At 36.4% G+C, this 144179-nt stretch overlaps 4 protein-coding genes across 14 annotated transcripts; 1 reads left to right on the top strand and 3 right to left on the bottom strand.

Annotated features, from left to right (window-relative positions):
• Positions 1 to 26931: 26931 nt before the first annotated feature.
• On the bottom strand, positions 26932 to 70237 carry PAPOLA (poly(A) polymerase alpha). Of its 4 annotated transcripts, none has more exons than XM_083839419.1 (22): positions 69847 to 70237; positions 60357 to 60527; positions 59683 to 59749; positions 58441 to 58522; positions 57862 to 57971; positions 55975 to 56028; positions 53786 to 53897; positions 52588 to 52677; positions 52354 to 52492; positions 51090 to 51162; positions 49541 to 49661; positions 48544 to 48628; positions 43794 to 43847; positions 42961 to 43080; positions 41226 to 41335; positions 39703 to 39824; positions 37872 to 38014; positions 36420 to 36520; positions 34932 to 35152; positions 34475 to 34540; positions 31173 to 31244; positions 26932 to 29083 (listed from the first exon to the last, which is right to left on the bottom strand). In XM_083839419.1, the coding sequence occupies exons 1-22, from the start codon at positions 69852 to 69854 to the stop codon at positions 28988 to 28990; spliced, it is 2217 nt and encodes a 738-aa protein (XP_083695545.1). In that variant the 5' UTR covers positions 69855 to 70237; the 3' UTR covers positions 26932 to 28987. The 4 variants fall into 4 exon arrangements, with proteins under 4 accessions (XP_083695545.1, XP_083695547.1, XP_083695546.1 ...); XM_083839421.1 differs by having other exon boundaries at positions 34475 to 34537; XM_083839420.1 differs by having other exon boundaries at positions 36420 to 36517.
• A 1673-nt stretch (positions 70238 to 71910) lies between these two features.
• AK7 (adenylate kinase 7) lies at positions 71911 to 95960 on the bottom strand. Of its 3 annotated transcripts, none has more exons than XM_083839416.1 (18): positions 95664 to 95960; positions 94619 to 94801; positions 93363 to 93471; positions 92267 to 92361; positions 91728 to 91838; positions 89545 to 89628; positions 88881 to 88969; positions 88269 to 88359; positions 86292 to 86369; positions 85384 to 85533; positions 83736 to 83864; positions 83130 to 83271; positions 82124 to 82252; positions 81069 to 81134; positions 78876 to 79073; positions 75046 to 75266; positions 73161 to 73319; positions 71911 to 72048 (listed from the first exon to the last, which is right to left on the bottom strand). In XM_083839416.1, exons 1-18 carry the CDS (start codon positions 95841 to 95843, stop codon positions 72010 to 72012), a joined length of 2253 nt encoding a protein of 750 aa, XP_083695542.1. In that variant the 5' UTR covers positions 95844 to 95960; the 3' UTR covers positions 71911 to 72009. The 3 variants fall into 3 exon arrangements, with proteins under 3 accessions (XP_083695542.1, XP_083695543.1, XP_083695544.1); XM_083839417.1 differs by lacking the exon at positions 95664 to 95960 and adding an exon at positions 95307 to 95451; XM_083839418.1 differs by lacking the exons at positions 93363 to 93471; positions 95664 to 95960 and adding an exon at positions 95307 to 95389.
• Positions 95961 to 96829: 869 nt separating this feature from the next.
• Positions 96830 to 101290, bottom strand: GSKIP (GSK3B interacting protein; the record flags this gene model as incomplete). 4 transcript variants are annotated; one of them, XM_083839426.1, is made up of 4 exons in its annotated part: positions 96830 to 98745; positions 99380 to 99638; positions 99737 to 99952; positions 101109 to 101152. In XM_083839426.1, 2 exons carry the CDS (start codon positions 99635 to 99637, stop codon positions 98587 to 98589), a joined length of 417 nt encoding a protein of 138 aa, XP_083695552.1. In that variant the 3' UTR covers positions 96830 to 98586. The 4 variants fall into 4 exon arrangements, with proteins under 4 accessions (XP_083695552.1, XP_083695551.1, XP_083695550.1 ...); XM_083839425.1 differs by lacking the exon at positions 101109 to 101152 and adding an exon at positions 100492 to 100584; XM_083839424.1 differs by lacking the exon at positions 99737 to 99952 and having other exon boundaries at positions 101109 to 101290.
• ATG2B (autophagy related 2B) lies at positions 101061 to 141968 on the top strand (the record flags this gene model as incomplete). 3 transcript variants are annotated; one of them, XM_083839415.1, is made up of 42 exons in its annotated part: positions 101061 to 101222; positions 104860 to 105022; positions 107147 to 107299; positions 108250 to 108352; positions 109240 to 109402; positions 109885 to 110064; positions 111977 to 112073; positions 112956 to 113135; positions 113778 to 113929; positions 114717 to 114828; positions 114971 to 115232; positions 116143 to 116293; positions 116821 to 116913; positions 117086 to 117274; positions 117464 to 117737; positions 118556 to 118658; positions 119683 to 119875; positions 120008 to 120150; positions 121116 to 121273; positions 121515 to 121687; positions 122023 to 122173; positions 122910 to 123115; positions 123983 to 124063; positions 125174 to 125280; positions 125516 to 125608; positions 126516 to 126586; positions 127588 to 127664; positions 127891 to 128061; positions 128592 to 128733; positions 129600 to 129802; positions 130844 to 131070; positions 131733 to 131841; positions 133368 to 133562; positions 134171 to 134272; positions 135708 to 135786; positions 136634 to 136838; positions 137413 to 137482; positions 138447 to 138529; positions 139035 to 139156; positions 139375 to 139529; positions 140392 to 140541; positions 140999 to 141968. In XM_083839415.1, the coding sequence occupies 42 exons, from the start codon at positions 101061 to 101063 to the stop codon at positions 141227 to 141229; spliced, it is 6234 nt and encodes a 2077-aa protein (XP_083695541.1). In that variant the 3' UTR covers positions 141230 to 141968. The 3 variants fall into 3 exon arrangements, with proteins under 3 accessions (XP_083695541.1, XP_083695539.1, XP_083695540.1); XM_083839413.1 differs by lacking the exons at positions 101061 to 101222; positions 104860 to 105022; positions 107147 to 107299; ... (2 more) ...; positions 109885 to 110064; positions 111977 to 112073 and having other exon boundaries at positions 112956 to 113929; positions 122026 to 122173; XM_083839414.1 differs by lacking the exons at positions 101061 to 101222; positions 104860 to 105022; positions 107147 to 107299; ... (2 more) ...; positions 109885 to 110064; positions 111977 to 112073 and having other exon boundaries at positions 112956 to 113929; positions 131736 to 131841.
• Positions 141969 to 144179: the final 2211 nt, after the last annotated feature.

Below are 144179 nucleotides of genomic sequence, written 5' to 3'. Positions count from 1 at the left end.
ATACGAAGGATATGGCCCACTGTGCGGGGTATTGCAGCCACCCTCCCTGTCAGGCCGTTTCACAGTAGTATTGTGGCGCCATGGAGAGGAGCTAATTGGATTTGTTGTCACCTCCCGAAGCTGCCAGGAGCTCACGTCTGCTCTGGTTACAGATGAAGACATCACGGTGACAGGCTTAGAGATGGCTCAGCTGGCATCCTAGGGCCACTAATAGAGCCATGTTGATTTAATGTCCGAGTGGAGAGGTGCAGACAAGCTGTTCAAGTTTTCTATTCCAAACAAAGCAGAGATCTGTTATCAGTTGTCTGCGGATCAGTAAATAAACTTCCATGTGGCTCTCACAGCACCTAACCATCGCCACAGAAGAATGACAAAGTATTTTAACATTGAGATGGTACTTTTAAATGAGAGCACTGTCTCTATGGTTTATATTGCCCTCAGGGAAATCAGTTAATTCTTTCATACATAAATTTTACTTAACTATGTAATTATGGATGAATCCTATTAGTCTTTAAATTGCTCACTAGTTAAAAGGTGTGTGTGTGTGTTTCCTACATCTCTTTTTTGTGGAATGTACAGATCATCTGCACTTATGAAGATTAAAAGCCTATTTGGGGATTTTTGTTTGTTTCTGCTTTTCTTTTAAGTTAAAGCATAGAATTTATTCTAAGACTAGAGCATGATTTTGTGCCTCTTTTGTATTGTACTATCTACTCGAAGCACAAAACTGGGTTTACGTGGTGTTTTCTTTATCCTTAGCACTCTCAACATCTCTGTCACCACTCACTGTGGCCCCTGGCTATGTTCACGTGGTATCACCCCAACTCTCCCTTGTGCTCCGTGTTAAGTGATCACTTGTGCCAGCGTGATGAGCGTGTGAAAGACAGCTCAGACAGGACAGTGTTCTTTGATACCCATTTTCACAGCTCTAAGTCAAGGCTGCAGTACAGCTCTGAGTCACTTTTTCAAGGTTTCAGCACCCAGAGCCACATCAGACTTTCTTTCAGCAGTACTCCAGTCCCACTTACACCCTTCAGGCTTGGGTTTTTGAGAGCACCAGGAGTCCTGCTGTGCCCACAGCGACATTTGCAGCCAGAGTTTCAGAGGAGCTCAGCACCTCCCACCTTAGTGCAAAATTGATGATTCAAGGCAAGTGGAGCACTTTGGATAATCTGATCATGTCTAAATCAACAGGCATTTATGAAACAGGCATATGGTTGCTGGCATCGCTGGTGCTTCCACCAGTTCTGTTCTTTAGGAAATCCCCTAATGCCTGGGCAGCCCTGTGGAGAAACAGCAAAGGGAAGAAAGATGGCACTTGTGGAGGAAAGATGCTTCAGACACCAAAATGGCTTTCCTGATGTCCATCAGTTATTGCCACGGGTACGCAAGATCACACAGGGCCTGGACAGGCTGAGTGCAGTATTTAGGAGTCTGGACACTGGCAACAATATACTTTCTGCTCTGTCATCATTTGGTGTAACCAGAAGGAAAGTTGAAGACCCCACCACAAAGTTGACTGGCAGCAAACTTATGAACAGAAACAACAGAGGGGTCTCTGCTTGTCTCCCAATTTAATACTTGACTACAGCATTTCTTATCCACAGACTGAGAAAGATTTTGTATGTGACACTGTTGTTATGCACATTTATTCCGGGCTGAGTAGAAATGAGTAAGTCACACTTACTCCAAGTCCTTCATCAGCCCTGCAGCAAAGTCAGAAACCTGGGTATCAGAGTGCCAAGCCTGTGCCCAACCCACTGAAATCCACCTCTTTCTCCTCCTCAGTAGTTAATTCCTTATTGTCCTCATCTGAAGAGTGTGCCAGGCCTCTGCGCTCCACACAGCACTGCAAAAAAGGCTCAACTGAATAAAGCCAAAAACATCTGACACACTAAATGCGTCTTCTCTGCTCTTCCTCTGAGAGCTCTGCTAGGCCTCTCTGCTGTGTCCAGGAGGGCTGCCCTCACCAGGAAGCAAAACTCCCGGTGTTTCATCACTCATGGCCTTAAACAGCAGTCGTGCCCAGCCACATGTGGCCATCCAGAGGAAAATTAAGGCATTTGTCAGCTCACGGGGCTCAGTGACAACCTTGACCACTTCCACTGCGCAGTGGCACTGCTCCATGCCACCTAGTGGGACCTCCCAGTTCCTGCCCCAGCACTGGCAGCCCCAAGAGCTGGGGCCCCAGTCCTGTAAGGTGAAGCAAGGAGCTCAGACAGCTGGATGATTACATCTCTGACAGACAGGTGGAGATCATGGAGGAAGAGGCCCACTGGATAGGCCTCTTCTGAAAACTTACAGCTGACCCTAAAAACATGGCTGTCCCTGGCCTGTTGTACTCTGAGGTGTGGGTGGAGTCTCTGTGCTCCACACAGCGCTGGGAAAACAAACAAAAACCTTTGGCAAACTGCTTGTGAGCCCAAGATAGAAGACATTTTGAGAATGGCCTGAGGACACAAGCAGCCATAGATTTTGGTGGCTTCCAACACTCACCTGTTGTGCCTTTCTCAAGAATGCAGATCAGACTTTTCTGTGGTACCAAGCAGAGGGGCCCTAAGCAGTTGGATGATGTACAAAGCTTAGGCTGAATCCATTTCTGGCTGAAACTGGCTCTTATCTAACGTAGGGTACATAAGACGTCTGATGTTCTGGACTCCTCACAGAGGCCACCCTGCAACCAAGCCCTTGACATAAAAACCAAATATACCTTCCTACTCAGCAGTGAAACCGTTGTCTGAATGCCTGTGGAAAGTTACCCTCTCTACAAACTGAGCCCCAAACCACCCTTATCAGATTGCATTGTAGGCATCTTTTGCTTGCTAGGCCATAGATTTTTATCCTTAACACATCATTTTTCTGGCACAGCAGAAACTGTAGTCAAAGGCATGGTCCAAAGAAGGGACACCACTTCCCAACCCATTTTTTCTAAAGGGAAACCTTCTACCTGGTTACCATTGTCTATAATCTCCACTGAAGGTTACAATCTGAACAACTTGGAGAGATTTTCCCTTTCTTCTCTCTAGGCTCCAGTTCTAGCTCCTTTTGATCATCTTCCCCAAAGCTGTTAGAGCAAATGATTCCAGCTTCATCTACATTCCCTCATATTAAATGAGATAATTTATGTGTTGTGCAGTCACTGAGTGGATTAAACAAAGCCACCCAGCTGGAGATATAGTGCAGTACTCCCTATTTTTCAAGCTAACCATTTCTTCTGAAGAATTCAAAAGGATTTGGACTGAGATCTGGATGAACAGAATTAGGGTAATTCTGGCTCCCAAGGACTAGCTGACATGTCTTCTTCCCTTCAGGTATAAATAAAGAGAGTGTTAGAAGGAAAACATAAGAAAATGATGAATCTAGAATACAGTATGCAGAAGGAAGGGCAACGTATAAGATTGGTTAAATGGCTATTTTATCTTCTAACTGCTGGTCTCTATATCAGTTTTAGACTGAACTGAGAAAACATTTAGCAGTATAAACCCTGACTAATAGTGAAATACACTCCACAGTACTCAGTAAGTAGCAGATCTCAAAATTACCACTTTTTTTTAAAGGTCAGAAGCCCATGTAAATATAACACAAGCGATCTCCAGAGCAGTAGGTCTCCTGCTACACCTGCATGATAGCTGCAACCACTTTTGCCAGGGCTCCAGCATGCATCCCAGGTCCATATGTCTGCTGTAGATTTTTCCTGGTGGTCAGCCTACATTTCACCTCACTAATACACCTTGCTATGTCCAGCCAGCCCCTGTCTTGGCCAAGGAACCAGCACAGTCCCTCACTACAGAGCACACTTTGCTCTATCCTCTTGCTTGTGTCTACAGAGCCCCACAAATCTTAACAGGGAGGAATTAATCCCTAGACAGTAGCTGTTTGTATGATTGTGTAGGCACCGACTGTCCTGGCTGTGTCAGGAATTTGGTTTAGAGCCAGGCAACCAGAAGCCAAGTCATCAGGAAGAAGGGAGGACATGAGGAACAGTATTTGAATGAACAAAATAATCCAGTGCCATTCTTGCACTACAGGGCAGCACTTCTCAATAATGCTAAGGAAGCTGAACCCAGCTCATCTTCAGATTCCCACCTTTTATTCCATTAATAAAGTAGTAAAACAGAAAAACCACATTGTCTTCTTTCTCAGCTAGGCTGGATATTTCATGCTTTTTCGAGGAATTTGTTTTAAGGTGATTTGGTTGGATTTGATATCCACCAGTGGCTGGCTCCAGAGCTCTGCTGCATAATGCTACGTGTCCAGCTCTCCCCCTCACTTGGGGCATTACCACTCAGGGCTCCCCATCTTGGAAAGGGCACTCCCCACTGCAAAGGGCAGGCATCTTTTCCAAGGCTGGGGTAAATCCACAAAGGAACCACTTCTTTTCCACACAGGTAGTTCAAAGAAGTTGTTTAAGATCTAACCCCAGCAACAGCAAATATATTTTATGTATCTACTCCTGAAGGTTGACTCTAGAGCCAGAAGCACCAATGAAGCTGCTTCTCATAAAGATGAGTTCTTTCTCCTCCCCCAAATGCTTTTTCCTCAGATTCAGTAATTAATCCAGCGTTCCCGTGGATAAGCTCCCAGTCGGTCCAGTAGCCACTGGCTCATCCCTATCAGCCGCCTCTCCAGACAAGTCACAACTATATGCAAACAGACATAAATGTAATAACCAAAAGTTTGCTACAGCGATCAGTGATCACTGTGTGCAAGAAGCAAGCCAGTGCAGCTGATTAAAATGCATCACTCAGTATAAGTGATCATTTCCTGAAGTCTTGAATTACAGCTTGTAATACAAGAAACATGGAAAGGAATCCAATCAGGGTTTAAAAGCAGTGGAAGAACACAGCACTACTTGCCCCATTACATTGTCCAAGTGTTGGTGGGCGTGTTTTTTTTTTTCTGTTTTTGTGTTGTTGATTTTTTTTCTTTCCCAAACCATGTTTAGTAAACTGATTTTTAATTTTAAATACATATATTTCACCCATCAATGAAATGAAGTTTCTAATGCCATTGAAGACCTGCAACACTCAGACAAGGAAAATTAGCATGACATAGCAACATAGCATAGAAGACAAGGAATACTATGTGCAACTAGGAGAAAGTTTTAGGTATGCAGAACATAATTACCTAGCCCAGTGGTTAGTAGGAGAACACAGCAAATGTCAAAATGGACAAAATGAAATTCTTCAGAACGAGCAACCTGAAGGTGTAAAAGGATCCCCTGCCCTAGTCTTGCTGTTATTTCTTTTTACAGACCACTTCTGACAGTCTGTTGATGACGTTTCATAGTCAGGACCTCTGTGCCAGCCTTTGTGCTCTCACCTCCCAGCCAGAAGGTTCTAGATACACCTCACATCGAACATGGGCTCACACCCAGCTCTGACACAGCAATACTGGAGAAGTGTTGTACTCACTTTCACAGGGACAACCTGAGGGCACAATAAACCTCCCAACACAAGAAATATTGCCCATTCCTCCCCAGAAAAGGACAGCTAATTCCAAGGCCTGCTGCTCTGAAGGCACCTTACCAACGTTGGGTAGGAGGACACAACAAGGAGACATGCAGGTACAAGCAGCTCCAGATGAGCTAAATTATTTCCTTATTCACTGCTTAGTAGATAAGGAGGAACCTGAAAAAAGGCAGGGATAAGCCTGTTTTCCCTCCGTGCTGAGCATGGGGACCAGTGCTTGGAGCCCAGCTGGTTCCCTTCACCTAGCTGCCGATGAGCCCAAGCAGCACCTGGGGCCTTGTCCCTCAAACTTCATGGTGGCCAGCACAGGCCTGACCAGGGCCCTGTGCTTCCCACCTGGCCCAGGCACTATAGGGAGTAGCTGGACAGGTACCCACACATCTTGGCTGCACCATGGACGTGGATACACCTGCACAGACCTCAGCACACCTCCTACACTCCCAGCTTTGATAAAGCTCACAGAGCTTGAAGGGTACCACAATTAAACTCCGTTTCCCAGTCAAAAAGCTGAAATTCAGCTGCCTCAGACCCTCTCCCAATTCACCCAACTATTCTGCACCTCCAGAAGGGGTAACTAACATCCCCTAACAGGACCAAATTTGGTTTGGTAAGGATGCCATAAGGAACTTACAAGTCAGTCCTGAAATCTTTCACTGCTCTCTGAGGCTTGTCCTCAACATGCAGGGTTTAGGTTAAAATCCTTTTACCCAATACAGTGCCTAAGTCTCCACTTAAATGTGACTGTGACAGTGTGATTTCAGTAATGTCAGTACCCTGAGCCTCCTGGTAGTTATTCTGCAGAGAGTGCTCTCTTATACATTTACAGATATGTAAGTATATATAAAATATGTCCATCTCATCCCAGTGTTAAACAAAAAAACTTTTGAAACACAGCTCTAATGACATAGTTATGTGAGCTACAAAAAAGATCAAATTCACAAAAAAAATAATAATCATACACTAACATTTGTGTCTGTAACCACAGCCATATAGTAGTAACAACCCACCCAGCTGTCCCCAGTACCACACAGTTTTTTCAGACCTAACACCAGCCACATCAGTAAAGACTCCCAGTAACGTCATTTACATCAATTTTTCTTTTACTACCTCTCTCCACCCTCCTTAGCATCCTCACGTTACCTTACATCATGCTACTTGGATGCACCCATTTCCCCTCCATAATGCTGCAATGTCTACAGCAATCTCTGGAAGCCTTTAAGTTGTCCTGCAAGCAAAAAGCCCATTGCAAAAGGCTTGCTCGTGCCTTTACTCTTCAGAGGACTTCCCTTAGCTCAAGGAAGTGAGCTCGCTTTCGGTAGTACATATATTCCTGGCAAAGCTCTGTTTTCTGTGCTTTGCTGAACTCCTGAACACAGATGTCCCATTTGTGTTTCATTAGTACATCAGCCTCTCTGAGGCTTTCGACCTCTGCACTAGGCAATAATTACCTGGCGCAGACCCATTCCCTCGCCAGCTGGCCTGGGAGCTGCTCTGCTCAGACCAGGGCTCTCTCTGCTGTCAGCCCTTTCCAGTCAACTGGACAGCTCAATCAGCAGAAAATATCAAATATGGTTGTTGTTTGAGCTCAGCCAGCATTATTTCTGCTTGATCTGACGACGCCTCTCCAAAGAAAGATTATGCTTCCCAAGGTCTAGACAGGAGACAGAAGAGTTAAGATGTCTTGCAGGGTTTGTTGAATTTAGAGGCTCTTTTGCAAGCTGTTTGGGCTGATCGTGTCCTTCCCTTACTGCAAGCAGTGTTGTAGACACCTCCCTCTCTCAGGCCCAATGACTATTTAATTATTTGTACAAAGTGGAACAGCTCCGATGAGAATGAGAGGGTGGCTGAGACTGACGGCAGTCCCGGGCTGAGGGGCCTGCCTGGGATGTAAACAGGCAGCTTGCCCCTGGTTGTTCCAAATTTGTGTCCCCTCCCACACGAGCATGCAGGGTGGTGGGAACGATTTTGCTTTTACAGATTTCCAGAGAGATGCAGATTTGCCTTAGTGCAGAAATTAAACTCTTGGAGTGGTTCCCGAGCAGTCTTTGCCGGCTGCACTAGGAACCACACACGGCGGCGGAGGGAAACCCCTGAAGCAGAGCACCTCCAGCCTCCCTGCCACGTTTGCACCACACTGGCCCTTGCTTCAGGTGTTCTGTTATCTGTACCACGGTAACTTGTAGGAGGTGATGCAAAGGATCATTTTTTAAGCAACAGTCATCACGTTTTTCAAACAGATTGGTGTAGATTAGCAAGAGACAGGAACAGATGAAAAGACGGGCCAGGTGACATTCCCCAGATACCCTTTCAGCGTGTCTTAGAGAACAGGAGTCTGAGCAGCATCCAGAGACTGAGCCTTGGGTGAAAGGAAGAAAGGTAAACAGACAAACGAAAAAGCAGTAATGTTGACTGATGATTGATCTGCAAAGAGGACAACCAAGCACATCTTCGTGTGCTAAAGGAAGTAATGAGGCATGGTACATCCTGAATTCCACAACAGCAGCACTGCACAAAGTGTTTCTGGGCGAGCTGAAGAGTGCTGGGGAATCCCTGCTCCTTGCTTCACCCAGCAGGTCCACTGCAGTCCGTGGGAGCAAAGAGAGATTTCATGGACTTAAAGATAACTGTGATAACTGCTAAAAGAAGGCAAAAAACATAGCTCAGGATGATGATTCAATATGAGAGAGGTATTGAAGATGAGGTGTGGTTTTTTATTATTTTATTTTAATTCCTAACATTTTTCTACTGAGGATACTGTTTTGAGGAGGTAATGCAACAGACTTTGAAGGAGATTTTACTTCAGATAAAGGAGCAGAAACTATCGCTTTGCTCAGAGTCCTCTGTGGACTCTAACTTTTAATATTAAAAAGAAGATGGGGACATTCTGAAACAAAAGGCGACTCTTTTATTTACAGGAACACACGGTCATTGTGTGTCTATTCTGAAAAGCAGAAAGTAGAAATAAGCCAGGGGAACAAGAAGGTAGAGTGAGTGATGGATAATGTGATCTAGTGGGCTTAATTGAAAAATGGTAGGGTGAGATTTATAATTGAAATACTGATATTGATGAGTTCAATCTATACAGGATACGAACAACAATAATATTTAGCAATGGTGCAGCACTTTTCATCTTCAGAGCTCATTAACTAATTAATCTTCACAACACCCCTGAGAGGCAGGTAAGTATTATTATTATTAGCCCATAAGAAAGATAATCCAGGAGAGAAGCAGTGGAAAGCAGAATTCAGGGCCAGAAGTGACTCTGTAATAGGGAGGAGGGTGGAAAATAACTCCCTTGTTCAGACACAGCAAGGGGCAATGCTGTTACCAGAGGAAGACAGCCTGGCACAGGAAACACTCGTATAGGAGACACATCCTTTCTTCTACACCAGAGTAAAAGGCAGAAAAATGTGAGACAGGAACCCAAGCAATGGAGTAAAATTTATAAAAGGAAAATAAAGCAAGTCAAAAGGCAGCAGAACGAGTTAATGCAAGCCAGGAATGGTGGAAGACAAGATGCTGCACCTTTGCAACCCAGGGCCAAAGCAATGCTCTTTCATACCAGTGAACTGAACTATTAGGCTGGCTTTGGATAGGAAAAATAATAATAAAGACTGTGTTTGTAGACGGTGAAGAATCAGCAAAGGCCTTGTTGATAAAGCTAGTGATAAAACACAGGAACTTGGCTGTGCTGAATGGGAGTCTGGCAGCAGGCTCAGATCACAGAAATCCCACATAGCGAAATGAGATAATTCTTGACATTTAATTCTCTTATTCTCTCCTCTTAAGTGTGAGAGAAAACAGAAATACTGAAGGGAGAAAATAGGAAGCAGACATAACAGTAATCGTCCAAAGAAGGTAGGAGCTAATGTGGGCAAGACTGAGAGGAAGAACCATGGATTAAACTGAGAGTTGTCTCGTTTTTTGTGTCTTGCACTGAGATATTTTTGCCTCAGATTTTGGAGGTTAAGAAAAATTTCATAAAATAGTTAGGTCAATCTGAAGAAGTTGCCCATATTCTCTGCATTTCCCTGTCAGTAAACTGGGGATAGTTCCAGGTTCAATATGGAATTTAACTTATGCAAAATACTTTAAGTATAACTACAAAGTTACTGTACGCCTGCAAATTACCAGTAATATTATTATTTTAAGTGCAGAGATTTGCAAACATACAAATCAGGATTTGTTATGATCAGCATCACTATCAAGAATAACAAACCAGTAGGTTTTGAGATTGACAGATAACCATACGGATAAGAGGAAATCTAAAGATATAATAACTGCTTTCTACAAAGCTTGCCAGTGTTTAGTCTGTAAATCAAAATAAACTATGTTATTACTGAAATTTTTCTACCAAAACAGGAAAGAAGGCTGGCCATGTTGAGGAAGGCCAGTGGCACAATTATCTACAAAAATAGTTGGGGTAGGAGAGAACTGGGAGGCTACAAGTTCTCTTCCACATAGACATCAGAACTAGATTTTTCTACATCCTTATTTTGATACACATTTCTTATATTAAACCTAGCTAAACCCTTAAAGTTGCTTTTTTGAGAATTTGACTTAAAATTTTTTTATTTTTCCCCTGCATATTTAATTGATTTGCAAATACTATTATTCCTCCTGCACACAGGGATCTGGCCTTAAGAACGTGGGAGAAAGCCAGCCTTACCTGGGTCACATCCCAAAGCAAGAGGCCTGCTTTGGAGCAAAGGCACAGATCGTCTTCCAGAAGCCTCCTGGTAAAAGGAAGGAAGCCCAGCGATATTTTCCTTTAGATCTTAGAAGCTAGCTCTTACGCTCCTTTAGCTTTTCCTGATTTGTGCAAGGAAAAAGCAAGAGAGAATGTTTGGTTTTTAAATGTCAGGCAAGGAACTTTCCTCCCTGCACCCCTCCCTGAACACAGGGACCACAGCTGGGGCCTATAATTAGAGGCTCACATGAAAGCTGGAGCTGTTTGCATCCTCGAGACAAGCCATCACAAAGCACACAGGGTTTTCTCCAATCCATGTGTTTTCAAGGCCGCATCAAAGATGCTACAAACTTTGACATGTGCCTTATGCAGCAATACCTCAACTTCTCTCTGGCTCTGGTCATCCAGGGTGAGAAGCAGCCTTGTTTTAAAGGTTCAAGAAGCACTCGCCACTGGCTGCTTCCCCTGCGTTGGGTCATAGTTCTCACCTTGTTTCTCTGGGGAAAAAAAAAATGAACTTTTGTAATTTATTTTTTTTTTTGTACTTTTTTCCCCCTTGATGGGGAAGAGCTGAGCTTGGGCAATGAATCAGTTGTGAGGCCCCTCACCAGTAGGGCTGATTACAGGAGCGTGCACCGTGGCTTCTTTGGTTAGGAGCAATATTGTGGCACCTACACGGCATCTGGAATGGGTTACTGAGATGGAGGGTAGCCATACCGTAGGCGCACAGGCAGAATAGGTCGTTTCCACAAAGCACACCTTTAAATAGGAGAAAAAAGGCAAAATACACTATTCTATGTCCAGTAGGTATTGCCCTCAGTAGGGCATGGCTTGTTCATTCCTGCACTACAGACAGAAAAGACATTATTCTGCCTTGGTGCAGAATTTACATGCTTCTCACTCATTATGAGAAAGACTTTTGATTCAATAAACTGTTTCCCCTCTGCGAAAGAAATCACTTTTTCTCCTGAACAAGGAGGAGCGGGGGGAGGCATTTTCCATCCTTTTTATTGAGTGAGCTGTGTGTAGGAAGATCTGAATAATCTTTAGGGAAAGAAAAAAAAAAAAAGAAAAAAATACAGGACATGAATTTCAGAGCATGTGCTTTTGTGTTATTCAATATGACTGATAGGAAAGGATAAGGTTGAAGTTCAAGGCAAGTATGGAAGTGTAATTTCTCTCTGCACAGTCACAAATAAAATGAGTCTCAGCTCTACAGGATTAAATTAATTAAAGATGGATCTTGTGCTTGATGCTAGTTTGATAGAACTAGAGTTTGTAGTGGTTGTATCATGAACATAAGTGGATATCTCTAGTGGCTAGCTAGTATTTTCTTTATACTCATGAGTGTTTACTGTGGCACACAAATGCTAACCGGTTTTATCACACAGTCATTATCATATCTTCTTCCCATTCTCTCTACTACTCAGGTGTTGCTGCTGCAAAATGATTTCATATCAATTAGGAATTCCATTTCCTTCAAGGGGCTACTGAAGGAACAGCCACCTGTAATGCATGCTGTTAAACTTCAGCTGCTCCGTATCTTCACAAAACAAGATCATTTTTTTAAATTCCATGTCCAGAATTGCAAGCACTATCTGGGTATCTTTTCCTATTAAAAAATAAATAATAAAATAAAATAAAATAAATCTAGATATATACACTGTTCCTGGATATGTCTGTGGAAAATCTAGTCCTTCTGACACACAATATAAGTTGCAAGCAAAAATCTTCTAAAGGTGACTTTAAAGATAAAAAGAAAAGTTGAAAATACAACAGATTTTTCATCCAGTGTAAAAATCAAACAATAGCAAACAAGTATTACAAAGTTTCTGTGTTGCTGCTGAAAGCAAAAGCATTTCATTAAGCACGCTCTAAAGTTGACAGCTTCTTATCTAAGGGATAGGGATAAGAAACTCAACCAAAACAAACAACTTTTATCCTTTTTGGGGGGGTGGAAGCTCCGATTTCTGCATAATTTTGTGGAAGAAAAGATTTTTCTTGCTCATGGAGATAAAAGAAGCCATTTGAGAACAAGAGTTCCAATCACACCTTCACACCACTTCCTAAGTAACATTAAGGGGATCTGGCATTTGGAAGGTTAATATTCTTATCAAAACTATACAAAATCCTAATTTTGCAGAGTAGCAATTTGGAAAAAAATCAGCAATGGGAAAATGTTGGTTATGCAGCACTAGACATTCAGTACTCAGGGGATCAATTATAAAAACACTCATTCAGCTATTTCTATTCAAATGAACACCTGAAGAGGAGGTCTCAATGGTTTTAAAAGTGTGTGGATATTACTGGATAAATGTTAGTCCAATAAAAGAGATCATCATCTGCTATTTGTGTGCATTTAAGTTGACACTAAAAAGATCTTTGTGGAATATTGCTGCTTCTTTTTCTTTTTGTGTGTGTGCATCTTTTATCTCATATTCCCTTAACACTTTGTGAACTGAAGAAAATAGACCAAATGAGCTGTTCTTTAAGATTAAAGGGGCAGCATTTAGTTGAACACACCTGAATGTGGAAGGAGTCTATTTTCCTCACACTTATGAATATGTAATGATGTGCTTGGAGGCACAGTCACGAACCCCTAATAAGAATTCACAAGTCTGTGTTTGAAAACAGACATTTGCATTTGCCCTCCGGTCACAGTACATGGGTCATTCTTATTCAAAAATTTATTTGCTTTATTTTTCTCTTCCCCCTCCCTTTCGTTCCTACCTCAAAATATTTTCTCATTTCTAGGTTTTGTTTTGAGAAAAATTTAAAAAGGATGGATAAATCTCTCCAGAACATTCAGGAATCAATTAGAGTGAGCTTATCTTGAGACATATACATTAATTTGTGCAAGTGAAAAACTCCATTGTCTGATGTGAGGAAAGACTATTTTTCAGTCTCATGGATTGTTTTCACCAGAAGTATTTGACAGGATTTGAGAAGAAACAAAAGAAAACAAATCTACATAGGTGCATAGCATAACATTTTAAAAAGTGAAAATTGGGACTGGAGTAATAGAAATAAAGGAATCTAGATCAGGGATATACTTCATAAAATTGCATAAATACTTAGGAAACGCTACCACCAAGAGAAAAGCCACAAAGCATCAAAAATGTTAATATAGTGAGCTAATCAGTCATATACGAGACTAGCGGCTTTGAAGGCGTAGTATCCAGGTGGGGAAGAACGGGCTGTGAAGATTGGTACTTAATGAGAATGTTGCCTTTCCCTTAAAATTTCTTCTATGAAAGAGCTGTTGAGGAGCTACTCCAAAATACACTCCGATTCATTTTCTTTCTTTACCTGCTAAACAGTGTGTTGTAGTTTCAAATGAGGCACAGGGGAAATTTTGTGTAAGATTTTCTAAATCCCATTTTTCAGTTCCTTCTCATCCTCTCATCTTTGAAAGGAAGAAAAAGGAAAAAAGAAAAGAAAGGGGGGAGAGAGAGAGTAAACTGGCAGCACTTTACTCATCTGAGTAACTACCATGGAAAAAATCAGGCCTGTTTGCCTAAGTAAAAGCCAGAGACTATTTAAAAACAACAACCAACCAACCAAAACCAAAAACAAAATAAACAACAACAAAAAAGCCAAGCAAAGTCATTTACAGAGAATGGAATGGAATTACTGGGCTATTGCAAATCACTGTAAACAATTTCAGATACTCACTATCAAATCCCCATGTTGTTGCTATACTTTCTACAGCTGTATTAAAGATTGCATCACCACTTTGCTAAGGGTCATTGGAAGTTAAATACCCATCCCAAAGCAAGGGAGGATTTCAAAACATTCGGAGTAAAAGTTGCAAGCCTAATCTGTAGAGGTGTTTGAGTTTATTCTAAAGGTGTTGAGTTAATTCTTGATGGGGCAAATGCATGCAGAGATGCACACCTAAAATATATGTGCACCTTCGGTACAGATATAAGCACATGCGTGCACACAGATGCACGCACGTAGTTAGAATTGATTATAGTTTACTACACATTTCCTGGATTTTACATTACTATCAGAAGTGTGACTTTCGTAGGAAATAAAGAGTCTATTGTGACAGCAGTAGTCAGAAAGAAACCATTATTTTAGATCTAACAGTGACACCTGCAGTCAAGCCCCACTCACTAACATGCAAACATCTCATTTAGAAAAATACATCCATATTTTTGAATCGTGTTGTTCCAGCCATACATATCTCCTGCTTAATTATCCTCGTGTACATAAAATTTGCCTCTCCCATTGGCAGCACAATCAGCTTCCACACCAGCACGAATCAGCTTTTCTTCATATAAAGCAAACAGCCTGCCATAAAGTATATAAATAGCCCAGAAAAGCTTCCTTAAGCTGCTTGGTGGGAGTCTAGCTGCCCATGCATATACATACACACAGATCTCTCCTCCACAAACAGGCATTTCAGAAGAACCACCTGCGTGTCTGAAAGGCTCATCTCCACGTTTCAAAGATTTAATCACTTTTCCCTTAATTGCAATATAAAGTGTTACATTTGGTATGAATAAGGACTAGATAACCCGACAATCTTGATGACTCCCCTTCATTCTCACTGCTCCCTCCTTGTTTTTGGTTACCAGCTGGTGAGTGTCAGTAACATGGTCACTGTTCCCCTTCTCTCCCAGACGGTCCAGGAATTATTTTGTTCCTCCCCCCTTTTTTTTTCTTCGCTAAAGAAAAAGTGTTTTGTTTTGATTACTGCTCTGAGAGTTACTTTGAGAGGCCCGACTCTCTGGCTAAAATAATATCTGAAATATCTATATTTTAGTTTTTCCTTTTCTTTTTTTTTCTCGCAACTTACTGTTTGTTCCGCTTCCTCCCATATGCTAAAAGACAAGCTCCTCTCTTTCTCTTTCAAAAGCAGAAAATGCAACTAAAAGGTAAATCTGTTACTTCACTGTAATATATTCTTTTTTATTTTCTTTTTTGTTTCTATTAATCATCTATTATTTTGACCTACTTCCACCACACAACATATTCTGAGATCAGTACCCATATTTCACCCAAGCCCAATATGAATTTGGATTTATTTTATGGCTCTTGGAGCTACTTCTTCTGTCAGGTAAACATCTAGAACCTTGCGTATAAATTTGTTCTAATGAACAAAAAGATTTCTTTATAACTTTTGTCAATATTCTGCTGATTGCTAGTTGAGTAGCAGATGTGGTATGCTTAATGGTGCATATACAAGAAGCATTCCCTAATCCCTAAATGAACTTCTTATCTCTAAATATACACAGGATAAGCTATCTAAACTCAATTTAGCAACTATGCTATTAAATCTACCAGAACCAAACAGCAAAAGAATATTGTTAAAGCCAAGCACCTGTTAGCAAAAAAAACAAAGAATCCTGCCAAAACAAAGCATTGCTCACCCTACATCAAACTTAATCAGATAGAGAGAGCCCTACATTAGTTAATGTCTGTTATCGATGCAACTTGAACCCCCCCACCTTCCTTTCACAAGCCCATACATGGTTTTAAACTCCTGGTTGTGTCAGTGCCACAGGCTGTCAGTCAATTCGCTGCAGAAAAGTGAGTTGTCACCAGATCGGTCTTTTTAACCGCATGCAAATGCAGATGGATCCATCACCGGGTTTAAGAGATGCGCACAAAAAAAAGGTAGTGTCACCTGCCGGTTGGATTACAGAACTGGGAAGGCCAGCATGTGGCACGGAGGTTCCCGCTGCACCGCCGAGTCCCTGTGTGACCCTGGGGCGTAGCGCCCAGCACCCCGGGGAGCTGCCCGTACGAAGGCAGAGCGCTCTCGCTTTGCTTCACCGCCAGGCTCTGTGACCAGGCCTGGCCTCGGCAACGGCCCCTCGTGTCCCTGGCCTGCATGGAGACGGCAGGTGACAGGCAGGGACAAACAGGAAAAACACCTGTTTCGTCTCTCAGCTGACCCTGGCACAGGTCCCCTGCGGGAGCTGGTGCCTGCCAACGGACCCCCGGCCCGGAACGTCCCCTCAGTGGCATCCATGGAGCCGCATGCAAGTCGCGACAGCCCTGAGCCTGCAGATCCCACAGCGGGGCCTGGGCAGCAGGGCCCCGAGTTCCCTACATAAATGACCTCTTCCAGCTCCCTGGGTTTCTTTGTGAGCAAACTCCAAGCCTAACAGACCAAGGGAGAAACTTTCCTTCTCTATATTCCTCATTTCACCTATTTTTCTTGACATTGGAGCAGGGTATCGCAGGACCTGAGCAATGAGAAGCCAGTTTATTTGTGGAAAATGCCCCAGAACTTGGCACAAGGAAAAGGCTTGTAACACCTCACAACCACACGCCTCCTAGGAAACGAGCGTTTCCTTCACCACATCTTGAGTTTAATCATCAACAGACCAAAAAAAAAAAAAAAAAAAGGACACCTAGGCCCCACAACAAAGGCCTGCTGATCTTATCAGACTGGTAGGTGCCACCTGCTGTGCTGTGTAACTCCACCAGAGGCCCAAGGGTTCTCTCCTGCTGTCCCCATACCCCCACGTCCCCTCTTTGTCCTCCCCTCAGCAGGAAGATGACCACCCAGCACTAGTGGTGTTATCCTGTGAACCCTCATATCCACATTTTTCCACCTGTACAATTGAAAAACAGTACTAAAGAACATTTAGCTTTGTGGAGGTTGATCTAAAGTGTACCAAAATCCCAAGAAAAATTATTGACGGCCTTCTCCAAAACAGTTGCATGTGGAAGACGATCCCAGCTCAAAGCAAGAAGAGGGCTACCGTCTGGGACCAGAGAAGAGAATGGAAAGTTGCTGCAGAGGTACATTTTTAAGATGCATTTTGTGGCATCTGCCTGTGTTTTCCTCAGCTTGTGTTCGTGTTATTGTCTTATCACCTTGGGAAAAGTGTTACAAAATCACCACATTTAAAAAAAAAAAAAAAAAAAAAAAAAGGAAAAATATAATTTTAAAAGAAAAGGCTATGCATATGCAAAGTTGATTCAAATGCTTTCAGATTGCACCATAGAAAAGCTGTGGCCTAGTTTTTGAAATACATATTTCACTTTATTTTGCACACAGCTGGGTTTATATTGGCACTCACACTAATATGCAAAATGCAGTATCTTGTATTCATGAATGACTCTTTATAAAATGCCAGGAGGGCACCTGCTTTCTTTTCTTTAAGTCTATATCATGACAAAGAAGAAGCCTGTATTAATGGCCAACTTCCAGCTCTGACCACAGCCTGGAGGGATTTATGCCAGCTGTACACAGGTTTGGAAGTAAACAACATGCCCCGGTCAAAAGGAGTTTCTTACACTCCACGGAAAGAGACTGCTAATGAGATGCAACGCGCTGAAGAAGGGAGCACACGTCAGTGCTGGCTGTGAATGGAGCTGTTACAAAGGAGGAGATGTGCGCTCAGATGCACTGCACACATCCTGGTCCTGCGTCCACAGGATGAGACCTAATCCCGTATATTACACGCATCGTACAGTCCTCGTAGCGTTGCTGCGGACACAACCAGCAAAGCTTCTTCCAGGCCTGGTGGTTCTCAGAGTTACACTCACTGTGGCTGGCAGGGTGCTGGGCACGCAAATTTAAAACACCCAGGCACCTTGCAAGTGCTGGGAATTCTTCTGAAAGTTGCAGCGTATCTCAGTGGTTTGGACGGGAGGCAGGCTATTGAAGCCATCGCTCATCTTTAGAAGTTGCTTTGTCTAACACTCAAATCTGACAGGATCTGCGTGTGTTGAAATTGATAACATGATGCAAAACTCATCTCTTTTTCAGGATTTTCCCCAACAAATTAGAATAACATACATGAGACATCTTTATAAAGATTTTTCTTTCATTTAGGGTTGACTAAACATGCACTTCTAATTATAAAATTTCTAAATGAGATACAGAGAATGAACATTAGATATATTTCACAGACATTTCTGCAGATACTTAGAACTTCAAACAGGAAATTTTAAAATTAGACTGATATATTGGCATGGTAGGAAAAAAAATAGAAAGCTAGCTAAGAACTGGAATTGATAAAAAAAAAATGTATTACAATCTTCTTGCATTCAACTTGTTCAACTTTTCTCCACTCTGCAAGATGGTCCCTGCAACGTGCTTTCTGGTTCTGATTTGGATTAATTATTTTCCCCAACTAAACAAGGGCACCAAAATCTCCGGGTGCACTTCTGAGGTAAGCAAGGTAGTGTAAGGTCAAATCAGACAGCATTTGATGAGGATATTATTGAGCTGATGGTTTCTTATCATTACTGTGCTATGTTCCATGTTCCATTTGAATGCCAGACTGGAAACAGCTGCATTTAATGGGGTATCAATCTGCATATTTTGCCAAATGTAAAAAGAAAGTGAAAAGCAACAGACAAAATATAGATATGATAGAACAAGCATGTGTACAATATTATTTCTTACTTCCTAACCAAACCTTCAAGAAAAATAGTATAAATGAAGTTAGAACTCTATTTGTGATCAGTTCTTTGAAAAAGTAATCAGCTTTCTTTCATTTGCCAACTCCAGATTTAAGCTACGTCCTTCCTACACCAGAAATGGGAAGAATACAATAGGCAGAAGCAATAAGCAAGAGAATCATCAACTGGGAAACAAAATAGTTGTTAAACTGAGCTGCGTTCACACATTTGCCCTCATCACCTATCTCCCCGCAGCAGACTACAAAATGCTTGCCACAAAGTGCTTTGTCACGTGCATCGTTAGAACAAGATGTGCTCATTCCTGGACCACTATAGTGCACATAAAATATTACTTTTCCTGCAGAATTTGATTTGTAAATTCTTGGAGATATCCCTCTTAATTGTTGAATTACTGGGCGACCTTGGGAAGACAACTACTTTGGATCTTCGTTTACCCATCTGAAATGCAACTATTGTGTGTATTTAGCTCACAGGGGCATCAAGAGGCTTAATTAATGTTTGCAAAAAGCTTTGAGGTCATCAGATGAAAGGTTCTCGTGCAAGTCCAAAATATTACAAAGTCGATGAGGAAAAAATGGATGGGTGCCAGGAGAGTCAATTGGACAAATGACTTCTCCTATCAGCATTGTCCATATTTCAGTTCCTAGTTTATCAGTGGAAATATACCCGGCTGTTTAAATAAGGTCTCATACATATTCCACTGCGTACAGAACCAGTCACCACAGCCGATAGATCTGAAAACAGTTAAGAAGGTTTAGAAAAACTATTGGGAAGATGTATATTATTATGCTTGGAGTTCAACACACACAAAAAAAGTCCTTCCTCCAGAGTGCTTCAATATACTACAGAAAAATTCCCAGTGGCAGTTAGCAGCATATACATAGGGTTTGAGTTAACATTTTTATATACTGTAATTTTTTGATCAACAGGCACTGGGAAGCATCTTCCTTTGACTGTTTTATGAGGAAGAGCTTGAATTTAATATCTGCAAGCACATAACCAGCGCCTAAATAAATAAGAGACTTTCCTCTCCCTAGGGATCTTAGTGCTATAGCATCTAGGTCACTACTATTAACCTCTTCACTAAGGAATTAGGAATAACTCCAAATCCCCAGTAAACTCTATTCCTTGGCTGACAGGATGCCCATCAGAAGACACTGTTCTCATTATTTTCCTCCCAGCCTGGTGATGAGTAGCCTTGGCTTCCAGACAGGACCAGGCCAGCTGAAGAAGGATTTGCTTGATACTACGTCATATCCCCTGCCCACCCCGCAAGAAGCCTAGCTCACCCTTCGGTTTTTGAGTAGAACCTGTCTCTCAGAGACAAGAGATTTAAGTGTGCTTATGCAGGAGCGCTGAACCCATTGATCCTGTCCAACAAAAATACAGCTAAAGCGGAAGATGTGAGGCCAAGCCTTAAATACTTTGAGGAGCCTTTGAGAGACATGCTCAGATAACAGATGTGGATAGCAGTCAAAGCATTACTGGTGAGCATTCAGCATGGCAGACATTAATGTAACATCTTCCCACTTAGGTTTAGTTTTTGCTGCCTCAGTTCACTCCTTCAGGTAGAAGAAAGTAGAAACAGTTGTTTTAAAATAACAGGATTTCTTAGAAGAGTATTGGAATTAAACTACAAAAAAATTGAAAGGTATCGAGATCTTAGTGCAATTGGGATCACCATAGGACATATCCTGTTCCCTGGTACAGGAGTACAGACACTTGTTTTTGTATGAAATAAGTCACTTTGTAAGTAGCTGTCAAAATCACAGTTACAGGGTCCATGTTACTTCAGTCTTTATTCCATCATGTTGCATAGGCTGACCCTCAAAAGGTGATACATTTGACATTCCACAATTTGCTTAGACCATCTCCTATAAACCAAGTTAGCACGGGAGGAACAAGGCACTCTTCTGCTACATTGTAAAATGAAAATAGCTTTTTTTAATCAAGAATTCTCATACTACATGAAAAAGAATTTTATGTCAAGACAAAATTAGAAGTAGGTTATTTTTTCCATTTACTACGTAAATTGAACTTCAAAAGTAATTTTTTTCATTAAGAATTAAGCCCCTTGAACCTTACTGTTGTGAAGAACCCAAATGCAAACCATGAACAGCCTCACTCATGCAACTGTTTCTTCCCCAATTTTCAGGCAAGCTTCCATATGAAAACAAATGGAGATTGGAAAATGAGAAAAATTTGGAAATAATAAACAAAAAAAGAAGCCAGTCTTCCAAAGACAACTTCATCACATCCCCTTTTTAACAAGGTGTGATAGACCACAAATCTGTAACATTAGTTTGCAGTGCCAGAAGCTCAACATTTCTTTTCAGATATGCTATACTTAATATGCTACACCAAAAAAGATGCATCATACCAATGTGTCAGTGAACTACAAAGTCTGTGGACCATATATAAGCAAATAGAAATAGGAAGACAGGATTAAATAGCTGGTAGTCAGAGCAGAAAGCAGGTTTACAGCTTTTAGGATCTTTTTCACAGGGGGAGAACTACCACATGTTTGTCTGCGTGTTTATATAAAAATACATATTAAAATAAGACTAAATATTTCCAAAGAAAGACTTATAGACTTATTTCTAAATTAAGATAGACTTATTTCTAAATAAAGCAAGCATCAAATTGCCCAATGCTGTTGTTTTCCTCTACTGGAAGACTGTTCTAACAGCATGTCAATAGGTACCTTCCTCTTTCATATGATGCCCTTAGAACTAATTTACAGCTGGATATAAAGAAGATATATCTGATACAAACCCAAGATTGGAAAACTAGCATATGAGTTTCAAGTGGTGTGTGATTCACGCTTACAGTAAAATCCAGTGGAATAATTTTAAAGTGTCTTCTATATGAGAATTCCAAGACATTCTCAAACTCTTGAATGTTAACAACCAGTATTTGTGAAATGTCTGATAATCACTAATCTCATTTCGTACACAAGAAGGTTGAAGCAAAGAGTCAATAGCCCAGTCAAGGTCACGTATGCACAAGCAAGTCAAGATTAGAATTCGGGCCTGACCTTGCTGTGAGCCAGCCATTCTAACAAACTGCTCCATATCACAGCGACAAGTTATAGTGGGGTTTGTCTGCTTACATGTTATCCATTATTTTTTCTTATACATGCACATTAAAGCAACTTTGAAATAATATGACTACGATCCCTTTAAATTCGAAGGGGAGTAAAACGTTATTTTATAAGAACAAGAAACTTCCTACAGCACCAAAATAACTTGTTACAGCTGAAGAGAGGCTGATGCCTTGCAATGCTGGTGGAATGCACAAGCATGGATAACACTCCCACAATTGTTCAAAATGTTTTTATTTTCATTAAGGCTAGCGACGCTGGATTCAGTTGTACACAACTGTTCCTGCTGAAAGTAAAAATAAAAATGAATAATTTGAAGTAATCTAAAAATTTAGCATACCAGAACATCAAATAGTAATAAAATGTAAAGTTATCCCTATTACAAACAAAACTAGAAGCCTACTTTTATAATGGATGTTCTTAACATCTTTGAAAAACTAATGGGCCGGAAAGGAAAAGCAACTCTTTTTGGTGACATCCATGCATTTTTAAAAATACAGCCTACAGTAAACCAAATGTAAAAGTATTCTTTATGCTAAAAAAAAAAGTCCTAATGGTACTAGATCAAACTTGCTGTTTTGACTTTATCTGCAAAGACAGAACATCTGGTGTGCTTCTGGCTAGACAGGTCCTATTCAGAGCAGCACTACTGAGACTACGAATCAATTCTTACACCTTCAAAGCAAACCAATGCAAGAGTTAGCTTATATCCCTACATTAAAAAAAGTTACATGACATAGTTGAGATTCTCCAGAATTAAACCTGCATTTTCATAAAACAAACTTAAAATGTGTGATTTTATTAAAAAAGAACAAAAAGAAAAATGGCTGTCAAGGTGCAAAATTTAAAACTTAAGAAATTCCTTATACTTGTATCAGCTACTGGAAGCATGCTAAACAATTCAACATTTGGTTATTCCCATCAATTACTATAAAATACAGTTTTATACCCAGGTAAGCCAAAGAATTACAGAAAAGGATCCTTTTATTTATTTATTTATTTTTAGGAATGACAATATATATAAAGAATTTGTAGATTAATTGGTAAACCACTACATATTTCAATCCAGTTAAAAAAAATAAACAAATTCAGTTAACAGGATGTCCCGAGGGAATAGCTCCGCAAAAATTTATCCACAGCAAAGTTAATCCACAGAAAATGATCCACCACCACATAAAATGTCATCAGATGGAAATGATTAATCTTTCTCTTGTAAATACATTCAAAAGCAAAACAAAAAAGTGGGCTATTGAAACTGATTTTTAAGTCATTGCTCTTGTTCAGAGTTGTAAGAATCTTTCTCACTACCTACAGGCTAGATAGCATGAGGGGAAAAAAAAATACTCCTATATGAGAAATTATATTTAGTGGTCAGAGTGATCATTAGTGTATAGAAAATCCACACACTGTTCTAGATGAAGATAAGAAACAGTAGGAACAATCACTAATAACTCTAATATCCTGCATGAGCAGATGGCCCAAACTATCAAGTGTTTTGTCGGTCTTACTGTTTCTTACGTTGTGATGGATAAAAATTATACATGATAAACTGTCGCCGAGACAATGAATGCTTCCATCCATCATTCCGGTCTTCTCTTATTCCAGCCATGTGACTGAGTTGAATCAAGTTTATGACATCTTGGCAGGGAGATTCCTACAGAAGCTAATATCTAGATCAAGTAGATGAATAATGCATTTATTCCCCATTAAAAAAAATGTTGTTTTTAAGAACAAGGGATCTCTGTTTCACATCATTGAACCAGTCCACAATGAAACATTTCAAAAGCCCTACTAACAGATCATTCACAAAAATTTCAACTTATCTGCATTATCCTTTATACCACTGTTGAAGCTGCATTTGTTCTCGATGCCATAGTTTTAAAAAAAGAAATTGTCTGAAGATCCTAAATAAAGGAAATCTTACTTTAAGAGTGCAAGCTGAAAATCTATTAGAAATTCTTCGTATAAGCTGCAGACTCCTCTCGCCACGCACTGAACAGTCTTGGCACAGCGTCCAGGCATGGCCAGCTCTCTGCTGGGGGCAACGTTCTTGGCTGTGAAGGCAGAGCATGCCCTCTGTCACTCATGGCGAGCAGTCCTGTCCAACTGTCTCTTTTCGACAACTTTATCATCAATCTCTTTATTAACAGCTCCACTGCAGACCGAGAACGCAAACAAGGACAACGCGCATGCCAGATTTCTGGAAGGCACACAGCACCAGACACCACGCAGGGCAAGGTTTCAGTAAATCTGAAGCAGAAGCTGCAGCTCAAAACTCTCATATGCCGTTTCAAGAAGCATCAAGTTTATTGTATTTACTTTAAAATAAATAAATAAAAATACACACACACTCAAGTTTCTCTATTGGGTAAGGTAGGAAGGGGGGAAAAAAAGACAAATTAGTTCCGAAACATCAAGCTCCCCCCTCCCAGTCCTATTTTACACCATTTGAAATGTTTCATCAGTGAAGGGTACGTGACCAAACATTCCATTCAACTTTAATTTTATCCGCTTCAGGTTAGTATATTATCATTAAGGGAAGCAAACATCAGAGAAATAATCTTAGATGAACTGAAAAGTTCGAATTTAAGTGTAGATTTTTAAGCATGTAAGGTTATTTAAGTAAATGTTTTATTTAAGAAATTTGCTTTTGAAAAGATGAACATAAAATGCATTCTTAAAGACATGCTAGCTTGCAAGTAAGACAGACGAGACATTTGAACTCATAAGCTGTCCAGTATCTGTGTGGGCCAGTTATTATTGGGCAGTTTAAATGCATTGGCTATTTTCTCAAGTTAAATAAATAAATGCAGCTTTATTTAGCCAACAAGTTGGAGTTTTTATAACCATGCATCAAGAGTAATTTTCCTCTTTATCTTTTCCTATTACTTGCCTGCGTTCAAGTTCTTATTTAAAGACAGAAATTGACCTCAAAACCAAGCTTGATAATATCTGCATACACCATTAAGTTTTTTGTTTGTTTGTTTGTTGTTTCCCCCCCCGCAACTATTAAGAACCTGTTAAATTTGACTTTTCTAAACTCAGTACCATTACAGCTTGCGAGGTAAAAATTGAATGAAGTATGCAGGACAGTCACATTAACAGTTTAATTAAACATTCCACTACAATAAAGGAGTCATATAACTGAGGTCATTTAAAAAAAAAAAAAGACATGCTGAATAATAAATCAACCAGTTACTATGCATGGAAGGATAAAAAAAACACCACTGCTAAATATAGCATTCAGGAATTTAGTCAGAATATGCCACAGCTTTCTTAAAAAAAAGATCATTAGAGCTTAAATATCCAAAAAACAGATGGGACATGCAGCAGTGGTTCATTCTATTATCTTTTTCATAATAAAATGTGCCCTCTGAAGTTTGATATCAAAGTTTGCATTCTTTTGGTGATGGTAGTAGCAGATGTTTGATGTTTGTAGATATTTCAAATTATTAGTTTGAACTTTGTAGACGTATCAAACTGCATCTGCCTCTATCAACAAATGCAAGATGCTTTATTTCTATTAAACAGACCCTTAATTCCACTAAGATGTTTCAAGTAAAGTAAAAAGTGGTTTATTACTGACGTTTTTCCAATTTGAACATTGGAATCTTTAAAAATTGAATCCATCAAGTACATAACTAATGTGCTGTGCATAGACATTCATGAATGTACTGTCAAGACCTGCACATTTTTAAGTGACAGTTTTGTCCAGCAACAATGATGCCAGGGATCAAGCTACTTGACTAGCGTGTCTGTAAAGTTACATAAGGCACCCAGGATCACTTTAACATGTGAACTGTCTTTCATAACAACACATGCAACTTTCAAAAACAACAAAGATAAACATATTCTGCCTCCTGTTTACCACCGGAGGTTTTTCTAGCATTTAGGCATAAATTGTAGCTTCAGTAATATCTAGCATACTCTTGCAATACTCTTATTTTCCACTATTCTAGAAGCCGAGAAACTCCATTTTAACTTTTTATTGTTGATTAAAATTGGTTCTCTAAGGAGAGAGAACCTCTATGTTTACCAAAATACGGTAACCATCAGCTTACCATCAGTTGATACTCACCACTACTCAGTTACTACTCACATGTACTACCAGCATCAAAAATTTGCCTTCAAAAAAAAAGAAAAACAATGCACCAAGACACTACCTACAGCAAGGAAGCACAGTTTCAGCTGATACTCATCAATTCAGAAGTCTGATTCAAATCAGCATGTCTAAAGCCATCTGTTAGAACTATGGCTTATTAATGTTAATTATTTTGGCTACAACAGTAATTTTCAGTGTCTTGTTTGGAGATCTTCATGAGTTAATGTATTTACTCCACTTCATGTAGGTTCATGACAGGTAACTCAGAACAAACTTGTAGAAGCCTATTGCCAGTAACCGGAGAAGCACTGAACAGAAATCTGTACATCTACTTTCAGATTTTTATTGGTTGGAAAAAATAGAAGAGGAATTAAAGCCATAAATAACATCAGCTGTGATGAAAGGGAGAAGGGATGGGCAAGATATAAAGATGATGAATCTGTTTGAAACAAGACAAGCAATTGCATGCTGTGAAAAATATATACAACACAAAGGTCTATTGTTTTAGGCAGGGTAATTATAATATGAAGACCGTAATCATCAGTGGTTTTAGCAGTTAAAGAAATTTTAGTCAAAAGGGGGCTACTTAAAGTTACTCACATCAAGCATTTGGAGGATTGGGCTCATGCTGATACAAAGATCAATCAAGTGATGCACAGTTATTTGTAATTTTTTACTTTTATTTCAAGGCAAGCTTAAACTGACAAGAAGAGAAATAGTGCCATCTGCTGACAGAAGTAGTAGTCACTTGCAAGAAAAGCAAGCGTAAGATACCAAGACCGTTGAAAGTCTTTTAAAAACAGTTCAAAATTCTAAGGAAAATAAGTACAGCTCAAGATTGTATGCACATTTCTTCTTTTATTATCAGGTTAAGATGAAGTCCTAATCAGAAAGTGAGGAAGGGATGCTCTTTAAGTGTTTTGGCAATAAACTCTGCCCCTCCAACCTCCAGCCCACTGCACAATCCACCTTTCCCTTTCATGAGCTAGAATTCAACATCTTGCTAAGTGTTACTTCCTACATCTAACATCATGCTTATTTACAAAATATTGATTTATTGACCTATTTTTCTAGGCCATACTGTATTTTGTATTAGCAGAAAACTTAAGAGCCATGTATAAATTCAGAGTAAAACCAGTTCTGTACATTCAGAAAAGTCAAGCAACAATGGGATTGTGCTGTTTTTTATTGTGTTTTCAATGGAGAAATACATCATCTGTTTACAAAATAGCTCTTGAAAAATACAAGGAGTACAGATACTATAAAACAAAGCAAACTCCAGTCATGAGACACTACGTACATCATGCGAAAGCAACAGTCTGATCTCCAGGTTATGAAAACTAGAATTAAAAAGTCACTATACAGAAAGGTTCCAAGTTTCCAGCTTGGCAAAACTTGGGTGCAGTTACATGAAACGTTTAATAAAATGAAAGAGACTTTCTGATGTGTAAACAAAATGACAAGACTAAATTTGTGCCTGGCAATTTCGATCTAAACTCCATAGCTACACAAAATACACAGACACCTTGTACACTTCAACTGTTAATATAACCTTCTTTTTGGGGTGGACGACAGCAGGCTGCACAGGGCAAGGAAAAGAGAAGTATTGTATACTAGACATCTTAGACAAATGGCAAAAAAAACCCTTCAGTTACTGCACAGCCTAAGTAAAAGATAAGCTACACTCTGACTTTGGAGAATTAATTTAGAAGGATAAGGGGAAGAGTGTAAGTAATTTAATTTTAACATGAAAGATGCACGTGTAAATAGGATGAGCACAATGAGAAGGGAGTTCATAAAACATGCTAATCAAAGTATGGGAAATATGATTTGACATCCCACGTATTTCAGACTAAGTAATAGTAACATGAAGTTTGTTATCTACATCTGGTATTACTGCTGATATCCCTCATGTTCCTCAAATACTGTTGTTCTTTGCCATGAGAGATTCAGTTCATTCAAAAGAAAAAGTAGTTACTTATCTTTTTGATAGGACTACAGAACAAAAAATAGGAGTAAGAGAGCTTACTAGATGTCAAGTGCTTACTAGAAATATGATTTTTAAAAATTCAATGTTGTTCAATATGTAAAACTATTTTCGATGAGCCATCTAAAAATAAAAAGGTTAAAATCCTCTGGGAAAAAACTTTTTGCTTTTATTTAAAATTTGAACCTTTTTAACGCATACAGAACTTTTATGGAGTGTACAAAAATCATCTTATATTTAGTGATTCGAAGGCCATCAAGACAGGTGTTATATTTCACAGGCACACATTTACTTAAACACTTTAGTGATGGGACAAACTTCTGAATTTGTGCCTACAGGCCACAAAGTATTGTGATTATGTAAGGGAGGGAAAAAACAATATTAGGGTCTGGCTTGTTTTTGTTTTTTATAACTATTGTCCTATATGGTGCATACAAGCTGCAATAAAAACCCCAACGCTAAATGCAAAAGCTTTTCCCGAGAAATACAATAAAGGGTTCAAAAAGGAAATAAGGAGTTTGATTAGCTCAAAGGAAATTTTATTTGCTGTTTGACTGATGATCTGTATGCACCTTAAAACAATCCTATAAATAAAAGTAGACCACATCTTAATCATGTCCCACCAATACTGAAAACTTCCCAATTACTTCCTCGACATGTGTCTTATTACCTCAAGATTGGACATTCCTCTTTAAAGGCTTACTGCTGCTTGATGGCAGTTGAACTAGTTATACTATACACTTTGTTTTAACGTACAGTATATCACAGAATGTCACCCAATTTGCAGATTACTACTACTGAAGAGATTCTTCAATAAAACAAAAGTGTATCAGCTGAAGATCTAAAATTAGTCATACTCCAATAAAAAAAGTACATAAAAGTGCATTCAAGGGATTCTTATGCCAGTTTTATCTCAATTTTGAAACAATGCATCAAACAAATTCAATCAGAATGTCAAATATGGCTACAAATAGTGTTCATGTTTTTAAAGGCAGTAATCCTTTGAAATATTTAATGCAACTGTTGCTAACACATTAATAGTACTCCTGGCTTCACATACTAACCTGGACTTCCAATCAAGTGGTGATTTTAGCCCAGAAAGGGAAGTGCACAAAATATACCTAAATCCATTTCCGATCATGTTCTAGTCTTGCACCCTCTGTTCTCCTTTTTTTCTAGCATTAGAAGACAACAGGTTGAGTTGGCAGATATTGTTTATGGACCCCTGAGGTTGTTTTTACCGGTTCAATCTCAATTTTATTGAATTCTTGATAACAGGAATAGGATTTGCAGGGAGAGCAGGGATATCTGAAAGGTCTGTACTGGGTGTTTTCTGAAATGAAAAGAAAAGAAGTTTGGTTGTATTTTAACTTTGTAAATATACAAAGGAAAATATTGTAGAAATTGGCACTAACTTTCAAAACAAAATAAATCTTTAAAAGAGTAATTCAGAATGCACCAAAATAAAACAATTATAAACTATAAATACAGAAGCAGGATATTTCCTTTGCCAACACAGCCATTTAAAAAAAAATTCTTTCATAGTGTACATTTCCTTTTTCCACAACTGCAAGAAATTGGGAAGGGCTGCAGATAAAGTTGAGCCTACTAAAAACCTTTATTATAATAAAAACGTAACATCCACATAATAAGAGTACTTAACCAATGACATGTACATCAGATAGCATGTTTAAGATTTAAAGACTGCTTTTAATTATTTAGTGTTAAGCCGCACCCCTTTACAGATGAATGATGAAAAGCTGTTCCCTACACAAAACGCATCTTTTTTAAAATGTGCCTGTTTAAAAATTCTTAATGGTCAGACTTCTAACTTTTCATAATGATTTAGATTAACAAAGAAAAGGTATGATGAACTCTAAAACTGCTTTATGACAGGGATAAGAATTTCACTGAAAAAATAATCTGAACATTTTTGTCTCACTTAAAAAGAATTAAATCCTGTTTGACAACTAAAGGAAAACACAGAAAAGGAATACAATATTTAATACAATTCATTAATTTCTCATAGGATTAGGAAGCCTCTATTTTCATGTTTTTTTTTTTGTTTTGTTTTTAAGTTAAGTATTTATCCTCCACTCCTGCATATTGACATCACAATAATCCAGTTATCATGCATTACTTCCCATGGTTTATCAGAAAGTGTTTTACATTACAGATGTTCAAATTCAGTATTAAGTAAATTTTACACATCGGAAAAATTGCATTAAAATGACCGCTCTTAATTGTTTCATTAAGGAATTAGCTGAGTACACACTGATATGACAGCAAAGCACAATGCAACAAATTCAGAGCAAAATAGCTTTGATATCCCACCTTCCCCACCCACCCCACTGCACCCTGGAGCCCACTGTCTGGTTCATGCTGACCTACATTGTTTTCATCTCCTGCAACATGAGCAGTGCTCTAAAAGCCAATGAAAATACTGGAAAGGTGACAGAAGAGGCCCGTTGTACTTTTGTAGTTTCCAGATTACTTTTGCTACAGTAATAACTGCTCAATTCATAAAAGCTGCAAAACTTTATATAATAATTATCCCTCAACAATATGCAAAATGAATGCACGACAAGATCTTTAAAGAAATTAATCTCCCTGAAGTACTTTTAAGCGCCCACATCACATCCACAGTTTCTGTTAAACTATTTTGGTAGCTTTATCCAGTACTGCTCATGTAGTTTAAAAAGCCTAACAACAAATACAATTAGTACTATTGCAATACATCTCCATTTTCAATCAATACGTTTACTACACATCATTTAATGAGTAAAGTATGCTGCACATAATGCTTTGTGACAGTGAACTTTTAATCAGTAGGACAATAACAGAAGTTTAAAAATGCCACTAAATACATGTTCTCTAGAAGTGATTACAATATTAGGGATGTAAGTTTAAGAGAATGCCACAGAATGCTCCTTACACTCCTAACACCTACAGTGAATCAACACAGCTAGGTCATCAGGTTAGAACATCTCTCTCCCCCTTCATACCAAGTATCAGGATCTGAGGTTAACATCTCAGACAATTCTCAGCCTCTACCAGGGTATCTGAGCAGCAGCTATTTAAAGCATTTGTTTCCTTACTAGAAAGGATTATTCTGTGATGTGCAAAGCACAAAGGAATAAACTGAGCCCCTTACTTTGAAGGCACAATTCAGAAGAGCGAATCCAGCTTCGGTCAGTTTGTATGGCAAGCCATACATGTTTAGCTACAATGCACATTCAATAAGATCAATGACCATCTAAAACACAAAAATTGTGACAGTAACAACAAGCAACTTTCCATACAATTGGTTTATATTAAAAAATTATACGTTCTTTGTTTTTAACATCTGGACTCATTTTAACTTCTATATTTTCAGCACAGATTAGCAAGAGAAACAGATGCATAGGTTTTAAAACCAGTACCTGAGGAGCTTGTAAAGTTGTCTGAAGAGTTTCTGTTTGGGAATTAACATTCACTTCTGTCTCGAGTTGCTCCTAAAAAAAAAAAAAGCATCACAGTTACACCATTTGTACTTCTAAAGCTACATACACTGAACTTACTTAATCAGAATGCCTTAAGTTGTATATACACAACATAAGTAAAAAAGGCAAGTATCAGTGCTTGCTACACTGATACCCACACTTCTATTATAATACAGAAATCACCACACTAAAGAATGTTTTCTCATTCAGAATGCTCACTAGGAACTCAGTATCAACACAAGATACATCACTTCTCATTTGTAGCTTGTTTAACCACCTATGCCTTTTATGCAGAATCTTACAGGAAGACATTACATGTCATTCAACTCATTCAAGTTGTAGTATCAAAGACAACCATGTGAAACATTACTGTATTTCTTGCAAATTCAACTGCTTTTCCATTCCTTTGAATTAAGTAAACTCCTTCAGTGCTTTGGAACTAAGCTTAAGTCACTGAACTATGTTCATAAACAGCTGAAGATCAGGACAAACCACCTCTTGTTTCAAGAGCTGAACATCAACTTCATCACTCTAATTTTGGAGCAGCAACACCCCACACATACTGAGCAGTACAGACCAAATAGGTGCCCAATTATCTTAAGTTCCTACACAGAACATCATCTTCCTGTTCCTTTCTATTTTTCAACTAGAAGGATTACGGACACTACAAATCTGGGGGGGGGGTGGGGGGGGGGGGGGGGTGGGATTTGCAAATACGTACTGTGATTTAGATTCACACGGCTTGCATTTGTTCCTGTGCAAATTGACAAGGAGTATAAGGCTAAACTGACTGTTCTGCCAAAATAGTTTTCCTGCTACTTTAGTCGGTTGGATCAGCTTTCTGGATAACCAGCTGAATGTCAGACAGTTTTTCAGGTAAAACAGTAGGTCTGAATGGCTAGAACAGGACAGTGGGGCACTCTCCTTTTAATGAAAACAACCTGTTAAAATTGTACCACAGAATCAACCACACATGTGGTTTTTCTCCATTAAATGCATTTTCATGTTAATTAAGAAGTTCGTTTGTCCACATCCTACCATACATGTTCAAGGACATAAGATTTAGAGGAGACTACAATAAAAGCTAACAGGATTACCTATATCTTTTATAGTGATCTGTATCCAGAGAATCTATTTTGGACATTAGGATTAAATTCTTATATGCATTTCTGCCTTAACCTCTCTTGAGTTCAAAGAGATTTCAAGGTGGCTACATAAGATTTCTCACTGAAGTGCAGGGAAACTGAACCAAAGCAGTTAAGCATTACAAAATGTTTTAATTTTGTGGCATATTTTCCACAGTATTCCAAAAGTAACAAGACATGCCCAATAAAAACAGTATAAGCTTCTACAGAATCACAGAATCATTCAGTTTGGAAAAGACCTCTAAGATCATCTGGTCCAACCTTGAACCCAGCACTCAAGTCCACCACTAAACCATGCTACTAAGTTCTACTTCTACACATTTCTTAAAGTTCTCCAGGGATGGTGAGACTCAACGACTTCCATGGGCAGCCTCTTCCAATGCCTCACAACTCTTTCAGTAAAGAGATTTCTCCTAATATGCAACCTTAAACCTCCCCGGCACAACTTGAGGCTATTTTCCTTTGTCTTCCCCTTGGTGGTGCTTGGGAGAAGAGCCCAATCATAAGGTCTCCCCTGAGCCTCCTTTTCTCCAGGCTAAACAACCCCAGCTCCCTCAGCCATTCCTCATAAGACTTGTTCTCTAGACCCTTTACCAGCTTCATTGCCCTTCTTTGGACACTCTCCAGCACCTCGATGTCCTTCCTGTAGTGAGGGGCCCAAAACTGAACACAGTACTTGAGGTGAGGCCTCACCAGAGCTGAGTCCAGAGGGACAATCACTTCCTCAGTCCTTCTGGCCACACTATTCCTGATAGAAGCAGGATGCTCTTGGTCTTCTTGCCCACCTGAACACACTGGCTCATATTCAGCCAGCTATCGACCAACACCCCCAGGCCTTTTCTGATGGGCAGCTTTCCAGCCACTCTTCCCCCAGCCTGTAGCATTGCATGAGGTTGTTGTGCCCCAAGTGCAGCACCCAGCACTAGGCCTTGATGAACCTCATATGGCTGGCCTCAGCTCATCAGTCCAACCTGTCCAGATCCCTCTGTAGAGCCTCCTACCCTTGAGCAGATCAACACTCCTGCCCAACCTGGTGTCTAAACTTACAAGGAGTGCACTCAATCCCCTTGCCCAGATCATTGATAAAGATATTGAAGAGAACTGGCCATTACTGAACCCTGGGGGACACTGCTAGTGACCGGCCTCCAACTGAATTTAACTCCATTCAAGACACTTTGGTCCCGGCCACCCAGCCAGTTTTTAACTCAACGAAGAGTACACCCATCCAGGCCTTGAGCAGCCAGTTTCTCCAGGAGAATAGTGTGGGAAAGGGTGTCAAAAGCCCTACTGAAGTCTAGGTAGACAACATCCACAGCCTTCCCCTCATCCACTGAGTACGTCACCTTGTCATACATTGCCTTGTCATAGAAGGAGACCAGGTTGTGAAGCACGACCTGCCTTAGATAAGCTCATGCTGACTGGGCCTGATCACCTGGTTGTCCTGTAAGTGCTGAATAAGGCTAAGGACATACCATTACCCTTTTCACTTACCAGTAAGCAAAAATATTGTCTACTAAATTACAATATACTGGAGGGGCATGGTTGGTTCTCTGAAAGTCCCCAAAGGCTTTGATATAACTGCATTAAATAATTTATATATTGGAAAAGACTTTACATACTACCATTTAATTTTTTTTTCCCCAAAAACTAAGAGGTGAACAGGTTAGCACCTGGCTTCAGGATTCTCAGCCCAAAGTGCAAAAATCTCAACGGAATGCATAGGACATGTTCTTTAACTGAGTAACATACATAGAATTTGGACTGCAGGCGAAGCAAGACATATAGACATTTCTGACCTAAAAAAATGAAATGAAACTTTTTTTTTTTTTTTTTGCTGTGCTACGGTGTGAATGACCAAAGAAATCCTTATCTTTTGTAACCATGGATTTGGGCTCAGGTTAGCCTGATGGCAAGTAACATACTGCAATTCATTAACATACACTTTGAAAAATAACATAATTTTGATGTCTTTAGTGGAGAGTCTATACTACATCTACAAACACTATCAGTCATTCCTGATAAATAGGGGAAAAGCCCAGTAATTTTCACAAGGAGTACAAATTAATATAGACAGTTATATGGTCTGGCCATACATACCTTAGTTTCCATTTTTTCATGCTCATTCACATCTATACAGCTAGAATCTTCAATTACTTCATCCTGCTGAAATGCAAGCAAACACAAAAACTATTAAAAAACATAAAAACATAAGTAAAAAAATCATCAAGAAAATAAGAGGTCAAAGGGTTTTCAGACAGAATTAATTATAAGAATTAACATGTTATACTCAAAAAAATTGCTTTTAAGATAAGAATTTAGCATATATTTGTGCTAATGCAGTAAATGTGGCACATTAAGAGTATCAGCATAATAAAAACAACACTAACACCTAAGCAAGCTGAATACATAAAGAAGCTACGCAATCTGATAGGACATGCACAGACTATTTAACAAAATATTTGAAACCTGAAATATGAAAATCAGCACTCTGCAGCAGAAATGAATATTCAAAGTTTTGGACACTGCTGTGTTATAAACTTAAAATCTCAAATACCTCTTCAATTTTTATTTTCTTGGGAGACTCTTCTTTATGAGGAGAAGATGTCCTTTTCACTGCTGTGACAGGGCTAGGTGTTTTTGTTGCAACATTTCCTGAAGTTCTGGGTGATGGATTTATTGGATGTGCTGAGGAAACAACTCTGGAGATGGTAGGCTTTGGTGGTGGAGAAATGGCTGGTTGTGTGGCAGTTTGAGGAATGCTTTCACTTGAAGTACCTATGGGTAAATAATTTTAAAAGCTTCAGCAAAATTATGTTTGACAAACATTTCAGTTCAATCACTGATGTTTCGGGTTGCTATTCAAAACCACTGTTATCAAATAGGCTTCAAGGAAGCGGTACAATTAATAGTAAAAGCATCTCATTTAGAACAGCACAGTTTAATTTCAATTTCATTCCAAAAGAGAATTCACGTACCAGACACAGGATAGCCATGTCAGTGACACTCTGCTAGGTCTAATTACCCCTGCTAAACAGCAGAGCATATAGTAGCCCAGATGGAGCTTTGTGCTAATATAGCTATATTATTCTTGGTACCCAAAGAAGTTTTATTATTTCTGTACTTAATGCACCGAGAGTGCCTTAAATCAAATCCAAGAGGAATCTGATGCCCCCCCCCTTTTTTTTTTTTTTACACAAACCTTAAGTTTATCATTGCTCAGGCTCAGAGCATGTAATTATGGATATGAAGTCATCAGGGAGCACAAGAAACATCTGACATTCTCTAGACCCTTTTGAAAAATGCTCCATATGACAAAGCTATACCCCATCAATTGAGGCCTACCTGAAACCAGTTAAGTGCACATAGGATGTTTTTCTCAGCCCCAGAATGAGAAAAAAAAGTTACACTGCAATTTTTTTTTCCCCGCTAACCACCATCATGTGATTGCTTCTCATTAATCAAAATGCAAGAACAAACTTTTGCTTCCAAATCCAAAAAGAGTCATGCCACTTAAACTACATTTAGTGCTCATGAACTCATTTACTCATATTGATGCACCTGGGACAGGATAAAAAACTGAAAAGAACAAGACATCCTACATGTCTGAAGTAGGAGAGATTTCATCTTGGAAAGTCTAACTGGTCCGTCCCCTTCTGTATCTATTTCTGACTTGTGCCATGTATACAGCTAAACTTTCAGCAAGTCAGCTACTTTGTTAGGTAAACGTTTTCACCAGATGCCTTTGTAAAAATAAATGCAAAAATTGCTCTTGCAGATTTAGGTAAGGGGTATTTTTTTTTCTCATTAGACTGACCGACCTGTACACATCTTCTGTATTAGGTCAATGGAAAACTTTATTGTTAGTGTGAATGGCAAACAGATCTGTAAGAATAAACAAGTATTGGTACATAAAGTCTTCCACCATGATTTTCTGAGTCTTAAAAATCTTAGTTATAAAATATCTGTATATCAAGGAAAACACGTAAGAGCATATTACAAAAAAAAAATCAACAGAAACAACATACTATGCCATTTGCCTTACCCCCTGAGCTTTCACTGGAATTTGTTTGTGGCACAGTGACTTCAGAAGCCTGTATGTTGGTCACAGATGCTGCCGTTACAGCTGGCGCAGGACTGCTTCTGCTAAAAGAGAGAAAAACAAAAACACTGAACATGAGTAAAGCAGGCCTATGGTGACATCCACTTTTCACAATGTGTGTGGCCAGTAACAATAGCTGACAAAATTTTATGCACATTACAGAGCACAACACAAAACTATGTCATAGTATGAAGACAGAAACGAGCGTTGTCAACCTAGCATCAAACTTTAGCAACAGAAACTATTTCAGATATTTAATCGGAATCACTTCCAAGACAACTTTTTAATCGAGTAAGAAGTTGCATTAAAAACGAAAAAGGCTAAAATTAAGGCAATGTCTGACCAGATGAGGTACAGGGGGAAATATTACAATTATTTTCCCCAAAAGATGGAACAAGAACAACGTAGATGTAGAAGGACTGGAATAGAAAGCCTGTTTTTAATCTACACACTCAGTTATGACTATAATATAGACATCCTGAGCAAAGCCCCAGGATTACACATGATAAAGTAATTTTTATTTCTTTTTCATGAAATAGGGTAGCAGTATGTGTTTAAAAACCAACACGGGGCAAGTTTTACTTCGAATACGATATCTTATATTGTGCTTGGAAATTATATAGACTTGCTCTAATAGCATGGTCAATGGCATCAAGTATTGAAAATTATTTACCAAAAAAGACCACTAAAAGAGCACTTGCGAAAAGGAGCAAGTCCACTGAAGTATTTTACCCTTCAAAATATCCAGTAATACACACTTAATACTGCACAACCGTAGGAAATCAATGTTATTAACTTCTGCGTATCAAGTAGACAAACTTGAGAATTTTCAAAGTCAGAATCCCGTTTAGTTGTGCAAATCTAAGTTTAAATAGAAAAAGACTTAAAACACAAAATTTTGGTTTAAAAAACATTAGAACGCACATTTTGAAAAATACAAGGGTAAATTTTGTTCCTAAGCTTGATTTGCATTAATACCATCAGTAATAGAAGTAGCACTACTCATTTTCCAGACAGAAAGCCTGTACTTCACTACTGTTTGACATTTTGATCAAAAACTCAAGTAGATCTTCCTCATTATCACACCTCAATTTCGTGCCCACTACTTCTCACCGCCTTGTTACTAAACTGCCCCCAAGTTTTTATTTCACCTTTTCTACACTCATTTACCCAACCTTGTAACTACTCCCCAACTGAAGTCTAATGCCATGCTCCCCATGCCACAAATTATGTCCTAATCCAGTGTTCAAACTGGAAAGACAGATGCATGAAAGCTCCAGTTTGGAATATTTACACCTTGACATACAGCAGTATCTCATGTATGCAGTATTTGCTATGCTTTTAATACAATTCAGGAAAAAAAAAAACAGAGTCAAGACTGAAAGCTTTCATTACCCCTGAGAACTTCCAGAACTGTTCAATGGACTCGTCTTCATAGCACTAGTAGGTGAAGGCACAGACGTGCTGTTATCACTATCCATAGACAAGTCTAGGCTGCTGTCATTCAGAGCTGTCAATCTGACCCCTTCTGTTGAATGCTGCCATCCACAAGACAAAAGAAAATTACGTTAGTCTAAATGCTTAAAAAATCAACTGAGATTCAAATGACACAATATTTCAGTAACGCAAACTTACTATCCATTAATTCTGTGAAGAAAAAATAAACGAGAGGTGATTTAACAGGGATGAACTTACACCATGAACTAAGCATCTGTGTGCACTGAACATAGTTATGCAAGTACATTTTTAGAAGAAACCTGAAAAAAGGAGCATTAAAAAATGCAAGATTCAAATGGACAGCTTTCAAATCCTTTTGTATGTAAATAACCCTCCATCACATCACTATAAGTATTTACATTTTCCATGTTCACAATTCAGGTAAAGATTCTACCTAACCAATGATGTTCAAAAACAGAAGATAAACTGTTACTATATTTAGTGACTGTAATTTTGGCTTTATTTCAAGTTTCTTTTTCTTCTGGGCTTATAGATGCTGCTTTCACTAACTTCAAAATTGATAGTGATGTACCCCACAAATTAGACTTTTGAAAGAACACAATGAATACAAAGAATTTAGAGACTGATTTAAACTTCAGATAGTTGAAGGATCAGTGCTGAACATCAGTGGAGGACAAAAACCCTCTCATGATGTACTACTTAAAGAGATGCATTACATAATGTTTTGTAATCTGAAATGGACTGAAACAAAGTACAAATTTGTTTGTAACCCATTTCCTATTCTTTAAAACAAAGTGTTTTATATTAAACAGCTATAATAATAAAGCATGTTATTCAGATATACCTAAAGCAGATTGTTTTGTGAAGAGCAAAACTATTACATAAACGTGCATTATTCTAGATTAAGCTGATATAAAGAAGCAGAGACTTGAAAATAAATTGTTAAATTCCATATTCTACCCCCTTTCTCCACTGAAAGGGAAAAACATACCCAACACAACTTAATTCAAAAATTAACTACATCTTTCTCTTGTATAGCCACAGAGGTAATCTGCAGGTTGGGGCAGAAAACCCTTGCTAGGCAATAGGCAATTTTCTGATGTCAAAACTGTCTTTTACATCTTTTACTCTTAATTTAAAAAACATACAGTATCAAAAATTGCCAAATTGCAGGTTGAAGAACACCTTCCTTCAAATCCTTGAAATATTCAACAGCAGTTACACCAACAGACTTATAAAAAAAACCAGCATCAAGTTCAACATTCTACTCTGCTTCTATTTGATGACTTGCAATTTTTCATTTACGAGACTTCCAGAAACATCTGAGTAATAACAATGTAGAGGAAAAAGCTTGAGAGAGCAGGAATTGCTTGATAGGAATTGCTTGATTGATAATTATATTGGTATTGTTACAGATGCCTCCTCTAGTTGACGTGCATGTGAAAATGGCAAGAGAGCTTTAAAGCCTTATAATTACCTACTTTAAATCTGTTTAGTTTAGGAATGCCAACAAAAGATGGTAATATTTCAGCCAGCAATCTTAAGTGAATAAACAGTCAAAGATACTATCCATAGTGTTGACATTCTGGGAAATCTAGTCTAATGTTTAGTGCATCCAGTAATACTGCTAAGAATCAACAAGATCACATTGCTTAAAAAACTAAGCTTTCAAAACATCACTTAAGTTCTTTGATGAGTAAATCTAAAAGGCTGGGAATCATTTCCCAATGGTTTTTTTCTTCACTGTTCTCATATTAGTCAAGTTTACCTTTTTCTTTTTCTGAAGCACGTGATTAGGTAGCAGTTGATGAAGTTGCTTACGTTTCACATGCCTTGCAGCAATCTTCATATCCATCTCAAACATCTTGCTGTTTATTGCTTGCCTATAAACTGCAGAATTAGAATAACATCAATATGTATTGAAGCATTTTGCAAAGTCCACTTATTCGCCCAGGAAGAAACAGTTTGTGTTACAGAATATTTGTCACCCTCAGGAACAGGTATACTGTTTCCTTGTTCTGGAGCAAAAAAGTGAACTGTCTACTATGTCAGCACTGACAGCACAAATATAACATGACTTGCTTTAAAAAAAAAACGACAAACGTGGTTCTCTAAACTGTATTTTTAACTAGTTTTAACAGTGACAGATCATAAGACAATTCCTCATTTCATCTCAACTGGACTACAGATAGAAAATAAGACATCCTCATAGAAACCTACTTTTCTTCTGTATATGGATCTTAAAGATATCCTGATTATGTTAAATCAGATGCAACGCAAAATCTGATTTATGTCTGCTCTTGAAAACATTTTTCCTTTCTTCCCAACTAAGGGAAGAAAATTAAAATACAAAGTTGTCACAATCCAGACTACTCTGAATTTATACCCAGTAGAAGTTATGTCAGTGGACAGGATATAAAAACCTCACATTAAACAGCTTGTAAAGAGGACTACGGAATATTATTCAGTGGATATTCTTCATTTTCCATCAACTGCTGGAAAAGTTAACAGGAAATGACTGGGTTGTCATTAGGAAAATGCTTTAAAAAGTGCTTTTCAGGACTATGTCCAGATAATGTAAATCATGAGTACAGCACATGCTCAACTACATGTTTCCTCACTTCCAGTCTCACCAAATCTCAGAAATCCAGATGATAGCTTGCATTTATGTAGTACTTGAACCTACTCTTTTAACTTTGTAAACATGTAATACTTGGATCTTAACTGCAGTTTGTTTAAAGAGGTAAATCTGTCTAAGGTAGCGTTACGCTCTGCAGAGTCACACTCTTTAGTTGTCAACAATTCACTCCTTACAAGTGCCTTACAAATTTCTTACATACATTTTAAGTGATTTTCATGAATTAAAAAGTTAACATCAAAAATTCATCCAAATATTTCTTGCACTGAGTGTTAGACGCAAAACTAAAACCTATGGAACCACCTAGCTAGTATGAAATATCATGGAATAAAAGCCATTTTATTCTAGAGTCTACTAGATAACCAGTTTTAACCCACTGTTAAATTCAGTTTCACCAAATATGAAAACACTTAAACTATACATATTGTCAAAATGAGATTAGGTTCAGTTGATTCCATATATCAAATTGTCTGCTTAACAAAGATCACAGTATAATTTACCATTTTAGTGAGATCTGAAAGATTTTTGTTCACTTTAATCAATTTTTCTACGTCTAGATACAATTCTACTACTGAAAGACTAGATTATGATACAAAAACAAGTAACAGCATTAAACAAGCTTAATAACCAAACATCTAGAATGTAGAACTCACCTGTGTCTGTAAAAGACTGAATGTCGTAAGTAAGATCAACGCTTAAATTTTCAGAATTTTCGGTTTTCTTGAACACCAACCCAATCACCCACATTGTACGGTATTCTTCCCTGCAAAATTTTATATTAAACACTCAGTTCTGACAGAATAACTGAATAATCTAGCAGTTATTTGCTTCAACAGCTAGTTTTATATTTTTGCTCCACTAGCACTGGGAAACTAGACATAAAAAGGCAAAAAACAGAAATTAACTTGATGACCTTGCCTTTTCATTTGCAATGCAGAAAAGTAACAAATAAGACACACCTATTTCCCAAACTTAATGAATTAAAATTATCAGTAAATGATTTCATTTAATTGTGCTTCTGCAGATTGATTCTCTCATTTACAGGAGTTACAACTAGTCATTGTAACTGTACAGGAAAAGCAGCTTTTCAGTACCTTATCATGAAGTCAAAATACTTATGTATTTCCCAACTAAACAACTTCAATATTGCTACCTAAACTTCTCTTCAGCTTTCAAGTTTCTCAGCTGTAACTGACTGCAAAGTGCAGTTTTCAGGTAAGAAGCACTTCACTTTGACAGCTCACCTTCACAGAGTATACATAGAAAATGAACAGCTAAAGACATTTTGTTTTAGTTACATGTATTTTCCCTGTAAGTCAATTTCAGAACTATCCCGCTTTCCGAACAATTAATGAACAAATTTAGAAAGGCAGGTGAAGAAATATAATTATTGATATTGGGAAAATAACCTTTTCTAAAAGGCTTGTACATACCAAGCCCTCTGAAATAAGAGCTACTAAGTCTGATTGTGCATACAGCTGTAACTGTATTTACCCATTAAAATGGTGCTTAAGATTTACTATCTGCTTTTACAGATTTTCACTTGGAACAAATTTAACTTATGTTTTTATTTATTTATTTATTTAAGGTGACAGCATACTGTCATTTCAAGCATTTGATCTCTGGGAAAAAAACTGTAGATGGTAAAGAAGGCTTTTCAGATATTCCCTACTTCCCCACTCTCACACTTCACATAAAAAAAATACAAGTCCTTATAAGATAATTACAACACTAGATAGAAAATAGAGTCTTAAAAAGGAGTGTTCTGCTGCTCCCTCCTCTCCCACTCATAACAATGATCACAGGTTTTGGGGCTAAAGGGGAAACAAGTGGAAAAACAAATACAATTCTAAGCAATTTGAAGTGCTTGGTATTCTCTCCACTGTTCCCAAATCTATAAGAACTCTAGCATCAGCAATTAGCAAGTTTAAACAATATGCATCTAAACTGCTAAATTTAATAACATCACATTTACTTATTCAAGACTCACTTCTACTGTGCCTGATGATCTACTCAATTCTCAGCACTGCCTTGTAATTAGAACTGTCATACCAACTGATACCAGATGCTCAAACAACAGCAGCTAAGTAGCGGTAGCTAACAAGGAGTTAGTATTATTAGCAATTATGCAATTAATACAGTTATCAGAAAAATAACATTCTTTTCTTAAAATTATTTTCTGGGTTAGAAACATTCTTATACAGAAGAAAGAACATCTGATTTTACAAAGAGTTCTTCAGAACATCTTACAGCTCTATGATGTTAGCTGCTCTCACTAAAAATTAAACCATTTAAGACTAAAAAAAAGTTTGTTTATTGATTAATGTATTGTCATTTTAGCAAAGCAAGTTCCTCACCGTTACATGAGAAAACAGTAGTTTTGCTTACTTGTCAGGATTCTCCTTGGGTGCTGGGAATGACTGTGGATTCACATGAGCCAGTGTAATGAATTCATTCTTCTCCAGGTTTCCAACTAGAATACGGATTTTTGATTCCACCAATCCCACCCTGCATAAATGTCATTTATTAGCAAGTTCTCATTAATATGAAATAGAAACTTTATATTAGGCAAAAATCCTCAGCATTTTTTACTGAAGTATTTGAGACTACAAATGAATTAGCACACATACATGACAGATTAATTCAAATCAATAAGCCAAGTAAGCATGTTATAAAAATAATGCAAAGCGGGCTTAAGAAGGCCCTGAAGCTCTATGGCCTGCTTTTACAAATGGAGTTAAATAGCGATGGATAACACATCAGTAACAGGCAGGCGGCAAGAAACTCCCATGTATTTCTCCAATATTCTTTTGGCTTTAGATGTTGAATTTAAGACATGAGGAAGTTTCCAATACCTGACAATGTTAAATCTTCTTTAATAAAAAAGAAGAGCAGAAATGAGAGGAGGTATTTTTGACTTGAGAAACCTTATTTCTAGAGATTGAAAATAGACCTAGTCACACTTAATTAAAATGCATAAAGCTTAAGAAAATAGGATTTGTAAAGTAAACCCGGCAGTGTTGTAAAGAAGCAAAATTCAGCCAATTTACTCCCTAGTTCTTCATCTTATTGTTTTTCAGAAACATACCGACTTCACTTAATTTTATAACAGTGAAGTTTCACATTTTCATTAAAAGATAGGCTAGAATTGAATCCAAGTATGACAGTTTGTTTGTTGTTGTTTTTTGTTGTTGCTTTAAAATAGCAAGCATTATACTCACCATTCTAGTCGCTGTTTTTCTGTCGGTGCGCTTGCTAGAAGTACAATATAATGCCTTTGGAGATAAAGACAATATGCTATTCTATTTATGCTTCTAAAACTAGACATTCAAGCTTTATTATTAAATTTCTCAATAAATTTATATTGCAAACTATGGATCGTTAGTTTAAGTACATACCCTATAATAAAAAGTAGAGAAAGGGGCTACGCTCCCAAGCACATGAATAACATTTCTCAAAACATTTCAGCTTTTAGGGACACTTGAAACTACACTTTAATACCAGTAACCTTAAAAAAAGGCTAGCAACATAGAACCAGTTGAAAAACAGTACAGAAGCTTCAATACCTAATGAGAACAAGGATATAACCTACTACTGTTGAATCTTTTCTAGTAAAAAGAATTGTTCACAATTATTTGTACATAAATCTGTTGTCTTACAATATTTCTGAATAGTTAGATGAGTGGTTAGCATATATTCGTCAAAGACAGAAGTAAAATTATGACTGTGGTTTACAAGTTTAATATCCTCATTTCAGAGCTGTCTAAAGATACTTATCTGCAACTTCACAAACTTTCCTCTAATGATAATTGTTAAGCTCCCAATTATATTCCAGAATAACCAGTGTATACCCTCTGTAAATTTCATAGAAACAGTATATAAAACAAGAATGGTATTTTAAATCAGTGAAACCAAGGGATGGTAGAAGGAGAGATGACTACTGTGAACTTCAATACAAATCTTTCAAATCGAGCTCATAATTGTGGGGCAGGTAGAAAACCTTCATGTCTACTATCAGTTTTTTTCCAAAGTTTAGGATGTTAAAGTTGACTTCCCAGCTAAATCACCAACTTGCCTTTACTCACTACACTGATATGGTCTATTAGGTTACTTTCTGAGCAGGATTTAAAGATCAGTAGTAACATAAATGATTATACCCTAGCACTTTTACCTCATATAAAGTAAAGCAAAGTCAGCGTTGGTGAAAAAATATGGTGCAAAGAGTCCTCTGATGCTATAGGCCTTCAAACTGTAACAGTAGATCAAAATCAAAAGACCAAACTGGTAACAACTACACACTTCTGTATTTATACATATAGGCGGAATACGGTGGAAAAAGGGAGAAGAAACTGATAAATGCTAGTCCTTTAAATTCAGTCAGCAAATGTCAGTGAACTATGAGGATTCAAAAGGAGAGATCTGAAGAGACTTCTTCCTCTTTTAAATAGCATGGTTTGTCTATTTATTTTTGCATTTTGGCAGTATTTACCTCTTAGAATGAAGACGTTAAGGAGTTTTTCATTTTATTTTACTGCAAACATCCTCCTTTCAATTACTTGTTCAGATACCACAACTCAATTATTCATATTCCTAAAAACTCTGAATTATTGCTTTAAAAAATGTAAGAGAAACCCAACAGATTTTTCCCAAAATGTTAAATCTGAGAAAACACACATTCTGCCAACTCAACTGGAATTCAGCAATGTTGCAGAAACACTTTAAAAAGAAATAAGAATAGTGGCCTTTTCTCAAATTTTGTGCAAGTTACTCATTTCTATGAGTTTCTTTTTACGGAGCACTAGAAAAGCAACTATCATCCATGTAAGATTCCTGTATCATACCTACCTCACACAAACACACACACTTGCAGAATGCATTTAGTGGAAAAGACAACTGAAGCTTTTTGTTGTTTTTAACCACATATGAACTGAAACTGACAGATCTGCAAGTATTAGAAGGACCTAGTTTTTCCATGTAATTACCAAAAGCTGCTCTTAAAAACATACTACTACTAAAAAACTTCAGAAAACATTGCATGGATTTGGTGTCCAAGTCTCAACTAGCTGTTGAGCTCCTTAAAAAAAAAAAAACCTAAGCCCTAATTATGAGAGTAATTATTTGATATTTTTGCTCAGGTAATGCTGGCTGTAATATTTAATTGAAAAATAATAATATTTAATTCCCACCTCCAGCACAGCAAACACACATTTGTTAAACAGTGCTGACGGGGAATTAATCACTGGAAATCTGCTACTTCCACTTCCAGTAAGGCAACTTTAAAGCAGCTTGTACTTTTAATACATACTTCAAGGTCCATAAAGGTGCATAAACGTTTGCATTAAACAAGGGCTCACGGTCTCATTGGTAAATTTTACAAAGGCAAGATTAGTTATCAATTCTTCATTTCCAATTTTATCACAAAAAGTACATCTAACACAGAAGTATCCATCACAATAAAGAAAAAACAATTTTGAAGCTAAGCTTCCATCTCAATGGTGTTTAATATTATATCGATATACATAGCATTATTTTGAAGTATTCATTTTTAAAAGAAACTGGTGCTTCTTCCCTCCCACCATCTCCCTGTTAGCATTGTTTTCATGAAAAAAACAAATGTAGATATTATGTAATTGTCTTATAAAACACCTGGACCTACAAAAATACATATTTTAATTCATACTCTTTTCTGAAAAGCCTGAGGGCACATGATCTTGTTTATTCAAGTTTATCTGCATTAAGCTTCCCAGGATCTACACTTTCACTAAAGCACTGGATAATTTAAGTCCTATCAAGGCAAGTGTTCTAAGTACCTTTTTAAAAGGTATGTTTATATTTATCTATTTAGAAGGACATATCTTTTTAACAGAGAAACAATAGACTAGAGCTCATTAAATGAATGTCACTTCTCTCATCACCACACTGTCCTCTTGGTTTTAAGTTCTAATCGTTTCATTCTCCTGTAACTTTTCATTAGTAATATTTTATGTCTGAAATCATTCCTGTCGTTTCCCTGTAAAATGCAAGTATATGATGTCATTGTTCTACCACCAACTGCAAATTTAAAACCAGATAAAGGGGAGATAGCACATTACAACTTCCTAACTCCAAGTAATTGTTGACATTAAAAAAATGAGAAGATTTTCCTGTTTTCCTAATCTACAATAGACTCCTTCCATGCAGGTATGCTGTAGCCTCCAGATTTCCTTAGCCACACACATCCTTCAAGTTTGCTTATTTTAAGCAGGGCCAGTAAAGCAAAAGTATTTCCAGTCAACATAGATGTTTAGCAATTAACTGCCATTGAGACTACTAAATCTAAGCTTTAAGGAAATAAACGCTTTTAAAAGGTACGTCAAAGCAAGGATGAGGTCTTCTCTTATCCAGCAGAACACTACACACTGCTTTGAATTTCAGCAGGAACAAGTCAATGACATCTACAATTTAAATAGGAAGAGAGGTGAAGGGGGATAGAAAAAAACACAAAACATCTAGCTTTCAGATGGAGATTTGACCAATAAAGCCATATTTAATGCACATTGTCAACCGCATGTAACTATTTTTTAATTAGTCTATGCTTTAAATTAACTTACTATGATGTAACAGGAAATCTTGAGTAATTCAAATTAAAGCAGGCTCCTTAATACCATTCACAGTTTTAAAAAAGAAAAATGGGGGAAAAAGCAAAAATATTTTGTGCAAAACATACAAAACCTGAATAATCAATGAGGGCAAAAAAAACTTTTATTGCTCTGATAAAACGGCTGCAACAGCTTGCACACACAAGAAACTATACTAAAATGGAGATTACGTCAAATAACATTAAATGTTTCCTATTTTTTCCTAGTTTTGAAATTAAAAAATGTAGTAGGGACACATACTAGCAGTGTCTTGAGCAGAAACTGACTTGTCTGCAGCCCATTTTTAACTTCTAAAAATAACTTTGCAGTGCCCTTTTAAGTATTTTCAAACTTAACCTTCAGGGTACAACATAAAAGCCATCCAAATGTTTTAAAGCTTTTATCATGCAAAAAGTATAGAAACAAAACACAGACACATTATGAAGGTCATCAGTCTCTTTTAATGGGGGAACTGTATATTTCAATCTTTTTTAGATTAGTACATAACCAACCACCCAACACAGAAACAACTGTAAAATATATTTGATCTTGAGTCAAGAAAAATGGGTCTCCAATTTCAACTGAGGGCAAAGAAGATGTAGTCCATATTTTAATAATTCAAATTTATTATAAAAATACAACTTTCAGCAAGTCAATATACATTTAACAAGCTTCTGCCCCACAAGCATATTACTAGAAACCCTAAAAATGTGTTGTGAACTTCAGTATTCCCCTTATTGTAGAAACATTACAAAATTAGACAAGCTAGATGTGAAAGTGTATTAATATGAGCCAAAAGCCTTAAGCTTTAATGAAAAAGTCTAGTAGTAACTAGTACATCTGGCAGTTAGTCAACACAATTGCAAAAATCTTTTATTATCAGAGTGAACTGTTGTCTGTATTGACAGAAGAAAACACAGAGTTTCAAGTATGTATTAATTTTACATATTGACCTCCAGAATTAGTTCTTTTAGTATCTTGTTTCCTGGGAGCCAAGACCCTTTTTTAGAATACTTACTGAAAGCATTAAGTAACTCTTCTGCTAGTCAAACCAGCTGACATAACTTCGTTTTTATTGGTAGCATACCAACCCTATAGTTAACTAGTGAAATTCTAAGTATCTGGTCATGGACTAAGAGGCTTCTGAATTACACACTGAAGACAGAAAAGTTATTTGATTAAATTAGTCATTTTATAATAGAAAGAATAGTGCATTCACTCCTCCTCTATATAGTCTAACAAAACACTTTTTGGTAGTCATTCATATGTATATTTAAGATCCTGTGCTACAGAGCATCATTAGATATTGTAACTGATAAAAACTTAATATTCTGCCATGCCATAAAATACATACTTGTACTTCTGAAAGAAGTTTGGAGCTTCAAAAAGTTTGGACCACTCTGCCTTACTCAGCAAAATTTCATCTGTGATAGCAAGACCTAAATTATAAAAAAACATTTAAGTTTTTTTTAAAAATCACAGTTTTATACCCAGATAAAAACAGTTTATTAACTTAGCAAATATTATTATAGATCATTTTCCCCCTTCAAACTAATTTATCAATAAGCTTAATATTCTCATCGGATCTTAAGTGGTTATTTATACAAGTCTTTTTTTTTTTTTTAACTCTGTAAAATACATTCAGAAATGTAACATTAACTGATCAGACTGATGAGTACAGACATTTTTCCTTTGTAGTGTACACAGCTCAATCTAATCTTATGTGTCTCAGTCCAAAGAAGGTTGTGATTTTTTCCTTACAGTACTTGAATAAACTCTTGCGCAAGTGTTGTACAACAGTGGGGCAAAGAAACAATGAGAAGACGAGCCACTGCACTGTCTGCAAGAGCTACTGGGAGTCACCATCTGCATCAAGTCTACTCCTTGCTTTGACTACATTGTCTTTTATCTACTATAATTATCCAAGTAGATTACTAAAATAAACTAGGCAATTCTGAGCAAGTATATTGTCTTATATTAAGACTAGTAACTGCCATTAAGTGGGATTATTACATTTATCTTTTATGTGGCAGGACACAACCTAAAGCCACTAAAATAAACCTAAAAAACAAAAGACATTGGACCGTAATTATGAGTTTCAGAGCACAAGGCACTAATTAATTACCCTCAGTTTCTAAAAGTGAAAGATAGATCTGTAGAAGTCCCTCCACAGAATTTAGAACTTTAAGCCACGTAGGCATAACAGACTAAATTCTGCCTCTCTCAAAAAGAATTCTCATGTTAAGAGGTTATTTAATATCCTTCCTCCCCCACCCCCAAGCATACCCACAATGGAACTGTTTTAAATCTTTTTGAATACATTTATACAGAGAGCATAAGATAATACTTACCTTGTTTAAATTCCTCAACCATGACCATCCGTGTGGAAACGGACACATTGTAGGTAGAGTTCTGCTGTGGGTATGCTGGTGTAATTATAGGCATAAGATGGTACCTATCACTGGGGTTTACCTACATATAACAACAGCCAATCAGTTTTCTTCAAGCATACACATGAGTTAACAAATTTGGATTTCTCCCTTTGCTAAAATTGAGTCTTAAGTTCTAAGAGACCTTAATTTGTAGACCAAGCAAATTTACAAATAGTTCAGAGAAAGTTTAGAATACAAGGACAATGCTTTCACACAGGTGATGTGGGAGGACCATAAGCTGTCAGCACATCAAGTCAAGAAATACCAACTGAACAGAACCACTTCTCTCTCTTTAGTAGAAACTAGCTTGTGATCATGTCAAAACATGGAAACCATACTACCACACGAGCACCTTCAGAGGAATGACTCTCTTCAGACTTTGTGAAAAATATTCTATACTTTATTTCTTTAAGACTATGGAAAATAAAGAGCCAGCCTAAAAAGAGAGGCTCTAGGCATCCTGAGAGAAGCAACGCTTGCATTAATATATTTTATTAAACAGCACATGGGAAACAAAAAAAGGGGGGGACAACACACACACAAAATACATTTAAAATAGTGTTAGGGTAGTAATCTTGTAGATGGCAAATTAAAGATGCAGCCCCGTTGATGACTTGTCCCACTTTAACTACACAGTTCTGTAACATCACACACTGACCTCAAACCCAGCAATAACAGTTCGACTTATGAACAGTTTTTCATCTTTGCCTCACATTATTTAAATGTGGACTTCTGTCAACCAGAAAAACAGATGGAAGGGACTAAAGATCATATGCAACTCAACCTCTGGTGCTTACACTATTTCCCCCAAAAAGATAAGTTGAACACCAATTATTGCAAAAATGGTAAAACAGCACTAAATACCTCCACACTATTGCCCAACCGAAACATCAAAATATGAACTGCATGTCTGTAGCAAAATATTTCTTTGACTACCTGAAGGATATTAATATACAATGTCCTTAATATAGGTGCTATAATGATAGAGATGAATATTATAAATAGCATAAAAAACAACTGAAGACTTCAAGTTACCATCTTCTTGGGTCCAAGATGAAAAAGGCATTATAATAATTACGTAGAAGTGAACCTATCCAACTGTGACTGTTGCACTTAAGTTAATTCAGTATACTTGCAAAATTAATAGGTTTTAACTATTACAGCAAACGGCTTTAAGATAAGCAACTTTTTAAAAATGCACTGCTGTAAGGCATGTATCTAGTTATGCTGAATACTTAAGATCACCTATTGAAGAAGTTGAATTAAAAAGTGCACTGTTCAGCAAGTGTGCTTCAAGTGGTCAGTTTACAAAATTAAGCTTTTTTCCACACTCAGGAGAATTAGAGGTTACTACAAAGATGACATAATACCAAAATATTAATAAACTAAAATGAAGTTCACCTAGTATTCTTTAAGCAACTGAATTTACTGTACATGTGACTTATAGGGGAAAAAATAATACACTAACCCTTGGGTCCCATACAGGCAAATTAAGATTGCATTCTTCTGGCTGTTTCAATAGCACTGGATTTGGCCATTCCCTGTTCAAAAAGATTGTAGCACTGAATAAGACTACTGGATACAACCACGTATGTTCAAACAACAATATTTTTTGAATGTGACCCTTCTTAACTCTGTTCTCAAGGTAAAGCATCATTTCCTCAAGACTAAGCTGGTCTAACTATAGTTCTTTAAATAACCTGTAGTGCTGAAGTACAACACAGCTGTAGTTAGCTTCTCTAGGGCATCAGAGCAATGAATTTTCTTTTGTCCTGGAGCTTTGCAACCAGTGGCTTAGGTTACTAACATCAACTATAAATTCCTATAGAACACCTAAAGAAATTCTTCAATAAAGACTGACATTGGGTCCATTTTCATGCAAGCCATTCCATGTATAAACTACAAAAAGAGCTAGCATGATCACAGTGTTTTAGAAACATTACAAAGAGTTCAGAATAAAATAGGAAAGCAATTTCCAATCCAGACTGGGAAAAAAATAAACCATGCTGAATGAAACACTAAAACCAACAAAAAAGGTAATACTTTTGTTCTCTACTGCCATGAATTAAGCCACCTTTCTTATGATGAGCAGAAGTCAATTCATCTGTTGGTATTTGTACATTAATGCTTCCAATGCAACCAGTTTTTCTACATCAGCTTAGCATGGCAAGATTATTACTCAATGCTAGGACTCTCAAAAAGGCTATAAAACCTATGAATCCTAAATAGTGAAACTGCGGAAATTATCTTCACAGTAAAAAGAAACAAAACACTGTACTTGAAATAAAGCCATGACGTGGTACAATGATTCTAAAAATCTATCCATGTCTCGTGAAGTCTCATGAAGAATACATGCCTAAACCGGCTGCTGATACACCTCCTTTCTCCAGCATTCCAGTATGTGAACGTTAAAAGACTACGTATTTTTGGGTGCCTGTTCTTATTTAGAAATATATAAGGATCTTATCTGGAGAGCAATGTTGTGTCACAACAAATAATTAAAAAAATAATTTAAAACTAAGAATTTTTGTTTTGGATACTTTAAGAACAAGACATGTTGGATGACTTTTATTGAAAAACCCAAGCTAGCAACTTTCTGGCAGCAAGAACAACGCTTACAACTATCAACTTAATCTGGCAACAGCTGAAAAAGGTACCATAAAAACAGGACTAAAATTTAGTGTCTACAAAACAATTTTATTTTAGTGGAATCTAAATTTAAAAAAACATACCATTTAGAAAATACCAAGAAAAATTTATGTACAAGAGTTGATGCTATTGCATTTGGATAAAGCTGGCAAGTTCTTGCTACTAGCATAGCCCAGGAAACACCGCCAAGGAAACCTAGTATATTGGAATAGATGTTGTGGCCTGTGAATCGAGAAGGAAAGAGACAAAAGGAGAGAGTTATCAGCAACCATAAGAGTAAAGGAAAACTTCACAAATTTTGGAATAAAACTGCTTACGTTTTGCCCACAGTTTGATAGCTCTCAGTGTTAACCTGAAGTTGTCAATGTTTGGTACTAGATGCAGAATTTCATCGGTTACCCGGCAACCTGCCAAAAGAAAGAATCTGTTACATTGGCTGTCTCAAGGGCTTTTTGCTGGTTTATCCTCTCCCACCTTCAAAGCTATCAAACTTTAGATCAGCATACAGGAAGCTTTCTTATTTGGTATTTTGATCACTGTTGTTTTGAATCCGAAAACATTGTCATTTCATCTTTCCCCCCCCCCTCCTTGTTTTACATCAGCACAGAAATCCTGGAAGTTTTAAGTCAAAGCTTTGCTCAAGTGTATGAAAACTGGCTAAAGGGAACAGTTGTTAGACCTAAATTGTCTTTGACAGAACATTTCCAAGCTTAAGAATAACATTGTAGGTGACTATATTACCTGCTTGATTTAGTTATTCTTTTAAACCAAGAATAAATAGTTGTTAACAGTTAATAAATAGTCACAGAGAGCTGACTGCAAGAAAATACTCTTATCTAGGAATAGGAGTTCCTCGCAAAGTGAGAAGACAAACACGAATTCTAGAGACTGCACAAAGATGAATTTTACAAAACAACAGGAGTTGCTGTTATCTTACTACCCAGTTGCCAAGTATGTACAGTTTTCATTTACTTGAGATTATCAAGTTTTCAACTTTGTACAGAAACCAGAGATATATAACGTGGGTTCCTCTCCTCTCCCCAGCAAGCTGCACATAGACTGGAGCCCCTACCCATGCCCTTAAAAATAGCAATTTTTAAGCTACTAGATATCCGACCTCAAGTTGACAGTATTTTGAATCCCCCGATTAATACTGTATCCTCAAAGCAATTCTGTACACATTTATGCATACTAAAATATATACAAATTTTATAACAGTTAATTTATAACAAAATTAGTATCAATTTTCTTTCTTTATAGAAATATATAGTGCTCCACACTAAAATCTTGCGGTCCCATTAGTTTCTACAGAACACCATTTATTACCCAATTAAAAGGAAGGCTTTATAAAAATCTGTTCATACAAACAACTCTCCTGTCCAAAATGATAGAAAATGATAGAAACTCCAACACAGAGTCACAGTATTTTCAGTCAAGTCCTCATCTCAACTACTACATAGAATGATCTAGGATACTTATTAAAAGATTTGTCAAAATTTATACACAAATACATACCATTAAGACTTCGTATGCATCTAATGTCTAAATTTTTAAGTAGGCTATCATCTCGGAGGTCTAAGTCCTCAGGAATAGTTTGCAGCGCTAATCTTGCGAACAAAATATCAATCTTTAAAAAAAAAGAAAAAACATTAGATAATTCATTTTTCTTCTGCAGAGTTAGCTTTGTAATCCATTTTCATCAAGTTTACTAGTAGTAAGAACAGTACACTTTCTAGTAAAACTAATCTATTTAAATAATACACATGAACACCACTCACAGATGTTAAAGATTCACTTTTAGATGCTTCATTTATCTTATGGCTCCTTTTCCAAGCTGATAAAATACATATTAAGATCAATACAGAACCAGCACATAAAACCTATGCCCATTGTTAATGTAAATAAAAATCTTTTACGAATAAGCATCACTTCTAGCTCAGGAATGCAAAAAAAAAAAAAAACCAAAACTTAAATGCATATATTACTACTAGCATCAGCAGAAAAATCTGTAACGTATCTCACAGGATCACCACATAACTAAAACCTTTTTTCCTGAGATCTAAGATTTTCTTTACAGAAGAGAATAACTCCTGGTATTTTTTAGCTGGATTATGAAAGAAAAAAAAAATCTTCCAATACAAACATCAGAAACTGTGGCCTAACAACACTTGCATATAAAAAGAATCCTTATTATAAATTTGTTCAAGACAAAAGAACTATTTAATGCACTGTCAGCAATATGGATTAAGTCTTGAGTCATAAACCTAAGCCATCACAGCCCATCGTTTACAAATTACTACAACGGAGCAAAATACTGTTAAGTCTTATAGGAGATAATCCTTTCATTCCTCTATTTTAGCTTGTATTTTGAATTTCAGGGAGAGAGGGAAAACAAGCGAACACTGGATTGAATGTAAACGATTAAAAAACATGCAAATAACAGACATACCAAAGAACGCCTATAACAACTTTCAGTATTTATTATGAATAACTAAGCTATGTAAACAGAAAACACTCTCCAGAAAAACGTTCCTAATATACAACATAAACCTAATACATAGACAGTAATAAAGTAGCTGACAAATTAAAAGTCACAGGTCAGGTTACTGCATGCTATCACGTATCTCTGTGCATCTCTCTAATTTGAGAGTAAGTACATCTCTCTGGCTAAGTGCTATCTTACACAAACGTCAGTGAAAATACAAATAAGCAGGAATGGTCAGGGTGAGGGAGGTGGTTCATCATCTTCCTGAGACTCAGAAATTACCAATACCCTAAGGATCATTATAATTGCAAGGCTGAGATCCAACTGAGATTGGGAGAGAAGGAGCTCTTGCATACAATGCTACACCTAAGTATGGCTACTCTTCAAATTGTCCGTATCAGATAGCTAGCATAGGACTTCTTTCCCACTGGGAAGTCCCCTTTGTATACCCACCAGCTAGTGGTTAATATAATCCAGGTATGAGTCTGAGAAAATGTGTATATGAACAGTTCATGGTTTTTTTTTTTTTTTTGTCTTGTCACCAAGAGAAGATGACAGGTTGACTATAAGATGGTCTGAAAAAGATTTATGGAGTATCTTTTGAAAGAAACGTTCCTGTTTTCTTAGCAACTTGCCCCAAAATAGTGAAAATGTTAAGCATGATTATCACTCCAGAGCAAACAAAACCATCAGGCTACAGACAAACTGGACAGAAACAATAATTTCGGTCACATGTTAATAAAAGCATCAAGAAATAGGGTGAAGTGGCTACCTAACTTCCCTTCAGCGATATGTTTTTGAGATCCTCCTACAGTACAACATATTAAAACAAATCTGAATTTAAGGTTTGGCAGTTAATCATTAATAGCCAAAAAATTATTGAAGCCACATTATGTATGAATATAATTTCTATTAAATATTAAGTCTTCAATAGTGCTAATGCGGTACTCTACAGGTCAGTAAACTCATCAACACAAGAGGGTAAAAGAAAGAATAGGGAGATGTTCATGCAGCTTTAAGCAGATCAAGAAAGACTTATTTTAGTCTCAAAGTCTCACTTTAAATACACAACCAAGGACTGCTGTCAATCACTTGAATGTGAATTTAGGATTGTCACTTTAATAGTGTTTGTATTCGTGAATATTAATTATGGAAATCCTGAAAACTTTGTTTTAACCATATTCTAACAAAATAAAATAAAACATAAGAAGATCTTTACCTCTATTCCATCAAAACAAAGTTTAATAACTGGGACAAAAGCTTCTTCAACAGCCTGGGGAAAAAAAGTATTTTATTTTCAGTATAGAGAAGAACATTTACAAGCAATAGACAGGAGTTCTGAACAATCATGACGAAATACTATTTATACACATGCTTTTCCTCCACTTTGTTTGATTTGTCAGCTGTCCTTCTCCACCCATGAGGACTTACGCAGTAAACACTGATCTACTATGTACCATAGCTGCCTAGATATAAATTATAACCCAAACTCATACCAGCCAGCTCTGATGGTGTTACCTCAAGACGAAACTTTTTTCCTCACTACGCTGGTAAGACTCTTTTTCCACCCCACAGCATCTCTACATATTCTAAAGCTAACCTATGGGAATTCTTATTCTAACAGGCGTCTTATTTCTATTGTTTCTGCTGTCAGTATTTTACAAGAAATGACAAGGAGACAACCATATTCATCTGATAAACAAGCATCTTTTCTTGCAGTCATTAACAAAGTTTAGTTGAACAAACAGTATACATGATGAAACTACGGAACTTGGTAACTATTCTGTAACCAGCTAGGAATATCACCTTCCCAAACTGAGCACCTGAACTAGATGCAGATCTGCAGAGCACTGCTTTTGTAAAATCAAAGAACATTGCTTACTTCCCAGTAACAACCATTAGGAACTTCCAGAGGCTACCACAATTCTAAGAGAACATTCCAGTTCTTAAAAGGAGTAGACAACTCCACTCTCCATACAATCTTAGTCTACTAGTTGGCAGGATAGATCCTAAAGATCTAAAGCTCATAAGTCTCTTAGACTCACTCACTAGAGCAACCATTATTAAAGTCAAGGTTCCATGAAGAAAACTTTCTAAGACCTAGCTGGACTGATTTAAAGTCTTAAGACTCTGACCTAAAAGTTATTGACATCAATGCAGAGCCACACTGATTAGCAAACATGTTCTGATCTCCCTTGCTGCTAAGTCAACTACATTAGATTGAATCATCATTAAGAGTTTATACCAAAGTTAATAGGAAATCTGAAAGGCAGAATCCTCTTGATTATAGCATGTGGATTTAAAGATTACTAAAAAAGTGTTCAGATAATAAAACATTCAGAACAGTAGTTTCAGTGCACATAGTATTACCACCAGATATTTACACTAGACAGAGTTACTATGGGATGCATAGAGACAAATAATGCTGCAGAGGCACTTCAATTTATTTTAGGACAGAGCAGGACTAAGCCAAAAAATGTTTAATATTTGCAAGCAATTATCTTCATCTAAGAAGAACAAATTCCAGATGAGAAATTTTACTCTAAATTAACACTACGCAGATTAAAACTGACCTACGGAGGCTTGTCATTCATGAACACGAGAAAAAAAACCTTCATCTTTCCACATGATGAAAAACTTGCATAAGTATCTTAAAAAATGTAACCTCCATGTTCAAATGCACAGCTGACAGCCAATATAGATCTGGTTAGTATCAATCACAGTGGTGATTTATATAAGGATGAAATTATAAAGTGTATTGTTGTGCTACTGTTTTTAAAGACTTCAACACAAGTTAGCCTGAAAGGGATTGGGACCAAACACATTTGCACCTGCCTCCTGCTACAGAGTACAAACAGAAATTTTACAACACTAATACAGTGCTAGCAGATTATTCTGTGATCCAGATTTTCAAACAACTGTATCTAGTAATATGGAACAGAGAAAATTTGGAAGAATCTCTATTTATTTCAACTGGTTTTGTTACAAGTTAAGTAAAAATCCACTGCAAGCCTTAACAGCAAAGTTACTTATTTCAGGAATCATCTTGCACTTCTAACTTTTCAGCATCCTCACTTCAGCTGGTTGTATCAGGCAGTTCACATACCCTCAAATCTTTTACTTCTTCTTGTTGTTTCAGTTTTTCATAAAATGATGTGAAAAAATCACTTCTTTCAACATGTCTTGGTGCAACACATAGGGCATCAATATCAGCACCTGAAAGCGTTTATTAACACAAGCAGGTTACTCACACTTTACACACACAAAATGCCATCAATAGCCAGAATTTTTAAGTATTTATTTTTTAAACCAAAAAAACATTTCATTTCTTTTACTGTAGCAGCTCCCAAAGAAAAGACACTAAGTGAAAACAAAGAAAAAATGTTCATGCCATTAAACACACTGGATGCATGCGCACATCCTTCAATTTTACAACATTTGTAGTAACTTTCAAAGAACAAACCACAAGAAGCCAAGTATACAACTTTTTTTTTAAAATAACTTCCAACTTTCTTGTCTGCTTCCCACCCCCAACAGGAACCAATTTATTTTATTTAGAATGAAGACTAGAGATGGCTGACAAAATTCTAACACCACCTCAAAAATACAGTAATTTTTGTTACTTAAACATGACATTTAGAGGTATTACCTCTGACACATTTTTTATAATAAAAGTAAATTTTACCTTTTGTATGAACCCCTAATCTATAGGATCCAAATGTAAAAATTTTTCCTCCAACATTTTCTATTACAGACTGTGGAAGATTCTAGATGGAGCAAATAAAATTGGTTATTTTCATCTTAGCAGATTATAATGACATACACACAACTTACTATAAAAGGAAAGATATTCCAAAAAATTTATATTGTTAGAGATTAACACAGTTTTGAGTAGCAATTCACTCCTTACATATATTGTTTCTGATTAATAGCTTTTAAGGTGCAATTACTACTGAAATAATCTTAGTAAAGACAGAAGTACTTTTGCCATTTGGGAACTACTATCACTTCAATCTCAGTAACTTTGAGTAGTTCTCCACTTTAGGAGCAGCAGCTTTAAGATATGGATGTTGAACACATTCTTCTTAACACTCACACACTTTATGCTGACTTCGAAACTGATGATAAATTCTAATTTGGAGCAGCAGAAACATACTATGTTCTGTATCAATGCTTATTAAATTACTCTCAGAGCCATCTGTAAGATCCTACATTCTTTTTAAAAAGTTGTTTCGAGGAAAGGTGTTTATTTTGCGATAAAGTTATTTAGTTATATTTATTAGCATAAAGATACTTAAGTTCCTGGGTTTGCACCTTTAAAGAACTCTTGTCGTCATAGCACTGTGGCCAAAGACAGTTAGCATTTCAGAACAGGAAGTCTATACTGGTTAAAAAAAAATGGAAAGGGAAGGGAAAGACTAACCCGGCTTGGTTTCAGTGAAACTTAAACAAAATGTACTACAATCATTATTTCAGTAAAAGAAAATAGCATTACAGGACAAGAACTTCCAAAATTGACATTAAAGAAAAAAGGCCAAGTATCATAAATTTGCAATAAATTCATTTTAAGATCTAGGATTGCTTCACAAAAGCAAGCCACATAAGCATATAATTGACATAGTAGTACACAAATTTTGACAAAGTTGAGTTGTACTTCTACCTAGGTTGAGGAGGGAACAACTGAAAATTCCTGTTACAACTACCATGAACTTTTGTGCTATTTTCTCTCTCCTCAAAGTTTCTCTTTGACAAAGATTTACTTGAAAGTTACAATGTTGTTTGGAACCAAAAGACTGTACTTGTTTTCCTAATTTGATCTCCAAACCTATGATTCATCACATTTACACCAGGAACATGTACTGAATTTATTTTCCTACATCAATCTCATGTAATCTCATGAGCAATTTCATGTAAAATACATCCATACCTTGCTTTCACTGATTTCCCGTATCCACTCCTTTACCAGGTTATTTAATTTTCCCAAAATTAGAATCCTATTGATAAAACAGCAGAATCACAAACCACGAACTTAAGAGCAAACTAACATTATTTTTTAAGACGCCGATCATTATTACACAACAAATCAACTAGAACAACATTGCAGATCTAATTAGAGATCTTGTCTCTATAAATACACTGAAACAAAGTCACTCACAACATTCAGACTATTTTTTCCTCTTCAAAGGCATTAAAGATATTTAAGCTGAGAAGAAATGAAAGCATGCAAGGCCTATACACGCTTTAGGTAAATGGCTTCTACTCACTTTCAAAACAAAAACTTAATTGAGTAAACACATGAAACTGAAAGAACAGTAAGCAGCAGTACTGACAGCAAAAAGCTCTAGAAAGCTTAAAAATAACAAAAATCAAGAGCAAGGGCCACTAAAACAAACGCTTTTTAAAAAATGGCAAGCCAGACTCCTAAAATTAAAGGCCATTTTAATGCCTATGTTCTGAGGTACTCCTCTTAAGGGGAGAAGCTAAATATTTCACCAAGTTTTTAAAAAAAGCACCTGAAAGAACACAAACATGCTTGGGGTTCAGTAGTTAACTGCATGAATGCAGAGGTATGAGAAAACCACTCATAGAGCATTTACTCACCTGCGTTGCAGTTCTTCTTCCTCTTCAAATACACCATAGGGTTTTAGGGTTTCGATTAATTTCTGGGTAAGCATGCAGTCAAACTCCTTGGGGGCAGCTAAACTGATAGGTGAGGTAATGCCATAATGCTTCTGTAGTTGCTGTGTTTGTGATCCCTGGGTTGTAACGGGACTAATAAAGGCAATTAGATAAAAGTTACTGACAGGAACAAATAAATTTATTCTCATCCAAGTAGCAAACAAGACACATAATAAAAGGGGAAAAAAAAGTTAGGCCTGCTGTTAACAGCCACATCCCAGACCAATCTGTGTTAAATAGGTGTTATTAAGGACAGTGTTATTTTTCTCCAACTCTGAATATTGATTGCAGGGTCACAAGTTGCTATGAAACATGATCCATATCAGCTGACTTCACACAGCAAATATTCACCTAAGGAGGCTCTAACATATTTTGAGCAAGAGCATCATACTAGAAGTACTAGAAGAAGCTAGCTTTAAGCTGACTTCTCGTCTGGCTACCATTACAGGATGATTTAGAGGAATTTATGATGTCTCAGTTTTGTTACAACACAAGATACAGCCTCAATTCATTGAATTGTGTGTTTTGGGTTGGCAGGGACCTTTAAAGACCATATTTTCAAGTTACTAAAGGAGTTATGAGCCAAACCTCAAGCAGAAAGGCAGCACTCTCAATTCAACTCCTCTTATTTCAAGGTTGTGAGAGGACAAGAGCAAGCAGAAGAGCTTCAACAGAAACACAGAAGCGAAGGTATCATCTTGCTATAAAATCTAGGAACAGCTTTCCTAGATCAGCATCCTGGACACACAAACAGCCACGCAGTTTTTCATAACGGCTACAGATTTGTTTGTGATGATCACAGTTAAACGCAGCCTTATTTTCAGAGCAGTTGGAGCTTTAAGGCTAGTAATTCTGAATATTTCAAAACTGAACTTGCTTCTCTGAAACATCAGCGTTTAGGTTCTGATTATTACATGCTACACTCACATAGTTAAAACTTTTTGAACTGATAGTCATAGAATCATAAAGGTCTGAAAAGACCTCCACGATCATCTGGTCCAACCATCCCCCTACCACCAGCATCACCCACTAAACCATATCCCTAAGCACCATGTCAAAATACTTGCAGAAACAGCTGTTTAAAAACTATTCTTAGTATTACTGAAATAATCTTATCATCTCTAATAGCCAAATTTTAACTGTAAGAACACTCAGAAGTCTTCCTGCTTATATACTTCAGATGTAGAATACATTACTTAAATCTGTATTAAAATAGCTCCAAAAGGTTTCTTGCAACATTAAATACTAGTTTTATATTGATCCACTGACAACTTTCCTCTAAATTGTATATATTATTCCCCCACTTGTTATTCTTGAAAGTAACAAATCACTGTTTAAGTCTACTGAAAAGAACTTTCTCAGGAAAAGAATATGAAACAGACTTGTTTCTTAATCAGTTCTTAGGAGACCAACGTTATAACCCCTCCAAAATACATCACAAGAAACATAACCATTACATCAACAGCTATTAAAAAGCCTTTCCAACAACTAAAGCACCACCTTCAAGCTAAAGTAACGCTTGTGTGTTACATCTCCAGTACCTGTTATACTCTTGCTACACAAGCTCACTCTCAACAGTACAAAGCTTGCATTTAATATCAAATGTACAAGTAACACTGTAATAGTTTTAATTCAGATTAGACATTTGATACATTTTTTCCCAAATTCAATTATTCGTTCTACTTAGGTAAAAGCCGTAGTATCTATCAATTTGGTCTCCTTCAATTTTCATGAAGCCTAAAAAGATTGCTCTGTGTCAGCAATGCAGGCTGACCACTTCTGTCAAAGTCTTATCTTCAGCAAACATCCCATTCACCTGTAAGTTACTGTATTATCAGTCCTTTATACCTACACAGAAGGACTGTTTCTATCACACTACAATTTTTTTCAGCGTAATTAGCGCCCAACTTCATTTTCACTTCCATAATAATTTGCAGTCATCATCTGCTTAGGACCTTACTCCTCATTCCTGAATATTCATAAGAGCATCTTAACTAATAAAATTAATCAAAATCAACAAAAAGTAAGGTGTTTTTCCACACATTAAACTCACTTAAAAATTATTTTGAGCTTTAGTATTTGATTTCAAACAAATTATCATTTACAACAAGTTTCTCACCAAGCAGGTCCTAGCATGATTGGCCCAGTACAACTGTCTGTTAGCAAAAGAATAAAAAGGCAAAGCAGGAAAAAAAATACTAGAAACTGTACCTAAGTCAAATCCCAAGTAATCATGTCTGAGAACATTATTTGACATGGCTTTCTTCAGCTAAGAGGCTTTAATCACCTAGTGAAGAACTTAGTAGCAGCTGAACAAATCATATAGACCTTAGGACTTTGTGTGAAGCATTTTTGAAAAAAGATGTTAAGATGAATTATATAAAAGAGTAAACCATAGTAAGGACAAGGGAAGCCACTACAAATTTCTCTCTTTTTCAAAAGAATCCTTTTAGGGATGTCAACACAAACAGTACCTTCAGCCACTAAGTTGCTACAAAAAAAAGCAGCCATGAAACAAAAGTTTTCAATACATAAACATCCCTTGCATGCTATGAATATCTTTTAGTTATATCACAAAGCAGTTAGGTAAATTTGAACTACAATTTCTCCCCTCTTTTGTCAACTGTTTATTTGAAAAAAAAATCAACTGCAACATTTGAAAGCTATTTTTTTTATGTTTGTAAACCAGTAAGTTACAGCAATAATATTTTAGTTTTATTTGCATAACTATTCCCTGATAGACTCACATGTCACCCATCCATAACTGTATTTAATTCAACAGATACTAGACTTCATTGAAAAGGCTGACAAAACCTAGCCTAGCAAAAACTGTTTCTAGATTAAAAAAAAAAAAAAAAAAAATCAAAACTCAACATCACTCTGATATTGAACCAAGAAAGCAGATTCCTGAAATCACTAATGCTATTTACACCTACCAAAGTTAAGGCTATTTTACCTTTTCCTAAACATACCAAATGCTACCAGGAACGTGCCTTTTTAAAAAAAAAAAAAAGTTACAGAAGAAATGGTAACAGACTTAGAAAGTCTGTATTAAAATCATTTCAGGATCCAATAAGCTAAGCAGTTCTATGCAACCTATATTCACTCATTTAAACAGCAGCAAATGTTCAGAATTACAACAAAACATTTAGAGGCATAGCCTCTCATGAAACCAAGACATTTCAAATAAAGCATTTTGCTAGTGGCTTTATAAATGAAGAACAAATTGTAATTGAAAAACAGACATTAGAATCAACTGCTTTTTTTCTAATTTTAATGTTGCATTTACATGTTACATAGCCAAAAAACGCTAGTAGTCTTAGACTTACTTAAAAAAACAAACATGAAGATTATTCTAATATCTTCCCCCTTGAAGACAGAAGTACCTTCCAGTTTTCACCTGTGCTGTGTCATGAAGTATCACTTTCAGAATCTCTTGGTTTAAACTACTGAATTAACTCAGAAGGAAAGGACAGGTAAGCACCACTGCTATCCTCCTAGGTGAGAGGATTAGGGAAGTTAAGTCCCTCGGATGGGGGTGGGAACACTAGTCAAATCTGCTAGTCATGGAAGTTAAGCATTAACAAAAAGCAAAGAGTACTGAAATACAGCAGAAAGTCCCATCCCAACTACTCAGTCCTAACAAAAGCTGGGTAGATTAGGTAGACTTTGTCAGCGTCTGCAAGACAACTCAAACCATGCTTAGGGCTGCACTCACTTATTTTAAGGAGACAAAACTTTTAAGATCGTCGAGAAGAGCAATATACAGTTAGTTTGAGGCTTTGTGTCTAGTTAACCCCATATCCACGCACGAAGACCTTGCTTCTGCATTACTATAAATGTAAACTAGCTGCCAAGAGCACAATACAAAACAAAGTTGTACAAAAGGTCGTTAAGGAGTTAAATTTAGCACGCTATTGTTCTTGCTTTGTTTTGACCTGGATGTTTGAAGAGTGCCCGCTCTTCAGACAGATTAAACATCCGCAAGCTCAACAACAGCTACAGTGGTTTTAAAGTGCTGTGATGCAACACCTCAGTCAAACATGAATTAGTTTCAAGCTCTCAGTGAAATGTACCTGTGACGCGTTTTTTTCCCCACTAACTGCCCTCACACACACAGTTATACTATAGTCTCTACTAAGTTTACAGCAGCATACCTAAAAGACTTCTTTTTTTTTCCCCTTCAGAACCCAACGCTTTGGTGGGTTGAATCTTCATATGTAGTTACTGATAACTACTGAATTAAAAAGAACAGATCCTGGTAATATGGCCACTGCACAACAGAATGAAGGAGTGGAAGAAAAAATAAGGGTGCAAGAGGCTTTATATCTTTTGAAAGATCAGGTGACACCATGAAAACACATCCATGTTACCTGAAAATAGAGCAGACAGGTGTGTGTATCTATACATAAAACACCATACCTCATGTTAACTAAGAGGTCAGCATTTTTCACTACTATGCTATTACATCGTCTTTAACAACACTAGAACCTTACTCCATATACCCCAGAAGAAATAAGAATCACTAAACTTTTTCAAGCATGCTTCCCTCCCAAAACAAAAGAAAAAGATTTAAATGAGGGCGTTTTCTGCATTTTATCTCAACTGCTGGAATAATCTCACTACCATTTTCCAGAAGTTTGGGCAAACCGTGTTTTTTTTTTATTTTTTTTAGCACTTCATCTTCACTGTCAGTATTCTGCTACATTTCTACTGTTAACGCATTATCTGAATTAAGGCTGCACGCTTCTTACTGCAACGAGAACATAGCTGTGATCAGCATCACATTACCCAAACATCACTCTTGCAATTTGGAATCCTCCATGGAAATAAAAGGCAACAAGAACAACTGGAATCTTAAAAAACAATGCCTAATTTTTAACAAATTGTAACAGAACTGCGATCTATCCTGAAATAGACTTTAGTCACCCAAGACTTAACTCATCTAAATGTGTGCTAAGTAAATCATTCACACAAAAATCCCTTCCACTGCATATATTACTAAATCTAACCTATGGATGAAGTTTGTCCAGACAAACACGTGCAGTAAGGCAGCACTGATGAAGACATTTAACAGCCTATGGTTTCTCTTTCTTAAAATAGTGTCAAGAGCCCACATGCTAACTTTAAACATCTAACTTCAGTCAGGACCTCTGCCTCATTCAGCCTTTCCTCCAGATATAAATACACAACTTAGAGAATCTCAGTGACTGTCCTCTCTATTTGCCTCTACTAACCACACCAGCAAAATGCAGTGGTGACACCTACACCAGATTTCTGGAGCAATACTGGCCGTCCCACCATCTGGTCAAGCAACTGGAGCTAAATTCACAAAGCTCAAGCTCTGCTGTATTAGGTTTCAGAGTGTTTTGAGGGTTTTGTCTATTTTAAAGTCTTCTCCATCAAGGACTAACTGGTAATTTCAGATGAAAGTTTCTGGCTTAACGCTAATGTAATAATCACTACACACAATTCCAGAAGTAAAGGAAAACTCTGAATGAAGTCTGCACAAATGAGTTACATGTGAACTTGCATTTTAAGTTAAGACAGCTGCCCTTCCTGGGCAGGATTTTAACATCTAGCAAAAAAAAGTGTCTAAATTGCTGGTGTGGTATGTTCAAGACATCTGAAACAGACCCGACCATGGGTTTTGGAGAAATGACAAGCAACACAACTATGGAAGAAGAGATGGCAACTATGGCAAAAGGAAGAGCATTCACATTCTGCTAACCTTTGACTCATTCCTAAGTTCCCTCTGGCTCTTCTGTTTGGGACAGTCTTTGTACAGAAGAATAGTACAAACAGCATGTCCAGACACACACCCATCCACTGCATTCTTACTAACAACAATTTCAGAAGTTTCTCAAGCTTAAACAGCAGAAACTTTTACTGAACTCTGCAGGCAGCACTTGAACCAAAACCGAGATTTATTGCTGCTCTGGGAACAAAACACTCCAGAGGTTGTCATTTAAGAAATTCAGTAAGGTTGAATCAGAAGATAACAGGAAGTACCAAGCAAAGAACTACAAGTTGGATGAAATGTTTCAATGATAAGAGGTGAAAATTGCCACCCAAGTGAAACTTGCCTCCAAGGTGAAATTTGCTCAGCCCAAAGCAGCTGGGTTTCCAGCAGGTCCCCAGGTGAGAACTCAGACTTTTTTGGAGTGACAGTAGAAGACTGAAAGCTATCACAAAACCACATATATTTGCCACGTTTCCCTCTCTACTACATCAAACTCATCTTCAGTAGAGGTTTTTACATTAATTTCTTCTTGATTAATAAAGCTACAACTGTCAATTATGGCAACTGTTCTTTCTAAAGCAAGTCCAGTGCTCTGTAGTTAGTAATAACTTAATTCCTTCCAAAATACAGCCTATAAAAATCTTCGCTCTGTTCAGAAACACACCATTTATCCAACCCCAATCACTGCAAATCATTTTAAATAGTCTCATACTTCTTCTGGCATAAAATTGACAGTCACTTAAGTCAGCAAAACAATGATTTTGCATGTATCTAACCCAAAGGTCAGCAAAAGAAAACATTTTCACTTCTGAAGATTTCTTGTAAGTTTGACTGCCTACAATAGACTGAGGAAAAAAAAAAGATCACTAATGACATTCCAAAACTGTTATATGGAAGTTACCAATACCACCAACACTTAAAACTTTCATAGCACTTACAGCACTTCAGCATTCAGGTATCTGACACTATGCACTTTTTCACTTCTGGTTAAAAAAGTCTTTAGCAGAGATTTCAGCAGATGCAGAAGTTCAGCAGAGAAGCAAGTGCACTAACACCAGCAGTTTAACAAGAAACAGATTCCTACTGCTATTCCTCTGCTTGGAGGGTCAGAGAGGCCCAGGTTACATAAAGAGGGTGCACCATTCGTTCACAAAAGCAGAGCTACCGCTTCACAGAGTCGGTAGCCTTTCTGCAGAAGACCTAGCCCTACCTGAAACACACAAATATCTCAGAGAGCTTCGTTCCTCCCTAGCAGCTTGGTTTAAAAATGCTCAGGAACAAGTACTCTGTATCTAACAGTTCGCTAAAATATATCTCTACAACAGAAGAAATACTCATTTTGTTTCCAAAAAGTTTTTTTTTTTAATATAAAGTTAAAGAGTTTTTCTTGATGCAGCTATCTCACCATGCAGATTAGTGAGAACCATGATAAACACTCACGTAAGTTTCTGGTATATACTCAGTATTTTTATTAATCATGAACTTTTTTTTATTAATCATGACTTCCAAAACGCCAGTTATCGGCATCACCAGAGCCTGAGTTTGCTTTCTTACTACTCAAGTGCCTTGTATATAAATAATTTGCTCATTTTTACTGTTTTGTACCATACTGCTAAGAGAATATTTATACACAGACAGCTCAGCATGACCACTGTTGTACACTTCTTGAGAACTCTGAAAGCTTTTGAAGTACAGACTGATGACAGTTACTGGTTGTGTGGGAGGTCAGTGCTGCCTTGGCCTGTCAATAGCACACAGCATCCTAAAAAAGAGAAGTTTAAAGGATGTCTTGAAAGATGTTTGCTTGCCACCCTGAAAGCATGGCAGTGATAACGTGACCAGGGTTGGCTGGTCTACCCTTATTCGGAAGGTTATCATCCAGAAGTATAAAAGCATCAAGCAGAAAAAGATCCTGGAAAGAATTATGCAGACAAGGAACTTCCTATGCCCCCCCCCCCTTTTTAAAATACTCTAAACATCGAATACTCTTAAATTAAGTCAGAGGTATCTCTTCAGAAACTCTAGAATTAACATTACCAGCATTGCAACTTGCTTGCATTACAGCGTTTGTTTTGAAGTCTTGAATAATATGAAGCCGGTTGTTCCACAAACATACAGATGACAAAACAAATGAAAAACCCAAGAAAGCTTCTGTTTTTCTAGCTAAAATAAACTTTTTGTATTAGTACAGTTACTAAGTAATGTTTATGCTGAAAATAGTAATGCATCACTGCAGCTGCAACTACACAATGTTATTTAAGAGTTTCTAGTTATCATAAACACCTACCTACTTTAAGAATAATAAGCAAATCGCCCCAAACTTTTCAAAGTTGAAGACCATTATTATGAAGAACACAATTTATTCATCAGAAGTAGCACAAACTTTGAATGCTGTTATGAAGCATTTGGAACTTATGTAGACACAACAAAATAAACTACAAATGAAAGCTGACAGAATAAGCACCCTCCCATTTTCCTGGAGTCAAAAAAAAAAAAGCTAACTTCAAAGCCCCTTTCTGGTAATTTTTCATTGCCATAGTTTCTGGTAATTTTTCACTGCCATAATGAACATGTGCAAAACGTATTTATAAATACATTGCATTCTTGCTACAAAAGCCTTGGAAACTATTTGGCATAGCCATTTTCCCTACTACATTCACCTACTGTGTTGTTTTTGCCACAAACTCTTAAGCTTGTCCCACATTATCTGCACTGCGACTAATACAGCAGTATTTTAGATTCAATAAAACAAGCACACCAGGCAAACTGGGCTATTCTTCACATGACGTCTGCATATGTAAACCAACAGCGCATGTAGTAATTCCAAGTTCTTTGTATTTCTCTTTCAACGTCCCCATGCTGCCTTCTCCCTCCTCCCCCCAAAAAGCCTAGAGTATAAACATACCTTATTCGTAAAGCCTACTTAACCACTACCCATCGCTGGTTCCCTCAACTTATTAAGGTATAAACGAAATATTACCATCGTGGACCACGGAACTAAGGAGTTTTGTACGATCCACCCGGAGCCGTCAAAACGTCAGCGAGAAAAAATAAAAACAGGAAGAGGTGGGGGAAAGGAAACCGGCGCAGAAAGCAGGCCGGGGTTGCGTCTCCCCGCGTTCCCGCAGGCCGGCGGCAGGCCCCTGCCTTTGGGGGGCAGCCCCGGCGGCGGAGCGGCCGCTCGCAGGGGGCACGGCGGCTGGGCTGGGCGCTGCCGGCCAGGGGGCGCTGCCGGCCGGCGGCCTTGCGGCGGGTGCCCGGGCGTTTCGGAGTCACCCGGCACCGGCGGGGTTCGGCAAGGGCAGCGGGCTCGGCTGGGATCGCCTCACAGCCGGCGCCTGAGGAAAGGCGCTCGCACGGGGGAGGCTGTGCCGGCAGTTTTGGGAGAGAAAAATATATATATGTAATAAAATAAGCTCCACGTTTGGCGGCCGGGGCTAACCGCGCGCCTTTTACTCTCTAACGGGCGCCCCGCAGCCGGCCCCGCCGTGAGGGGGCCGCCACAAGGCGGGGGCCGCCTCGGCACCCCCCCGGGTCCGGCACCCGCAGGAGGCTCGGGGGGGCCCGGGGCCGTGCGGCCTCGCACTGCGGCACCGGGGGGGGGCGGGAAGAGGTAACGGGGGCCGCCGGGCAGGCTGAGGCGAGGCGCCCGGCCGGCGTCCGACTTACAACGGCATCGTCTCTCCGGCTCCTCCTCCTCCTCCTCCGCCGCCGCCGCCACCACCACCACCACCGCCGCGTCTTCCCCTTCTGCCTCCTCCTCCTCGTCCTCCCCCACCGCTGAAGCCGCCGCCGCCGCCGCCTGAGGGCCGCTCACTCGTCCCGCCGGGCAGCGGGAGCCGCGAGCATGGCAGGGCCGGGCCGCGGGCCGGCCGGGAGCACAGAGCCGCTGCTGGGCCCGGCCGCCGCCGCTTCACTTTCCTCTTCCCCTCCGGCCTTCTAACATGGCGCCCGGGCGCTACCACAGCGACGTTCTAGAACGGGGGGGGCACCACGCAGCGGCGCGGCCACCCCCGCACGCCGCGCACCCTGACTCGCCCGCGCCTGCGCAACCGGCAGCGGCGCCGCCAAGCATGACGGGAGACGTAGTTCCGCCGCGTGGCGGCGCGCGGGGTTTTGAAAACAAAGCGCTAACGGCTCTGAGGCGGCGCGTGCGCGCGGCGGGAAGAGGCGGGGTCGGCGGTTCGGCGCTGCTGGCGGCGGGCACGGGCCCCGAGGGGAGGGGGGGGGGCCGAGCGCGGCCTGGAGTCGCCATGGAAACGGGGGCGGCGGGAGCGGACCCGGCCCTGTGAGGGTGGCTTGGGGCCCCGCGGGCAGCCCCGCGGCCTAGGGGAGTTTCGGCTCAGGGCTCGGCCTGGGCCAGGGGTTTTGGTCGTAGTCAGCCGCAGCAGGCGTTTTTTTTTTTTTGTTTGTTTTTTTGTTTTTTTTTTTTTTTTTGCAGGGAGTTCGTTTTCTAATAGGTGTTTTGAAAGCTCTGCCACAAGGAGACCACGCAGATTTCAAAAACCTTAAATAATTTCACAGTTCACATATCTACTCAAAAAAGTTTTTTTTCTTAAAAAAAACATATATTACAGCAACTACACTAAATAAAGGCCTATTTTATCTCCTTTTTTAGTGTCCGATTTTCATCTTTGGTCTGAAAAAAGTAGCACTCAACCCACAAATTTCTCTAAAATTGCCAGTTATTTCATGTTGAGCTGCCTCACGTGATAAGTGGTAACATGGACTGGCAGCATATAGAAACTTTACACGCCCAAGAATTGCTCCTTTAGAGTAGGAGAGAGTAGTCCTGAACTCTGTTCGGGCTATCATCACTGCCTGGGCTGTGTGACTGGTTGAACACAGCCGAAATTAGACTGTTTCTTTGTAAAAATAGTAATATATCTAAATAAGCACCTCGGGAATTAATACATCTAAAATTTGAATACTAAAACTAACTGGTAAAAGAGGTGCAATTTATTTTGTTGTCACTATCTTTTTCAGTTCTTTCTCCTTTTTTCCTCTTTCTCCCAAGCAGTCCTGGGCTTTTTGTTTTGACAAAATCCTACATTTGTTTTACACCAAATATGATACCAGTTTCAGCTCAGCATAGACATTGACAGGTTCTCTGAAAGGCATAGAAAATCAATAGAAGGAAAAGACATCAACAGCCTGGAAACTCCACATTCTTCAAGATTCTATGCAAACCTTTATCAAGTGTGAATGATGAGATTTACACCTATTTACACCTGTTTGTATGGTACCAAAGAAGAAAGAGAAAAAAAAAAAGGTTTTATGACATACCTATAGTGGGAACCTATACTGGGAAATTGTTTAACTGGTCAGTCATCAGCGCACAAGAGGGCTGTGTTGCAAGTGTTTTGGCCTCTTGGTAAGTAATGGAGGAAATAAGAGAGCTCATTGCTTCTATTATTTCTATTTTGGGTGAAGATGCCCTTTCTTCCCCCCCCCCCCCCCCTTTTTTTTTTTTAAATAAAAGATTTTCCTCAGGCTATCTGCTAACGTCCTTTCCAGATCACAACAATATATTGCTTAAATATGATTCACAACTGAAAAAATCCAAGACGAAAGTTTTGGAGAAAGAATAGATTCTTGTGGTTCAGAGTTTGAAGTAGATACATGAAATACAGATACACAAATGTATTAATTAATGTGTAGTGTATGATACTTTTATAGAAGGAATATTAAAAACCCAAGGCAACATACTAAGCCTAAACAAAACTATGCTTATTTTTGTTCAAAAACTAAGTATTTTTATTGTAAAATGCATTAACGATGCTCTCCCTTTCCATGTAACAGTTTCTACAGCTGTTACGATTTAACGTTACCTCATTGTGTATCAGGATTGTTCCTGAAGAGATATTCTGCCTATAAACAAAAGATTTCCAAAGTTATTTTTAAGTCTCCAACTTTAAAATTTACACCAAACAACAACAATGTAGTGGATAACATGGCTTTAAACAAAATCACAGAAAGTGTTAAGTGGCTCTAAAATGTAATCTCTGCCCAGTATGTCAGAGAAACCTTTTCTTCACAAATACCACACACCTCGTTCTGCCTCTTTGTAGCATTGACCCCATCAGTATCATGGGCAAGAGAAGGAGTCATATATTATGACAGTATTTGTTATTCCATGAAAAATCCTAGGGAGTACCCTAGAGGCCCGATTTCTGGACCCAGAAGAGTAAATAATACAGATCTTACAATGTTACGTGATTAGTAGGAAAGATCTCATGTTGCTACAGCTACACGTAACATACATTCTAAGCTTTTACTTGGTTAACAACACGAGTTTTTTTTTCTTCATTAAAACAGTGATTGCTTGTACTGCTTTTCTTACTCCATTTGCTAGGAAAGTTATTTATACAGTGATAAGTGAAAGTTGTGTATATATATATATATATATATATACAACTATAGCTTTATGGCATCTGAATTCCTGTCTGAATTCAATGTCGACTCGACTTTCAGCAGAAAGTTGAACTAAATAACTTCTTGAGGTCTCTTGGAACTGGAATTATTCTGTGAATGTCTGTCTGGATTCACTCGTGAATTTATCTGTGTATTGTGAAGGGGATTACCGAAGACATTACAATAACATGCATCATTGTGCATAGAGTGATGTGTTAGAGTGATGCCCCTCTTTCTGCAGGTCTCTACGTCACAGCAGAACGGGCAGGGTACATACGTGCAGAGTGAGAACCCACTCACCAAAGCATGACTGATTCTGGTACCAATTCTTTTCCTGTTACTCTATAGCAAAACTGGATTGATGTAATGTGTCAAATGATCCCATATAGTTACTGGGTACTTCAGCTTTCGCTATACTTCCTGCTTACCTGAATTGCAGGTAATTAATCATGAAAGTGGGGAAAAAGAATTCAAGTCCATATGTTAAATGAGATTCTATAGAGTTATGTGAATATTTTCATTAAGCTTTTTCAAACACATTTCATTAAAAAGAGATGTAATCACCTTACCAGAAAATCAACTGGATCATCTGGCCTGATCTTACAGCATTCATTTAACCCTTGAATAAGTGTTGGCATGACATGCTTCATTAAATAGTTTCGTAGTGGAATAGACTGAGCCTCCAGTAACTCTTGTTCTTGTCTTTTCACTTCTTCCAGTTGTTTATTCTACAAATAATTAACCAAACAAAGAAGAATATTTATAAGATTTACCAAACAGTAGTTGACTAACTAATGATGGTGACCTATAGGGGAAAAGAAGAATAGTGCTAGAAACCACGGACAGAACTTTAAAACTCATGCTTAACAGAGCAACAATGAACTGCTTATTAAATTTAGAGGACATAGCGCACTAAGGATGGCCAACTGAGCATGAAGAAAAATGAAATAATCTCCCCAGCAAAACTAATTTTACTTCTCTTTCCTTTACACCTAAAAGGAAGTTTATTCTGAAGTTTTCCAGTGTTCCTGTTTCCCAAGATATTTGGCAAAATGGTTGGTAAACACTGTATCACTTCAAAAATTAGTACTATTGGAAATGCAGATGGTTTCTTGAGGGTTCCTTGAACTGGGGGAGAGGAGAATATTTTTACACAGGAGAGATGTCTGACTCTTTACTTAACTGCAAAATATATCTTTAAATATGTTGTTTGTTTTTTCTTTCATTTATGTCAGTTTAGCTAAATTTATTCTTGAATTCGGGTTAAATCAACTTGTTTGAGCATTATCATTGTATAAGAGGGAAAGATGGAAATAAATCCACTTGGAGTTTTCCTTTCTCACATTAAATAGCACTAAATAGCACACACACTTGGAGTAGTTTTAGCCAGAAGATTACTCAAAAACATCTTTATTGTCCTCTCTTCTCTCACCTTATTCATAAGTAGCCTTAGTCCTATATAAAACTATATAAAAAGATACCCTGAATGTTGCTTTCCTATACTCAAGGCATAACACAAAAGCAATGTTCAGATAAAACTAAGACTAGCAACTGAAAAATATGTTTACCTGATTCACTGAATCCAGGAGTGGTACTCAATAAATCCTGCAAGTGGTCTTAGTTTTTTTTACGCAGAGCGCAGCTAATCTACAATCTCAAGGGCAACTGAATAGATGCATAGATTTTAAAATTATATTTAAAAGGATAAACTTACACATCTTATTTAAACACCTACTTTAGCTCCGTATAATGCAGTTTGCTTTCTTGAAAATAAGCATAGAGATAACAAAGACAATTCTTATTTACAAGCTAGTATAAGAGCAATATAAATGCTTCTTTAAAAGTGATTAATTTCAAGTTATTTCCTCAGAAATATGTATGGCTTTTCAAAGATAAAAAAATTATTTATCTGTGCAATGATCAGTTTGTTTTTAAATAACTCTAAATGAGGACAGTAGAAGAACTGCCTACCGCTGGGGGGGGGACGGGACTGACTTCAGGTGTGAACAAGAAATTTCCTATAATATGTATTTCGGGTTAATTTAACTAAAACGTCCTTAGGAAGAAGTATCACGTGCAAATCCTGGGAGGTCAGGCACCCTAAATACCAGATACTTATTAAAGTGTTAACAAATAAAAAGCATCCTTCAGACTGCCTCAGGGAGGCTGCACTGAACTGAGGGCTGAGCTCTCAACGATGTTTCTCTTGCAAGCTCAGAAACCTTTCAGCAATGCAGCCTGGGATATTGATCAATTCTGTGTTCTTTAGTTTGAGCCACAAAATGCACCGTGAAGATATTCTGAGGCAAATCTAAAGTATGATATAAGGAACTAGAGAATTTATCCCACACTTTCCAAGTATATTTATATAACAGATTGCTGGAAACGCTATTGCTTCAACTTTCTAAAACACATAAATAATAATGGCTTCCACAAAAATGCAAATTAACATACCCACTCCTCCCAGTTTGCCATCCTTTCAGCCCTTTCCTCAGCTTCTCTACGCTCTCGTTCAGCTTCTTCTTTAGCTTCTCTGGCAAGGCGTTCCTCAGCTGCTTTACGTTCCAAACTCTCCTTTTCTTCATCTGTCAAACCATAATTGCGAGGTTCCCCAATTTCTTTGACAATCTCTTTTACAATAAATCTGTTCTCAGGATCTTCAAATTTGGCTATATCTTTAAAACAATACAAGAGAGAACTTTGCAAGGCTTTTCTCAATTGTCAATAGTCATTAGTGAATAACTGCAAGACCTAAATATATAGTGTTCATGTTGCTTGAATTTTCAAGTATAATATGTTTTTTGGAGTGTCTTATGTCAATTTTTTTTTGCTACACAAAGTGGAGTTGTTTATGTCTAATTTTCTTTGTTAGTTTCAGCTAAAATAGTTTGTCATTTTAATATGATGCTAGGGAGAAAATAGTTAATTTTTACAACTATTCTATTCAGCAGTTGCAGCATTCCTAAGTTTTGAAACTTTCATACAAGGTTATTCCAGTATCAGAGAGATTTCTCTTTGCCAGTCTTATGTCAGCTTATCTACAGGTATCAAACTATCAGCTTCTGACCCTGTATCTCCATGCAGGTTCCACAACAGGTTGTTAGAATTTGGCAAGAAACTCCAAAATTTTCACAACATTTTCTGAAATTTTCACAGAATTTTCACATGCAGTGTTTTACAATTACACAGACCTATCTCTGGTTTTGTAGGCATAACGTAATAAGAGTTCAACTAATCTGTGGCTTCACGTAGAAGCACAGAGACCAAGGAAATCTTTCCTTTCACTCCTTCTCCCTTTTAACTGCTGAAGACTATTTGGGGTCTAAACCTGCAGAAAAAGAAAAAAAAAAAAGTGAAAAAATAAGAGAAGGAAAAAAGGGGGGAAAAAACAAGAGAAGGAAAAGCCTCCTGGCACTGAATGCATATGGAGCCTAGAAAGCGCTGGAGACATCTGAAAGAAAGGGTATAGTAACATACATTGAAGAGAGGAAAAGTGGGCATTTTGGGTATACAGAACAACTGAAATACAGAATTTAGTCTAAAACTCAGTAGTCCCTACTCCACATTCCTCTGCTTTATGAAGTTATGTTGAAAGCTATTGGCAAAGCATGCTTCTCATTTCTTCACTAATTCAAACAGAAGCATTACTCATACCATTATTTCAAGAATTTGTGTCTTTGTGATTTAGGTCTGAAGTCCAAACTCTGCTAATGAAACAAGGTAGAAAGCTAACATAATTCTACATGATGCATGATGACATTTCTTTCAGAGCCTCTTCTTTCCAAAAATCAGGAATTACATTCCTGAAGTATTCCAAACTACAATAATTTTATTTTTTATGCCAAGCAGTCCATTAATTATACAGTTTTTGCTGTACCTGGATATACGAATTACAGTGCAAGACAATTTTCTAGTCATTTAAATTATTGCTAAGAACATTCTTGGCAATGAATTTGAGGTCTCAAAAACTACAGTCTTTTCTCAGATGATGAAGCAAGATTACAACACAAACATTACAGCAATCATAATTAAATGCTAAAATGTCCTAAAAAATATAGTTTTTAAATGAAAAAAAAAAAAAAAGATTATCACTGTCCCTAACAGGGAGGAAAGATCACCAAAAAATGGAAAATTCTGTTTTAACATTCCTTTTCGTAGATGATCTAATGTGCCTGTGTCATCATCTCCAATTTGCAGATGAAGAAAACAGACACAGACTTGCAGACTTCATGAAGTGAGTCACTGTAGCAAAGTAGCGTTTCCAGAATCTTGAAACCCACTCCTTTGTACTAATCATATTTCAGACTCAGTAAAAAAAAAAAAAAAAATCATAAAAGCAACTCATAAGGCCATATGTTAAGATTTTCTAAAATTAAGGTGGAAGAAAATATTGATTAATTTGAGTCAGTATTTAATGAATCAAGCACAATTCTTCAACAGTTCTCCACTAAGGCCAGTAAACCTAGGTAACTTTTCTTTCTTCTGACCAATGTAACAGTCGCTTCTCTGTTTAAATTTGATGATATTAATTCAGTGGTTCTGATAAACCAACTGGAATATCAGCTAGAATGCAGAGCTGAAGATTCCCCAGTGAAATTACCTTTGCAATCTGACCTTTTAATTTTACATATATAGGGAATATAGGGAAAGGAGCAGTTCCTGACATAACCAGACTGTGAAGATGCTGCTGCTTTTAAGATGTAAATCAACACTATAAATTGAATGTGAAATTCATCTGGAAGTCACTAAGCCCCACAGTTGTGATACCTCAATAGTTAACCAGTGAGTATTGTGACACCTCAATAGTTAACCAGCTAGTAGAGCAGTGACTTTCTTTATTTAGAATTAACTAGACTTTTAGAGTAATCTTTGGACGTAATTCTTAGCATAAAACACTGCAATATGCTGTCATAGAGCATACACTTTAAAGTCCTCACCAAGATAAAACAAATGTCTTGGACAGTGCTACTACTTGTATATCCCAAAGTTTATAAGATTAAAAAATGACCAATTAATGACATCACACCTTCTTAATATTTATTATTTCTTACATTTACTTTCTGCATCAGAGTTACTTCAGACTTAATTAAATGAAATTGCTAGCTAACCTTCATTTCAAGCCTCCCAGGATTAAGACAATCATCTTTACCATTTGGAACTGATTAAGAAAGACAGCAGCATCAACTGAAGACAACAGAGCCAAATATATTTATCTTATCAAGACAAATATATTTATCTTATCTCCTTTTTTTTATGAATTGGAAAATGGTAAAATAGATTTTAGTGGAAAACTGCGTGAGAAAATAATCAGTACATAATACAAAAATCACTCAGCACCTGGATACTTAAAAAGTAAAGATGTGAGCGTAGCTTAGAAATAATTCTAAATCTAAAATGATTATATTCATGTTATTTTTTTCCACTGCGACATTTCCTAACAACTCAAGTATGGTATTATTTTCAAGATAATCTCTACGACTGACATAAAAAAAATAAAATAAAAAATAGGAAGTCAATTGATTAAAGTTTGCTCAACAAATCACTTCCTGTAACTCATTCAGATGGACAATCAACATATCAGCGGTTTTATTGTATTTGCAAGGTTTTCCCTGTGTTCTTTCTCTTCTACTCTTTTCTTTCTGTCTCCCTTCCACAATCTAAAACCAGTTTTATTAAGAATGCTGTCATCCTGTACTTATTGTTTTTGAATTATCAGATTATAGTCATCTTCTCAAGATTTCTCAGTGATCATGATTTTATGGGAGTGTGTAGGGAAGGAAATTTTTCTCACCCCTAGGTATGAAACAAAAAGGATGTATTACTAGCCTTCCACCTTTAATGTCTAATCATATTCTTTCATACTTACAGAATACCCATATATTGTAACCACATCTGAGGTTAAATCTAAAGAAAAAAATATAAGCAACTATAATATTTAAAGTCCATGAAAATATACTATTATACCAGTCCAGAAGGATGCCAAGTGCAGAGATCTGTAAGCTATATCAGAAAACTATTTTAGTTATTTAGCCTACAAAACCGAATGATTAATAAAAACACTAATTTTAAAGACATGTTAACTGTACACTCTAATCAGCACAATTCAGAATCTTTATGAGCATATAAATATTTCCACAGGTATATAGTTAAATGCCTGCTATATATTTATTCTGATATGTTAGTTAAAATATTTATATATTTACTGTACAATCTTCACAAGTGTTACATTTGTAACAATAGGAATTTTTATTGATATTTTAGCTAAGAATTTTATTATTTCATACCAATAAACTGAGGATGTATTTCAAGTTCATCAAAATAGTTGAGAACAGTCTCATCTTCTGTGTTTATCTCTCTGAAGAGACTTAAAGATTGCAGAAACCGGTCCTGAGTATAATGAGTTCCAGCAACAACACTTTCTGGTAGATTTATTATTCTGTTTTTAAGAAATTCATCAGATGCAGTCAAAGATACAACAAATTCTGTGAAGAAGAACACATTATCAGTGTCCACATATGATTTTTCCTCCCTCATATCTACCTTCTGTTAATAATACATTTTAAACCACAAATGAATATAAATTCACACATATGTATATAAATATTTCCTTATAGATACTTTAATTAAGAAATGCTGATATGCAACTTCTCCAGTTAGAGCAATCCAATAAAATGAAGAGGAGACACATAGAAGCAACATGTTCTAATTCTACCAAGTTCTTTCTTAGCGCTATCAACAAGACTATTCTTGAAATAAGAAACAAACATAGTCCAAATTTCCTGAGAAAGCTAACAGAGAAGAACCAACACATGTAATTGGTATAGGAAGAAAAATAAACAAACATGAATAGTGCAGCCAAAGTAGCAAGTAACACTGGAAAATTTAACAATTCATTTGTTTGTCAAGTCTTCAAAAGTCATCACAGTGTATTGCAATTTCTCATCTCACAAATAAATCTGTATTTTCCTAAATAAAGTAAATTAGGAAAATAAACTAAAACAAACTAAAACAAAACAAAACAACAACAGTGGATTAAACATACTATGCTATCAGATGCCATAAAATTTGGTGTCAATGTTATTTGTAGTACTTTCATAGACAAGAACACCAGAAAGCCTCAAAGGATCCATAAAAAAAAATGCATCTCCTTTCTTTGGTTCAGAATTCCCATACTTGTAAGTTTCATTAGGCTGTTGCATATTTTATCAACAATCAGTCTGCCTTTAATTATTCATGTAAGTTATCACAATATTTTCTGATATTTCTAATATCACTTCTCAATACCACCAAAGCCTATTAATTTAACAAAGTTAGGAAGTATTTTTTCTGATTTCAGAGAGAAATTTGCAGAATCAAACACAGACAATTCCCCTCCAATCTCCTCGTGCATGCCAAAAAAAAAGCAACCCATCCTAAAAACAGAAAAAAAACAAAATACACAAAAATCTCCATAGACCAACAAAACGCCCTTTTGGATCACTCAGTTCTCTAAAACAAGTTTTCTCCAAGGTTGATAAGGTGTTTCTAAAACAGATCCCTTGCTTGAAGTCCTTGTTTTGGGAGAGAAAGTGGTACTTCTCCTGCCCATCATAATTCACACATTTGAATTACATTGGAGTTACCTTCAAACACATTTGATGAGCTGGTACTTCTCCAGCCCATTGTAATTCACAGTTCCTCTTTCTGATATTGTAACTGAAAGTGTTTTTGTTTATAAAGAACAAGTTTTTCTTTTTTACTTCAGAAATCAGCAGTTCCTAAATGAAACGAGGTAAAAGCCTCCTTTTAAATCAACCCTTTGTCCCCTTCATTTAAGTGCAATAACAGGATTTTTTTTCAGGATGTTCTGAACCTTCTGCACTTCCACTGAAGCTCGTAAGTTATCAGCCTGCAAAAAAACACTAAGCGCTTTAGGTATTCAGCTTTTATACTACCTGACCATATGCATCTTGTAACATAAAATATGCCAATTCAAAGAAATCAAGAATAGCAAAAACATCCCAATAAAGCATTTTCTGCATAGGTGGAAAACAAACTATTTCAATTCCCAGATTTGCTGATGCAATAAAATGAATTTGGTAGTATCATTCAAGATACAATGCTAAGCACTGCAAAGAACTCTACAAAGGGCTAAACTTTTATATATTAAATATATATATATATTAATATTCCATGTTCAGGAGCTCATTTATTCCATAGGTAGATGCTGTAATCATAACAAAGGCAGCCACTGCTCTTGGTAAAAACAGCTGATGGCATTTTCACAAAAGAAAACAGAAAAAAAATTAAAAAAACAACCAAAAAACAAACCCAAACCCTCCTATTGATTAACTGCTCACTTGCAAACAACAGGGCAGCAGCATTACGTGGATATTTCTTTTAAATGTAATATGAACAGATGGAATGATATTTTAAACTTCTAGTTGGTGGCTGCAATATTTGAAAACTCCTCTGTTTATTTAAAAAGTCAAACTTACCAGGTGTGATTAATTTATCACATTTTGGTATTTTGCCTTTAATTTCTTCTTCATCTTCATCTTCCACTAAAACAAAAGCAATAAATGATTGACATTATGATTTGAAGCAACAATATTATTATATTACTAATAACATGCCCCATACAAACACTTTTTTTTTTTTAAATATTCAAATTGTACTAACTGTTGGAAATTAATCTAACCTGGACACCAGTTTAGAGTAGTCAGTAAGTAATCTATGCTGTTGCCTGCCACAGATTCTACCATGGGACACTAACAGTTGTTTAGCTATACAGCAGAGCATGCACTTGCATACACAGTTACAAAATATGTCCATACTACTTTCTTGACCCTGGCTTCTCCTGCTGCTCCATATTTTCTTATGCCAGTGACAGAGCTTAGTGAGTAGAAATGGTTTGCTGTGGTATGGTTAAAATGGCTTCTGCTGTTAATTGTCTGCTATTTTTGACATGAATAGTATGCTCAACGGCTTGAGCATCAGCCGAGCTAGGTGATTTACAGCCCAGCATAGTAAGATGAACAAGACTGAGTTTTGTTTTCCTTAAAATCATATCCTTTAATTTATGGAGATGGTTCTTGGTCTTAATGCAGACAGTGCTAGCTCACAATTTGAGATGTATGTTGCAGAGCTCCACCAAAGTCATATCCAGTGAAGCTCATCCAATATACCCACTCTAATCTGGTTTACACAATATGTATTGGTGAACTGTCTGGATCCCCTTGTTAAGCAGTCCTTGAATATTATGAAGAAATTCTGCCTTACAGCTTTCTTGCATAGAGTATATCAACACAGAAAGTGTCTTCTCTACTTGGTCATTTATTTAGGACATTGCCAGCCAAGATCATCTGAAAATTATCTTGTTTAAGGTGCATAACAATTCACTACAAACCTTAAATTTTAAGCAGCATGTGAAAACAACTGTTTTGTGCCTTGCTCTGCTGTCAAAACAGTGTTGATGCACTTCAAGTAATACGGCACTGAGAAAAATAATGATAATATTAGCAGCAATAAAAACAAAAGCAGCAGTACTTACAGTTAAAAAGCTCTTTTGCCTGGTCATAGGTCTCTGGGAACCCATCTAAAACATATCCCTGATTCCTACAAGGCATAGATTTGAGCTTATCTTTAATGAGTTTAACAGCATACTGATCATCTAAACAACCTAAAACACAAAGAAGGTTAATAGGAACCTAGTTTATGGAAAAGAAATACCTGAAATTATTTTACTAACATGTTCATACATTTATCAGAGACACTTTCTAAACTCCAAAAAAAATTATGTCACTGTGTATACTACATGCTGTTAAGAGATTTATAGACTACAAGTGTAACTATGAAATAAAATGACACCTGTATTTACAATGATATAAATGTTAGAACTTTAAGGCTAGTAAACATGAAATTAGATATTTTAGAATAACACAGTCACATCTTGATATGAAAAGAAATAGAGTAGAAAAAAGCATGTTACAAAGCAAACATTTACTATTTACAATTAACCATGAGACAAATTCTTGCAAAACAAATGTGAAATAGGTTTTGCAAGTTTCATTTTCAGATTAATAGACTGAGATATAAAGTGACTTATTAACTTAGCATACATTGTGAAGCAAATGTATGGCAGTAAAGTTTGTTTTGACCTGATTTTTTTTGTCCTCTTGCAATGATTGACTCCAGCTTCTTATTTTATATTTAAGACTTTTAAAAGCTGAGGCAAAATTAGAATCTATTGTTATCAATAAAACATTACATATTAAAAGGCATTATTATTTTAAACAAAACAAAGAATGCAGAAGAGAAAACTGCCATTATTTTTCTTGCAAATTTGATAGTTACATACTTCACTTTTTACTTTATATTATTTAAATTATGCTCTCTGTTCTGAGAAGAAAACTTGATAGAAAAAAAAATCTGGCCAAGAATCTAAAGATTCTGAACATTCAGTCACTTACATATAAACTTATGGAGTTAAAAAGAATTATATAAAATGTATAAAGAAGTAGAAAGATGGTCCCCTTTTATTACTTCATATTTCCTACCTGCATTCTGCTCCATGCTTTCTTTAATTCCAGCCAACAACTCATGTGCTTCTTCTACATTTGTACCCTCTTCTTCTTCTTCATATTCTCCCTCTTCACCCACACTGTCATAGTCCACTTCTTTAGGAGCCACAATTTTCTCCTGAAGACAATATCAGAAACATGAATAGGCTCAGAAATTCTACAGACAAATTTTCTTATATACACAGATGTAATAAATGGAAAAAAACAATGAATTTCACATACACTCCTGGACAATGAGAGACTGAGCAACCTTCAATCTTTAAAAAGAGTTCAGTGCATCCCCAGAGATGATCAGTATGTCAAAAGATATTTCCATTCTAAAATCTAAAATTGTTTTGGTAATGTATTTTTCAGGTCAGAAAAGTGAGCAAGAAAGTAAATAATACCAACAGTTATAGGTGGATCTAAAAAGCAATCAGTATATTATTATTTCTCAAAACATTTTGTTGGAACATGATTATTTCCTTTGGTAACTTAAAATACTAAATTATGGAGTTCTATTTTATTTTAAAACAATGGCAAACATTTAAAGTCACAGAAACTAAAATAATAGCAATACTAAAAAAACAGCTAGTAACACACCAGATTTGCTATTGTTTCAGAAATCACATCTTTTATCTTAATGTGATGCAGCTTGTAGTGTTTGCAGAGCTTTTCAGCGATGGTAGATTTGCCAACCCCAGGAGGACCATGAATGTAAACTTTGAGAGGCTGGGGAAAAAAGAAAGATGTGAAAGATCAATCAAACGTTATGGAAATTTTTATTTAAAAGGTACAATCTTTTCAGTATAACTAAAAGGAAATAACTATTATAATTAAAACTGAAAATATCTTTTAGATTTATTTGCACTGAGCATGTTCTATATCATCCACTGCTTTTGAGTAACGCAGTTAACTTAATGTACAACTTCAGCATTGGAGAAAAAGGTACATTTCTACTTCGTAGACTAACAGACCAACTTAACAGTGGCACTATTAGAGGTTAAATGGTTAAAAGAAACATAACACAACCCTATAGGCAGTGGATTTTGGAGATAAGTGGCAGATATTCTACTATATAAACACAATCACTTTATTTTCCAGCTGAGGTAGAGTTGCTGTCATCACCATAGTTATTTTGACCTCAAAAACTGCAGATTCATCACAATCTTAAGTTAATATTTTTTAATTTCAGTGATTCAACCATGGGCAAGATAGGCTAAGTTCCAAAATACATTTAATAAATATCATGCAATAGACTCAAAGCCATACATCATTAAGTTCATATCCCAATTCAGTAAACCTGGCGGTATTTTTAACATAAACCTAACAAATTAATTAATTTCTAACATAATTTCTAACATAACCCGGCAAATGAATTTTGCAGAGTTGTGACTGGCACAGAGGTCTAGCTAGCCTTCCCTCTTCTACTTACCACATGGTATGCCTTTATTTTACATCAAACTTTTTGAATTGCAGGCATACCTACACAGATGCAGTAGCTTAATGCAAGCACAGATCTGATAATCCTTTTGGATGTATGCAGGGACTTTCAAAGAAAAAACTTTGAACAAATGATGTTAGCTATATTTTGCTTTATACCTCCTGAACCTATCATGGTTTGAACAAGATAAAGACATGATGAATAGCTTCATCATACTAAAGACAAGCAATACTTGAATGAATGCAAGCATTTTTATGCACCTTTAAATAACTACTTCCTTATACATTTGAATATGGCAATTCTAAATATTTAGTTAACATAGGAAACAGCAAATTTGCTCATTACATTATACAACGGAGTGGGATAAAATGAAAGCCACATTGCAATTAAGTATACTGGCTCACTAAGTATAATGAAGGACAAAAAATGTTCACCTAGCTACTGACTCTAACATAAAAATCTTAAATAAAAGACACAGTTACTGCTTTCTTGAAGTCTAATATACCAGGAATGCCATATATTGTCTACAAAAATTAGTTTCAAAGCAGCAACTTCTCCATCACGAAGCTTGTTTTCACTTACACGATTGCAATTTTAGGCATAACAGAAAACTTTAGGTGACTATTTTAATTAATATTTGAAGTAATTAATTAGACAATATAAATTTAACTTTCAGATTTTATGTTCACTTATTTTGCATCTCTGTCGGTCTTCTGTGTACGTTTACTTAAAGAGATAAAGCTTGTGTTTATAGAACTATTTATATTTGAAAAAAGCACTTTAAAACAGCATACACCAAGCCATTACCAGAAGTCCTCGATTTTGCTTGTATTCTTTGACGATCTTTTCAATGTTCTCCACCAGTCCTGTCTGAGCAACCCACTTAATGTTGAAAGTCTCTTTCAGAAATATGGCTTCCATTCGTAGGTTCACAAGCAACATATCCAAGTTTGCTTGCTGAGAGAACAAAACTACATTTACTTTAAAGATGCAAGCTGTGGATGTTAAAATAACACTGTTGGCTTAAAGTAAGACTAGAATGGGGGGGTGAGGGGAATAGAAAGAATTTAAGCACAAGGAAAGTATGTATGCATGCACTGCAAAACATACATTTTAAGCTTTTAAAAATATATTTTCAATATATATTTAAGTATTCCTGAGGACTATTGTATTATTAACCATTAAGCAATTATTTGATGTCTCACACTATTGCAGGAAAAAAAAAAAAACACAAAAAAACCTTCTTTCATAAATTCATTAAGTACCACCTTTAAACTAGCAGATTTTTAATTTATTTATTTCTCCCATGAACAGTTCATTCCAGATAAATAGATGAAGATGGTTTACATATACTGTGTTTGTCAGCCTCAGTAGTACCTCATTATTAACTTTTTTTTTTTTTTAAATGCTTTGTTGGTAGGTTTTGTCAGCATGCTCCAGTATGCTCAGTGCAGCAATGACATCAGTGCTTCACTGTTTTTCTAGAACAGTCTGTAATTCCTCATAATACTCTTTTCTGTGAGGGTTAAATTTCAGTTTATTTTCTAAATTTACATTCACTGTAGATGTTTTTAGTTGAGCTTTAGGGTTACATTTTTCTGCTGAAATAAAAAAATACATATATTTCATAATATGATACTTCATATCCTTTTCTTTAGGTTTGCATCCTTTCCTTAAGTAATAAAAGAAAAAATGAATAAAAGAAAACTACTAACAGTTAACTCTTTACTCAAGAATGCATTTTCTCTTGGAATCTTCTCAATTTTTCCTGGTCCAACATTTTTACTGATACACTATAAAGAAAAAAAAAAAGTAATGCACATATCAAATCAGATTCTTGGAAAAAAAATATGAACAGGATTTCTTGAGATAAAATCTCTGCTCTAAATTTTATGTTACACTATACCCAAAAAGTCAGTATACTGATTGGAATTGCAGGTCAAAGAACATTAACTTTAATGTTAGTATTAAACATCTCTGTTTTGCTATATATCACTTCATTTTTAGTAGCTGTAATAAAAAAAAACAAAAACAAACAACAACAAAAACAACAAAAAACAAGTGTTTCAAAGCTCTTAAATCTATAACTTCATACTGCTTAAGCTCAAATTGGAGACCTATCTTATTTCTCAGCATTCTCACTTCAGATTTTTTAAGTATTTAATTCTGTTAACAGTCAGGAAAGATATTCAGATCAATGGAATGCCACCATTAACTCTCTAGTTTCACTTCATCATCAGCCAGAAGTTAGTTACTCCTGCAGTCCTTTAAAAAAGGTTAAAAAAAACTCACGCTAGATTCCATAAAATTATAACAGCAACAGCTATAGACCACTAGACCAAATATATCCAGTACTCTGTCTCAAACAGTTTCAACTAGCGGACACCTAAATGAAAGTAAGACTAGGAAAAGCATGCATGATACTTATTCCAAATGCTCTCCTAATCTTTGACTATTTTAAGCTCAGAGACTTCCTAAGTTAGAAAGAGCTGCTGTATATTTAAGTAACTCTCAAGGTATTTCGCATAATTCTTACCTATGCTCACTAATGCAAAGTATCTCTGCTACAGCTTAGGCTTTTATAAGTGATCCTTTTATATTATTGATTGGCCTTACAGATTTCCTGGCAAGCTTTTTGTTCTTCAAAGGCTTGAAAAAAAAAGATATTAATTTTGAGTCTTTTCTGATAATTGATTTTTAATATTGTTTTAAGTCTGTTTTGTTTTGTTTCTTTTATCCAGCCAGATTTTTATTTTTCTTCATCAGGACATAACTGTAACTTTTTGAAGTCTGCCATCCTGCTTCCCTCAGCCATGCCAATTATCATTTTATCTTTCCCAAACTTTTCTTAATAAGTAGCATGCAATGGCCTTATACATCTAATAATGTAAGTTTCAATAGCTTCTACCTTCCTTCTCTAAAGATTTAATATTTTAAACATCTCTTGTACTCATTTTTATATAATGCTCTTTCCTATAGTTGACCACAGCTACAAAGATTATTTTGACCTTTGCTTCTTCCACATGAATGTTGAAAACTACATTATGGTCACTTATACAAAGTGGATTTTCCAACTATTAATTTTTCAGTGAGACCTCGTAAGCCTGAACCAAAACAAGGGATGCATCTCCTTGTGACCTTCCTACAAGACAGTTCCATGAAACATTCTTTGACACTAAAAGAAAAATGGGCTGTTTTGTTTGGTTCTTATGTAACATTTGCTCAATCTACATGGGAAAATCTCCTGTTACACTGTATTAGCTGCTTCTCTCAACTCTCAGTCTCACTGTAAATTATAGTTCAATAGTGTCATCCAGACTATTTCTAGACTTCATTTCAAAATGTTTAGAAAAACAGAATATCTTCATACAAATGAAGGGAAGAATATTTTAAAGACTTTTGAGTATCTGATTGTAGTACTGTGAATCCCATAACAACTCAGCACAGTTTTAAGTAAAATTTCTATTTAAATTAATGATAATACTTTCAAAGTTAATTCTGCAGAAAGACGTCAAAATAATACATTTTTTTTGAAGGACAAAAGTCTTGGTAGATTTCAAATTTATTTTGTTTATTATTTATTATACAAGATAATTCAGGAAGACTTAGGGACATCTACTTCTGTAAAAATGTACAGTTTGAAAAATCTTATAAATATCGGGAAAAAAAAGAAAAGGAATAAAATCCCTTACCTTTATTAATTCTTGAAGAGTGTGCATAGATTCATCTACCGCAAGTATATAGTGAAACCTTGGCCTGTGGTCTGCTACATTCTGTAACACTCTGAAACATAGGAAGGTCAAGGCTGGTCAGTATAAAAGCATACTGGGACTTTTCGTGTTAGATGCTATTCAGAAGCTGTCCAAATACGACTACGTTTAATTTTGGAAAACTCAGAGCACAATATTTTCATGTATATTATCTTCAATAAAGAAGTATAGATAGATGTTTTATTTGTACATAAGTTCAAAGGATAAAAAGCAACACGTGTACAAAATATTAATTTAAGCTGTAGAGTCCGTGATGCATTTCCTGTTCTGTGCCAGTTAAGTGATACTACTTGCTATATCCAGCCTTGCCAGCAATTTCTTAAAAGCACAGAACCTGTACAATAGACACAGGTTTCCCATAGGCATATCTAGTACCAAAGATACTGAAGTCTCTGCCTGCCTCAATAAGATGGGCCAAATAGTGTTTTTAAACCCTCTCTGCCCCAGTTTAAAAGCCTCAGTATTCTGCTAGTGTATTTGTGTATTTGTTACTTAGCTAACTATCAATCACTGTCCAAGTGAAACTTTACTTACGCTGCTAAATCAAGAACATGAATGGTTGGAATAAAATTGTTTCCATGTCCAAAAACAGGTATTGCAGTAGCCTCACTGAGCCAACCTATCTGAAAATACAAATGGACAACAAAGTTAGAAGTAAACAGTTACTTTTAATTAGGTATATTTGTGCAGTGGCAAATCTATATATTTAGGATTATAAAATTACATTTACTGAACGACTTATGGAACTGTAGTAAATAATTTTGAGAAATACTGGCAGCCTAAAAAGAAACCAAGAATTTTTTATTTTTAAAAGAATACTCTTTGATATTGACAAATGTTTTTAGTACTTCGTATCCCAAATTTAAAAAAAAAAATGCTTGGGGAAAAAAAAAGGAGTGCAATGTTGAAAAGAAAGACATTTTTCTTGAATCCATTGATCTGATAGTCATTCTCATTATAAGGTGCACTTGTAGATACTCTTCGAAAACTATGAAAAAAACAAAAAACATACAGATCCAAAAAATAAAGTGGAAATCACTTCCATTGTAGCTAACACTCATTTCTAAGGGATCAAATAATGAATTCTGTTCACAAGAACATTAAACTTACAATACCAAAACTATTAGAAATGCATTTAATTCCATTGCAATTTGCCATTAAATATTAAATAAACCCCCCAAAATGCTTAGATATCTACCTTAAAAAAGTAGTGTAAGACACCTTCCCCAGCTCCATACTGAAGTCCTGAAGCAACAACATAAGTTGAAAATATATGTTTATTCTGTGAAGTAAAACCAACAAGAAAGTTTTATGAAATTATTGTACTCCTAATGGGATAATGGTTTACACCGAAACTTGAGAAATTGCATACTAAATATATAAAGTAAGTTACATCACTTAAAATTTGGAATTAGACCAACTGTTGCATAGCTTGTAGTGTTGTAAGACATATTGTTAATATTTCCTTAAAACAACAAAAAACATTACTCAGAATTGACCTGTCTTCATTTGAACTGAAATTCTCAAAAATCTTTTAAAAGTTAAGAAATTGGAAGTTACTTATAATAATGAAGTGATCAGCATAACTTATGCCTCAACTTTCTTTTTCCAAGAAATATAACAACGAAATTCATTGAGGCTTTTTTTTTTCCCCATTTGCGTTATATTTGCATTTGATTGCCTAAAGAAGTGGGAAATGCAGGTTCAATACTTTTATAATCATTTTGTTTTCATTTTGATATAAAATTTCAAACAAAATTAGTGGACTATAAAGTATTTTTCTAACCATACACCACAATCAACCCTCATATTTTTTGCTGACCATTATGCAAACCTGGTCATATGTTTGCCTGTTCTGGATGACTGTTTACGTAAAATGAAACTGACTGGATCAGTGTTGAGGGTGGTTTCACACAGTGAATAAACCATACTTAAACCATCTTAAGGAAGGAAATTTCAAGCAAATCTTTTAAATTAGGACCAGTTGCTTAGACATTTTTAACTTGAAACAATATCGTTAAATAATTCTGATGTTGTAAAGATCTTAGACATTATACATCTACATAACGCTTAGAACCTGCATTTACGAGCAGAGGCTATAAAATGCTAAGACTTGGGATCAACTTTTTTGTCTGTGAAAAAACACATGGTTTGCTACATTTTTTTATACTATTTCAGAAATATAAAACCAACAACACCGTTAGCCAATCTTTGATTGAATAAGCAAAACATCATATACAGGGATGCCAGGAAATAATAATACATCACTGTATGTTGTCCATGTGATGTGTTTCTATCTTTGTAATAAAAACTATCTCAACTCAGCTGAACACAACAGCTTGTTAGTAATCACATGAAATATTAAAATCAGACATTGCAGACAGCACAAGAGCTCCCACACTAAGTTTGCTTGTGTAGCACTAAGAGAGAAATAAATTGTTTTTAACCTAAGAGCAGCAGCTCCCAAGTTTGCTTTGGACAGACTGCACACATGCCCCAGAAGGCACATGGTAATTTCTGTCTCCCAACAGGAAAAACCTGCCTCTCATGAAGGCAGAGGAGGAGCCATTTCTCATCTACCCTAAGGAGCAGGTAACTAATAGGATCTTCTATCATTTACCTTGCAGTAGCTTCTGTGTGGGAAAGCAACAATACTTCAGCACCCAGTAAAATACAAACCTCCAAAACAGGTCAAAATTCTCTAAAAATACCTATTTAGTGTCACAAATCACACATATGAGAACGTACTACTTGAGATGACTTGGATATACTTAATGGAAAAACAAAACAAAACAAAAACCACACCACAAATGACCAGGCAAGCTCCATTTATACACAGTCACCGGTAAAGACCTTCAAGTGTGTAATATTAATTAAAGCCACTAGATGTCACATTTTAGCTAGTATAATCAGCTCTGGGCTTGTTTGGTTGGTTTGTTTTATTCGAATAAAATGCTTTAAGTGGGGGATAGGTCTAAAATCATCCTTGAGATTTTCCCTCGCAGTCCCCAGCTTTACTTCTCTCTCACACAACCAATGAAACAATGTATTGCTTCAAATGAGAAAAGCATGATTTATTCACTAGCTAAGGAAAAATAGAGAAAATTAGGGATCTGTATTATGTATACTATATATGTATTATTTCAAAAATGTAGCCTTCTTGTTATTTTATTAATAAGGGATATTTTATTAATAAGGGATATTTTATTAATAAGGGATATTTTATTAATAAGGGATATTTTATTAATAAGGGATGCTATTCACATTTATCGAAAAAAATAACACTCAAAATTTATTCAAATTGTTGGTAACTTCTAACATTAAGATAATGCTCTAAGAAGACCAAACTTTTTTTTTCTCCCCACAAAGATCTTTACATACAGTTTTCCCAAGTTTGAGAATAAGTTTTTCAGCATTTATGTGATCCATAAAGTTAGGATGAGATTTTCTTCTGCGATAATCTTCCTCAGTAAAAGGAATCTCAGAATCCTCCTAGGAAGGAAAAAAAATGCAACTGTTATACATGCCTTAAACCAAAACAAATGTTAAAGGCCTAGATGGATAAAACAAGTTTTTAAAAATATTACAAAACATCTATTTTGTTTTCATTTGAAATTCTTGAAAGTTCTAAGTTTCACTTTAAAGTTAGCATGTCCACACAGTCCTAATATCTTCCTGTATATCTCCCCATCATTGTAGCTCAATGCCTAAACCTCTCTATCCAGTGGAATAGATTTAACAATTCTGGCTGAAAGCAAGATTTCAGGTGAAAGGACCGTGAGAAAAAAAATATACTTGCTGACACTAACCTTACCTGCTAGTACTGAAGTACATACTGAAATACTTTAATTAAATTCAATGAATATTTTCCATTAAATGGAAGTATTCACTTAAAAGAATAATATTTTCTCGTTACTTACTGGGTCAGGGGGTTTGCTTTTCGCCCAGCTCATTATTGTTGAAACGAGGATGAATATCTTTGGTGTCACAAAATGCTCTATTTCTGTATGTAGCGCTGGTAAACGAAAGCAAAGGATGTAATTTATTGTAAACTGTTCTACTGAAGCCATATATTTGTTTCTGTGTAGAGGTCCTGTACACACACTTATGCTATAGTGTTCTGTGTTACTTAGTTTGAAGCAAATGATCTTTATTTTGCTTGGCATAAAATAAAAATAAATCAATAATGAATAATAAAACAAGCAGAAAAATAATGGGAAGAATCACATTACCAGTAATGAACATAATATCCATAGAGCTGCATATTGTGGACAAATAAAAAAACAAACAATCTATACTAGAAAATTATTTATCTTTATTGACTACAAAGATACTGAAAGAAAACAGAAGTGTTTTATAATTGAAACAGCAAATCTACAAAAATAGGGATTTTTTCCTTGAATTTAATTTAGAACAAAATGATTACATGTGGATGATGTTTTGTTGAGTCCTTGAAAACTTACAATGTTACATTGTAATGTACAATACAATACACAGAATGTATAGTTTAGCTTAACTATCATATAAAGAGCAATATTGCATTGTCAGCATAAGAAGATTCCATATACCCATTAGAATTTGGTTATATCAAGCAGGAGAAAGCTGCAGAAAGACTAAATGGTATTTTTCATTGCAGTTTTAAGCAAAGAAATATACTTAATTATATAAAATATTAAACATTATTTGAATATCAAAGGAGCAAGTTTTCTACCTACCTTCAAACATAAATAAATAAGATGGCTGTGGATAGTTATTTATGGAAATATCTGCCTACACAGATATGTCATTTAAAGTGTCGGACCATTCTATGACAGCTTCTCTAGCTTATGAATGCTAAAATGCAATCAATGGTCCCTTGCTAATTAATTGAACAATTCATGCAGCATTTCCCTATCAAGGATGCCAGTTTTATATTACAGTAAACTATAAATCCAAGGTCATTTCATTACATATTTCTCGTAAATTTTGGTGGCTATATTGCAAACAATTTTCTGTTCAGTTGAAGGCTATACTAACCAGAAGCAGCCCATTTTGCTTCCTCAATTTGATTTGCATCCTCAGTGATGTTATACAAAATAATCTCACATTCAAGCAAATAACTTAAGAGCTCTTTCTGAGAAGAGACCTGTGGGAAAATAGTTAAAATGTGTTGTTAGAAAACAAAGGAAAGAAGAAAAAGGGGAAAAAAATCTATTCAAAATTCTTTTTCAAGAGTAACTTTCTGATAGGTAGAACGCGGTTTTCTTGCGCAGAGATTTCTGAAAAGGATGCTAGAATAATTCATATGACTGATATCAAGCTGTATCTGTCAGATAACAGATGACGAAATACAAATTAAATGCTGAAACTTCTGATTTGCAGTAGACATTAATATAGTTCAGAAGTATGTACAATTTTAAGTGGTATTTTAGGATTTGTATTTTCAGTATAATTATTAATATCACAAAAATATCTATGACTTTTACAGGTATTTTAAACAAGGATCAGCTGGCAGAATGGACAAGACATGGGAAAACGTCAGTTTTCTTGCAAAATGTCAGTTTTCTTGCAAAACAACATCCCATCCTTGTTGTTAAATGTGGATTGTCTGCAACACTTGAAAAAATCCAACAAACATTCTGCGTGACAGCAGTGGGTGAGATTAAATATAGTTAACCATAATTTTCAGATTAAACAGCTCATCTCTATAGAAGTTCAGAACAAAACTTTCAAAATTTTGAAGAGATTCTGGATAATAAGCAGCTTGAGACAGAGTCAATTTTAGTTTCAGAAAACATTAAGCAATCACATTCTTTAAAACAAGCCTCCTTCAGTTAACCAAACTCTGGACATACATACAAAGATGTAGGTATTCAGAACAATTAGCCGCTAGCGAAAGCAGTGATTTCAGTGAAAAGTTAAGAAGGGAGGACACTGACTTTGATTCCAACACTACTACCTTTAGAAACTGATAAAAGATATAGGAGACACAAGTGAGCGTGCTTTGAAGGAAAAAGAAAACAGACCTGTGGATCATCAGGATAGACAACATCCTGTCCAGAAACACCATTAAAAAAAAAATATCTATTTTAAGACTGGATTATTTCCTTTTAACATTTGCTGTATGAGAACTAGCAGGGAGGAGACAAGTGTGCAGGAAGCAGAGGTAGCAAAATATGCATACAATTTCCAGCAGCAAGAGACCACTTTATTAACATCAGTTGGTCATTTTACATGACTTGCAATATTCCTAACGTTACCTAACAATGACCTGAAGTAAGATTATTACTTACTGCATATGTTTCCTCTGCAAAACATGGTTTAGTACCTCCTGGCTTAGAAAGGGTACCAACTATTTGGTAGACTCCCTCCTTTGGCCTAGCAGAAAGTTCAGCAGCTGAGTTCTTTTCATCTTCCTCCTCCTCCTCTTCCCCAATGCTTTCTAGTGATGCTCCAACAACACATTTGGATAAATACTGCAATATACAAGACGCACATTTGTATGCAAATAAGTATTGCATTGGGACTAAACTACACAGCTTCTTATAGTCTTGGGAAGACACCAATGCTGTTGGCTAGCTTAGATGCTGTTGCAGGCAGCGTAGCTCAGAACACAACTTGGGAAAGCAGGGAAATGTTAGGGACTGCATGAACTCGCCAGCCACATTTTATCTTGCCATGTGCCCTAAGCCTCAAGGGTGAAGGTGTTGCTGTGTCCCCAGACGCCTCTTCTCCTCAACCTGACTCCTCTCCAGAAGGTGTTACCTCAGGGAGATGTTATCTCCGAGCATTACCTTTCACCACAGCCATCAGCTGCCGCCCCAGTCCTGACCTGCTCCACCCCCACCTCCTACTCTCTTTTCCCTCCTGTCTCCACACTCTTTGCCCCCAAGCCCCCCTCCGCAGCAGCCATTTTAGGTGACCACGGCCGGACGCCCGCCCGGCGGCCAGGAGAACAGCCGGGGGCCGCCACGCCGTCACCTCGCCGATACTGCGGCCGCAGTAGGAGTCGAGGTGGTTGAGGAAGATCCGCCGGCTCCGAGCGGCTCCGAGCCCCGCTGCCATGGCCGCAGCCCCGGCCGGCGACGCGGCCCGTTGCTAAGGGCGGGCGGCGGCTGCGCCGAGCCAGGCTGGGCCGGGCGCTGCCGCATCGCCCTCACAGCCGGAGCGGGGCGCTGCGGGCTGCGGGACCGCTCGGGGCCGCACACCGGCATCCCTCCCCCTCCAGCCGGCTAGCTGCTGGCCTAGGAGCTTCAGCAGGTGGCCGCCTATGGGGACTTTTGGTGTAACGTAAGCCTTGGTGTAGCCTTGCCTCGGGTGTTTCACCTGTGAACCTGCCTGCCTGCAGCACATCATGGAGTGGAAGTGCACCTTTCCCATCTCTGCCTCCGTCATCTTCCTCAGGTGAATCGAGATCAACCGAGAATGAGTCAGGAAGGCAGGGCAGTAACATGCAGGTAGCGATGAGTAATGAGCAGCTCTGTAAGGCCACTTCCTCACAGAGTTCAACGCGCCCATCTCCCCAGGCCTTACCCACAGCAGTCCTCACTCAAACATTTCATCTGGGGAGTTGCTTTTCAGAGCTCTGCTGAGGAACTCAAGGACTATCGCAATATAATCAGGTACTTAGTGTGTACATATATATTTTTTCATATCTAATTCAATCTATCCTAAAACAAACATGAATACCTGCAGTCAATAAAGGAGGGTGTTTATTCCCAACTTCTTGACGCTGAAGAAGACAAAATCTAGTATTGCTGTGAGGAAAAAAAAAAAGTTTTAAAGCTATGTTATTAGACATCCTTTGGATAGCAAGCAGCCTTTGAGGCTTTTTAGATAATTAATCACTGGTACTTTCTTAGTAATCAACACTGTTTCAATGATTGTTCTTCCAGCGATAATGCATAATTTTAAATGCTCTGGAAAGGTGCATTAGGCCGAGCAGCATTTATTCAGTTTCAGAAAATGAAAATGAACTTGTGAAAGGAGACCTATTGAAATTGTTCACTGAGAGTGCTTCAAATAAGCTCCATATAGGCAACAATTCTAAGTATAAGGACTAGAGAGCATGTTATTCATAAACCCAGAATCAGAAATTGTGGAATGACATAGCTCTCCCATTTTTAAGTTAATATTTCAGTACAAAAAATAATATAAGTTTATTCTGGTAACACCTACAAACCATATGTTTTAGAAGTATTTCTCAGCTTTGGTTTATAATAAGCACTTGAAATGACAAAGCATTTTAAAGACGTCTATGAAAAAGTTCTTGGCACTGTAACATTGTCATTTTTCCCACTTATATTTGTCACGTGTCGTTTCAAAGTCCCCCTATGGTCACCTACTGTATCTTTTCATGACAGGTTCAGTGGATACAAGTTTGCAGCCAGAGGTATTTTGGAAATACTTGTTAACAATCTAATATTTAAGAAGTGTTTAAGGAAAGAATAACGTTGGTTGTTCACACCACCTCCCCCCGCCCCCCCCAAGAAAGCTACAACACATTGGTGGGTGCATTTGTTTAATGCTTTAGTCATTTAAATAGAACAAGTAAATTAATTGCAAGGGAAAATATTCAAATATAAATTCGGTAAAGTACATTTTCCTCACAGAGGACTAACCACCTGCCACAGACCTGTGTGCAAAAGAGAGCCTATGAACAATTTTTAGAGCATAGATTCATACCCTGGAGCAAAGGATTAACATCCCAAGTATCAACCTAACAAGATAAAGAAATCAAGCTCTAGAAAACAGAAGCACTGACTGCAGTTGTCTCATCAGTCATAGTTATAACATCACTACCCCAAAGCTATTATACAAGCTCTACGCGGCCTCTCCCATTAGATTATTCCTCATCAGGTGTAAGTCAATATAGGTCTACTGAAATCACTGGAACTGATGTATTCATAAGTGTGACTCCAAGAAAGCTACTGCATATACTTAGCACCTAAACATGGCAGAATAAATAAAGATGCACAAATACTGAATAATATAAGAATACAAAAAGTATGACGGTCACAAAATGCTAGTTTAGAAGTTCTAGTATTTCTAGCCAACAGTATTTTTTTTTTAAAAGTCTACCATTCAATACGTACTTGAAAAGTTACAGCAATACAATAAATTTATAAAGAGATTTGTACCATTTTTAAAGTAGAAAATACAAGTTATGCCTTCCAGCTTGTATTAGCCTTAGCAAATTTCATACAACCTTTGGTTTCAAACCAATACAATGCAAGTAACATTACAGTGCTTACTCATTATTCATTAAGAGAGGATGCTGTACAATTGAGGGAGAAAAGTTGAAAAACAGGAGTACCAAAGTACTGTAATATAGAAAGTAAAGGCTGAAGCAAAAATACTCTTGGGTATATCCTGTACATCATGTAAACAGACATTCAGAACAGTAAACAGGCTAAAATGTCTTTCAAGCCTCCCAAACAGTTACAATATAGGATACATACATATATATCATATATAACATCATCTTTAGGGAATGTAGCCTGTTACATCCGAATTTACTTCTGTGCTTAGCTCATTTGCGATTCAGACAATACATTCATATAGTAGCAGTACATCTCATTCACTCTTTGGAGTTTGCTGGTTGCCACAGACACGCACAGATCAAACAATACTGAGCTTTCCTTTTAACTCAGATGCTGTTATTATATAATCAACACTCAACTGTTCAAGAGCCATCTTTCTTGCTACTGAAGCTTAGAATTTTCAGATTTATGCACAGCAAATCAAGCTGAAGTTCTATTCTATGCAAAAAAAAGTAATTTTCAGTTTAAAACAGAACTTAATTGCCTGTTCTACTCAATCAATTTCAACTACTAGATGTTAATTAGACAGTTAACTTCTATTTTAAAAAGCATATATGACAATGATCAGTAAGTATTCACCAAAAAAAAAAAAGATTACTACTTGCCTCTGTAATATTCAGTCTCTACATGTTTTCAAGAGTTTTGGATAGTAACACTTTGAAAAGAGACCAAATTTTTTTAAATGTTGTGAGAAGCAAGTTACTTGCTTACCTTCAACAAAAAGAAAAAATAAGTTTAGTAGTTTTACAATTTATCAATAACACTGTGATATACACAAATCCTCTGAAGCAAAATGCTATAGATCAGTACTAGTATGTAGTAGATGTTAATGCAAGAAATTAAGCTTAAGATGTTTGTGGCTGTGTTTATAAGAAAGACTGCAGTGCCTCATATTAAGAATTCCTTCTAATATTAAATCATCTTCACTTCAGGGTAAATCACGACTGATCTTTCTTCAAAGCTTCTAGTCTTTGTAGTAATGCATTTCCAAACACCTCTCGATATGCAGGGCTGAGAGAGTCCAATAAGGAGTAGACAGTTTCGTGGTACGGTGTCTGCAAACTGTCATCAGTCTGATCAAAATCATAAGCTACTACCTGTAACAAAGAAATCACTGGTTACATTTTTGTGATTAGGATCACCTTGCAATGGGAAATAGATATCACAAAGTTTAATTTTTCCAGTCAGGCTGTACAGCAATATGCAAACAAGATACTTGATTTAAATTGCAGCCTGTGCTTTCTACTGTGGGGCTTACTGGTAATACAGTATTTAGACTGTTTCAAATACTTTATTCCAAAACTCAGAACATTAGTAAAAACTGTCATTGTCACCTTTGGAAAGAAGTCTTACATCTATGAATTCTCACAAACACTATAAATGGTACAAAATGGAGTTGTATACATATTGTATTAATAATTTATCTGGGTACCTGAGAAACCCAGAGTGTTACACCTATATTAAATTTGTCCATTGGCTACTTCAGTCTTCATCATTTTGCAGATGTCTATACAAAAATGCCTGTTTTTCCATCAAGTTCTCTTCTCGCTTTGTTTGAAGTAACTAAAGATCCCCTTTCTAGGGGAACATGTAGAAAACAGGCTTTCAAATAAGTGCAAGACAAGTATGTGTGTTGTTTTGGTGCCACTGAAGTATCTTTCTAGGCACCTTTTGAATAAGATCATTACTCAAAACAAAGAGGCATAAGAAATTATAAACAAAGTAGTTTACCCTGAGTCCTGCTTCAGTGAGCTCCAGGCAGTACCTGTTTCTTTCCCTGGTTTCCACATTGATATACGCCACATCCTCTGCACATGGAAGGGTTTTTGAGACAAACATGTTGCTGACAGCAAAAAGAACATCATTCACAACAGCTTCGGCTTCTAGTCTCATATCTTTCACATCTGTTCCTTCAAAGTCTCTATAATCAGAATCCTCTTCAAATCCCGTATTACTGGGCGACTCCATAGGATTGCAGTCAGTCTCCATTCTGCATATAGAAACACGCATTTTAGATTATACCGCTAGACTCAATATATGACATTAATACCATAAAACTGGAGGAATATCTGAAGCAGGCATATTTACCATTGTCCAAAAAAAAAAGTAAAATAGGAGACTCAGTGAATTCTGCAACTCGGGACAGCCCAGAGAACTCCAAACCTTGCCGTTGGGAACAGCCGTTCTGGTCCCATCAGCACACAGGAGCTGCTGCTTCACAGACCGGCAACTGGCAGCGAGTTGTGCAAGGCTCTGTTATGATTCAGCAGCAACTAACTCTGTGCTTCGCGGATCCAGAATGCACTAAGAAAACCAAGTGATGCCAGCAAAAACTGCAATTAACAGCTGCTGAAAATTGGTGAACGTAGTCTATTGGTGAATAATTCACCTTTGTTATTGATTAATTTAAGACAGATTTCCGAGCGTCTGTGAACTAAATGGGTTATCAGAGGTTATGAGGACAGATTAAGAACAAGATTTTTGTTTTGCTTCACTAAACAACAACCCCCTTGCTTGGTTTTTACGCAGTAAAAGCCAGTACGACTCAGAGACACGCACAGCCGGCCTGCTACCACAAAGGGCCGACCCCGGCGCTACCCCACACCCCGGGGAACCTGCCCGAGCCCTGCAACGCTGCCCTGGCAGGCGCAAGTCGCTCGCAGCACCACACGACCTCCGTCGCTGCCTCACAAACCCACCCGGCGCCCGCACACGGCCCCAGCCGAGGCTTACGCAGCCCCCGAAGCCCAGCGACTACGAGGGAAAGCCGCTCAGAGCAGGCTCGCGTCTCACGGAGAGGAGCGGGGAGCCACCCACCGCCCCCCGGCAGCCCACCCACCTACCGGTGCGGATGCCCGGCACCGAAGAGCGATCGCCCCGGGTCCGGCCCCGCACAGCCAGAGCCTGCCCCGGCCCCGGCTCCACCGCCTCCCGCGGCCGCTTCCGCCCCCGCCTCCTCCGCTGGGGACGCCATTTCCTCGCAAACGTCAGGGGGCCGGGCACGGCGATCGGCGGAGCGGGGGGGGGGGGCAAGCGGGAAGGAAAGCAACAGACAAACAGTCCGCATCGGCCCGGCACGGAACGGCCCGGCCCGGCCCGGCAGCGGAGAGCTGACAGGGGGCGCCCCCCCAGCCCCTTCATTCGCCGCACCCCGCGGCGTCGTCGTCCCCCCCCCCCTCCGCCGCTCGCGGGGCGCCGAGAAGATGGCGGCGGCGGCGTGAGGATGGAGCTACCTGCCTGAGGGCAGGCGGTGCCGCCCCGCCGGCCGTGCCAGGGGCGCCGCCTGGCCGCGGGGAGCCCCGGCGGGAGCCAGCGCTGAGGGGCGAGGCTGGGCCCGGCGGCTGCCGCTCGCCCCCTTCTCTCTCTCTCCGGCCGCCCCGTCCCGCTGCCCGGACCCCAGCGCGCCGCCGCCATGCCGTGGCCTTTCTCGGAGTCCATCAAGAAGAGGGCCTGCAGGTACCTGCTGCAGAGGTACCTGGGCCACTTCTTGCAGGAGAAGCTCAGCCTGGAGCAGCTCAGCCTGGATCTCTACCAGGGCACCGGCTCCCTGACGCAGGTCCCCCTGGATAAGTGGGTAAGAGATGCCGGCGCTTCGCCCCCTCGGCTCCTGCTGCGGCTGAGGGACCAGCTGATCGCCTGCCCCCGGCTGCCACCCACTTCATTTTCAGTACCCGGCCTCCTTATGTAAAAAGTTACAGCCATAATTAGCGTCTCATCCAGGGAACTCTTCTCTGATACGCGAACACTTGAAAAAAATAATCTGGGCATTTATTACGGATATATTTTTCCGGCTATGGCTTGGTTTTGTTGTTTGTTTTTGATTATGGATGAGAAAAAGAAGTGTTCGCAGTTTAAGTAAAAGAAGGCAGGAGCTGCTGACATCTCAGGGAGAAGGAGCTCGTACTGCCCAGACCATTGGAAATTGTTGCTGTAGTTCCAGAGAATCCTGTTTACTGACTACTAGAGATGATAAAAACACAAAGTGATCCCTGTTCTATCTCTGCTTTGTCTTCAGCAGGGAGGCCCTTAGTTCTTTCTGGCAGTGTTGTGCTGGACTTTAGGGACTGTTTTTAGGGATCTCCACAGCCTAGTCTTGGAAATGATGAGAGTATGTGTTGACAAGAAATGGGAAGCTGCTTTTAGCTGAGTTAGCTTAGCAGGTGGGCTGTATTGCTTTGAACCACAGAAGCTTTTTTCAGTCCTGGTGTGTATATTTATATATACACATGTATGTCTGTACACACACACACACCCTTCTAGCCTGCTGTAGTTATTCAGAAGTCTGTGTCCATGTCTGCAGTGTTTTGTAAAGTTTCTTGGGTTAATTACCAATGGTACTGCATTCCACCTGCCAGTCAAGTGAGTGTCATGAGGAGCCTGAAGTGCTTCTGTGCGTCAGTCACTGACTTTCAAGGTAGCATAGATGATTAACTGACTATACAGGCTTAATGCTTTACAAGCTACTGTCAAAACACGTTTTTGCAGTATTGTGCTCTGGGTTCATTTTAAAATGCTTGTGAATGATATTTTCAAATAATGCTTTTCCAGTTGTTTATGTGCAAGCGTGTTGGAAAGTGGCAGGGGACAGACATTTGTAGAAATGCTCAAAATTACCAGGATTTTAGCGTTGGGGGGGGGTTGTTTTCTTTCTTTTATGTGTTGTCCACAGCTTGTTTTCTGTGGCAGGCTGTAAGGCTGTTAGGCTTTGAGTTATTATGCCCTCTAGTGGGTGTCACAGCAGTCTTCACTAGTCAAAGTGACATTATTTGAAATATAAGTATTTTGAGTCGGTAGCAGTTAGAAACAATAGTAAATTAATACTTAATTACGGATACAGAGTGATTAAATGTATGTACACTAAGGCTTAGGTTATCTTTCCCATTTGTAGATCAACATTTTTCTTTCTGACTTGTAAACAATGAATGACATGTTTGAGGTTCTCTGCACGTGACTCTCGTGTATGACAGATTGCAAAACAGATGTCACGGAAGTACTACAGCTCCTTTTTTTCCTCTAGTCATTGTAAGCTTGTTCTCTGCGAATCACCAGGATGACTGTAGTTTTGCATATTATCTCATCCATTTTTGTGGATACATTTGTTCATCTTAATATACAATAAGATGTTGTACACGTGTTTACAACTTCTACAGGTAGAAATACCTGGGGCTGTTGCCGTAACACCCTTGCCTCCTGGACTGTTGAGAAAAATCAGAATGTATCCCATGTTATTTGTGGTTGAATTTTAGTGCACATCGAATAGCGTTTTAGCACGTAGTATTGCTGTGATTCCAGCTGCATGCTTTCAGTCAAACGTGGGAAAAAGTCCTGATGCGAAGTCTGTGCTTCAGTTTTAAAATTTTGCTTAGAATGCTCTAATTAGTGCTTTCTAGGCACAACAGGTATAAAAATGCTTGATTTTTTTTTTTTCTTTTAGATAGTAAATTTCTATTTCAAAGTAATAAGGAATGTATTTAATAATTTTTGTTGTAATGTATCTTGCTAGCAAAACGTTTTCTGAGGTCAGATTTATTCAAAGTTGATTTTAATAACTAGCTTACTTCCTCTTATAGCAAATTAATTTGTAAAGGTTCAAGTAATTTAAAAGAATCAGTATTATTTTCAAATAAGGTTTTAATGCCAAATAATTACTTCTTGCTTTATCTTATGCTACTGCCACATCTATAATTATTACATTTAATTCAAAATAACATTTTAATATTTGAATCTTCATTATTTGATTATTTAAAAATTTCCTAACAAAACTGTTTCAAGTTCTGTTTTTTTTTATTTTTATTTTTTAAGTTGGTGTCTTTTTCTACTGCTTGAGTGGACTTTGGAACAGGAACTAGAAAAGCATACAAGTAGATAAAATTCTAAAAACGAATTTACTGAGAGTATAGAGCTAGTTAACACAAAGTGACAGTTAAAACTGGAGACTTACGAATGAAAAAAAATCTGATTTTCTGAAGTTTTTGTTCATACTTATTTTTAAATCATCCTATAAAACAGCATTTTAAAAATAAATAAAAATTGAAAGCATCTTTTAATTCCTTATCTTTTTAACACGTTGAATTTATGCTTTTTTGAGGTAAAATCAAAGTTTGTGTTCAAGATAGGAAGGTTGAAACCACACGTTTGTCTGTAGAATGCTGTACCCTGATACTACAGCCACAGTCTTCAGCAGGGTCTTGTGTACAGCAGAAGGTTACACTCACCACGTTTGGTATGGGATTTAGATTGTGTTTATTTTATTAGAGCAGCCTAGATAGTTCTTATTTAGTGAAAATTGAAATTATTGAACATTTGAATTAGCGCAAACGGGGTTGCTTTTTTTATAAAGACAGGAAAAATGTGTTTGGTTTGGAAAAGGGCTCTTTTGGACTCTGTAGTTGTCATGAAAGCGCTATGGTGCAAAAAGAGACTTCTCTGAGGATTACAGAAAACTTCAAAATCCTTAATTACTGCTTCAGAGCTGGCTTCCATTTCTGTCATCAATTTCACTCAACTCATTGTGATACGGAAACTTGATTGATTGGAGTTTTGTTTATAATGTCACTATAAAGGACTCGATTAATGAAACAGTTTCTGTTGAACATTGGATTGTCAACTGAGTTTCAATTTTTGTAATTTTAAATTAGTGTTGAACATGACTTTGAACACAATAAAATATAATTTAGAAATGGCAAGTATGGTATGAAGCAAGAGATGATTATTTGGTTGTGTTGTTCCATTGTTGCAGGGAAGGGTCTAATGAGTGTTACATTGAAATTTGTCTTGTGAAATAGGCTTGCCAAAGAAACCAGGTACTTACAGCGTTCTTAGTCTTAATATTGTTAGAAATTGGTCTTCTAGTATTGACAGAAAAAGAACAGATGAACCTGTATCAGTATCGTGGTATTTATAACAGTAGGATAGCAGAATTTGTTGTGTAAAAATACAGGCTATATAGCTAGCCACAGATAAAACTATATTATGTTGAAAGCTCAGTAATGAATGGAAACAAATTATGATGGAATCAAAATACTTTGAAACAGCTGGTTTATTGTTTCTCTAATTCCTTTCCTAATAGATCAATCTGTCTTATTATATACAGAGTATGTTTATATATACATACGTATATATATATATATATACACACACACGCATATATATGCATTATATTTTATTGTTGTTACTATGCTGTTTTTTTTTTTTTCTTGATTCTCTTCTAGTGTCTTAATGAGATCCTGGAGTCTGCAGATGCACCTCTGGAAGTCACAGATGGTTTTATCCAGTCAATTTCTTTATCTGTTCCATGGGGATCGTTGCTACAGGATAACTGTGCATTGGAAGTAAAAGGGTTAGAGATGGTCTTCAGGCCAAGACCAAGGCTTGGTAGGTTTATTTTTTTCATTTTTCAGAAGGAGACTCCACAGTTTTTCAGAGGCAAAAGGCTGCACCTGGTTTAGTCAGTTCTTAGCGTTATTTAAAGTGTCATTTTAATTTACATGCATTAATGATACAGAGAATCTAATAAAGAAACTGTCAAGTGTTTCTTAATTGGTTGTTCTATTAAATAACTTACAATGTTTATAATACTCCTACTGCTGTATCTTTTCTTCCAAACAGCTTCAGGCATATTGAAATCAAAACAGTGCAGTGTGGTAGGGAGTTCCTGTTAGCAAGTTTTTTTGGTTATTGTGTGCCAAGTGCTGTTAGTCAACATTAGTAGATGTGGACCTTGGCTGTTACGTGGCAGGAGAAGAACACAGCAGTGTAAGACTATGAGGGGGGTTCAGTGAGGTCCTGGCTTTCTTCAGCAACTTCATGGCAGAAGCTGCATTTAGTGTGTATATTTGGATAACAAGTACATTTTAATTGCTATCACGGTCTGAAATAATGACTTTACTGTAAATACTTATTAGCTTTGATTATAATGCTGAGAGCATTGTTTGAGCTCTTCTGGCTTGTCTGTATCCATACAAATCCAGATGATCTAGTTTTGATTGTCCTGGTGATAAATTTTTAGTGACTATGAAACTCCCAGAAATTCTGTTAACATTTATTATTATAGCATGTGTGGGACATTCCTGTGCATTTTTAATTTGTGGAGATTAATGTATGAATGTTTGAAGGATTTTAATTTGTTTTCCTTTTTATAGTGTAAAGAAGATGGAAGAAAATATTTTTCTTCCAATATTTTTTCTTTGATTATTCTATATTTTTTTTTTCTTTTCATAAGTGGAAAAATGCATAAATCTATTCTCCATCTTTCACGAGTTACTTTAAGTAACATATTTTCTCTGTTTCATTCTTGTTTGTTTAACTGGAACTAAATTTTGAGCAGTCTTACATTCCGATTTAAGATTAGTTATTTGAAAGAATGGTAGTATTAGGAGGAAGGTTTATTTGTTCACTTTCATTCATTTATTTCTATTTGATGAACAGTGCTGGTTTTATTTGATTGCTAAACTGGAATGTTTTGTCCATTTAACATGTTTGCATTTGTACTTGTTGTACTGTTTCCTGTACTAGAGTGTTTTGTTGGAAGTTTATTACCTTTTCTAATCTAGATTTATAGTGTTTGCTCACAATAGGCTTAGTGTTAGCTGACAGAGTTTCAATTAAGCTAGTCTGTCTGCTAAAAAACTTGTTCAGCTTAACACATGCTGGGCTCTTGGATTGCTCTTTTATTATTTTATAGTTAGTAGGTCAGGTCTGCATTAGACATTTAAACATGTTTAAATTAACATGCTTAGATAACATTTTAAACCTTGCCAAGTCTTCCCTCATCTAGGGTGTGTTTAAAATGGAATAGGAAACCCGAAAATAATTCTTAAAAACAAAGTTATTTCTTTTATTTCATTTTCCTGATTATGCCTGCAAAATCATACCAATATAATAACGTTTAGAGTGAAATTATTCACTTAAAGCAATGCTGAAGATTGGTTAATTTGAACAGTGGTTTCATCTTTTAAATTACTTTAATCTATTTAAATTGTACTGGTGAGATTCTGGTATTTGAAAAGTAGTATATAGGGGGAGAGGAGAGGCAGGTGACCTATTCTCCGTTATCACCAGTGATAGGACCCGCGGGAACGGTGTTAAGCTGGGGCAGGGGAAGTTTAGGCTGGACATCAGGAAGAGGTTCTTCACCGAGAGGGTGGTTGCACACTGGAACAGGCTCCCCAGTGAAGGGACCACTGCACCAACCCTGTCCGAATTTAAGAAGCGATTGGACTGTGCACTTAGTCACATGGTCTAAACTTTTGGGCAGACCTGTGCGGTGCCAGGAGTTGGGCTTGATGATCCTTATGGGTCCCTTCCAACTCGGGATATTCTATGACTCTATGATAACCCATAAAGACAGATCATGACTAAGTTCGTTTTTAAGTATGACTTCTTACCAAGCTGTTGAAATCTTTTCTTGTTGTCCCAAATGTATTACTTATTTCATTTTGTTTTCATTGTTTCAAAATGTTCACAGACAAATTTATTAAGACTTCTCTTACTTTACAGCATCAGGGTCTGAACCTATGTATTGGTCAAGTTTTATGACCAGTAGTATGCAGCTTGCAAAAGAGTGTCTTAGCCAAAAATTGACAGATGAGCAAGGAGAAGGATCCCAGCCTTTTGAAGGACTTGAGAAGTTTGCAGAAACTATTGAAACAGGTATGAATTCATTATTGAGGTCTGAGTGAACATCACAGTTTTTGTTGCGTGTCAGTTTTGTAAAATGGCATCTCATTTGCTGTAACTTTTCTCACAAATCTTCACTTTATACCTGTAAACTTTAAACAGGAAGGCAGGACAATAGTTCCTGTATTCAAGGTGTGTGTGTGTGGGGAATGTACTTGAAAATATGTGTATACATACTTCAGTGGACAGAATGAGCCCTTCTTCAGGGCCAAATTGGGCATTGTTTGCACCAGAACAAAGTGAGGTAAATCTGTGCATGAATGACTGGTGAGGTGCCTTACTTGTGGAGGTACCAGTTTAGTACTTCACACAAACTTACTGTTGTTAGCGTTGATGCTTTTGAAGAAAATCAGAATGTTTTTTCAGTTCATTTTACACAAAGCTGACCTGTAAGGATGTGTATGTCAATAATCACACCATGTTGCTAGATACACTTTAGAAACTATGCTTGCTGTTGTTGAAGGGGAAGAAAATAAGTGTTTATGACCACGTGATGGAATGGAGAGCCTTGTGCTGGAATGTCTGAGCTAAGGGAAACATCTAAAATCAGATCTAGAAATAGAAGTATCCAGATAAAGACCCATGGTGCTTATAGCAATGTTTAGGAGTTTAGACATGGTGTGCAATGCAACAGATATTATAAGGGTCATCCACGCTGAGCCACAGAACAATGTGGTTTGAGTCACTGTTTGCTCAAGTCCATTACAGTCCATTCCATGGTATGGTTGTACATAGACATTTAGTAGTAGTTCACATCATCACTTGAGATCTTGTTACTTTATTAAACTTAGTGGCAATTTATTTTCACTGAAATAAATATTGAGAACTTTATCAATTTAAAATGGCCTTTCATTTGGTTTATAAAAGTCGTTATTGAGTAAAGTGACTTAAGTGCTTGCTGTCTTTTAATTTTCTCATTTAAGTTCTACGAAGAGTGAAAGTTACCTTTTTAGATACTGTTTTGCGAGTTGAACATGTGCCAGAAAACTCTAAAAGTGGAACTGCACTTGAAATTCGAATTGAAAGGTAAAGATTTTTAGAAAAAATCTTTATTTATATATATATTTTCAGGACATTTTTTGTCACTTCTTATACAAAGTATTTTACCATGTGCACATAAACACATCTTCATATACAGTTAGACACTAGATCTTGAGTAGCCCTGTTAAGACTACCTCTTTTATAGAGCCAGGGAGCAGTTTCTCCACTGAACTTTAACTGCACAATATTTAATCATCAAATTAGAAGAGATCTAGACTTTTCTAAAGCCAAGGTAATGACCGCTTCCACAATTAATGAACATCATCTCTCAGAAGCTCCAAAGTCATTTGATATTATTGGCAAATCAGGCAACCTCTTACTCAAAAGGGATAAATAGCATGTTGTTTTGATATATGATACAACTTATTTATGGAAAGGCAGATGTATTTTTCCACTGTAGATTCTCTTATGTGAAGACTTGTACCAAAAATTTATGGGACTGGAATACATTCCCTCAATATTCAAATTTCATTTTGACACAGAATATTACTTTCAAATAGTGCTTGTAGACAACATAAAAATATTAGATGGTAGATTTTCCAAAAATCAGGGTTCTGAAGCGAGAGTTGCATATGTCCTAGTGGAAACAGTGTTGGGCAGACTCCTTCGTTTTACAGTCAAATTAGACATAAGTACTAGGGTAATACTCCAGGATATATTTACACTGGAAGCATGTTGCAATTGTCCTGTAGAAAATTGAAGGTTTCCACCCATTCCCAGAGAGTGGTGGTTTCTCCTTTCAGGACAGTCTACGGCATTGTAAATAGTCTGAAGAGGGAGAGAGCATGTACAAACTTAGAGGCTAAATGGCACAATAAAGGTAAAAATTTGCATGCTCCTACCATCTTTATTTCCTTGCTTTTGTCTCCCAGAACTATGTACTGTGATGAAACTGCTGATGAGTGCTCTGGAATTAATGTACATCAGCCCACAGCTTTTGCTCACAAGTTACTTCAGCTCTCAGGTGTCTCTTTCTTCTGGGATGAGTTTCCCGCATCAACAAAGTCCTCCCCAGTGTGTTCAGCTACACAGCTGGTAAAATAAAATGCATTATGTAAGAATGTAAAGTGATGAAGCATAGAATATATTGTTACACTGATGTATTAGATTCATTCTAAAGGATATAGAAATTGAACTTTTACTTGCATCTGTATTTGCTAACGTTCATAATCACTTCTGTTGATTTTGACAAGGGAGAAGGAAATGGAGACTTTATTACTGAGTAAAACTTAGGATGTAATGCAGTGGAATCTAGTTGCAAGTTTAATGTGTGGAAGTCCTTTATAACTTGCTATTCTGTGGAAATTTGCTCCATTTTTTTTGTGATGGCCTGATGTTTCATATTTTTATGTGCCTTGTTTCTTCACAGTTATTAATAAGTGTTTTTTTAATACCACTATCAGATTTATATTTGTGCGAAATTATCATTTGTGTGATAAGCTTATCTGAAGTGCATGTTTACATTTCTTGATAAGAAATGGCGTATATTCTAATCCCTATCTCTGTAACATTTTAAGGCAACTGAGCCAAAGCTTTCACCTAGCTGGAACCCAAAAATCACTTATGAGCCACATCCGCAATTAACAAGAAACTTGCCAGAAATTACTCCTTCTGACCCTGTACAGATCAGTAAGCTGATTGGTAGAATGGAGCTGAGCCTAACATTAAAGCAAAATGAAGTACTTCCTGGAGCTAAGGTTAGTCATGCTTTCCTGGTCTTTAAAATTATTGGTTATGTAGGATTTTTTTTTAACTGTATACAAAAATGGTAAGATTTTCAAAGGAAAAGAATCGCCTTAGGTTTTGTTTTAGATTCGCTGCATTCAATACCAATGTATATGTCTAATAAGACATCTTTACAACGGATATCTGATATCTTCCCAGGACATATCATAAAATACAGAAAAAAAAGGAAAATATAAAAATATATTAAAAAAAAATGGATATATTATCTGTTAAAAACTGTATAATCGTTAGGGGATTTTTTTTTAAACTTATAAATAAAAGAAGAGTAAGTCAAGTGTGGGTTTGTGGGTCTATTTTGTTTTTTCTTAAGTAAACAAATACGTTAACTACTTAGATATTCTCCTGCTATTTCTATGCAAAGCAAACAGTGAAAGGAACTGCAGGAGGACAGTTAATTAAAATTACATTTGGAAGTACAAGAAATGCATTGAAATCTCTTAAAGGAGGGTTCTTGTATCTTGGAGATGGAATGAATTTATGTATTGAAGTGAGTCCTGAGGAAATTGTTTTGTTTTCATGAAACTCCTGCTGCTATTCATTCATCCTTTTTTCTAGTAGCACTATGACTAACTTTGCCTACGTATGCATGGAATGTTTAAATGGCTGAGTAAAAACACTTTAAAAGGACATAATTACTTCAAGAATTACAAGTAGTCCTTAAATTCTTGCTTAGGTTGCAGCACTATAAAACTAATGTGAACATTTCTACTTTTGAATTTTTATGTTAAAATTTATAGCAATAAAATAATAATGCTATATTTAAATGCTAGTAGTTAAAATAATATTTTGACTTTGACGTAAAAATACAGGAAACAAAGCAGTTGAAAATAAAGCTTTTTTTTTTTCTTTAAAGGTGTGAATATATCTGTAAATTTATATAAATATACGCCCCTTATCTCCAGTATTAAAATAATCTATTAACAATTGCAGGGAAATTCTGTTCTACCAGAGGTCTCTTCCGTGGGCTGCATCTCGGCTCCAGTGTCTGGAGCACCTTCTCCCTCTCCTTCTTCTCTGACCTTGGCGTTTGCAGGATTGTTTCTCACAGCTGTTTTTTCCTTGCAGCCTACACAGCATTTTGCTGTTTCTTAAATATGCTGTTGCAGGGGTGAAAACCTGCTTCGCTGATGGGCTCTGCTGTGTCCTGAGGAGAGTCTGGTGCAGGGCTGGCTGTAACCAGCCCTGCCCAGCACGGGACAGCCCATGACCTCTTCTCACAGAGGCCATCCCTGCAGCACACCCTGCTACCAACGCTTTGCCACCTACACCCAGTACAATGAGTATAGGACTTTTGAACTGATAAATAAATCTATAGGAGTTCTTAAGATAAATTTAGCTTGAGCAGTTCTCACAAGATAAGTGGCTTGCTCTGTTGTATACCATGTTAAAACAAATAGACTTTTAAAACCATCCTGCTCTTTTGGAACAAAGTATTTAAATCTGTTAATCTGTACGCTGAAGAGAAATTCTACAGAGAACCTGTGCAGTTTTTACGGTCTACTTCAGAAGGAGCTGATTTCAGTATTTTGTAATTAGTACATGAAAGCTAAATTTATACTGTTAGTTGCTTCTAAAACTATTAAGCAAAACTACTAGCATGCTAATGGTATTCTTGAATTTTCCTGTTAGGTGAATCTGTATTTAATTTAAGCAACTAAACAGTCAGTGAGACAGGTCTGTTCATCTTGCCAAGCTACAAATCAGAAGCAATACACTGTTAAAAGTTCTAGCTGTTGGAAGATGAAAGTATTGCTGGGATGGCTGTGTTCTTTATAGCATCAAAATCTGTCATCAGAATATTTGAGTCAAGACTTCTAAGGAAAATTTGTGTTCATTAATTTCTTTCCTTCCTTTTTTTTGCAGTTGGATGTGGATGGACAGATAGACTCTGTACATCTGTTTCTGTCACCAAGGCAGGTGCATCTTCTGTTGGACATGGTAGCAGCTATTGCAGGACCAGGCAAGTGAGCATTCTGTAAATGTTAAATGTGTATTTAGGTGGACAAGAATGAAGATTTGTAAGATAAACAAGTTTCTTCAGTGGAAAAAATGTTTGTGGTGGTAGATTAATAATAATTTTATATGTTTTTAGCAAAATGCTCTGAGTAGGACTATAATGCAGATTTTATTCATTTGCAGATTGTTGGTAATGAAAATGTAGGTAATGATTTTATTATTTTTATTTTTTTTTAAGACGAGATGGGGAAATGGTAGTTGGAGAAGGTCAGGAGGCCAGAACATTTTTGGTTCTTACAGCTTCTGTCTGACCAGAGGGTTTAGGTTAGTATTGCAGTTCGTTCTGTGTCCTATGCTTTAGAGACAGGCACAGAAAACACTTAATACTGGGTAGATGCTTGATACTCTTCTAATGATGCTAGCATTTTTGTTGTACTAGACTTGTTAATTGGTTTTCGATAACTGGAAAAGCATTACAAATAGTTTCTAATTTGTATCATCTTCAAACCTGAAAGTTTAATAATTGATAATAATAGTAAAATCTTCAAGGGATTGTGTCCATTAGTCTCTAAAGCTGACCCAGAAATATACGGTGATATCATATGTGAACATATCTGCGTATATGATCTTAAAACAGTCACTTCAGACTTGAAAGTAATGCTAAAGAGAGAATAATCCATCTTGGATGCATAAAATCCCCAAAACAACACATATATATACATCTGATACACAACAGATGTGTGTGCATCTACAGATAGATGTGCATATAAATCTACATATATAGATACACAACAATAACAATTGGTTAATTTTCAGACTCAGTTTTGAATTTTCTTTGGGATACTGGTGAGGAAGTAACAGTGAGTTTTGTGCCTTTTTAATTTAGAGAGCCTAAGCAGGATAGAATTGTCAAATAAAGATAGGAAGAACCGACCGATGAAGCAGGAAGATGAGTATCGAATTCAGATGGAGTTGAAACGTTATTTAAGAAAAGAGTCTTTATCTGCAGGAGCCTCATCTGAACAAAGCTTCTATGAGACAGAGACTGCCAGAACGCCTTCTAGTCGTGGCAAGTATAAAAGATGATGCAGTGTAGCAAATAGCCTGTTGTGAAAATTACATACATTGAGTGTTGATCTTTTAATCTTAGTAATTTAAGTATCAAAAGAACTTTGACATACTACTATTGTGCTATTAATTGTACTGCTGAAAAATGAACTTACAGTTTAAATATTGGGCTAGGTTTCATTCAGTGTTTCATCAAAAGTGTTCAGTAATCTGGATGTTATTTTGCAACTTTGTAAATACGTGTGAACTGTAGTATCTTTTCAAAATACAGTTGAGGAAAGTAATAGTTGCATTGCACTAATACTTACATTTTTATTTGCTTAAATACTTTTTACTGTTTTGTAATATGAAAATAAAAACTGATTTGTCAGAAGGCGTGAAACTACAGAAATTATACCAACTTGAATATGAAAACAGAATGGTTGACAGTTTATTATTTTTCTTGCCTTTTTTATAATTTCTGTCTGTATGTACTACTTGTTTCAGTGTCAGGAGAACCTGGAGCTTCTGTAAAAAATATATTTAATTGGTTATTCTCTCTAGCCATTGGATTTCTGAACTTAGAAATACATTTCAGTTAAAAGTAAAGTTAGTTTTTTACTTTAGAAAGTAACTCTTTATTATTCTTGTTTCTCATTAGAAGAAGTCTTTTTCTCGATGGCTGACATGGACATGTCTCACAGCCTTTCCTCCCTTCCACCTCTTGGAGACCCTCCTACTATGGATCTAGACTTGTCTTTAACTAGTACGTACACAACTACACCAGCAGGATCTCCACTGAGCACTACAGTGGTATGTATAGTATTAACTGCATTTAAAATCTTTTTGAAATCAACATTTTTTCATTTCATTTATTCTTTGCAAAATCAAGAACTGTTGCTGGTCAACACTTTCTATTACTCCAATTTTGCATCTTTCTCTCTGTGTATAGACTTGAAATTGTTTAACAGCTGTCTTGAGACATAAAGTTATTTAGGGCTGATAGTATTCCTTGTCAGCTATGGAAGCTGTGTTGGAAAGTTTCTTTGTTTGGCTACCAGGACAGGAAATGGAGAGTACTTGTTTTGAAATTCCTCAGAAATTACAATGGTCATCTATGAAAGACCCTTTGATTTTTCATAACTGTATATTTGATATCTGAGTCCTGTTTTAACATGGACTACACGGGCAATGACAATAAAAATACAAAATCATTATATTCATTTCTTAGAGGACAAAAAATTATGCTGTTAACAGATTTGGGGAAGATGGCGATATTAGGTGCCTAATGTTTTATTTAATTAAAGCTATGGAGAACGCATGCTTTTTACAGAGAAACAAGATAATAGATGTTTATTGAGAGAGCAGCTTTATCCAGCTTTATAAATATGTGGGTAAAGACTACTGTAGAATTAAAAAAACGTAGCCTAAAACATATCTACATCATTCAGTTAAGTGTTAAAATAGCATGAAATAGCATGCTGTTGATTGTTTATGCACGTCTTCATGTTCCTTTACCTTACTGTTTATGTGCGATCCAATCAGTAAGTATATGAACATCTATCTAGCAAACTTACAATGTAGCATATTTTTATTTTAGCTTCAACCAACTTGGGGTGATTTTCTTGACCGTAACAGACAAGAGCTACAACCTCCTAGAGGTTCTTCGCTTACAGCCAACGTGGTTCACCAGACTTCCTTAAGAAGGACATGTAAGTAAAAATGCTGTTTTACGTTCTACTCTCCAGATAGTTCTGGAAAGAAACTGTTATGGAGCAACTTGGTAAAAAGAAATGAAAATGTTATGAATGTGTTATTATTGAAAAATTATATGGACTTACTTTTGTATTTCAGCTATTCCATCCAGATCTGTTTCTGTGGATGAATCCAGACCTGAGCTTCTTTTTAGACTGGCAGTGGGAACTTTCTCAGTGTCTGTACTTCATATTGACCCTTTACCCCCACCTGAAAGTTCACTGAACCATAACCCATTGACACCAATGGCTCGGGATTTCTTTGCCCGAATAGAAAAGATTGAGCCAGTTAAGTTTGCAACAGAAGATTTTCTATCCTTCCGAGAAGTGTTTGCAGAAGCTTGTTCTCATGATCACCTTAGGTATAACTTTGCTTATTAATAAATCTAATTTAAGTACATATATATATATATCTTAAGTAAATTTGAATAAAATAAAGAAGTTTATTTCCATTGGAATTGTCACTTAATTGAATTGCATTAGACTTCTTTGTTAACCTCAAAATAGCGTTGTATTTTGACACCTGTTGTCCAAGGTGTGTTTCTTAATATAAAAAAAGAAGCAAAATGCATAAACACTAAAGTAAACCTAGCACCTTTATGATTGATCAATTAAACTAGGTAAAGTTTCTACTGCAGAAAGCTACAGAATCAGGATCATTAAGTAGACTATTTCTTTAGCAACAGATGTATTTTTAGTACCATCCTTACTGCAATAGAGGGATTTTTGTTTAGAGAAGCTTAGGTTTTTACTTAGTGCAAAACAGGATAGTATTAGTAGGGATAAGAAATGTGGAAAAAAAAAACAAAAACAAAAGGTTCTCAAAAACCCTACAGTTAGTCAGGAAGCAATTTTTTTCCCGGAAGTTTTTACTGTCCCAGTACAGTGTATGATACAGAATGTTTAAGGGTGTAAATATATTTTCTTACCTTGTGCATGTAATCTAGGCTTCCTTAGGCACCTGACTCTTTCCTTGTCTATATAAGGATTCCCATCTTTATGTGAATTATACCTTAAGTTAGATGTCTGAAGTGGTCTTCATGAATTTCTCCACACTGACCATTGTTGAACATACGATATGTGAAATCCTTTATCTTTGTTGCTAAAGCTACAATGAGAAACTTCTTTTTAGCTTTTAAAGAAAAATTTGTCAGCTTTAATGATTTTTTTAAAGGCTTGTAGTGATACTTTTTTTTACATGTTTAAACATTGACTTTTCATAATTTTATTATTTCATGCTACTTTCTGTAATTCGTAGTTTTCATAATTCAGATTTATAGGTACTGGCATCAAAGTGTCTTATGAACAGAGACAAAGGTCTGCCTCTCGAAGTTTTAGTACTGATTTATCCATTGGAGATATGGAGTTCCTGGAATGCCTTTTCTCTACTGACTCTCATTCCATTCAGCCTCACTATACAGAGGTATGTTTAAAAAAAAAAAAAAAAGCAGGGAGTTCCCCAAAAAGAAATTTGAATTGTATAATTTAAAATGCTAGATTTTAACTTAGTTATAATTTTTAAGTTATAAGTTTATAAATGCTATGGTTTTAAGATGCGTCTCATATTTTAATTGAAAGCTCAAATGGTGAACCAGACTGCTGTCATTCCTGACAAAAATAGAATTCAGTAGCCAGAATTCAGCAGTTTACCTCTCTTTAAAATATGCTTAATGTAATTTGGGAATCGGAGTAAGATTTTTTTCAAAAACTAACCCGTGGAGTTAAGCAATAGGAAGGTTTCTTTAGGTGATGCTTGTTGTTCCAACTCTAATGATGAGAGGCATCATGAGAAGTAACGGAACAAATGGATTGAGTAAGTGAATGGACCAGGGCTCTGTTCACTGACTTGAATCCAGAATTACATGCTATCTGTTCTAGGTAAAATGTCATAAATGTCTTTTCCTATGGCCTCCTTATCCATTAATTATTTTTGACTCTTTTGTTCTAAAGCTGCTGACATTTCGTTCTGAAGAAGAAAAAGATACTCATGCTCTGCCATGCCTTCAGCTTCATTATAAGCATTCAGATAATAGAGGACCTCAGGTAAGGAGGGAGATTACAAACACCAAGTTTCTGCATAATAGCATTTGTCTAATTTTGTTCATTTTAACAGAAAGGTACCTTGTACAACTGAGAGTCCTTAACTCTCAGCTATTATAATTTGTTTCACTATGTTGTTTTTAAGGATTTTAGTGTTTTTTCTCTTTCTTTTCAGGGTAGTCAAGGGAGACTCAGTTCTATTCCACAGAAAGCAGAATTACAAATAAAGTTAAGTCCGGTGTTTTGTGAGCTGGATATTAGTATTGTAGATAGATTAAATTCTTTACTTCAACCACAGAAACTAACTACAGTGGAGATGATGGCATCTCACATGTACACTTCTTACAACAAGCACATAAATCTGGTAAGTTGAAATTTTGTTGGTTTTATTTTTTTCAGCAGGAAGACAGGATAGTCTATTTCTTGTTTTTTTTTTTTTTTTAACTTCTGATAAAGTACAGCAGCTATCTCATCATTTTAGTGATTGTATGCTTGATAACAAACCTAAAGTCAGTGGTAAGTTCTTTTACTTTTTCTGTTTACTTTGTTTTAGCATAAAGCATTTACTGAAGTTTTTCTGGATGATTCACATGCTCCTGCAAACTGTAGAGTTTCAGTTCAAGTCACTGCCCCTGCATTAAATCTGTCTGTTCGCTTCCCAATACCTGACCTGCGGTCAGATCAGGAAAGAGGACCATGGTTTAAGAAATCACTTCAGAAGGAGATTCTTCATCTTGAATTTACAGATATGGAATTTAAAACTGAATTTATAGGAGGGTCAACTCCAGAACAAGTTAAATTAGAACTTACATTTAAAGAGCTAACTGGTAAGAATATTACGTTTAAGTATTCTTTTTTATTATTATTATTTTCCCAGAAATTATGCAGTTGAGACAAAGGTGGTCTTTTATGGATTAATCGTGACTTTTTTCCTCTTGAAGGAATGCCTTTCCATCGGCGTTTTGAAGCAGATATCTCTGCTGTGGTTTTTTGTTCTGTACTAAATATCTGCATAAGTCAGAGTAATACTGTTGGGAGATGGGAGTAGTGTGTGTGTGTGTGTGTGTAGTGTTTGCTTTCTTGTTTTTGAGACCTGAACTACTATTTCTGTTATTTTCAGTCATATTGTCATACCAGTTTGTTTCAATTTAGGACATCCCTGGGATCTCTGTCATTGTGTTGGAATAAGTGTTGTAGATAGTAGGGAGGCACTAGAACCTGTGCAAGTGAGGAATCTCAATTCTGGTCTAGAAACAAAGTGATTGGTTATGTCTAAAATAATTGCAATTTAGAAAACTGTAATACTTTTATGTCTCTAATATCTTTAAAAGTAATAAGTCCTTGAGACTGTTTTATATTTGCAACCTTCTCTGCTGATTTGTCATTCCTTGTACCTTCTAAGGGACTGGCATAATCTAGTGATGCTATGTAAATACAGGTACTTATACATTAGAAGCATCTGCTTTTTCAAACTTGTGATAGCTAGAAGATAATGTGAAAGCATTCTGGTTTCAAAGGTGCCTTGTTAGTAGCATTGATAGGTTAGCTTGTTTGACCCCAACCTGAGGAGTGAGCAACCTGAAGTTAGCAGTTGTTATTCCTGTGTTATTATTTTTTTTTTTTTCTGTGATCTTTCTCTGTTCAGGTTCATTTGAAGAAGATAAAGCACAAGCACCAATAAAATTTTTCCAAGTGTCTGGTGGCGTAGATGGAGATATGACATCATCAGATAACTTTGACTGGCCTCGGTAAAATAATGTTTTATTTTTCTGTGTGGGTTGTTTGGATTTTTGAAGAACTGTATTTTGAATTTTAATGCAGACTACCTATGTGGCAAATGCTTTAAAATTAATTTTAAAGCAAGAACATATAACTCGTGAAAAGAACGCAAGAATTTTAAAACTTCTGCATTTATAATAATGCAAGTTGGTTTTAATATATAAAAGTTTCTGGGTAGATTTGAGTAAATTTCAGTGAAATGTGGATGATTGGAGGCTTGAAACTTTATCCATTTTTATATGTTAGTTTGCATTTTCTCCTACTTTTACAGTGAAGACTGAATACAGACCACCAACAAAAAGATCTCAGCTGAATTTTGTCTCAAAATATTAATAAGCTGGTACAAAGTTGTAATAAAAATAAAGAGACTTGCATTATGCCTGTATTACTGCGGCCTATATCACATGTAAGGCAATACAATACCTTACAATTCCTGAATAGAATCACTTAACAGCTGTGACAAGTAATAAGCTGTTGAAAGAGGTTATTTTAGATTTTGCCACATACATTTTTGTCACAAAATTCAGTGGCTTTTTGGACAGTATTTTTGTATGGAATTTTTTTTGCTATGGTTTTCTTGCATACAAGTAATTTTTTGTAACAGTATACATACAGTGTGCACAGAACGTGCAGAGCATTTTTTTCACAGCTGCTGGTGGTCTAATAGTATAAACGTTATTTTGGGAGAGCACCAAGTTTTTTCTTTGGTCACCTAATGGTCACTTGATAGAGCTGAAAATAGCAGACACAAACCATTTGGTGTGATGATTCTTTTTCTATATTACCTTGTGCCTCTAAGTTTGGTGATCTTTCTCAATGGTATCACTCCCCCTAACAAATGTTCCTGTCTAATAAAAGATCTCTGATCTTTGACCTGCTTAGTCCATGTGTGTTTACTGGCTAGCTAGTAGAGTAGGACACATGACCGTGGTACCAATATAAAAATTCTCAGCATCTCTAATGGCTTGTTCTGCATAACTTCTCCAATATCAGGATTGTATTGAAAATAAACCCTTTGGCTGTGCACTCCATTCTGGAAAGGATAGCAGCTGAGGAGGAAGAAGGAGATGGTAATTTTCAAGAGGAAGAAGAAGGAGGGCCTCATTCTTTGAAGGATGTCTGTGATATTAGAAGACCAGAGCCTTCTCCTTTTTCCTCTCGTAGGGTCATGTTTGAAAATGAAGAGGTACTATAAAATTTTGTTACTGCGTTGTTCTTATGGTAGATTAAAAAAAAATCAATCAAAATCAATCTCCTACTTTGTATGCATTTTCTGACTCTCACTTTTTTTTTTCCGAACTTTTTTTTTTTCTTTCAGATGGTGATGCCAGGAGATATAGTAGAAATGACTGAGTTTCAAGATAAAACGATTAACAATTCTCATTATGTACTGGAACTCATGTTACCAAACATTCACTTAACATTACCAAACAAAAGCTTTTACGAAAAACTTTACAATAGGCAAGTATGATAATTGTTTTTGCTTAGTTATTGTTACCTGTACTTTTAGTTCTGTGTTCATTGTTCATGAAGGCAATTGAATGCATGGCTATAGCAGGTATTTATGTGGTTTTCTAAGAATATAAAGTGCTCTGTAAATACTTTTCCAAGTTAATATTAGGGACACTATGATGTGTCTGATCGGTGCCATAGCAGTCAGCTGCTGAAAAAGTATTTGGCAGATTTTGTGAACATAAATAAGTCCTTTGATTTTGGTGAAAAATCTTTGTAGATCTTTGTTCAGTGTCCAGTTTTGCTCTAATCTTTCTGAAATAGTGAATCCCAGTCTGTGTTTCTGTTAGTTGTTCCTAATCTGCAGAAAAACAAAGCAATACAACTAGATGTAATCAATTAAAAAAATAAGCATGTAAGCATTATGCTACATGTTAGCTACGTGAAGAGACATACTGATCTGTTTTAGTCTCGAATAGCCATTATTTCACTTCCAGGGTGGAAAAGCTGAAACCTTCGTTGAATGTTCAGGTTATTGAGTGTACAGGTTCTGTTAGTGTACTTCTGTACTGAATGTCACAGATCTTTAGATACAGAGTTGCTTAAAATCAAAATAACTAATGTTTCTTGTAACTTTGCTTAAAAATTGATGTGGTCAAAATGGTATTTGCCCCTCCCTACCTCCCAACCTATTTATCCAATATGCACTTTATTATTAGAGGCTTTGGTGTCACTGTCAAATGCTAGATTTTGATATGTGTATGCTATAATTATGGAGGGAAAGCATTTCCGTATCTATTGTTTTTATTCTTCAATATGTTACTCCTTTTTGTTCTCTTGAACTTTTTCCTCTTCCTTGTTTATGAAGGTTGTTATATGAAATCTGTGAAGGAGATACTTCTTGTTTTACCTTATACTAAGTGCAAATACAGTAATGTGTTTTATATAATAAATAATAATGTATTTCTTTCTAGGATCAGCAATGATTTACTGCTGTGGGAACCAACAGCTCCATCTCCTGTAGAAACATTTGAAAACCTTTCTTATGGTGTTGGATTATCTGTGGCCAGCCAGCTCATCAACACTTTCAGTAAAGACAGCTTTAGTCAGTTTAAATCTGCAGTTCATTATGGTAATACATTTCATAAATCATCTAGAACTACAGTGATAAAAAAAAAGCATAATTGGCTGAAGTGATTAAGATGATACTGGAAAGAATGTGCAAATTTGTAAGAAAGTACTTAAATCGAGAAAGAAAAAAAATTACTTATTAAGTAGAATAAGTGTGAAGTTGAATTACATTACTGTTGCGAAAATGAGTTATTGGCATAATGTGTACTAGCTAGAAAGTTATTTGTCATTTTATCTGTTAGATGATGAGAGTGGATCAGAGGAGGAAACACTACAATACTATTCTGCTGTTGATCCAAACTATCGTTCGCGCAGAAGGAAAAAGCTTGACTCTCAGAATAAGAACTCACAAAGCTTTCTGTCTGTTCTGCTAAATGTGACACATGGATTAGTGTCAATATTCACAGATGTAAAGGTAAGGCACTGTGTCTGGAAAACAACATGTAAAATCAAACATAGTATGTAAAAAGTTGTTCTGTTGTTTTGGCCATGGGACCCCTTCATACTTTTATATCCTGTTTTCTGGAAGGAACAAATGTGTATAACAGTTCTGTAATCTTCATGCTACTGTACTGTAATGTGACATAACATTTTAATGATTTATTTATTTATGTGCTTTTTTTTTTTTTACTTAGCTATACAGAGTAACTAAATGCAAGCTGAAAGATACGTGTTAGTAGCAAGTGTAAAGATAATTTGGACTATACAACTGCAGCAAGCAATAATTTACCATTTCTGTTCTTCCTTCAGCAGGATGATGGAAATATACTGGAAGGAAAATATGGCGAATTCTGGTTTGAATTCAACAGCGGTTCACTTTTTAGTGTGACTAAATACGAAGGCTTTGAAGACAGACACTACGTTTGCCTCCATTCTGGCAGCCTCAATTTATATCATCAAGGTAGGGGTGGGATTAAGGTGGCTGTGGGGGCTAAATTTGAAATGAGATAGACTTGCATTTCTATAGGAGAAATGCTGTTGCCCTACAGCCCGCCCCCGCCCCTCCGTTTTCTTTCGTCAAATAGTATGTCATTTGGCTATAATTCGTTGGTAATGCTCCTAGAGTGCTACAGTAATACAACTGCATGATAACTGTATTTGTCTAGTTATTAGTTTAGTTCAAGCTTTCCATGGCAACTTCTGATCTTTAAAGATTTTGTGGTCCTCTTGTAAGTATTAGCTAAACAGTCTGTTCTTTAGTTTGAAAGTGAACACCTCCTACATGGTGGTAGTAATTCGATTTTAAAAAAGCACAGGTTACCAGTGCAATTCAGGTTGCTCTGTCTTCTTGGGTAGCTAATTGTAGTCAACAAGCGAAGAATTTTAAGCTATGTAGTTTGTGTCTGATAACCCGCATGTAAATAAACTTCTTATGTTTTTCCCAGAGACATACCCCTGACTCCATGTAACCCACAGGAGAACCATGTTTTTAAATGTTAGCTAGAACCATGGTTTTAAATATTACATCATGTGCAACCTCAGTTCCACAATTTGCAGTTGTAAGTGTGCATGACTAACTTTATTTGGTGGTAATGAAAAGGATTTTAAAGGTATTAAGAATAAGAAGAATGTTCCTTAACTATTCATCAGTAACAGCTTTGAACCACAAGGTGACTTGTGACAAAATCTCTCTGCAGGTATGGTGGATGGGGTCGTCCCTTCATCCGAAGTACGACTGCCCAGCACGATACGTCCCCATTGGTTAGAACCTACTATTTGTTTTTCGGAAGAAGATGGTCTTAGTAGGAGTAGGACTACTTCAGATGGTGTGGGAGTGGACTGTCCAAATATGTTGACCGTTGCAGTCAAAATCCAATCAGATAAAATAGAGAGCAATACAAAGGTTTGTTTTTTCAAATTTTTGCTTTTAGAAATTGAGTTATCTCAGTGTACACGGGAGCATTTAGGTTTCAGATTACAAAGGTTATAAATGAAGAAACCATGAATTCTGAGCCACTTTAATTCTCTGTTAAAATTGGTCTTTTGGGTAGATTGTAAAGTTTACACATCAGCACAATTTAATAATTCTTCCAATGCTTCACTTTGCATTTCACACTATATTTACAGAATATATTTATTGTCCAGTTGACCTTTTTCTTGTTGAGTTTTAATCCAGTGAAAAACAAAGCAAAAACAAATATTTAAAAGCTTTTCTGTTCAGCTTACTAGCAGTGTCATCTAATAGGCAGCCTTTTGCTTACCTGTTTGGAATAACACTCTGGTAAATGAATGGTACATTTGGCTTCAACGCTAGCATTCATTAGCATGGCTAGAAGATGACCTGTTAGCTGGCATGATGATGACAAACAAGCTGTTAGAGTTATCTAGAGAAGAAGGAATCTGCAGACCAGCACAATGTCACTGTGGCTCAGTTGACTCAGGTTTAAACAGCATAATAAGGGACTGTGTTGGGTTTGTGCTCCTGGTAATTCCTGGGGAATCCCAGAATAAATGAACTGATAGCCTTCCAGCCATCACCACCAGAAAAGTGATAGTAGTTTCCAAACTATCCTGTTGCAACAAGTATTAGATTGTATTAAATAGGGTTTCTATTATGGGAATTGAATTTTTAATTCTGGCCAATCTAGACGATTCTGTCTAGACAATTTGTGTTCAATTCCAGGAGTAGAAGGATGGCTGTTTCACAATCTAGATCGCAAATAGTTGCATGTATTTCATGTAAATTGACTTGTGCAGCTTTCTTGTACAGGAATTTCTAGTTGCTGTTGGACTAAGAGGAGCCACCCTTCAGCACAGAGTGTTGCCTTCCGGCTTAAGCTGGCATGAACAGGTCAGATTGCTACAGTTTTCTCAACTGCGTCTTCAATTTCAGTTTCATTACTTTAACATAATGCCTTACTTTTTTAACATAATTGCTTTAAATATCAAACTAAACCTCAATGGATTTTTTTTGCGTTAGGTTTTGTCTTATTATTTTACCAACTTACTCAATTTAAGTAATGAAAACCAAACAAAAACCTCACAACGCAACAAAAATCCCACTACTCCTAGCCCTGGAAGCATTTTTGCATATTTTCCCTCTTGCTCATTCCTTTTGCATCATTCCTTCTCTCTGTTTCCTGTTTTGCATTGTTTGAATAACAGTGATGGAAAAGAATTTGGGGAAGCAGTAAGCAGCTGATTACGTAAATGCTAGTAATGCAAATTTCTGAATCAGAGGGCCTGTATTGATCAGATACAGATATATAGCATAGCAGTTAAGGCTAGAGAGCCTAGAATGAGAAGCTGTGTGTAAATACGCGTAAGCAAAGATGTGCCATCAGTAGAGTAGCAGTCTAGTTGCATGTATTTACATGGACGCCATACTGATTTACAGATGGTAAACCTTGTCATTTAAGCTTATAATGCTTATTCTTCAATATGGTGGGCATATCTTTTATGTTCATTTTTATTTATATAGCTGCATGGAGCTGCACTCATAGCTTTGCACACAGATGTGTTACTACTTTTATCTCTACATAGTGCTTTTACGTGTTTTTGTAGCCTGCTTTACATGGTGTTGCTTATTTATTGAGTGAATATTGCTTATTTATTGAGCTCAGTTACTGCTGTGAGGGCAGTGAAATTGGCCAAAGGAGTAGGTAGGGAAAATGATTAGAAGACAAGTAGCCAGTTAGGTGTCTGTGGAGTGGTCTTTTCATACATTTAAGTCTGCAAGTTTGGATGTTGTATTTTTTGCCTTATATACATTCAGCGCTTTTCTGTATTCGTATACTTGGTAAGCACCTTAAAATATCTGAGCTTCTTTCACTCCCTCTTCCTTGCACTAATCAAGCATTTTATTATCATACCAGTTACAGATTTTCTTTTTTCTAACGTATTATTGTTTGTTAAATTAGCAGATATTGAAATATTATAATAATATGTTTGTGATTTTTAGATTTTATATTTTTTGAATATTTCTGATGAGCCTGTTTTGGGATATAATCCTCCAGCTACAGTTACAACTTTTCATGTACATCTGTGGAGTTGTGCTCTTGATTACAGGTAAATAAAATGCCAGTGTATGTCACTTGGTGGCACTGCAGCTACATATTTATTCTTCAGGGATGTTCTAGTTTGCATGTTCTTAAGAACATTTATTTAGGCTTGTTTGGAAAAAATGCTTAATAGTGTAAGCAGTCTAAAGTAGGATAAATATTTGTCTGAAAATCGGAAGATTTAGTTACTTTTAAGTGTGTATGGAGTATTAATATATATATTTTTTTCTATTTGTTGTTAGGCCTTTATTTTTGCCGGTCAGATCACTACTTACTGTTGAAACTTTCAGCATTTCCAGTAGTGTTGCAGTAGATAAATCCTCTTCTACTCTCAGGTATGAGTTTAAGTGCTTGTGAAACGTGGAAGCTTCTGTGAAACTTGTAATGCCTGTTTACTGTTTGATCTATGAAGCATTCATATTGTGTAAATGGTTGCACTGGTGAAATATACCATTGAAATATACTCTGCTTAGGTGTAATTATTCTGTTTATTAGGTTAAATACATTATTTAGTTGGATTACTTCTATTAACAACTAGCAATTCTGCAATTTTTAATAGAGCCAGTTGAAAGGTGTCCTGGAATGAAATTGTATTTTCTTAATTAGGAGCACTTTAAGATTTCTTAAAGATTTGCTATATGTAGACAAGTAATTACTTAACAAAATATTTAGGGATTATTGTCTACCTCTTAATATTTTTAAGACAACTTTATTCAAAGTTAAATATATATTCTGTGTATATCCACATCAGAATGTGCATTTAAGTTCCTGTAAGCACATCTATGTTCTGATGTGTTCTCTTATGTGAACTATCTGTCAAGTTGTTTATTTTTATTGATACAACCTTATTAAATGACCCTTCAAACAAATGTCTCTTGTTACTTTATATTTAAAAAAAAAAAGAACAAAAAAACTAGAAGTGTTTGTTTAATAATTCAGCATGCCAAAACACATTATTTTTTATTCTAGAAAGGGCCAAGTTTATAAACTAAAAAGCCAATAAAATCTTATTAGTGATGGTGAATGAACGTTGCAGTCATTAGATCCATGTTACACAGTTACCTGATGGATTTGGAAATGATGAAATGTTGAAGAGTTTTTGGATTTATGATATCTGAGATATATTTGTATTTTAAAACATTTTTGTGTACTAACTTCATATTGTTTCTGGTGAGTCGCACAACATTTCTTTATCTTGTTTAATTCATCTCTATTTTTTTTGTTGTTGTTTTTTTCTCTTAGAATAATTTTAGATGAAGCTGCTTTGCATCTGTCTGACAAATGCAACACTGTTATGGTGAACCTCCATAGAGGTAAGGACCTTTTTAATTTAACTGTAATCGATTGCTGAATTTCTGATAGGACCTAAAGAAATAAAATTACAGGAATATTCAGCATATGTGAGTTACTGAAGAAGATCTGAGAAGATAAGGAGCAGCAAGTTGAATATGAATGAGTAATGTGGTGTTGATGAAAATGAGTGTTCTTGTTTGGATTTGTAGTTGCAGAAGCATGTCAGAGAACAGAAACTTGAAAGTCCTCTAGTTCTTGTTACAGCTACATTTTAGGTATTTGAAAAAAGCATATTTTGTAAAAATCTGAACTTACCACAGAAAGAAATAAGAAAAACAAGCTCATAAAATAAGTTATACATTCTCAATAGCTGTACTTGAAGGGTTCTTTATCGCGTGGAATTCTAAGTAGTCTTTTCAGAAAGATACCGACTATTTTACTCTCATTCATACAATAACAGCCATTAGGACTGAGGAACTTAGAGCAATATTTAAAAATAAATTGGAAAAATAATGGAGCCCTGTGTGCACAAATGGGTGTATTTAGTTTAGGTCAGAGGTCCCTAATGAAGGACGGAATAAAGGTGTGCTTACTGTGTTTAAACATGAAAGAGGGGAAATAAGTTACTTGTGGTACTGAAGGATTACTGCAGTATTAAAATGTGCTCTCTCTCCCACTTTGGCTAAATAACTTCTGAGATGCTTAGTCACCCAGCTTTTGTGTGCCTCTTTCTCTAACTCTCATGGGTGGGATGAGGATAAATATCTTATAGATTACATTGCACACAGATGGTTGCTGTGGGGGTGATGTATTGTACTGAAAAGGCTTGAATTCTCATTTTGCATAGCTGCTACTTGAACTCTGACTTTTCATAATTGAAGGAAATCCAGAAATATAAAAGATTTTGGCAAAAAGATCCTTTTTTATGCTTATACTATTTCTAATTGTTTAATAACCAAAAATATATAATAAGGAAATGTTTAAGTATAGTACTTTCTTTTTTAAACGCATTGTCTTTCAGATTATGTTCGTGTTATGGATATGGGATTGCTGGAACTAACTATTACAACAGTAAAATCTGATTCTGAGGAGGAAAGAGTAAGTATTTAATCACAACTAAAATAAAAAGTAAAATCCGCAGGACAGATATGTGATTTGAAAATTACTTTATTATACTTAGAATCTATTTTTTTCAGCTTACATGTGCTATTTTTTTAAGCCCATTTTGACTAGTTTAACTAATTTAAAAACATCTGTGTATAGAAGCTATTTTTATGCAACCTTAGAGTGGTTTTAAGAATATTCTTACATGTTTCTTATCTAGACTAAACCACGTTTTGAGCTGCATTGTTCCAGTGATGTAATCCATATTCGCACCTGCTCCGATTCATGTGCTGCACTGATGAATCTTATACAATACATTGCAAGTTATGGTGATCTACATCCTCCAACTAAGACAGAGATCAAATGCGGAGTTAGCAAGCCAAAAATGAAGGTATAAAATAACACTGACTTAACTCTACACTTCCTGGTAATGTGTTTTAGTTTTGATACCCATGTCCTATTTCCAAAGAATATGAGAAATTCTGAAGTTAACAAGAAAGTAACTGATTTTATCTAACTCAAAAAAATGTTTAAGAGTAAAAAACTACCTTTTTTTTTTTCCCCTGCTTTGGTCACTACCTGATAGTTTAAATATTATGTGCTATTTACCTATTGTACTTTATTCATATCCCTCCAAAACAAATTCCAGGATACATAAGAGCTGTCCAAGTGCTCTGATGACCTAAAAGTTGCACTGGCATTTTTCAACCTAAATGATTCCATGATTCTGTGAAATATCCTGAATCATAATTTTCTAATCTATTTTATGAATTGTCTAGCTGATAGTTACAGCTTACCTGATGAATTTGTGGTCGGTTATCTTAGTTTAACAGCCATATTTCAAGACACACAGCAAAATCTTGTTTAGTGTGATGTTGCAGTTACTTTTTAAGGTACGACTGTACAGTTAATCTCCTATAGGTAGAAAGTTTTAGCCAGCCCTCTTCACATGGACCAGCCCTTGCTGAATCAGAGCAACAGATTTTACGGGACTTGATGAGTGATGCTATGGAGGAAATTGAGACTCATCAGACTGCATCTGCCATGAAGCCAGAGTCTAATGGTAAGAATCCTCTGGAGGCATAGGTACACATAAAGAGCAACTTTTGAGTGGAAAGTGGGATTGAAAATTTTGTGTGTATTGAGATGCTGCAGCAATAATGGGAGTGTGCCTTTAATGTCTGAAGTCATTTATCGAGTACTAGATTCTCACTATTAGTAACAGTAATGCAAAAGTAATTTAATATTCTGGACATTTACACATTAGTGAGATAGTGAAGACAGCAAGGAAGGAATCTGGCTTTGTGGGACTCTATGAAAGACCTCAAATTTTCTAAAAAGTATGTTAGCACAGGTGTAAGTTCATATGGCATACTGTGATATGGAGGAATCAAAGACCTCCATTTTGTATACAAAGGTAGTTCAGGAGGATGGTACAGTTCCAAGACACAGAAAGAATTTGAAGCTATGAGGCAGTCTTTTAATTAACAGATAGAACAAGATCATTGATTTAATTGAAACGTTATAACTTCTGTGTTCTGGGCAGCTCTAAATCCAGGTTTAAATTGACTAAGGATTTTGTATTGCAAATAGTGATAATATTTATTTCCACAGTGTCCTTATTTTGATGGTGAAATGTGAGCAATCAGTGTGATACTGAAAGTTATTGATAGTAAGACCTGTGGTTTTTCTTTATTTTGTTGGTACATCTCTACTAGTTACTAGATATGATTAAATTGTAATTGTTTCGATTGTACAGTAGGTTAATTTTTGAAAATTGTATTTATAATAGGAATTGATTCAAGATATAAGCAATTTCTCTTCATGATGGAACGAGTTTTAAGTGTTAAGTTACTTTGTTCATATTTTCATATTTTATAAAGTTTTTTCCATTGAAACATGTTTTTTCTACTTTTCTTCACCTCCCAGGTGTTTTGGATGACAGGTCTCAAACTCAGGAGCCGTCTTGCTCAGATCTCTTCCTGTTCCCAGATGAAAGTGGAAATGCCTCACAAGATTCAAGCCCCACTTATGCTTCATTCACTCATCACCTGATAAGTGAAGCTGTGGGAGATGTTCCTGCAGAAAGTGATGACTTCTGCATTCTTTTCGCCCCCAAAGTCGCTGTCGCTGTAAGAAGTTTTAAGAATTACTTAAGGATTTTTTTATTTTTATTCTTTTAAGTAAACGGGGTCAGAGGAAAGCTTATGTAAGACCTGGAGAAATTAGTCTTCATAGTGCTTTTTGGGTGGGCTTTTTGGTTGATTTTTGTTGGTGGCTTTCTCATTGAGAAGTGAGTATTTTATATATTAGTGGACACAGTATCACAGAAATCTTTGTGTGCAAGGACTTCATGCACTGTTGGGAATAAATGAAGCTATTTTCAAATACATATATAATTTTTCAATATCAATGATATGTAATCGTTCTGTGATCTGAATATTATGTCAAAGTATGTTGGTAGTTTTTCTACATTTTATTTATGATTTATTATTGCTATTTTGGCTTTACAATAACAGCATAGTTTAAAAAAAGGTTGTAAAAAATTACAATACTCATCAAATTAATATCTTTGCAAGTCTTTAACATTTTATTCGTTTTTGTCGTACTCTAAGCTTTCAGTGCTTTAACGGGCATAAGGTTCTTACAAACGTCAGAGAAAAGCTTGTGTATCACTTCACACTACTATCTGACCACTGCATTAAAAGATTTAGGAAACTACTCAAACTCTTTGAAAGCAGCTTGTGTTCCTGTTCTTCATATCACCTCTGGTTGTATTCTGTTTAATAGAAGTAGTTTTGGATTCCTGAATAGAAGATGTATTTAACACATTGTGTTTGAGCTAGCGCAGTAGTCTGAGGTCTTCCATGCGCATGTGGTGTGTATATATATATATATATATATATATATATGTTTACTTGTTTGTTTCACAAAATGTTTTATTTTGATTTTTAGTTTGGATGAGGAGTTATTATTTTAAACTTCTTCTCAGCTTCTACTTTATTCTTATGTGTATCTATGTTACTCTGTAAGAATCATTCCTAAACCAAGCCTGTGTTGTGTAAGCTTCAGAAAACAGTACAGAGTAGTCTTTTTTTCTCTTTAAAGGAAAGAATTAGACATGTCAATAAAGAACGTGAACTTCACCTTCTCAATATTATGTACTTTTTTAGGACAAAGAAGAAGAACCAGTAATTAAAAAAATGGTTGACGATGCAATTATTATAAGGGAAAATCATTTCAGCCAACCTATAAAAAAAACAGATACAAGCAAAGCTCCCCTTCATTTTCCTGTTCCTCTGGTACGCTATGTTGTGAAGGAAATCTCTCTTATTTGGCATCTTTATGGTGGAAGGGATTTTGGGACTGCACCACCAACATCTCCAGCTAAAAGTTTCATGTAAGTGTTTGACATAGTTTTGTACATTAGGACATTTTAAAATACTTTATTTCCGTTTAATTTGAGATTGTATAATGAGATTAACCTCAAGTTTTCCTCACTTGCTCCTTTGCTTCCTCCACATAAGGACTGTTGTTTTTCAGTTTAGTTTGGTGTATTTTTTCCATGTCTTAACCTGAGCAAGCTGTTTTTTTGTTGTTTTTTGTTTTGTTGTCATTCTTTTTTGTTTTTCTTTTTTGAGGGTGGAGGGATGGGTGTGCTTTTAAGAATTATTTGAAAAGTTAAATTTTCCTAAGCAGTTTGGTGTTTAACGAGTGAGTTTAATAGACTGTGATGGCTGGAGTCTGATTTTACTGATGTCACATAAGTTAAAGAGGAATTAATATTGTCATGGCCAAAATTAAGGGAATGTTTTATTAAGGTGAATTTGGTAGGAAGCATACACCTTGCACTTTAAGTATGCATTACTTGAGCAATAAAAAGAAGGGATTTTGTTTTGGTAAACAGTAACACAACTTCCAGTCTCTTTTTGTCTTGTAACCCACAAAATCTTAGTGAGTAATAGACAGTGAAACATGCACATTCTTAGAGTTGGACTTAGAGTGAGATGGCTTTAAATTTAGACTAGGAAAATGTACTTTCTTTTTCTTTAATTTCCACAGAAGTCCCCATAGTTCTCCTTCTCATACACCAACAAGGCATGGAAGGAGTACAGCATGTGGGGGAAGAGGAAGAAACCCAGATTTCCTAATGGAAATACAATTGAGCAAGGTGAACGACTGTCTGTGTGTGAATATGTTTACATGTTATATTGGTCTAATATCAGCTTTCCATTAGATGCCAGTGGAGGAAAGCGTACTCAATTCTATTTACATCTAATGAATCACATTGAAAGGGGTAGATGTGTTTAACAAAAAACATATTTGTTGTTCTAGCAGAGTATTGCTTGGTTGCTGACCGAACCTGTTTCTAAAGATGGAGGATACCTATTATAATACTCTTAAAGTTTGTTTTCACCACGCTGTACAGTAGCTAGTCTATTTTTCTGTCTTCAGTTCTACTCTGAATTAATAGACCTATTATGAAATTCAACGTTTAGCAAAATAATTGGGATGTAGATCTGTTGAGACATTCGGTTTACCATTGGACAGCTGGTTATTAAACAACATCCACTTATGGGAAACACAGCAACGATATCATGATATAACATTATTTACCACCCTTCAGGAATAATTATGCTGCTATTGTTTTGAAGCCTGTTTAGAAACTGGTAGAAACTAGGTGCATGATTCAGGTGCTATGAAGAATATTGGCAAGGAGTTAACCAAATCTTATGTTAAAGGGATCAATAACAGAACATTATTTTAAAATAAAGTTTTCTCAAACACTTTCATAAATACGAAAAGGTACTACGTAAAACTGAATGCCTTTTATAATGTGTGTGTACTTCTGGAGTTTAAAATTCGTGTGATGACATTAGCACTTTGATATGATTAGTATCAAATATTTTTGGCAAATCTTATTTTATTCTTTTTGGCAAAGCATGGCATTGCAATAAAAAAGAGGTAAACAGGAAGAGTTTAATATTCCATGTGGAAAATTTAATATGTGGAAGTATAATGTTTCTTAATTTGTAGGTATTTGGTGTTAGTACTGAGGCATAAAGTTTTTTCATACTTAACATTGTGCAAGGCTGTATAATAATAACTATATTTAAACAAGAACCCAAGGAGAAGAAAATACTGTCAAAATTGGGAAGTTTCTTAACAGTATTTATGATCAACTATTCTTGTCGACACTTACAATGTTATCACATTTATCTGGAGTACAGGGCGCAGTGTTAAAATCTTGGTATCTGGCCAGTAAAAGCCACTGTTCTGGCCTACCCCAGACAACTTGCAGACAAGTATGCTATGGGAGTTAAGACAAGGCATGATTTGTAAGAAAGGAGACGCAGGTACAGGATTGAGGGGAAAAAGCAGAGTCCATGCTAAAATGAAAAGCAAAACTCGTACTTCATTTAACACCATTGACTCTTTGTTGTGGTTTGAATCGACATGCTAAAATATGAGTACGTGCACAAATAGGAATTGAAAGATTTCTAATGCTAGGGTATTGAAAAATCTGAATAGTTTTCAGAAGTCCTGTTATTACTGCAAATTTAAAACAGAGGACTGAGCTTTAAAGTTCGTGTGGTTGTTTTTTTTTTGTCTGTTTGTTTTCCAAGTACTATTCTGTTGTTAAAACTTTTTTTATCACTGGAGCTGATTATGTTGTTTTTCTTCATATATTAAAAGGTGAAATTCCAGCATGAGGTATACCCTCCAGGTGGTGCAGAAGGTGACTCTAGTCTGTTGGAACAGCCAGTGTCACGTCAAGTTTTTATTGTTCAAGACCTGGAGATTAGAGACCGCTTAGCTACGTCACAGATGAATAAATTTCTTTACCTCTACTGTAGTAAGGAGATGCCCAGAAAAGCGCATTCAAATATGGTATGTTTATGGAAAATTTTAATTCACTGTAATTATAGTGGTTGGACTGTCATTGTGGAAGTTGTATACAGTTCTTAATATTGCAGAAGAAGGGGCATGAAGCATGAGATCGTGGAACAATGAAGTAATATAACTTATTTTGGTAGTTATTTTCTTGCCTCTTTTGAATATGAAAACTAATGAAAAAGTCAACTTGAATATTAGTATGTGAGATATTAATTTTCTTAAAGTTCTGTCATTTTTAGAAGGTATATGTGCAGGACTACTTCAACAGCTTTCAAATTTTGGTTTTGAACAAACATCGCTTGTGTGTGTATTCTTACAATTTTATAGTCTTACTGCTTCTGTAATTTATGAATTTAATTTTTTAGAGTTTTCTTATTGTTGGTTTAAAAATGAAATTAAAACAAGCTACTTATGCTATACTAGCTTTAGAATTGGCAAGTGAAATCAGATCAGTACAGAACTTTTGCAGTAAATATTTGTCCTAGCTAGTGTTCTGAAATGATTAGTACAGAGTTCTTGCAGTAAATATTTGTCCTAGCTAGTGTTCTGAAATTTAATAATTGTGAATGTTACTACTTACTTATCTTGTTGCTGTTCCTCAGTTAACAGTTAAAGCATTGCATGTCCGTCCAGAGTCTGGCAGATCCCCACAGGAATGTTGTTTACGCGTTTCACTAATGCCACTTCGCCTCAACATTGACCAGGTTGGTTGTGATAATGAAATATATATATATATATTTATAAATATATATTTGATGGTGTTCTTTCCTCCAAATACTTGCGGCCATCACACCTGTTTTTATGGGATTAATTCTCAGTTTGGTACATTTTCATTTATGATCACAGATAACTTTAGATCTCTGCTTCTCTGTTTATGTCTGTGTTGGAACTTGCCTTGTTCTCTAGCTATTATAGACTTTGCATTTAGAAACTAAAAATATCTATATAACTGGCTTTTTTCTTGAGACTAACAGTTCATCTTCTGAGATTTCTGATGGTCTCTACGTGTCTTGAAATGTCGACTTCTTAAAAACATATGCTTAAATGTGGACAATTTTGCTTAGTTTGCGAATGAGGTAGTTTAGTTGTTTTTAACTGAAGAAAAATTAATGATTAACCTAGAAGCTGTTCACACACATTTTAGTCAAGGGCAGTCGACACTTGAGGACTTGCTTCTCTACTGTGAAGTGTTTGCTCTCCTTATCAACTGCAGTGGCATGAAGAACAGAAACAGGAGAAATTGTTTTACATTCTTTAGTGAGCCTTCAGTGCATGTTAGAGACCAGATTTTCCTTCTACTCATAGAAGAATTCTACTCTATATTGTTTGTAATAATTTCATACAGAAAAATAGTACGGAAATACTGCCATCTAGTGAGGAAGTACGTACCTTCTTTGTAACTCTTCTGTTTTGTACCATAACCAAATTCACCTTTACAACTTCTGAAAAATAAACCACAGCTTTCCCAGAAGCACAAGGCTGCGCGCAATTATGTCAGAAATTCTTGTTATTTCTTAAGCTGTCTGCTGATCAGTTAGAAACAAAAAAAGGAAAGAAAAGAATGTCCATATGTCATTAATCATAGGATGAATAAGGCACCAATGTGATGCATCTTTCAAAAAAGAAAATTAGATGTTATAATATGAAGACATTAACAAGACATTTAGCAACCACAGAGTTATTAATGCCTTTTAAGGAAGTAATAGTGAGATCTGATATGAAATTATTTGTCTGAAATTGATGGTATTAGTATAAATGAATATAACTAGGCTTGAATACCCTTTTACTGGAAATCAGAGGAATGTTTATAGCCTTTAAAACACTTGAATTCTGGTACAGGCCTCAAAATGCGTGTAGAGATGATGAAAACAACCTTGGAATTTTAAAACAGAGTTAGATATATTATGCAATCATATTATATGTAGCAGGGGGCAAGGACCAAGAGGGCCTTTGCAGTTTATGTCCTAGATTTCAAATTGGCTTCTGCTTAAGGATCAAAATAAGGAAATGTGTTTTGTTTCATATCTCTATAGAGATAGAAGACCTGAAATGGCAGGTTATATTTTTTAGAGAAATTGGTATTTTTCTTTCCCCTTTATTATTTTTTTTAACCTGATTGTATTTTATTTTTGACACTAGGATGCCTTGTTTTTCTTGAAAGACTTTTTCACTAGCCTGTCTACAGAAGTAGAACTCTTAGTTACTCCAGATCCTGAAGGTACACTTTAAAATATCTCACATGAAAATGTTTCTTCTTTCTCTTTTAGTATGTAAGCATATCCATAAATGTACATGTGAATCTCATGTATAGAAGAAGTTATGACAGTGACCAAAACCCAGTATTAGTAGTTAATTTTTTAATTATTTTTTTTAAAAAAAGATACTTGGGGTATTTTTGGTTTTCATAAGCACCAACAAAGTTTCTGAATGTCTGGGAGCTCCACTGTATAACATGTTTCACTGAAATTGGAGCATATTAAATAAGAACTTCTGAAAAATTGGGGAATGTATATATAATTATGAGTTCCCGTTAGATAAAACAAATGCATTATTTTGTACCTCTTGCATAAAGGAATATATCTGTCTAATAGCTTGAAGTTGTGTAACCCATTGAGAAGAAACAGAGCTCAAGTTTATAAATAGGCAATGCAATGTACGTATGTAAAGCGATACTTCAATCAGTATTTTCAAGCGACACTTCAAAAACAGTATATATTGAAATGCACATTTCCTCTATTAACTATATTTGTGAATTTATTAGCAGCTATCCTTTCCCTATTTCTGTTGAGAGATCATACTGAAATGCATAGGTAATGAAGTGTTGTGCAATGTTGCTATTAAAATTGGATGAATTATTTTTGCCGATACATAAATCTCAACTTAAGCTTCTTGTAATGATTTCTAATGATATTTAAGAATTTAAATATTGTCTGGCTGCTAATTACTACAAATTAGTATTTGCACTTAAATAAGGTTAAGGTATAAATAAGGCATAAGTACAGACTTTTTGTAATCACTGTGGAAAAATTAGTCTGTTTAATCTGTGTAATCTCTTATTATCACAGTTAAAAAGTCTCCTGGTGCTGAAGTTACATGTAGTTTGCCCAGGCATGTCAGCAGCCTTAAGGACCCAAGTCCAGTCATTTCTTTCTCATCACACAAGCAAACAACTGAAAATGGTACCGTTGATCCTGTGGATGTGGTTAATGGAGATGATCATCATTTCTCACAAGAAGCGACGTCATACAGTGATCAGCCAGTATTTTTCAGGTAAATTTTTGTTACAAAATTTCCAGAGACACACAACTGTTCTGCTGATTGATTTAAGAAAGGGTGATGATAAACTAATCACACCTTATGGACAAAGTGCAGTTGTTGTTTTTTATTCACTGATAATAGAGATCAAATGTATTTGTTTCTATCATGGGAAGGTAACTAATGAATTTATTACTTACTTTTGTACAATACCGTGCACAAGAAAATACAATTAATTAAAGCTGTGCCATGTACAGAACCAATATGTTATACAAAGATATTAAAAAGAGCAGGATTGCTAACTTTCCTGTAAATACTACCTTTGATTAGATTTTAATAAACCAAGAAAAGCTAAATTTGCAATTGTATTTTGTGCGATTATTCTTAAGCACTTTAAGGTATTCTTAAACTATATTCTTAAGTCCGATTATGCTTAAGCACTAGCATGGTATCTAGAGGATTTGTGGTTTAAAGAAAAGGATGCGACGCTCTATTCCAGGAAGGTCGGAAACCATGGGCTACTTTTTGAAAGGATAATCTTATTTCTGATTTATGTTTCTTACTGTAAAATTTCCTTTGTATATCTTAGAGAATTTCGTTTTACATCAGAAGTTCCGATACGGCTTGATTACCATGGCAAACATGTATCAATGGATCAGGTTTGTATATAGCGTTGATGCTGTAAAACAAAATGTTTGTTTTGCTCTCTTTTCCTAAGAGTTGGACTCTATTTTATGCTTTCTACTCATTATTAATGTTGTTTTGCGAATTGTAGAGCACTTTTGTCTTATAGTTTCAATAAAACTTAATCTTGTTCCATCTGTAATCTGAAAATTGAGGGATAGATCTTCTGGGTGTAATTAATGCAGAATGAAACCTGAAAGTCATATTTATCAGCTTAGTGACAGGCTGGAAGTCTTTCTGCACAGCTGTGGTGTCCGTCAAAGGATGATACCACTGTCTGATGCTAGAATTGAGCATTTCATTTTCTATCTCAGTAATGCCAGAATAATGTTACCTTTTTTTCTCCTGATTTCCATCCCTTGTGGTCTAGTAACATACGGGCTTCACTGGCAATGTTGGAACCTCGTACAGATTTAAAAAAAAAAATTGCTCATAGTTCTTTTAAAAATAATTATTAGTTAATCAGGTTGGTTTTATGTGTTATCGTATTGGGTTTACAGAGCAAACTTCAAGACAAAAAACAAAAAAACAAACCTGTTTGCAGAACCAGATTTGTAGTCTGTCTTGGCCAGTCAGTAAGAAAACAGACAAATAGAAGCAACAACTTCTCGAACTGGCATTAGCGCCAAAGAAATTGTAACATGAAATAGCAGCTTTATAACGCTTGGAAAACAGTAATGCCAGAGCTATGTTTACATCATTTATTATATACACATTTTCCTTAGAGTAGCTGATTAAGCCAGATGCCATCTTTTGCAAGTTATGTAAAAACTTGCAAGTTAATCGAACATGGAATTCATAGCATTGTAACTAGTGATGGGGGGAGAATCAGTTAAGACAGAAATATCTCCAATAGGAGTCAAGATGATGAAATTATCTCTCACATACAAATTGTGATGCTGAGTAAATTCTTATGATAACAAAACATTTCACTTACAGGGGACGCTAGCTGGGATTCTTATTGGGCTTGCTCAGTTAAACTGTTCCGAATTAAAGCTGAAGAGACTTTGTTACAGACATGGGTAAGTTAATCAAATTGTAGCTAGCATCTGTATTACAGATTGGACGTGTTTACAGTGAATAACTGAATATAGCAATCAAAAAGCAAATTATCCAATAAGACACATTTCTAGAATCTGAGACACTTTCTAATAACATTTATAATGAGTATTTCATTTTGAGTAGGCCTAATATAATTTATGATAATTTTTTTTGAATTTCACAAAAACTATTATCAATAAATATTTGTAAATGGGTGTAGTTCAAGAAGAACATCTGTTTTTAGGACGTTATCTAATACATGTGCTATTTTTGGTGCTAAACTCTTTATTTGTACATTTGCTTCCTCTTGAACTGGATATGATTATACACATTAAACTCTTGGTTTGGCCAAGTGCAACAACACATGACACTTGAAATCAGTTTCCCTTTTGTTTAAATGGCATTTGCATACTTCAATGAATAATGTTTCTTTTATCAGGAATTCTTTGTATTTCAAAAGTATATTAATGATTTTACTTACTTCAGCTTATTAGGTGTGGATAAATTGTTCTCCTATGCAATCAGTGAATGGCTTAATGATATAAAGAAAAACCAGCTGCCAGGAATTTTGGGAGGAGTAGGGCCTATGCACTCGCTAGTGCAGTTAGGTAAGCTAATTCTTGTTTCTATTCAGGCACACGATGGCATTGTTTTTTGCTGTTGTTTTGTTTTTCTGTTTCTTGTTGTGGTTTGTTTTCCTAAAGAAAAAAAAAAATACAAAAAGAAACAAGAAAAGACACTGTTAACTCTTGTTTTTACTTCCTCTCCGGGCAAACTGAGAACTTAAAGAGAACTTGCTAACTGCGATGTTCTGTCTTCATTTCAGTTCAAGGTCTGAAAGACTTGGTGTGGTTACCAATTGAACAGTACCGGAAGGATGGCCGTATTGTAAGAGGCTTTCAAAGAGGAGCAGCATCTTTTGGTACTTCAACTGCAATGGCAGCGCTGGAGCTGACAAACAGAATGGTTCAGACTATACAGGTATAGTGTATTGCTTCTGGAGTTAGACAGAAAATGAGAAGTGTCACTAGCAAGTGCTTTATGTTAAGCCTTAATGCTATATTTAAGCTTGGGAGTATGCGTAAAAATAGGAGTAAATGAATGCTGAACAAATAAAGCAGAGATTGGGCAAAGGTTATGGCAGTCTGTGAGGTGAGAGTGGTAGCATCAGATGCAACATCTATTCTGTTAAAATATTGCCCAACACTCAGGCTGCAAGTGTTGCATTGTAATACATGAAAGACATAGGAAGTGTTCAAATTTTTTTGAAAATGTCAGGTTTTCTGTGCTTAGTTACTGAAGGGGGAGTGGTAGGAGCGGGGAATAGTAGGCAGTAACCCTAGTCTTGGTTCAAAGTGGTAACAATGTTATGTTCCTTAATGTCAAATACCTAGTGACAATACACTTTTACCACCTAATTTTGCAAACATGGTATAAGTGCTAAAGTATGAACATGCATAACCAAAAAATATTATTTATGAGTGGAATTAAGTATCTCTGTGTGTGTGTAAGAAAACATTATTGTTCAAACGTTTCAAGTTTTTATCTCAAGCATTTTCTACAGGTTGGAGGATGCTTTTGAAGTAACATCAGTTGGAGGACTGGGTTGGGGGGAATACCAAAATCTACAGCATTCAGTGTTTCATAATGGAACTTCTGTAGTTGGTGCAGCTATAATATATAGAAGTTCTTATGCAAAACCTTAACCTGATGTAATTGAGTATTGTTTGTAGCATTAAAAATAATATTATTTCAATGATGTTACCTTATAAGTAGTTTAAATATGGGATCTGATCCTAAAATAAGACTTCTTGTTTATCTTGCATTTGCTCCTGATCATCAGGCAGCTGCAGAAACTGCATATGACATGGTATCACCAGGGCCTACCTTTATTGAAACAAAAAAGATAAAACGATTCCCTCGCCATCGTTTGGCTCATCAGCCAGTAGACTTACGGGAAGGCGTTGCCAAAGCATACAGTGTAGTAAAAGAGGTGAGTGCAAATGTAACCGTCCTTAACATAATTTAAGAAATATCTGAAGACAAAGCAAATAGAATGTCAGATGTTAGTTTAAGCTAACCAGCTGATGAACAGGTTTTAAGTTTTGAACAAGACTGTCTTCAATGGTAGTCTTAAATCAACAGAAACCTTGCATGGAAAATTTAGAGAAACAAATTAAGATGTTATACAGTTAATCGTGAACAAGTCTTCAGAGTTCTTCAGTTGTGAGGGTGCAACCAGAAGTTAAATGATATATTGTCATCTGTAAGCTCATAGTAGTGTTATTTTAAGTCTCATTAGAAGAATTAAATCAGATTTGTCAAAGTATAGCTGTATTACAATTATAATACAAAAGTGATAAATGTTGTGCAGTTTTAAGTTGCCCTTAAAATTAGGAGAGGTTGCTTTGTCTTTTTCACTGTAACTAATTTCTGTTAATTTCTTAAAGGGAATTACAGACACAGCTCAAACCATCTATGAGACTGCTGCTCGTGAGCATGAAAACAGAGGAGTAACTGGAGCAGTAGGAGGAGTCCTCCGCCAAATTCCACCAACTGTGGTAAAACCCTTCATTGTTGCAACAGAGGCAACCTCAAATGTTTTAGGTGGAATGAGAAACCAGATCAGGCCAGATGTGCGTCAAGAAGAGTCTCAGAAATGGCGCCTTGGGGAAGATTGAAAGTAAAAAGATCTGGCCCAGCAGCCAGGTAGTAAGGCTAGAAATGCAGAGGATTTTCCCATTGGCAGCCTTGGGTGAAGCTCAATTGTTTTGTTATGCTCATCTCAGGAACAAACAAGGTTTTCACCTATTAATAGCAAAACATCCAACCAAAAATATTTATGAAGTGAAAAGCAAATTGGTACTTGCTTACGCTGTGTGTTACCAATACATTTGGTAGATAGTGCCAAACATAGCAAAGCATGCGCTGCCAACTCAGAGACATGCTTGCTCTATTCTGTTTACCATGTTTTTTTGGTAGATACAACATCTGAAGCAGTAGCCTGTAAGGCAAAACGAAGTATACTTCAGAGATGGTTTTTGAGCATAGTCAAGGAACTGTCTTCAATAAAGGGCTCTGTAGATGCTCTTCACTGACTGAAAGATAAAAGCTTTCATTTTGGATGTGAGACATGAAGGCTGTATAATATGGAAGTATATAAGATGATACCATTTAGTGGTCATAAGCATTGCTTTTAGCTTGGCACTTAAAAGAGCAAGCTTGATAACCATTCAGAGTTTAGATTCAGTGTTGATACGCCTATGAACAGGATTTGTTCCTAAATATTAAATACCTACTTTTGTGGGTCTTTGAAGAAACTGAATGTTGCAGAAATGTTCTGTTGTGTTGCACTTTAAAGGATATGGCCTGTATATTGTGCTTTTTTTATAGTGTGAATAAAATGTAATGTGCATTATCCTTTATGTGGTTTAGAAGCTTACACAAATTATTGACAAGAGCATCATTTGATGATTCTACAGAAAGAAAAGTGTCTTAAATTTGCTTAAACTACTTGTTATATGTGAAAACACTTTTGTCTTCTGTTACACTAACAACAATGCTAAAAATAACTGTTCTTCAGAAAAACAGCAGTTGTGTTCTGAGTTGTAGCCAAAATGTCTTTCTAAGAATGAGGGATCCTAAGCAAAGTTTAAAAAAAAATAATAATAAAAAAATCATAAATTCATAGTTAAAATTATGTTCAAACTTGTAACAATCTGCTTTTATTTAAAAATCACACTATTGCAAAATTGCTGCTCTCACAAGATATTTTTAATTTAAATTGTGCGTCATCAGTTATTTGTCAATGAGCATTTGGTGTCACTTAATTTGAACTGGGGATAGGTGAGAGGATTTTAAAGAAATCTTCAAAAATCAAAGTGGATACTGACGTTATTTACAGTTTAATAGGGGACCAGGGTCTCCCTAGAGCTTTATTAAGCAACTGACATTGCACCATTTCTAGAAAATTAAAAGGCTAGACACTAGCTATGCCAGAATAACCCTTTATTCCTTATATTAGCAAAAACTGGAGGATAAAAAGTAAAAAGACTTTTTTGAACAGAAAACTACTCGTTTTGAATTTTAAATTTTTGGGTGACCAACTGGAAAGTTAGTTTGTACTAGTCCTGTGCTTCTCCTACATATGTGCTATGGGCAAATGTCTACTGAAAGAGGGACATCAGATGCTTTTGGTCTGAGTTGAATCTCTACTGGTAATCAGGAGATAGCCTCCTTTTTTTAAAACCTGCCGCTAGCAAAAACTTCGCTGGTGGGTATCACAGGACAAATAGGAGCATACAAAGGAAAATAGTTATTGCTTATTCATCTTGATATTATACCAGCTGTTCCTGGACACCAAAGAATCTGTCTGGAGGGTAAACGATTTTAAAAATGTCCCCTCTGCTGGAAAGACCACCGCAGTTTGCTTTATTATTTTTAATAAAACAAAAATCCATTTACAAACAAGTTCTTGCATTGGGTGGCAAGTGGTATTACAAAGTTGGCTTTCATTTACTGGAATCTTCTTTGAAGACCTGGGTATTTTGGTTAAAGGACTTGTTGTAAGCAGGAGAATGTTTTTGAGGGGACAAATACCTGCACATTGAGCAACTTGAAATACTTTCTGATGTAAAAATATTTGCTGCAGATCATACTTTTCTTCAATAATTATTTGCTGACTGCTTCAGTAAGAGCTCAAAGCTGAGCATTTTGCACAGAAATGAGTTCCATGTTTGCAGTTTGGCACCTGACTGCCTTCTCAAGAAGTGGTGATGAGTCAATGCAAGTAAGTAGCAATGAATCATCTTCATTTACAGTTACCATACTACATCACTTCTGCTGGTTCGGTTCATCCAGTTAATTGGAATATACTGTAATAGTATAAATCTGCATTTTTTTTTCCTTTTTGACATTGCTGAAAAGGAGCAGTGGCATTTCAGTGTTCATTTCATTTTCCATTCTGTCTGTCATCATCTGATTGTACAGCAATGCAGTTAGAATATATTTTTATATGAGCGCATGCTGTCAAGGTAAAACATTTTATAGTGTCTGTCACTGTCGGCAATACAGATTGTACAAATTATTAAACTTTACTTTTCACCATTTAAACTCTTGCATTTACTTCTTGCATTTTATTGAGCCTATTCAGAGAAATCTTTTTTTTTCCCTAGCTTTTTATTTTTGCAAGCAGTTTCTTAATAGTTTCTTAATCTTTGGATATATATTCAGCATTGTTTTTCATTTGTAACATTGCCTTGTGGTGTTGGAAATATTAAAAAACAAAACCAAAAACCTCCAAACTCCCCCAAACTAACCTTTACATTTCAAAATGTATTGTGTAGGGGAGAGGATTGTGCTTTAAATCAAAAGATACATATTGTCCATGAAAAGGGATACATCAAAAGTTCTGCTCAGTACAGTAAGACTTCTAAGGCATTGAATACACAAAATACAGTTTGACTCTGGACATATTTCCTGGAAATGGAAGCCTATAGGTTGCTGTGGTTTTGTTAGCATGGGATCTTCCAAAAAAAAAAATTGTTACACTTGAAGTTTCTACTGAAATCAATTGCTACAGATATTACTCCTTCTCATAGTTTTAGTGTGTGTAAACAGGCACAGACCATG

Source organism: Anser anser (assembly GCF_964211835.1).
Source record: "Anser anser genome assembly, chromosome: 5".
Taxonomy (NCBI): domain Eukaryota; kingdom Metazoa; phylum Chordata; class Aves; order Anseriformes; family Anatidae; genus Anser; species Anser anser.
The sequence above is the reverse complement of the archived record's forward strand: the minus strand, read 5'-3'. Positions and strand labels throughout refer to the sequence as shown.

What these genes read in the sequence shown, in the direction of transcription:
- PAPOLA (XM_083839419.1), bottom strand. An exon ending in GGGAAATCAGTGAAAGCAAG is followed by an intron (nt 58,523 to 59,682) that starts GTATGGATGTAT and finishes TGCTCCATCTAG; the next exon opens with AATCTTCCACAGTCTGTAAT. An exon ending in TATCAAACTGTGGGCAAAAC is followed by an intron (nt 52,493 to 52,587) that starts GTAAGCAGTTTT and finishes CTCGATTCACAG; the next exon opens with GCCACAACATCTATTCCAAT.
- AK7 (XM_083839416.1), bottom strand. Translation starts at nt 95,843, where the DNA reads ATGGGCGCGTTGAACTCTGTGAGGAAGTGGCCTTACAGAGCTGCTCAT. An exon ending in AAAGCAAACCCCCTGACCCA is followed by an intron (nt 91,839 to 92,266) that starts GTAAGTAACGAG and finishes TTTCCTTCCTAG; the next exon opens with GAGGATTCTGAGATTCCTTT. An exon ending in TGATAAATTAATCACACCTG is followed by an intron (nt 79,074 to 81,068) that starts GTAAGTTTGACT and finishes TCTTCTTCACAG; the next exon opens with AATTTGTTGTATCTTTGACT.